Raw genomic sequence first — 137,496 nt, forward strand, 5'->3', positions numbered from 1 at the left:
AACATCACTGGAAACACCAAGTCTACAGGTAACCCAAGGGCACTGAGTTCATATCTTTCAATAATCACTCAATGTAAATGGACTAAATGTTCCAATAAAAAGACATAGGATGGCAGAATGGATAAAAAAAGATCCACCTATATGCTACCTACATGAGACTCATTTTAGACCTAAGGACACCTACAGATTGAAAGTGAGGGGATGGAGAACCATCTATCATGCTGCTGGATGTCAAGAGAAAATGGGAGTAGCCATACTTATATCAGACAAACCTGATTTTAAAATAAACAGTTGTTAAATACAATGTGCCGTTTTCGTAGAAATAATGATTCCGTGATTTTCCATTTATCTTTGATTTTTGAGTATTTGAGCATGATGGCCTAAGTATGATTTTCTCCAAATTTATTCTGTTTGAGGTTCATGAAACTATGGAATCTTTAAATTAACACTTTTAACCAATTGGAAGTTTCTGGCCATTATTTCTTGAGATACTTTTTCCCTGTCCTTTTCTCTTTCTCTCCTCTTTAACTATATTTACACATGTTAGACTCTTTGAAATTGTTCCATATATCTGTGAGGCTCTGTTTTTCTTCCTGTTCAGATCATATACTTTCTATTGATCCATCTTCAAGTTACTGCCTTCAGAGAAAAGCCACAAAAAATGGAAACTTACCATGTTCCCTTATGTTCCTTGTGCAGATTTCAACTTTCCTCCAAATATTGCCTGCTTTTGTTTGGTCTCCAGAGTGTAGGGTAGTTGCTTTATATTTTGTCCAGATTTTCTAATTTTCTAACTCTCTCTTTTTTTTATTTTAGAGAGAGAGGGGTGGAGGAGCAAAGGAAGGGGGGGAACTTAAGCAGGCTCCATGCCCAGCACGGAGCCAGATGTGGGGCTTGAACCCATGACCCTGGAATCATGACCTGAGCCTAAATCAAGAGTCGGTCACTCAACTGCCTGAGCCACTCAGGTGCCCCCAGATTTTCTAACTCTTATTTTCAGCAAGATCAGGTTCTTTGGCTTCATTTCCTCATGCAGTAAGCAGAAATGAAGGGTATCATTTTACTCTGCATCAGCACAGATTTAACTCAATCCCTTACAATTTATACAATTATATTCACAGTCCTCAATGAATTAATAATAATCATAACGACCTAAAGTCTGCAAAAATAGAGATTAAAAACTGCTCATTATACTACACTTATTAATGAAGAAAAGAACTCATACATTTACAATATTTTTATTGATTTACTCCTAGTTAACTAGAAAGATCTTTCTGAATTTCCAATGCCTTGGTTTCTTTATCAGTAAAAAAAAAAGGTTAAAAAAAGCTAAACTATATTAAATTTGTCCTGAAAAATACTCTACTGTTATATATGGTGTTGCTTACAAAAAGTTTGTATGGTTAAATATATTTGGGATTGTAGGATTAAACAAAGTTGAATAGGGTTCTTTTCTGCAATATTCGTCAAAGCTTTTGATGTGCTAATATGGTAGAAGTTTCTGAAAAGAGGACAAGATCATTATTACTTTTTTTTAAGAGAGAGAGAGTGAATGTGAGTGGGGAAGAGGAGATGTAGGAGAGAAAGAGAGAAAGAGAGAGAGAATCTTAAGCAGGCTCCATGCTCAGCATGGAGCCCGATGTAGGGCTCCATCCCACAACCCTGGGGTCAGGACCTGAGCCAACATCAAGAGGCAGATGCTCAACAAACTGAGTCACCCAGGCGCCCCAATATTATTTATTTTAGCTTTTGTCTAAGGCTTTAAGATGCCTCAGCAGGCAACTGTTATTCATCCTTGATATTTTGTTCTTCATGGAGTTTTTCCCCATTAATTTGTCTTTTAAATGTTGCAATAAAATATTATTTATCTTGATTACTGAGTTTTTTTTTTAATTTAATTAAAAAAATTTTTTTAAGTTTACATCCAAATTAGTTAGCATATAGTGCAACAATGATGTCAGGAGTAGATTCCTTAGTGCCCCTTACCCATTTAGCCCATCCCACCTCCCACAAACCCTCCAGTAACCCTCTGTTTCATTTCCATATTTATGAGTCTCTTATGTTTTGTCCCCCTTCCTATTTGCATATTATTTTTGTTTCCCTTCCTTTATGTTCATCTGTTTTGTCTCTTAAAGTCCTCATAGGAGTGAAGTCATATGATTTTTGTCTTTCTCTGACTAATTTCACTTAGCATAATACCTTCCAGTTCCATCCACATAGTTGCAAAGGGCAAAATTTCATTCTTTTTGATTGTCGAATAATACTCCATTGTACATATATAACGCATCTTCTTCATTCATCCATAGATGGACATCTGGGCTCTTTCCATACTTTAGCTATTGTTGATAGTGCTGCTATAAACATTGGAGTGCATGTGTCCCTTTGAAACAGCACACCTGTATCCCGTGGATAAATGCCTAGTAGTGCAATTGCTGGGTCGTGGGTAGTTCTATTTTTAGTTTTTTTTAGGAACTTCCATACTGTTTTCCAGAGTGGCTGCACCAGCTTGCATTGCCACCAACAATGCAAAAGAGATCCTCTTTCTCCACATCCTCGCCAACATCTGTTGTTGCCTGAGTTGTTAATGTTAGCCATCTGATAGGTGTCAGGTGACATCTCATTGTGGTTTTGATTTGTATTTCCCTTATGATGAGTGAAGTTGAGCATTTTTTCATGTGTTGGTTGGCCATCTGGATGTCTTATTTGGAGACGTGTCTATTCATGTCTTTTGCCCATTTCTTCACTGGATTATTTGTGTTTTGGGTGTTGAGTTTGGTAAGTTCTTTATAGATTTTTGGATACTAACCCTTTATCTGATATGTCATTTGCAAATATCTTCTCCCATTCTGTCAGTTGCCTTTTAGTTTTGCTGATTGTTTCCTTCACTGTGAAGAAGCTTTTTATTTTGAGGTCCCAGTAGTTCATTTTTGCTTTTGTTTCCCTTGCCTCTGGAGACATGTTGAGTAAGAAGTTGCTGCGGCCAAGATCAAAGAGGTTTTTGCCTGCTTTCTCCTCGAGGATTTTGATGGCTTCCTGTCTTACATTGAGGTCTTTCATCCATTTTGGGTTTATTTTTGTGTATGGTGTAAGAAAGTGATCCAGGTTCATTCTTCTGCATGTCACTGTCCAGTTTTCCCAGTACCACTTGCTAAAAGAGACTGTTTTTATTCCATTGGATATTCTTTCCTGCTTTGTCAAAGATTAGCTGGCCATACGTTTGTGGGTCTATTTCTGGGTTCTCTATTCTGCTCCATTGATCTGAATGTCTGTTCTTGTGCCAGTACCATACTGTCTTGATGATTATAGCTTTGTAGTGTAGCTTGAAGTCTGGGATTGTGATGCCACCTGCTTTGGTTTTCTTTTTCAAGACTGCTTTGGCTATTCGGGGTCTTTACTGGTTCCATACAAATTTTGGGATTATTTGTTCTAGCTCTGTGAAGAATGCTGGTGTTATTTTGATAGGGATTGCATTGAATGTGTAGACTGCTTTGGGTGGTATTGACATTTTAACAGCATTTGTTCTTCCTATTAAGGAACATGGAATCTTTTCCCATTTTTTTGTGTCTTCTTGAATTTCTTTCATAAGCTTTCTATAGTTTTCAGTCTATAGATTTTTCACCTCTTTCGTTAGATTTATTCTTGGGTATTTTATAGTTTTTGGTGCAATTGTAAATGGGATCGATTCCTTGATTTCTCTTTCTGTCACTTCATTGTTGGTGTATAGGAATGCAACCGATTTCTGTGGGTTGATTTTATATCCTGCAACTTTGCTGAATTCATGAATTAGTTCTAACAGATTTTTGGTGGAATCTTTTGGGTTTTCCATGTAGAGTATTATGTCATCTGGGAAGAGTGAAACTTTGACCTCCTCCTGGCCAATTTGGATGTCTTTTATCTTTGTGTTGTCTAATCACAGAGGCTAAGACTTCCAACACTATGTTGAATAACAGTGGTGAGAATGGACATCCCTGTCTTGTTCCTGACCTTAGGGGCAAAGCTCTCAGTTTTTCCCCATTGAGGATGATATTAGCATTGGGTCATTAATATATGGCTTTTATGATCTTGAAGTATGATCCTTCTATCCCTGTTTTCTTGAGGGTTTTTATCAAGAAAGGATGCTGTATTTTGTCAAATGCTTTCTCTGCATCTATTAAGAGGATCATATGGTTCTTGTCCTTTCTTTTATTGATGTGATGAATCACATTGATTGTTTTGCGGATATTGAACCAGCCCTGCATCCCAGGTATAAATACCACTTGGTCATTGTGAATAATTTTTTAAATGTATTGTTGGATCTGGTTGGCTAATATCTTGTTGATTTTTGCATCCATGTTCATCAGGGAAATAGATCTATGGTTCTTCTTTTTAGTGGGGTCTCTGGTTTTGGAATCAAAGTATTGCTGGCTTTATAGAAAGAGTTTGAAAGTTTTCCTTCCATTTCTATATTTTGGAAGAGTTTCAAGAGAATAGGTGTTAACTCTTCCTTCAATGTTTGGTAGAATTCCCCGGGAAAGCCATCTGGCCCTGGACTCTTGTTTTTTGGCAGATTTTTGATGACTAATTCGATTTCCTTACTGGATATGGGTCTGTTCAAAGTTTCTATTTCTTCCTGTTTCCATTTTGGTAGTGTTTCTGGGAATTTGTCTATTTTTTCCATATTGCCCATTTTATTGGCATATAATTGCTCATAATATTCTCTTATTATTGTTTGTATTTCTGTTGTGTTGGTTGTGATCTCCCCTCTTTCATTCTTGATTTTATTTATTTGGGTCCTTTCCTTTTTCTTCTTGATCAAACTGGCTAGTGGTTTACCAATTTTGTTAATTCTTTCAAAGAACCAGCTTCTGGTTTCATTGATCTGTTCTACTGTTATGTTTTGGTTTTTGGGGTTTTTTTTTTTGGTTCGATAGCATTAATTTCTGCTCTCATTTTTATTAGTCCCTGTCTTCGCTGGTTTTGGGTTTTATTTGTTGTTCTTTTTCCAGTTCTTTAAGGTGTAAGGTTAGATTGTGTGTCTGATATCTTTCTTCCTTCTTTAGGAAGGCCCAGATTGCTATATACTTCCCTCTTAGGTTTTGGGTTGTGGTGTTATCATTTTCATTGGCTTCCATATACTTTTTAATTTCGTCTTTCACTTCTTGGTTAGCCCATACATTCTTTAGTAGGATGTTCTTCAGTCTCCAAGTACTTGTTACCTCTCCAAATTTTTTCTTGTGGTTGATTTCGAGTTTCATAGCATTGTGGTCTGAAAATATGCACGGTATGATCTCGATCTTTTTGTGCATGCTGAGGGATAATTTGTGTCCCCATATGTGGTCTATTCTGGAGAACATTCCATGTGCACTGGAGAAGAATATATATTGTGCTGCTTTAGGATGCAATGTTCTGAATATATCTGTTAAGTCTATCTGGTCCAGTGTGTCATTCAAATTCATTGTTTCCTTGTTGATTTTTTGGTTAGATGATCTGTCCATTGCTGTGAGTGGGGTGTTGAAGTCTGCTACTATTATGGTATTACTGTTGATGAGTTTCTTGATGTTTGTGATTAATTGATTTATATATTTGGTTGCTTTTGCCTTTGGACCATAAATGTTTACAATTGCTAGGTCTTCTTGGTGGATAGACCCCTTGATTATGATATAACGCCCTTCTGCATCTCTTGATGCAGTCTTTGTTTTAGAGTCTAGATTGTCTGATATGAGTATGGCTACTCTGGCTTTCTTTTGTTGACCATTAGCATGATAGATGGTTTTCTATCCCCTTATCTTCAATCTGAAGGTGTCTTTAGGTCTAAAGTGGGTCTCTTGTAAACAGCTTATATATGGATCTTGTTTTCTTATCCATTCTGTTACCCTTTGTCTTTTGATTGGAGCATTGAGTCCGTTGACGTTTAGAGTGAGTACTGAAAGATATGAATTTATTGCCATCATGTTGCTTGTATAGTTGGAGTTTCTGGTGGTGTTCTCTGGTCATTTCTAATCTTTGTTGCTTTGGTCTTTATTTATTTATTTACTTATTTTTTATTTATATTTTCATCTTTTCTCTCCTCAGAGAGTCCCCCTTAAAATTTCTTGCAGGGAGGGCTGGTTTAGTGGTGACAAACTCCTTTAATTTTTGTCTGGGAAGCTTTTTGTCTCTCCTTCTATTTTGAATGACAGCCTTGCCGGATAAAGAATTCTTGGCTGCATATTTTTCTGATTCAGCACATTGAATATATCCCACCACTCCTTTCTGGCCTGCCAAGTTTCTGTGGATGGGTCTGCTGCAAACCTGATCTGTCTTCCCTTGTAGGTTAGGGACTTCTTTTCCCTTGCCGCTTTCATGATTCTCTCCTAGCCTGAGTATTTTGTGAATTTGACTATGATATGCCTTGTGGATGGTCGGTTTTTTTTTAATCTAATGGGGGTCCTCTGTGCTTCCTGGATTTTGATGTCTGTGTCTTTCCCCAGGTTAGGAAAGTTTTTCTGTTATGATTTGCTCACATAACCCTTCAACCCCTATTTCTCTCTGTTCCTCTTCTGGGACTCCTATGATTCTGATGTTGTTCCTTTTTAATGAGTCACTGATTTCTCTAATTCTTAAATCATGCTCTTTTGCCTTAATCTCCCTCTTTTTTTCTACTTCATTATTCTCCATAAGTTTGTCCTCTATATCACTGATTCTGTATTCTGCCTCATTCATCCTTGCTGCCTTGGCAGCCATCCGTGATTATAGCTCAGTTATAGCATTTTTTATTTCATCCTGACTAGTTTTTACTTATTTTATCTCCGCAGAAAGGGATTCTAATCTATTTTTGACTCCAGCTAGTATTCTTATTATTGTGATTCTAAATTCTGGCTCAGACATCTCGCTTGTGTCTGTGTTGGTTAAATCCCTGGCTGTCGTTTCTTCATGCTCTTTCTTTTGGCGTGAATTCCTTCTTTTCATCATTTTGAAGGGAGAAAAAGAATTAATGAGGTAGAAAAAATTAAAATAAAAAAATTAAAATAAAAAATATTAAAATTAAAAAATTAAACACACACACAAAAATCAAATAGATGATGCTAGATCATATGTGTGTTTTGGTCTGGGTGTTGAAAGTGACTTGACAGATTGGAGAACAAAGGGGGTGGGGTGGAAAAGGAAACCGTTTGAAAATTTGAAGAAATGAATACACTGAAGTAGACTAAAATGAAATGATGGAAGTAAAGTAGAATTTGAAAAAATTTAGACAAAAGTAAAGAATATAGTAGAAAATATTAAAGAAAAATAGTTTTGATAAAAATTAAAAATAAAAATGAATTCTCTTTCTGTATTCAAGAAAAAGAAAAGAAATGAAAAGGAGAAAAAAGGAAAAAAGGAAATTGTTTGAAAATTTGAAAAAGTGGATACACTGTAGTAGACTAAAATAAATGATGGAAGTAATATTGAATTTGAAAAATTTACATAAAAGTAAAAAATACAGTTAAAAATTTTTTTAAAGAATTGAAAGTAAAAATGAATTTTTTCTGAATTCAAGAAAAAGGAAAGAAATGGAAAAGAGAAAAAAGAAAAAGAAAAATGAAATTGTTTGAAAATTTGAAAAGGTGAATACATTGAAGTAGACTAAAATAAAGTTATGGAAGTAAAATAGAATTTGAAACAATTTACACAAAAGTAAAAGATGTAGTAAAAAATTAAGGAAAAATATTTTCAATAAAAATTGAAAATAAAAGTGAATTTTTTCTCTTTCTGTATTCAAGAAAAAGAAAACAAGTGAAAAAAGAGAAAAAAAAAAGATAGAAAATTGAATAGACGGACCTGCTAACAGATTGAAATATGGCTAAAATTAGTTCGTCTTCCCCTTGAAGTCAGACTCTGAAGTGCTTTATGGTCCATAAACTAAGCAGGCGGTGAGACTTGTGTTCTTGAAGAGTGAGGTTGGCCCAGTTGGTCAGGGCCTAGTGTAATGGTTCCCTTCTCCACTAGATGGCGCTGCTAGCCTACTGGAGTGGATTGTTGTGGTGCTCATAGTTATGTATGCACATGCGCGGGAGTGGTGAAAATGGCATCACCCAGCTCCCCAGTCTCTAGTATCAGAACTCTGTTCTCCCCAATCAGCAATCGTGCACCTGTCCTTTTTCTTCAGCTTTCATCCACTCCCCACTTTTTCACTCTGTGACTAGGCCCCAGATAGTACCTCTCTCCCAAGTTTTGTCTCAGATGTGGCTGTTTTTCCTGGCCCCCCACTTCTGAGGGACTGCGGCTTTGACCAGTTCTGCCCCTCTGAGGAGGGTCTCAGCAAGCAATGGCTGAATGCCAACTGCACCCAGGAAAGTTCGCGAGACCGTGCTGCTGTCGGTGCCCAGTGATTGTGGCTGGGTGCCAGCCTGCCCTGAAAAGTTTCACAAGATAGTGTAGCAGCAGTGTTTCAGGGATTATGGAAAATCACAACACACATCTGGCACCAGGCTTCACCCTTAATGACCTTCCAGCACCAGCGAATGTGGACATTCTCTGGGGTCTGCTGGGCCCAGGTGGCCTCAACAGTCTCTACCAAATGTCCTTCCAGCAGTGGAACTGCTTTTCCCCATGTGGCCCGAGAACCTCCCAGACCCCACTCTGCTCCTGGGGATTCGCCCTTCCCTTCAGAGCACTGCCAGGTATGGAGCTGCATAGTTGCAGACTCTGAGCTCCCCCTGTTTACAGTCTAAATGGAATTTAAACCCTCTCCTTTCTCCTTTCTCCCCTTTTAGTTCAGTCCCTGCGGCTGTTTTCAATTTTCTACTTTCTCTCCAGCTACTTTTGGGGAGGGGTGCTTTTCCCATATTCTCCCCCCCCCCCCCGCCTCCATCCTCTCTCTGCCTGCAAAAGCATACTCTGTGCCCTCCATGGCTTCTCTCTTCCCAAGTTCAGCTCTACGTGCCATGTACCTGCTGAAATCTGTAGTTCAGGTTGTGCAGATTGTTGTGTTAATCCTCAGATCAGTGTTCTGGGTGTGCAGGATGGTTTAGTGTTGGTCTGGCTGTATTTCATGGACGTGAGACACATAAAAAACTTCCATGCTGTTCTGCCTCTTGGCTCCCTCCGTTCTTATCACCTCTAACTCTCGAAATCCCACCCACATCTTAAGGCTCATTCCAACTACTCTCTTCTATAATGCATCCATATGTATTCAGATGGATACAGGGATATAAGTCCCTTACTGAGTTTTTTGATGACTCCTTACATTTTGCCCTAGAGACAATGCCTCCTATGCCTCACTTGCCTCCCTCTGGTGTGCCAGTGTAACCACATATCTAGTAGACAATGCTGGTCTAGAGAAACTCACACATCTCTCTGCTCAAGAGGACATGTACAAGAATGCTTGCGGTTGCATTGTTTGCCATCGCAAATTTAGAAATAACCTCTATGTTTATCAACAAGATAATCAATAGCTCATCTCCATGCAATGAAATTCTCGTTTATACAGAGTTAAGATAAATAAATTTGTGCTACATACATAAGTAAGGAGAAAGCTTCAATACATTCAGAGTATCTTAAGCAAAAATACAGGTTGTAGAATATTATATAATGTGTGGTACCAATCATTGAATGTTTTAAAAACTCCACAGAAAAATAACAAATGTTGTTTATGATATACATATGCAGTAAAAGTATAAAAACACAGGTGTGATACAAACCAATCTCAGAATAACTGTTGTCTCTGGGAATGGAAGGAGGGAAATGAGATTAGGAAAAGTTATATTAGAGACTTTAACTGTATGATTAATTTGTTTTAAATGAAAGATTGGGAGCAAAATGGCGACTTGCTAGAATTTGTTTTCTGCCAGTGGGCACATAGATCTATCTTGTGTTATTATTTACCATAGTTTTCTCTGTGTTAAAAATAGATCACCACAACAAGTAAATGAGAAAAATACATTGTGTGAGACAGGTTTTTTTTGAGACAGTTTTTAAAAAGACTAAGTTTCATAGACTTGCTACAGCTGTTGCAATTTAGCAAAAGTACAGGGAAGGTTCTATTCCCTACATGAGCTGGAAAGACAACCTGGTATAGTGGTAAATGCTAAAGCTTTGGAGAGGTATAAAATCCTAACTTGGTTGCTTGTTAGCTCGAGTGATGTCATTAAATTTTTGTTTTCATTTCTGTGAAATAAGGATCACTGTATTTGTCTTATGGCGTTCTTCTAAAGGTCAAAGTGACAACTTTCAAATGGTTGGCACAGCTGACATTCTATAAACTGCAGACTTATGTACATTAGTGCAGATTTTCCTTCTCTTCCTTTATACCTCAGACCTTCTGTGTACCTTCTGCTTTTGTCCTTACTTCAAAGCCAAGGAAAGAAGAGTATCTGCTTAAATGAGAATAAAACCACAAGCGCACCTGACTGTGTCCCTGAGAAAAGCAAATAGCTCCTGACACAATCAATATATATATTCCAGCAGAATGAAACTGAATTGAAACTTTACTGTATAACGGCACTAACACTTGCCCAACTGATCTCACTGAGAAGCTATGAACACTAATTCTGTGATGAGAAAGAAAGCCTTCTCTGAACTCTAGTGGGTTCTTGCTTCTTCTGTCGTAGTCAGGATGGGGGACTTTTCCTCACTTTGGCCGGTTTGACGTGCAAAACACATCGCCACAGGGGCCTCTGAAACCAAGAGCTGGAACTGCAGAGATACTGGATATTTGTTATCAGAATGATCTTAAACCACTTGCCAACGAATAACAGGTAGCTGTCAGAATTGAAAATGATCTTCAGTATGGTTGTCTCAAGTGTTCCCCACAGATATGGAAAATGAGGTAAGATATTCCTAAGGTGTACAGAATTCTGTTTATTGGGGTGCTCCAAGGTCAGATAAAAATACCAGAGTTCCTTTCTTCCTTTGTTGGTCAGTCCACCCATTTATCCACCTGGACATTGACCCTTCTGTTCAGTCAAATGGGAAAGCAAACCATAAAAGAGAACCTCCTATGTGTCAAGGAGTATGTCATAAATATTTTGTATACAGTATTCTATGTAACTAGATTATTATGTTCTAGGTGCTATACTTAAATGCATTAAGATGAATATGGCTTATTTCTGAACCAGAAGTGTGCTAGGGTAACTGGGGCAATATTATAAGTACACAAATAACTAATACCAGTCACAACACACAAAAATACAATGCTCAAAGAAAATGCTACAGGAATCAGAGGAAGACATGTCAGACAGGGGCCAGCATTAGGAAACAAAAAGGGAGCCTTTGAACTGGTTAGGAGTGATCACACAAACCTGTGCACAGGATGGGGTGAAGAACATACCATATGGAGGAAGATGGTGAATAAAAGCATGAAAGAGGGAAAGGATTATAAAATCTGAACTGATGGTATCGGACTCATGTGCTCATCCCTTTTATGGAATGACTTCATTGTGGTCCAGAAAGGATCCTTCTATCTTCAGTATCCAATCAACCCCAAACAGTGGGTCTCCTACACGTAGACACTTCTAGCTTTGATCATATGAAATAACATGGCTAGAACAGAGCTAAAACTGTTCATGTTGTGAATTTATTCCTTTCTTACAGTTTGATATTAGAGCCCCTACTTTTTCTCCTTGGATGGAGACTTGGGAGCACATAAAAGTTCTTGGAGCCTGGAGAGACTAGGCAACTTGGAGATGGCATATTTATAGCCATTTTTAGAGCAAGCAAGACGTAGAGTCAAACATGACAGAGCCATTAGGATGTCACTTCTCTCTCACAGCTTCCATGATCTGTTCCCTCACTGTCCTCCAGTCACTGGGAGAATGTGTCCCCTTTCCTCTGTCACCACAAAGACATTGATGAATCAGCATCCCCCGTGATCTTTATCATCAGACTCTTTTTCTCTATTGGTTTTTCCTTCCCCAAATAAAAACATGATCAGACCTCTCCCCTTAAAGTATAAAAACCATCAAACTGTTTCTTGATGCTAAATCCTTGCTATTTTTGTCACTCACCCATCCATTCTTTATAGTCAAGTTCTTGAAAGAGTGCATCTACATCGGTCTTTTCCATTTCCTCTTGTGCAAATCACTATTGAGCCTGCTGTGTCTTGGGTTCCATCCCATCCTTCCCCTGAAATGGCTCTCATAGTGTTCATTATCTGTTTCTGCATGACAAATAATTTCAATATGTAGCAGTTTATAACAACAAATATTTGCCATCTTACAGGAACCAGGAATTAGAAAGTGGCTTAGCTGGGTGGTTCTGGCTCAGGATTTCTCACAAGGTTGCGATAAAGCTTCCAGGAGAGCTACAATCAACCAGGGCTCAACTGAGACTAGAGGAGACTTCCACATTCCCTCACATGGTTGTTGGCAGCCCTTGATTCTTACTGGCTGCTGTTCAGAGGTTTCAGTTTTCATCATGTAAGTATTCTCCATGGGGGTTCTGACCACATGGAAGCTTGCTTCTCCTAGAGCAAGAGACCAGAGAGAGAGAGACAAAGAGAGAATGCACTTAAGAAGGTGCCACAGTCCTCTATAACCCAAACTTAGAAGTGATACACCATCTCCTCCACATGTTCTCTGTCAAACAAACCAACCCTGGCATGATGTGAGAGGGACCGCATAGGGCTGGGTCAGTGGGTTTGATCTTTTAGGCTATCCACCATGCTCACTAAGGTCACCACTGAGGACCTCCTAATGGCCAAATCCAGCAGACACTTTTCTGTCCTTGCCAGGTGTTATGGGCTGCATGTTTGTGTCCATCCCTCCCATTTCATGTGTTGAAGCCCTAATGCCCACAGTGATGGTATTAAGAGGTGGGTCCTTTGTGAGGTGATTAGGTCATGAAGGTGGAACCCTTATGATGGGATAAGAAGAGACCTGAGAGAACTTACTTCCTCTCTCCCTCTCCCTCCAGCACATGAAAACATAACCAGGAAGAGGGTCCTTACCAGGAACTGAATTGGCTGACCTTAATCTTAGGACTTCCTAGTCTTCAGAACTGTGAGAAATACATTTCTGTTGTTTAAATCACCTGACTATGGTAGTTTTGTTACAGCAGCCCAAATTGACTAAGATACCAAGTAAAAGTTTTGGCTTTGGTGTAACACTTCACTCCACCTGACCCCTCCCTCCTTAACTTCCTCTTTTCTCTAGATTTCTTCCCTCTTGGTTTTCCTCCTACTTCTTGGTCTGCTAATCCCTAGTCTTCACTCTTCCCTTCAGTTTGCCTCCTAAGTATGGGTATACTCCCGAGGAGAATGCCCTCAGGTCCCTGATTGCCCTTTGCCAAAATTGGTGGCTCCAAGCTGAACTCATTTTCCCCTTTCCACACCTTGTCATCCTGTGGTCACCTTGTCAGTGACTGTTCTTGAACCTCACGTGCTCCCCAACATCAAGGGTCTCAGCAATGTCAGAATGATTGGCTTAATTGGAGTTTGCAAACTATGGAGCCCCAGGAATATTTTGTTTGTTTAAACTAAATTGTGTCTACAAAAAATGAAAAAACTAAAAAAAAAAACCCCAGGTTTTCATCTACTCTTGAAACCTGAATTTTTACATAGCAACATGAAGTGGAAGCCGAGTGGCAGCTACCCCACTTATTCTAAGCATGTACCATCCAATCTGCTGCGAAGTTTGCCATGGTCCCCACTGCTGCCTACTGATCTCTAAGAAGGTCCCTGGATGGCTGTGCTTTTTACATTTTATTATTATTTATTTTATTACCTGCACAGACCTTGTAGTGAAGTGTGTTATAGATTTTTCTGGAAACATGCTGGTATTTCTTTTAAAAAAAAGTTGCAAAATTATTCATTGCCTTCTGCAAAAATATAGATACTATCGCAATAGTATAGGAAATGTGGGCTTTACATTCTCCACCTCAACCTCTAAATAAAGGAAATGAAGTCAAATTCCCTATAAGTGAAGACTGGTTCCTTTTAGTATCTGTGGTAGCTCCTTTTTGCCTTTGCTGTTGTTTATTATAAACATGGCAAATAAGCTGCCTGATTTGCTTGTATGTATACAGCATTTAGAAAGAGAATTTAGAGCGTTTTTGGTCCAAGGGTTATGGAAAGACCGACCTGACCTCAATGATCAAGTCACTTAAGTTAGCTTGGTGATTTTTGCTCTCTCAGCCAGACACATTTATTTCGGTCGGATGGGTTATTTCTGCTTAAATCTCTCCAGGTCATCAGTTTTGATAGGAGGTAGGTGTCACTTTTCTACACCACAGAATTATTCCAGTCGGGTGGAGTCGAGTCCCTGGGAAGCTGGGTGATCACCCACCTTTCTTGCAGATTCAGCTCCTTCCTGAGCTGCCTCGAGGTAAGGGATGGTACCAAGCTTTGCAAACACAGGGTTTAGTCACCTTAGTTCCATGTAATCAGGATCCCAAGGGCCTACACATGAGCCTGAAAAACTGCTTCTTTATAAATGAAACAGAAAATTATCTTTTTGAAAACACCACACAAAAATTTACTATATTTTAAAATCAGAGATGAGTAACATGTAAGGACAATTATAAACAAGGAAAACCGCTCTGAAATGATAGATGGTTTGTTCAGTCTTTTTCAGTTCCTTGATAACATTTTTCAGGTGTAATCAGGGTTCTGCTCTGCTAAAGTTAGGCCACAAATTACCTTGTCTGCCAGCAGTTTGCTAGATGGATTTACCACGATGTATTTCCACATATAAAGATCCCTAGGAACCTATTTTTTTCAGGGGTTTTCATTTCCTTACACAAGTTTACTGTTTCCCACTTTTCTTTCATAAAATGGGGGGCACATTTTAAAACTAGGTTACTTTTCAAAGGTCTGCGTATAATTTTTTTTCTTTTTCACTATACTAAGCTATATTATATAAATAAAAACATGGTGGGAGTCAAACACATTCATATTTCAACACAATGGAGTTTCTCTGGAAGCCATGAAATTTAAATATCCTATCGAATGAATTCAGTTCCACATTGAATTCCCTTCTTGGAGCCACCATGTTTCTGAGGTCTTATTACTTCTGGAAACAGAAGAAACTCGTCAGTCTTGCAGTATTTCACTCTGGGCAGGGAGAGGAGTAAAACCTGGTCTCTTCAAGTCAACTGAAGCCAAATAATTAAGTTAGCCCCAAATGGCACAACTCGCTGCCTTAACCTCAATGTTACTGCACATCATTAAAAGTAGGGTTCGAGAGTGTCAAAACAACTTGGCCATTTGCTTCAATTTCCATTTTAGTTTGGCAGGATCTCCTTTTGCTGAATAAGGACAAAGGTGAATCTTGATTCAGGAAGAAAGTGGGATAAAAGAAGCAGAAAAAGCAGAAAGGGAAAGTAACTAGATATTGGGGTAAGGGAGAGGGAAAGGAAACATTTATTCAGAACTGCCTATGACCAGGCATTTTGTGTATTTTACCCTATTTAATGTCATAAAACCCTGATAAGTGGGTATTGTGTCCACACCATGAATGAAAGATATGAGACTTTGAGAGATTGGTGGGCTAACTCCCAAACCCATGTTCTTTCCATCACTATCTGAGGAATAAGAAAAAGTGAGAATAAACATGTTGGAAGGATTTTGACCCACTCACTGTGGGGATTTGTTGGGAAATTGGTGCAAGGGATGTGTAGGGCTTGAGGAATTTGGGTTGAGGACGACAGGCTGAGATGTTATTTTAAAAGGCTGAGAATCAAATACAAGTTCCAAAGAGGTCTGGCAAAGTTCCTAAAGGCCCAGGCTTATGTCTTGATGGTTTGGGAGTGTTTGGAAGGCTTTCATGGTTCCTTGATTTAGCCTGGTGATGGATTTAGCCTGGTGATTTAGTGAGTGACGGAGAAGGCAGTACATTTTATCCATTGAGGAGAAGGAAGTGGACAGGTGCCAGACATGATCTGACTTATGTGTTAAGAGAATGACTCTGCTTGCTTTGTGGACAACAGACAATAAGGGCTCAAATATAGAACTAAGCCAACAGCAAGGGGTTAGGGCAGGGGTCCAGGTAAGGTAGGGTGGTGGCAAGAACCAGAGTGTTAGGGTGGAGAGAGTGAGGAGTGGTTGGATTTATATCATCTTTTATAGTAGAGCTCATATCTGGTTAATGGGTTGGATATAAGGTGTGAGACAAAGATACAAAGTCAAGGATAATGACAAGGTGTTTATGTGGTCCTGGAAATTGAGTGAAACTGTGATGGGAAGACATCAATACAAATATCAGAAGCATTTTTGAAAAGCTAAAAAGAGAATTAACTCCAGTGTGGTATATAATAACTTTGATACATCTGTTGGTCATTTAAGGGAAAATTTTGGGACAACAGTTGGATGTACAAGTCTGAAGATACTATATAGGAGTTAGATATTAGGGCTGGTGGCCTACATAGAAATATATAACATTTACTTTCTATTTTTAATTTATTTTATTTTATTTTATTTTATTTTATTTTATTTTTTTTATTTTATTTTATTTTTAATTTATTTTAAAGAGAGAGAGCACAAGCAGGGGAGGGGCAGAGAAAGATGGAGAGAGTCTTAAGCAGGCTCCACACTTGGCATGGAGCTCGATGTCAGGCTCGATCCCACAACCCTGGGGTCATGACCTGAGCTGAAATCAAGAGTCGGATTCTCAACCAACTGAGCCACCCAGGCACCCCAGAAATGTATAGCATTTAAGTCCATGAGATTGGGTGAGATCTCTATGGTAGTGAGCGTGAAGAGAGAAGAGAAGACATCCATGGATCAAGGGCCACTCTGGCCTTTGTTTTAAGAGTCACCACAAGGCCATCTTGGGGCCGTCTACAGCTCTCTTTTATACCCCACATCCAATGTAGCAAGCAAATCCCTCTTCTAACCATGCCCATAGTTATCATCCCCATCCCAGCTGCCGTGAACACTTCCCTTGATGGTGACAGTCCTCGTCTCCCTTCTTTGTGGCAGCCTAGGCTGACTAACACAGATGGTAGTGACTTCTTGCAGTACCTGATCTCTGGGTAACAGTCCTTCTCTTCCCTCTCCCCACTTCAGTAGTCTAGTCCTTTTAACACTTTTAAATAGCATCTCCTGTATTAAATCCCTTTGTGCTGAAAATACCTAAGGTGATTTCTGTTTTTCTGACTAAATCCTGACCGATACAATATTTGCTACCAAGGATGATAATGGCACATCACTCTCGGGATGATAACGGCACATCAAACTGCATTTATTGATACAGGTGCAAATGCCAGTGATTTTGAAATTTCTATGGTATCTTAAGCAGCTGGTGTGGTTACTTTCAGTTCACTTGTTTAGTTGACTGAAGCCTGGACTCACCAGTGGCCTAATTCAATGAATCTGAGGTGCCATGACTTCCTTGGTGTAGTGGAAAAGAAGGAACCCAAAGACTTAGGGAGACAAAGGTCAGGGTAAATTTTTCGGGTATGACTCTCCCCATTCCACTAAGAGGACCCAAAGCACTGAAAAAAATGCACTGAGGAGTGAAACACCCTAATTTTGTCATGCTCTGTACAGTCTGTCTCTTGCTAACTGGGGATGAAGGTGATAGAGGCCACCATTACCATGCACCCTCAGAGTGGCTGAGACCAAGCAGCAGCACTTAAGTGCCTGAGACAACATGGGCCCAGCTCCTGAAATGGTCAGTAGGGGTGGAAGAGCAATCTGAATGTGGTGACTCATTGTGGCTATTTGATCAGTGTCTTTGTGACTGGTAAATGGGCAGCCAACTAAAGTCATAAAGATGGTCAGAAACATTTGCTATCTGGACAATAGGCACTGAGCTTGTGTAGCCCCAGTGGCACTGTGTCCTCTCACCCTGAACCCACTCAGGCCAATTCATTGACTTGGAGCCTCTTGAATGAAGGAGAGACTGAGTCTCTTTGAAGAAGGAGCTGTGACAATACCACAATTACATAGTGTAAATATTCCTCCACAATTTCCCCCAAAGGACCTGCATCCATGTATCAAGATGATGGTGAATTGAGTAAAAAGAAATAACAATATATTTAGGAGGTGTAGTCAGCAAATCAGAATTCATATTAATTCCTGGGGACCTGAAATGCATCCATAGTCTATGAGATTTGGGGCTCATCGAAGTTGGGTGATAAACGGACTATGGGTCTAAACCCATCTTACAGCAGGCCTAGTAAGTCTGAATTTCCCTCGAGTTATTTCCCAAGTTCCTGAATGCATGATTGGAATAGACCCACTGGGAACTGGCAAAATCACCACATTGGCTTCCCGACTTATAGACTGAGGGCTGTTAAGATAGGAAGATCCAAACAGAAGCTGCTGGGACTTCCTCTCCCTACCAAGGCCTGAGTGAACTGCAGTAGTTAGTACTACTACCAGAGACTTGAAGGATGCAGGAACAGTGATTCCTTCTACATTCTCACTTACCTGGCCCGTTGGCCTGGCTGGAAGGCAGCAGGGTCATGGAGAATGACTGTGCGTTTTTGCACACTTAATGGATGTGGTTCCAATTGCAGCAGCAATACAGCCGGAGTAGGTGCCATGGGAGACTGAGCCACCTGCTCATAAAACTTATTTATGTTTCAGAACCATTTCTACTCAATTTGGCATGCTGCGGTGCATGTCCAGTGCTATAAACTGGGATTCAGGTAATACCTAGCTCGTAATGAGCAATGGTGATTAAATTGTGCCTTGGGCTCCACGGCCAGGCATTCAGTCTCAGTCAGGGCTCAGGGGTAAGCCAGAAGCTGTTTCTCAAAGGAGAGTAGACATTTGAAGAGGAGGACATGGCCTTGCTCCCAAACCTGAGGCGTCTGTATTGCTCCTGGGGTTTGCCAGAGAGACCACGCAGTATCTGTATCTACTACAGACACTGTGAGCGTCATGGGATCTTCTGGGTTCTAAGGCCCATGTGGCTGGGCAGCTTTCACTAATTGGACTAATTGCAGAGGCTTTTCTTGCTCTCGGCCTAATTCAAGTCTGGCAATCCCGTGGGTTTGTCGGTAAATGAGTCAGAGTAATTGACGCACCTCAGTGTGGTATGTGTGTAGCATGATCTTACATTTCAATTTGCCCAGGCCAGTCCCAGTTGGTTTTAAAGATAAAATCTCAACCAACACTGAGTCCTTAATGTTTTATTCTCCTGGACAGTCACTTTCACTCTTATATAAATCTCCACCATTTTATTCTCTTGGAAAAATACTTTGACTATTTTTTTTTCTTCTAGTTTTATTGAGAAATAACTGACATACATCATTGTAGAAGTTTAAGGTGTCCAGCATGATGGTTTGATTTACATGAATAGTGGTCCCCCTTATCCATGGAGGATATGTTCCAAGACCTCCAGTGGATACTTGAAATTGGGGAGAGTACAGAACCCTATGTGGGCTATGCTGTTTCCTATACATATATGCCTATGATAAAGCTTAATTTACAAATTAGGCAAGTAAGAGATTATAATAATATTATTGTAGGGTAATAACAATAAAATTATAAAAATAGAACAATTATAATAATACTCTAGTAAAAGTCAGGTGAATGTGGTCCCTTTCTCTCTCAAAACATCTTATTGTACTGTATTCACCTTCTTGTGATACCGTGAGATGACAAAATGCCTATGTGATGAGATGAAAGGAGATGAATAACATAGGCCTTGTGACATAAATTTAGGTTACTATTGACCTTCTCACGGTATGTCAGGAGGAGAATGATCTGCCTCTAGACCACGCAGTTGACCATGAGTCACTGAAACCACAGACAGCAGAACTGTGGATAAGGAGAGATTCTTTACTGAGTATTTACTCTGTCAGATGCTGAGGACATAAATAAGTCATAGCTTCTCTTGTCCAAGGGTATGGGTTAGTGGAAGAAACAGACACAGACAACTGCAGTCTCAGTCTAGAACAACACATATACTGATGTAGGTGTGTACTAAGCTCAGTGACACAGAGGCAGGTGCAAGGCACAGGAAAAGTTTCACAGACAGAGGCTGATAGAGCTGAGTGGTGAGGTGCTCTTTGGAAGACAAGAGTGAAAACTGCAGATAAGGGGGCGAGTACCCTGTCGTGAAATGATTACCACAGTGGGTTCAGCTAACATTCATCTTCTCATATAGATACACTAAAAATAAAAGAAAGGAAAAAAAGAAAAACAATTTTCTCCTTGTGATAAGAACTCTCAGGATTTATTCTCTTAACAACTTTTCCTATATGTCATACAGCAGTGTTAGCTGTAGTCATCACGTCGGCGTCCACATCCCCAGTGCTTATTCATCTTATGACCGGAAGTGTGTACCTTTTAACAACCTTCCCCCAATTCCTCCTACCCTCACCCTCCACCTCAGAAGTCCAATCTCTTTTCCTATAAGTTTGGTTTTTTGTTTTTTGTTTTTGTCTTTTTATTCCACACATAAGTGAGTTCATACTGTACTTGTCTTTCTCTGACTTGTTTCACTTAACTCATCCATATTGTCACAAATGGTAGGATTTCTTCATTTTTTAAGTGTCTGAATACTATTCTATCATATATATGTGTGTATATATATATATATATATATATATATATCACAAATTCTTTATCCATCCATCAATGGACACTTAGTTTGTTTCTATGTCTTTGCTATTGTAAATAATGTTGCTGTGAACATGGTGTGGGGGTTCAGATATCTTTTCAAGTTAATGAAGTTAATGTTTTCACTTCTTTGGATGTATCTCCAGAAGTAGATTTGCTGGGGTCATATGATAGTTCTACTTTTTAATTTTCTGAACATCCTCCATACTGTTTTCCATGGTGGCTGTACCAATTTATAATTCCAGCAAAAGTGCACAAGGATTCCCCTTTCTTCACATCCACATCAGCATTTGTTATCTCTTGTCTCTTTGATGATGGCCATTCTAACAGGCATGAAGTAACATCTCATGTGGTTTTAATTTGCATTTCCCTGATGACTAGTGATGTTGAGCATCCTTTCATGCACCTGTTGGCCATTCATATCTTTTCTTGGCCCATTTTTAAATTGGGTTATTATTTTTTTTCCTATTGAGTTGAAGAGTTCTTTATATATTTTGGATATAAACCCCTTATCAGATGTATGATTTACAAATATGTTTTCTCATTCCATAGGTTATCTTTTCACTTTGTCAATGGTTTCTTTTGCCGTACAGAAATTTTTAGTTCAATGAAGTCTCTCTTGTTTATTTTTTTGTTTTGTTGCTTGTGCTTTAAGTGTCATATCCAAAAAATCCTTACCAAGATCCATGTCAAGGAGCTTTATTCCTATGTTTTCTTCTAGGAGTTTCTCATGGCTTCAGGTCTTATATTTAAGTCTTTAATCCATTTTGACTTAACTTTTGTGAGTGATATAAGAGATGAGTCCAGTTTCATTCCTTTACATGTGAATATTAAATTATCCCAGCACTATTTCTTGAAGAAACTTTTTCTCCATTGAGTATTCTTGGCTCCCTTGTCAAATATTAATTGACTGCATAGGCTTGGGTTTCTTTCTGGGCTCTCAGTTCTCTCCATTGGTCTATTTGTCTATTTTTATGCCAGTACTATGCTGTTTTTGCTGACTCTAGCTTTATAATATAGCTTGAAATCAAGCAATGTGATTCCTCCTGAATTTTTCTTTTTCTTAGGATTTCTTGGCTACTCAGGTTCTTTCATGATTTCATATAAATTTTAGTAGTGTCTTTTTCTACTTCTGTAGAAATGCCATTGGAATCTTGATAGGGATTACATTGAATCCAGAAATGGTTTTGGTAGTATTGGCATTTTAGCAATATTGATTCTTTTATTTTTAAGTTTAAAAAGATTTTTATTTATTTTTGAGAGTGATAGGGATAGATTGAGAAAGCAGGGGAGGGGCAGAGAGAGGGAGCAGAGAATCCCAAGCAGGCTCTGCCCTGTGAGCCCAGAGCCAGAAGCAGGGCCCAAACTCATGAACCATGAAATCATGACCTGGGCCCAAACCAAGAGTCAGATGCTTAACCAACTGAGCCACCTAAGTGCCCCTAACAATATTGGTCCTTTTAATCCATGAACATGGAACACCTTTCCATTTATCAATGTCTTATAATTTTCAGAGTAGAAATCTTTCATCACTTTAAATTTAATCCTAAGTATTTTATTATTTTGATTCTATTGTAAGTGGAATTGATTTCTTTATTTCTTTTTCAGAAAGTATGTTGTTACTTATTTTTATATGTTAATTTTGTATCCTGAAAACTTACTGAATTCATTAATTAGATATAACAGTATTTTTTATTGTCTTTAGGATTTTCTATGTAAAAAATAAATCATGTCATCTAAAATAGAGACAGTTTTGCTTCTCTCTTTCCAATTATGATACTTGAAATTATTTTTAATGCATGATTACTCCAGCTATACTTTTAGTACTATGTTGAATAGGAGTGGTGAGAGTGGGCACCTTCCTGGTCTTAGAGAAAGTTTTCAACCTTTCACCATTGAGTATGATGTTAAATATGGGCTTATCACAAATGGCCTTTATTATGTTGATATATGTTCCATCTATGCCTAATTGGTTAAGAGTTTTTATCTTTAATGGATGTTGACTTTTGACTTTGACTCATTTATAGAGTTATAACATATTACTCCCTTGGACTAATGCTGTGATCACTTATAGATCTTTAATATTTACTGGGGAAATATGTCCTCTTTTGTATATATGCTATCAACACCCGTTTCAAATAGCCTATTTAGAAAGTATCTAATTTTATGAAGGCAAAGTCTAATCGCACCATTGTGCTGAGTATCATGAGGTCCGATCTCCCCTTCCAGGGCCTCTTCCCTTGATGACTTCAAGGAAATTCTCAGAGGATTTTGGATTATATTTATAAAGGAAAGAAACACTGATGTGTTGAGGGTGTGGTAGTCAATGCCTTAAGCTCTTAACCATCTGCCTGTCTGCAGAGAAGGTTTTGCAAATAAGTCTTTTTTTTTTTTTAATTCCAAGTCTAGGGTTTTATATTTCCACATCAGTCTCCACCTGCCATTTCTATGCAGATGCTGTTCCAAGCTTACAGCATGGAAAGTCTTGATTTAAAGAAGTAAATGTAAGGATCCAACTTACCAGCATTTTTATTAAGGTCACACAATGAATGGGAGCATACACTGGCCCCCACTCTATTGTCATTTTCCCCACAGATAGAATGAAGGATGTAGATATGGATGCCAGACAAGGGTTACAATTAAAGGAGAGAAGGAAGCTGGGAGTGGTGGGAATGTGTTAAGAAGGGAAAGTGACGGAGAAAGGGTAGGGAGAACAAGCTCCTGAGACTAACCCATCCTGATCCTTTTCCACCTGCAGAGTCAGGCATTCAAGAGGAAAATGATTCGTTTGAAAGATAACACACCACTTCCATCTGTCAGGAAACCAGACCCAGACTAGGTGATGTGGGCCTGTTCTACTTGCTGTCCTTCCATGGGAAAGTGATTGTTCCATCTGTGTGAAACCTAATCTTGCCAGCTCTTGTTCTCACTTTCCTACCATGGACCATTGGCCTCCTGGGAAGCACCTGCTTAACCTGTACCAGTGTCATACCTATCCATTCAGTTACTCTGTGTTTTTCACTCTGTCTTCCCCTCCTCCTCTGGTTCCACTCAGGGCTGTGTGAAGAAGCATACCCATGGCTTCTGACATCTTCTGAGCTGTTTCTCTCTATCTCTGCCAAACCCAGAATTCTGGGGGCCAAAGCTGAGTTGTATTCTTCCTATTAACTGAAGCCAGCACCACACTGAGCCATATCAGTGCCAGGGGCCAAAAGAAAAATGTATACCCCTATAAACATATTTTTACCTACCTTTTAATGTTTTCTTCCAGAACACTAAAGAAGTTGAAGGAATATTGAAAAATTGATAAGCAAGTTCATTAAAACTCACATTATTTTAAGTTTAAATATTTTATTTATATCCCCTGAAAGAATTTGTTATAGTTTTACTTTCCTTTCTTTGATGGAAGCAAAGTCATCAATAGTCTTTCCAAAATCTACTTCTGGAAAAAACTAACCATTAAAACTATGCCTCAACATGGCACTCTGGGATCCTGTCTTTATTTAAAATTTTCATATTTTGTTCATCATTTGACATTAATTTTGATTTTAAAAGATATTGCACTACAATAGTTTTAGTTGAGTGGGTTTTTTGCACCCTGTTAAACATGAGCAAGCGGAGAACCCCATTTGCCTTACCCTAATCCTGGCACTGACAATGCTACACCGTGTTCTGGGTTGGAGAGGGCAGAAGGTGTATCTGGCACTATTGGCCGATGCCTGGATGGATTACTGGAACAGGCTGATTAAACATGTGCTCAGGGAACACACAAAATAGACACACCAAAACCAAAACTGAAACCAAACAGACAAGATCCCAACTGCAATAAGCTTTTCCTTTTTAACATTTGTTCCATTTGCTTTCTTCCCTCGCCACATACATTATTATTTTTCTGAACCATTTGAGAGTATGTTGTTCATATCATGTGCTTCTACTGTTAAATACTTCAGTGTGAAATTCCTAAGAACAAGGACATTCTCTTCTCTTACATTATCACAGTACAATGATTCAAATCAGGAGATGTAACATTGATTTAATCCACAGTCTATATTCATTTGTGCCAGTTGTCTCCGATAATGTCAATTATGGTTATTTTTCCCCCAACCCAGGATACAATCTAGGATCAAAGGTTGCATGTAGTTCTCATGCCTCCTTAGATTCCTTTAGCCTTTCTTTGTCTTTCATGACCTTGACATTACTGAAAGATACAGATCAGCTGTTTCGAAGGACATCTCTCAGTTTGAGTTTGTCTGATGTGTCCTTATGGTTATAGTCAGATGATGCATTTCTGATGAGAACACCACCAAAATGATGCTGTGTCCTTCTTGGTACATCACATCAGGAAGCACAGGATGCTGGTTTGTCTGTTATCACTGATGTTTGATTTGATCATGGGGTTACGGCAGTGTCTGTCAGGTTTCTCTGTTGTAAAGTTGTTCCTTTTTTTTCTTTGTAATTAGTAAATAATTACTGAAATTGGGGATAGTACTGAACCTTATATGTGCTATGCTGTTTCCTATACATATATGCCTATGATAAAGCTTAATTTACAAATTAGGCAAGTAAGAGATTATAATAATATTGTAGAGTCATAACAATAAAATAATACAAAATAGAACAATTATAATAACATACTCTAATAAAAGTTAGATGAATGTGGTCCCTTTTTCTCTCAAAACATCTTATTGTACTGTACTCACCTTCTTCTTGTGATGACATGAGATGATAAAATCCCTATGTGATGAGATGGAAGGAGATGAATGATGTAGACCTCATGACATAGACTTAGGTTACTCTTGACCTTCTCACGGTATGTCAGGAGGAAGATGATCTGCCTCTAGACCATGCAGTTGACCATAAGTAACTGAAACCACAGACAGCAGAACGGCGGATAAGGGGAGTACTCCTGTACTGATTATTTACTCTGCCATGAGTACATACAAATTCTTTGTAAGTAATTACATGAGACCATGTAAATATCTTGCTCCTCTTCACACATTCACCAGCAGCTCTAGCATTCATAGAAACAAATGTTTTCAAGATTCAACAAGCATGCACAAACTTAGCACTTTGAAAAGGACAAGGAAGGGCAGGGACAGCTGTGGCAGTTTTTCAGGACTTGAGGACCTAAGTGTTTGTCTGGCCTGGCCATGCCTGCAAACCAAGAGGTCACTGCTACCAAGTAGAGCTGAAATCCTCCTGGTGCAGAAGCTATTTTCTTTCTGGCTGTATACATACTGCCTGCCCATCAGGTAGAAAGTTTACCATAAACAGGTGAAGAGCTACAGGGAGCAGGGAGGGGAGCTCGAATGACTCAATAAGAAAACTCTTGGAAACTAGCTTGTGGGATTTCAGTTCTACAGCCAAAAAGAATAGAATTTCTCTTTCTAATTCCCGGACTTGGTTGTTGGCACCATACCTCTTCTTTTTGAAGCCAATCCTGCGTGTTATCAAATTGTAAATATTAGCACTTCTTCTGGCATCGTAACCTTGCCTTAGGGACAGGAGTGAGGGCTCTCAAACAGTGGCTCTTAAAAGTCCATGTTTGATGGGAAAATGTAACTGGGCTTTCAAGAGCAGGTTGGGAAACGTTGGCACAGAGATAAGACATGGAGATGATAGCAGGCAAGGGGGAAATTGCAATGTGAACATGGATTGCAACTGCTTAGGCAATCTGCCAGCAGGAGACTCACCCAGGACTTTACCCTAATTTCTGTCTAACACTCACTATCTTTAGAAGAGTGTGCAACATCTAAGCAAAGGTCAGTTCTTATCAGGAAAAGTATGCTTAATATGAATAATTATTATATCAGGATTTTTACTGAAAGGACTATATTTAGCAAAACAACTCAATGTGCAATTTTTTGACTTGAAAGAATAGCCCTTAGAGAATTTCCTGGATTGGCTGGCATCAGTCAAAGAAGACTAAACCATTCTGCACAAATAATGAAAGCAGAATTTTGAGTGTCCAAGGACAACCTAACAAAGGACAAGGTGAGGACAGCCCCCATCTCCTCCATCCTCCTCCTTCTACCAAAGACACAAGGAATAATCTAGACAAAAGACTGAAGGTGTGTTGGGGAGAGGACCTAGCAAGATGGACACAAGTTGAGAAGGGGAAGCAGGTGAAAAGCTGTGTGTCCTATCTTGGGGAGTTGTGGGGGCTCTCAGCTCCATGCTAATGTCCCAAGATCTTCAATGAAATCTCCTTCTTCACAACTGTCTGTATGGTGGTGCTTGGGAGAAACAAGGGAAAGGGACTGAGCTCCAGGTTTGGGTGGCTGCAAGGTGGAGAAGAAAAAAGCTGCAGGAGGGAAGATGTCACAGAGAGCAAGACTTCAGTGAAGGAAGGAGCTAGATCAAGAGAAGACCAGGAGAAATAAAGCCTCTGAAGAGTCCCAGCAATAGTGGTGGAAGAAGAGTGCTGAGGGCTCTTCTATGCAGGATCAAGTTCAACCTACATTTACTTAAATCTCAAAGGACAGGAAGCTGGATGGGCCGGAGAGCATGGGGCACCCAGGATCAGGGCAATCTGGAGCTGTAAAGTTTGGCTTAAAGAAAAGGAGGGACAAGAAGGACAAGACGACTGATTAGAGTCTTGTATCCTGCACTTGGAACAGATACTTCAACTTCTTAATATGCCTTTTGTTCTCTTGGAAAGTGCTAATTTAACTTTCCAGAAACTAGAAGGACATCTTTGTTTCCCCCCAGTGTTTCTTAGTCTCTTTCCTTCCCACACTGTATTGTCTGACTGGCCAATGTTGTTTCCTGCCATGCCTTGAAAGCAGCCTCGTGCTTTCTTCCCCCATGACAGGAGGTCGTGCCAGTTCATGCTTCTCTGACTTTAAAAAGCACATGGTAGCTCCTCTTTGTTCTTTAAGGTCTTAAAAGATGGAGAGCAGTATAAAGGTCTTTGATGGAGAGCAATAAAATTCCATCCCACTAAAGAAGCTAATTGCAGGGTTTTAAATATTGATGAAAGGCTCTTTCCCCTAAAGGGGAGATTATCTTCTTCCAACTAGAAAAAAAGCCTGAATCCTCAAGGTGAAGTCACTCAGCTTGCCACCTGGCACCCACATGAGGTTTCTGAGGGCTCTCAGAAAGGGGTTGAAGCCATGCAGAACAAGCCACTTTTTATTGTGGAAGAGGACAAAGTGGAGCAGGGGAGTAGGAATAGTCAGACAGCTACATGTGCTCTCTGGAAGGTTCTATGTGGTTGGCAAGGGCTTCCCCTGAAAGGTGGACAGAGTGCCTGTGAGAAATGTTGTCAGCCGGCTATCTAAATGTTTTAAGAGCCTTGGTCAGAGCCACAAATCCTCATTCATCAGGAAGGATTTTGTGGTTGAAAGGAAAGGTTTCGACTAAGTTTTTTTTTTTAATTTTCTTTTTATTTTTTAAAATTTACATCCAAATTAGTTAGCATATCATGCAACAATGATTTCAGGAGGAGATTCCTTAATGCCCCTTACCCATTTAGCCGATCCCACCTCCCACAAACTCTCCAGTAACCCTCTGTTTCATCTCCATATTTATGAGTCTCTTATGTTTTGTCCCCCCTCCCTGTTTTTATATTATTTTTGTTTCCCTTCCCTTATCTTCATCTGTTTTGTCTCTTAAAGTCCTCATAGGAGTGAAGTCATATGATTTTTGTCTTTCTCTGACTGACTAATTTCACTTAGCATAATACCCTCCAGTTCCATCCACATAGTTGCAAAGGGCAAGATTTCATTCTTTTTGATTGCCGATTAATGCTCCATTGTATATATGTACCACATTCTCTTTATCCATACATCCATAGATGGGCATTTGGGCTCTTTCCATACTTTGGCCATTGTTGATAGTGCTGCTATAAACATGAGGGTGCATGTGTCCCTTAGAAAGAGCACACCTGTATCCCGTGGATAAATGCCTAGTAGTGCAATTGCTGGGTCGTAGGGTAGTTCTATTTTTAGTTTTTTGAGGAACCTCCATACTGTTTTCCAGAGTGGCTGCACCAGCTTGCATTGCCACCAACAATGCAAAAGAGATCCTCTTTCTCTACATCCTCGCCAATATCTGTTGTTGCCTGAGTTGTTAATGTTAGCCATTCTGACAGGTGTCAGGTGACATCTCATTGTGGTTTTGATTTGTATTTCCCTGATGATGAGTGATGTGGAGCATGTTTTCATGTGTCAGTTGACCATCTGGATGTCTTCCTTGCAGAAGTGTCTATTCATGTCTTTTGCCCATTTCTTCACTGGATTATTTGTGTTTTGGGTGTTGAGTTTGATAAGTTCTTTATAGATTTTGGATACTAACCCTTTATCCGATATGTCATTTGCAAAAATCTTCTCCCATTCTGTCAGTTGCCTTTTAGTTTTGCTGATTGTTTCCTTTGCTGTGCAGAAGCTTTTTATTTTGATGAAGTCCCAGTAGTTCATTTTTGCTTTTGTTTCCCTTGCCTCTGGAGACGTGTTGAGTAAGAAGTTGCTGCGGCCAAGATCAAAGAGGTTTTTGCCTGCTTTCTCCTCGAGGATTTTGATGGCTTCCTGTCTTACATTGAGGTCTTTCATCCATTTTGAGTTTACTCTTGTGTATGGTGTAAGAAAGTGGTCCAGGTTCATTCTGCATGTCGCTATCCAGTTTTCCCATCACTACTTGCTGAAGAGACTGTCTTGATTCCATTGGATATTCTTTCCTGCTTTGTCAAAGATTAGTTGGCCATATGTTTGTGGGACCATTTCTGGGCTCTCTATTCTGTTCCATTGATATGAATGTCTGTTTTTGTTCCAGTACCATACTGTCTTGATGATTATAGCTTTGTAGTATAGCTTGAAGTCCGGGATTGTGATGCCTCCAGCTTTGGTTTTCTTTTTCAAGACTGCTTTGGCTATTCGGTGGTCTTTTCTGGTTCCATGCAAATTTTGGGATTATTTGTTCTAGCTCTGTGAAGAATGCCGGTGTTACTTTGATAGGGATTGCATTGAATGTGTAGATTGCTTTGGGTGGTATTGACATTTTAACAATATTTGTTCTTCCTATTCAGGATCATGGAATCTTTTTCCATTTTTTTGTGTCTTCTTCAATTTCTTTCATAAGCTTTCTACAGTTTTCAGTGTATAGATTTTTCACCTGTTTTGTTAGATTTATTCCTGGGTTTTTTTATGGTTTTTGGTGCAACTGCAAATGGGATCGATTCCTTGATTTCTGTTTCTTTTGCTTCATTGTTGGTGTATAGGAATGCAACCGATTTCTGTGGGTTGATTTTATATCCTGCAACTTTGCTGAATTCATGAATCAATTCTAGCAGTTTTTGGTGGAATCTTTTGGGTTTTCCATGTAGAGTATCATGTCATCTGGGAAGAGTGAAAGTTTGACCTCCTCCTGGCCAATTTGGGTGCCTTTTATTTCTTTGTGTTGTCTGATTGCAGAGACTAAGACTTTCAATACTGTGTTGAATAACAGTGGTGAGAGTGGACATCCCTGTCTTGTTCCTAACCTTAGGGGGAAAGCTCTCAGTTTTTCCCCATTGAGGATGATATTAGCATTGGGTTGTTCATATATGGCTTTTATGATCTCGAGGTATGCTCCTTTTATCCCTACTTTCTTGAGGGTTTTTATCAAGAAAGGATGCTGTATTTTGTCAAATGCTTTCTGTGCATCTATTGAGAGGATCATATGGTTCTTGTCCTTCCTTTTATTGATGTGATGAATCACATTAATTGTTTTGCAGATAATGAACCAGCCCTGAATCCCAGGTATAAATCCCACTTGGTCGTGGTGAGTAATTTTTTTAATGTATTGTTGGATCTGGTTGGCTAATATCTTGTTGAGGATTTTTGCATCCATGTTCATCAGGGAAATAGATCTATAGTTCTCCTTTTTAGTGGGGTCTCTGTCTGGTTTTGGGATCAAGGTAATGCTGGCTTCATAGAAAGAGTTTGGAAGGTTTCCTTCTATTTCTATTTTTTGGAACAGTTTCAAGAGAATAGGTGTTAACTCTTCCTTCAATGTTTGGTAGAATTCCCCGGGAAAGCCATCTGGCCCTGGACTCTTGTTTTTTGACAGATTTTTGATGAGTAATTCAATTTCCTTACTGGATATGGGTCTGTTCAAAGTTTCTATTTCTTCCTGTTTCAGTTTTGGTCGTGTATATGTTTCTAGGAATTTGTCCATTTCTTCCATATTGCCCATTTTATTGACATATAATTGCTCATAATATTCTCTTATTATTGTTTTTATTTCTGTTGTGTTGGTTGTGATCTCTCATCTTTCATTCTTGATTTCATTTATTTGGGTCCTTCCCTTTTTCTTCTTGATCAAACTGGCTAGTGGTTTATCAATTTTGTTAATTCTTTCAAAGAACCATCTTTTGGTTTCATTGTTCTGTTCTACTGTTTTTTTTTTTTTTTTTTTGGTTTTGATAGCATTAATTTCTGCTCTCATTTTTATTAGTTCCTGTCTTCTGCTGGTTTTGGTTTTTATTTGCTGTTCTTTTTCCAGCTCCTTAAGGCATAAGGTTAGGTTGTGTATCTGAGATATTTCTTCCTTCTTTAGGAAGGCCCAGATTGCTATATACTTTCCTCTTATGACCACCTTTGCTGCCTCCCAGAGGTTTTGGGTTGTAGTGTTATCATTTTCATTGGCTTCCATATACTTTTTAATTTCGTCTTTCACTTCTTGGTTAGCCCATACATTCTTTAGTAGGATGTTCTTCAGTCTCCAAGTACTTGTTACCTCTCCAAATTTTTTTCTTGTGGTTGATTTTGAGTTTCATAGCATTGTGGTCTGAAAATATGCACGGTATGCTCTCGATCTTTTTGTGCATGCTGAGGGCTAATTTGAGTCCCTGTTTGTGGTCTATTCTGGAGAACATTCCATGTGCACTGGAGAAGAATATATATTGTGCTGCTTTAGGATGAAATGTTCTGAATATATCTGTTAAGTCCATCTGGTCCATGTGTCATTCAAAGCCATTGTTTCCTCGTTGATTTTTTGGTTAGATGATCTGTCCATTGCTGTGAGTGGGGTGTTGAAGTCTCCTACCATTATGGTATTACTATCGATGAGTTTCTTTATGTTTGTGATTAATTGATTTATATATTTGGTTGCTTCTGCCTTTGGAGCATAAATGTTTACAATTGCTAGGTCTTCTTGGTGGATAGACCCTTTGATTATTATATAACGCCCTTCTGCATCTCTTGATACAGTCTTTAAAGTCTAGATTTTCTGATGTAAGTATGGCTACTCTGGCTTTCTTTTGTTGGCCATTAGCATGATAGATGGTTCTCCATCCCCTTAATTTGAATCTGAAGGTGTCTTTAGGTCTAAAGTGGGTCTCTTGTAAACATCTTATAGATGGACCTTGTTTCCTTATCCATTCTGTTACCCTATGACTTTGTTTGGAGCATTGAGTCCATTGACGTTTAGAGTGAGTACTGAAAGATATGAATTTATTGCCATTATGTTGCTTGTAGAATTGGAGTTTTTGATGGTGTTCTCTGGTCCTTTCTAATTTTTTGTTGCTTTTGGTGTGTGTGTGTGTGTGTGTGTGTGTGTGTGTATATATATTTATATATATATATATATATATATATATATATTCATCTTTTCTCTCCTCAGAGAGTCCCCCTTAAAATTTCTTGCAGGGCTGGTCTAGTGGTCACAAACTCCTTTAATTTTTGTTTGTCTGGGAAACTTTTTATCTCTCCTTCTATTTTGAATGACAGCCTTGCCGGGTAAAGAATTCTTGGCTGCATATTTTTCTGATTCAGCACATTGAATATATCCCACCACTCCTTTCTGGCCTGCCAAGTTTCTGTGGATGGGTCTGCTGCAAACCTGATCTGTCTTCCCTTGTAAGTTAAGGACTTTTTTTTCCCTTGCTGCTTTCATGATTCTCTCCTTGCTTGAGTATTTTGTGAATTTGACTATGATATGCCTTGTGGATGGTCGGTTTTTGTTGAATCTAATGGGGGTCCTCTGTAATTCCTGGATTTTGTTGTCTGTCTTTCCCCAGGTTAGGAAAGTTTTCTGCTATGATTTTCTCACATAACCCTTCTGCCCTTATTTCTCTCTCTTCCTCTTCTGGGACCCCTATGATTCTGATGTTGTTCCTTTTTAAATGAGTCACTGATTTCTCTAATTCTTAAATTGTGCTCATTTGCCTTAATCTCCCTCTTTTTTCTGCTTTGTTATTCTCTATAAGTTTGTCTTCTATATTGCTGATTCTCTGTTCTGCCTCGTCCATCCTTGCTGCTGCTGCATCCATTCATGATTGCAGCTCAGTTATAACATTTTTTATTTCATTCTGGCTATTTTTTTTTACCTCATTTATCTCTGCAGAAAGGGATTCTAATCTATTTTTGACCCCAGCTAGTATTCTTATTATTGTGATTCTAAATTCTGGCTCAGACATCTCGCTTGTGTCTGTGTTGGTTAAATCCCTGGCTGTCGTTTCTTCATGCCCTTTCTTTTGGGGTGAATTCCTTCATTTTGTCATTTTGAAGGGAGGAAAGGAATTAATGAGGTAGAAAAATTGAAATTAAAAAAATTAAAATAAAAAATATTAAAAATTAAACACATACACACACACGCAAATCAAATAGATGATGCTAGATCCTAGGTGTGTTTTGGTCAGGGTGTTGAAAGTGGTTTGACAGATTAGAGAAAAGAAATGTGGGGGGAGAAGAAAGAAAAAGGAAGTCGTTTGAGAATTTGAAAAAATGAATACACTGGAGTAGACTAAAATGAGATGATGGAGGTAAAGTAGAATTTGAAAACATATACACAAAATTAAAGAATATAGCAGAAAAAAATTAAATAAAAATACTTTTAATACAAATTAAAAATAAATATGAATTTTTTCATTTTATGTATTTAAGAAAAAAGAAAAGAAATGAAAAAGAAAAAACATAAAAAAAGAAAACGTTTGAAAATTTGAAAAAAATGAATACACTGTAGTAGACTAATATAAAATGATGTAAGTAAAATAGAACTTGAAATAATTTACATAAAAGCAAAAAATGTAGTAATAAAATTAAATAAAATATTTTTAATAGAAATTTAAAGTAAAAATGAAGTTTTTCTGTTTCTGCATTCAAGAAAAAGAAAAGAAATGAAAAAGGGAAAAAAAGAAAAAGAAAGAAATGGAAATTGTTTGGAAATTTGAAAAGGTGTGTACACTGAAGTAGACTAAAATAAAATGATGGAAGTAAAGTAGAATTTGAAAAAATTTACACAAAAGTAAAAAATATAGTAATAAAAATTAAAGAAAAATATTTTTAATAAAAATTGAAAATAAAAATGAATTTTTTCTCTTTTTGTATTCAAGAAAAAGAAAAGAATTTTAAAAGAGAAAATGGAAAAAGAAAAAAAAATAAAGAAAATTGCATAGATGAATCTGCTAACAGATTGAAGTAGACTGCAATTGTTTCATTTTCCACTAGAAATCAGTCTATGTAGCTCTTTAAAGTCCATAAATTAAGCCGGCAGTGAGATTTGTGTTGTTGAAGAGCAAAGTTGGCCCAGTTGGGTGGGGCTCAGTGTAACAGCTCCGCTCTCCACTAGGCTGGGGTGGATTGTTGCAGCGCTCCTAGGTGCATATGCGCATGTGTGGGAGTGATGAAAATGGCGCCACCCAGCTACACAGTCTGTTCTCCCAGATCAGCAATCACGCACCTGTCCTCTATCTTCAGCTCTTGTCCACTCCCCGCTTTTTCACTCTCCGTAACCAGGTCCCAGGCAGTACCTCTCTCCCAAGTTTTGTCTCAGATGCGGCTGTTTTCCCCAGCCCCTTAGTTCCAAAGGACTGTGGCTTTGACCTGTTCCACCCCTCTGTGGGAGGGTCTCACCGAACAGTGGCTGAATGAGCAATGGTTGAATGTTGGCTGCACCCAGGAATGCCCGCTGGGCCCTGCTGTTGCCGGTGCCCCAGGACTGCGGCCGGGTGCCAGCCCACCCCAAAAAATGTTCGTGAGACAGTGTAGCAGCAGCGTTTCAGGGATTATGGAAAATCACAACACACATATGGCACCAGGCTTCACCCTTTACGACGTTGCCCCAGCTCCAGGAAACGTTGCCGCCTTCTGGGATCTGCTGGAACCAGGTGGCTTCAACAGTCTCTACCAAATGTCCTTCCAGCAGTGGAACTGCTTTTCCCCATGTGGCCCGAGAAGCTCCCAGACCCCACTCTGTTCCTGGGGATTCGCCCTTCCCACCAGAGCACCGCCAGGTATCGAGCTCCGGAGTTGCAGCCTTTGCACTCCCCTTGTTTACAGTCTTAATGGAATTTAAACCCTCTCCTTTCTCCTTTCTTCCTTTTTTAGTTTAGTCCCTGTGGCTGTTTCCAATTTTCCACTCTCTCTCCAGCTGCTTTCAGGGAGAGATGCTTTTCCCGCATTCTCCGCCCCCCCAGTCTCTGTCCTCTCTCTGCCCGCGAAAGGGGTTCCCTACATTTTGCGGCTTCTCGCTCCCCAAGTTCAGCTTTCCGCGCCATGTACCCGCTGAATTCTGTGGGTCAGGTTGTGTAGATTGTTGTGTTAATCCTCCAATCAGCTTTCCAGGTGTGTAGGGTGGTTTAGTGTGGTCTGACTGTATTTCATGGATGTGAGACACACAAAAAGCTTCCCTGCTATTTTGACATCTTGGCTCCTCCCCTGGACTAAGTTTTTTCAACTTTATTCATGGAATCAGAGTAAAATTTATAGTAAATAAGCGTCATGAGTCATGGCAGCATTATTCACAGACAAATGCCAAAAGGTGGAAGCATTTCAGGTGTCTGTTGACAGAGGACTGGATAAACAAAATGTGGTATATGTGTACAATAGAATACTATTTGGCCTTACAAAGGAAGGAAATTCTGACACAGGCTACAATATGGATGAAGCTTGAAGACATTATGCTCAGTGAAATAAGCCAGTCAGAAACTTACTGCATGATCCTACTTATATGAGGTACTTAGAGTGATCAAATTCACAGAGACAGAAAGTGGAATGGTGGTTGCCAGGGTGGGGAGAAGGGAATGGGGAGCCGTTTGATGGCTCCACAATTTCAGTTTTGCAAGTTGAAAAGAGTTCTGTGGATGGATGGTGGAAATGGTTGCACAACATGAATGTACTTAATGCCATTTAATTGTGCACTTAAAAATGGTTAAGATGGTAAGTTTTATGTTGTGTGTATTTTTCCACAATAAAAAAGAAAAGCTTGGTGACAAAGATAATGTGCTGTTTGCACAAAAGCTTGCAGTTCTTTAAAGCATGGTTTTCAACATGTGCTCCATGAAAGCTCTCATGAGAAAAAGATTCTGTTGTTCAAAGCTAGAAAACCCTTTGTACATTAGGTACAGAAGAGTCTCTGATAAGGTCTGCATTGAAAGTTATTAGGCTTTTCATGTGTATTTGATCCTAAAACACCTTTTCCCAGAGACCCCTTAAACACCTGTTAGCACTCCCATTCTGCAAAATATCAGCTTGGAAAGCATTATATAAATCTTCCTCCCATCTGTATAGAAGATGTGTCTAGAAAGCAATGGGTGGTTTTCTTCATAGACTTTGGAAACTCAATTCTTTATAGACATATCTAGTGACCTTTGTGATTAGCAATTAGAGATTAATATGTTATGCTTTGTTAGTTCAGTAAAGAGAACATAAATAAAAAGCTCTCAGGGTGTAGATAGGTCTTCTGACCTCCCTTCTTCAAAATTAGTCATTTGGATTTTGCTGATAATGGATGCCACCACGGTCACCCTGACAGCAGCTACCACTGAGATTGCAGGCTTGTTGATGTGGTTGAAGTGTTGGGGTTTGGAGCCAATGAAAAATAGAATTCTTGAGGTGTCTTTGGTGCAAAAAGGTGGTTTATTACAGCACTGGGACAGGACCCGTGGGCAGAAAGGGCTGCACTGGGGTTGTGAGAAGTGACTGATTATATAAGATTTTGTATCCTATGGAGGGGAGGGTTATGTTAGGGCTCTAGGAAATTGAGTCTATAGGTTTCTGGAGATTGCCTTTTGCTTGCAAATCATTAAGACAGTTGCAAACTGATGGAGACTCCCTCCTGCATGACTGTGATCTCTATCAGTTAACTATTTGCTTTTGGTCAGCTGGGAGTGCCTGAGGAATGTCACACATACCCCACCTGGTGGGGAGTTGTGGGGTGCTAGCTAGCTTGTGCTTTGTCCTCAGCTTGCCTTTTTCTCCCTCATCACCATAATTTGCAAATAAAAATCAGCCAGGTGGTAGTAACTGTCCCTAGACAGGCTTTTTTTTTTTTTAATCTGCCAGATGCTTCCCTTTACCATGACTGATGCAAATGGTCAATAGGTCCTACTTGGATAGAGAGACTAATGTAAGAAAAGGTCTTGCTTTCATACTTATTATTTAATGCTTGGATTTTCTCCTGCATCTCCATCCAGGAAAGTTACAGAAAGAAGAAATTATCTCACCGTGTATCTTAGGTCCACCAGTCAACATTTTGGGCAAATTATTTCCACCTTCTGGATTTTGTATTTCCTAGCTCTAAATTAAAGAGGTTGGATTAGATTGCAAAAGTTCCTTCTGGTTTAAAAAAAAAAACCATTTTGTTTTGATAAAAGGAGTAATTTTCCTTTTTCTTGGTAAGTCAACATTTCTGTCTTTATGAATCTTTTAAAGTCTGGATATTTCCTGTTTATAAGTATCTGCAATTTGCATACAGTGTGTTTCATACTTAGAAAACACTTGTCTTAGCAATTCTGTTGTTCTTCTGTTACCTTTATTGCTAGGCTTTTGACAGATTGTTCTTAGAAAAGGTGGAAGTTTTAAGCCCTCAGCTATTTTGAATGAGAATAGAACATTTAAAAGTGAAACAAAGCAAACTTTTAAAAACACCTGTAAGCGGCAACACTTAAGGACAACCATTAAAAGAAATGAAATGGTGTCTAAAAGTTCCAAACCAGAAAAGAGAAAGAAATGGAATAAGAAGGCAAACATGCCAGAAACTCAAAATTAAAAAAAAAGAAAAAGAAAAAAAATCACTCACACACACACACACACACACACACACACACACAGCACAAAGTAAAAAATGGTAGGAACAAGCCCAAAAATTGAAATAATGAATAAGATGTTAATGACTTAAATATACTACCTAAAACAGACTTTGGAAAGTCTCTTTGGAAAACAGTAACGCAAAATTCAGCTATGTGCTTTTACAAAAGACATGCCCAAAACTTAAAGACATGGGAAGGTTAAAAGTGAAAAGGATAGAAAAAGATAAAACACACAAATGTTAAACAAAAGGAAGCTGGAGACAAGATATTCATTTCAAATAAAACAGACCTTAAGACAAAAAGCATCTTCAGGAGTAGAGTGGTCTCTGCATAGCATTTACAAATTAGCAGAAAGATGCTTTCAACATAGTTTCAAACACATAAAGCTCAAATTGGTAAGATACCTGGAATTCCCAGGAGAAATGGGTGAATTCATCATCGGAGTAGACTATTTGGATGAAAAAAATTTCAACTGCAGATAAGCGAACAGACAAATATGAGAGTTGTGGTTTGGATTCACTGGTAAAGTATGTTGTTTCACTTACAAAATTTGGCTGAGTGCCTAGTTAGTTTTAACCACCAGTCTAGATTTTGGGTGACAGTGGTGACACCCAGGTGTGGTCCCTGATGTTATGACTCAGACCCCAGGTCCCAGGGCAGTCTGGAGAAGGGTGGCCAGGACGCCCTCACCACAGCATGGCATTTAGAGGTATAGTTCACGTATTTTGGAGCTAGTCTTGTTTGGGTCTTGCCTCTAGCACTCAGGAGCTATATGTTTGGGGGCAGAAATTTAATATTGATTGATAAAATGGGTGCATTGCCCGCCACCAGGTGTAGGTGGATGACACAACAAAAAGTATTTTAGCTCTTAGCACCATGCTTGGCCTGAGCTCTCAATACTTGCTAGTTACTTATTATTACATGGTATTTTGGAAAAAGCATCAACAGTTGCTGCTGAACCTGGTGATAAAGATTTAATAACAATCTGGTAACAGTACTTAGTGGATGAGTATAAGATAGATGAATCCATTCTCCCACAAATCCTAGTATTCCGGTTTTTATTCTCTTTAGCCAACTTTAGAGTTTGGCATACTTGGGGCTCACAGTTGGTGAACCTGAACATTATGGCTATTTTCAACAGTTCTTTGTGTGCTTAGAGTTTCAGAGTCAGGGTAATGTGGATGAGAGGGCAAAAGGCAAGCTGAGGGCAAAACACGTGTTGACACCTGGTAAATCTCCACTGCCTTAAGGCGGGATATATACATGTAAAACATTCCTCAGCACTCCTCACTGCCTGACTACAAAGGCAGAGCTAAAACAAATGATCAACTGATAAAGATCGCAGTCCTGTAGGCCATGAAACTGCACTATAGTTTATAACTGTCTTCATTATTTACAAGAAAATCAGAATCTTTTTTTTTTTTTGAGACAGTGAGAGAGCATGAACGAGCGCGTGTGCACTCATGCACATGGGGGAGGGGCAGAGGGAGAGGGAGAGAAAGAATCTTAAGCAGGCTCCTTGCTGAGCATGGACCTCTACCCCGTGACCGTGACATCATGACCTAAGCAGAAATCAAGAGTCAGATGCTTAACCGGCTGACTACCCAGGCGCCTTGAAAAACACAATCTTAATAACATTCAGCCCACCAGGAACCTATAGATTCAATTTTCTACAGCCCTAATGTCACCTTCACCTCCATAGGATAGAAAACCCTGTATAATCAGCCACTCCTCGCAATCACAATGCAGCTCTTTCTGCCCATGGGTCGTGCTATGATAAAAACACATTTTTGCACTGCAAAACATCTCAACAATTCTTTCTTGACCATTGGGCTTGATGATCCTGCATCAGTGAAATGTTTCTTACTTTGCCTCCTGGTTCAAAATGGTCACTTTACCCAGGACATGCCTAGATATTCTAATAAGATATTTGCATAAAACTCAGAATATGAAACTATTAACTCTTTTTTTTTTTTAAATATTTTATAAGTGGCTGCCTGTTTGTGAGCTGCCACTTCATTTTAAGAGATCAACACCAGGGGCACCGGGGTGGCTCCAGATGGTTGAGCGTCCAACTCTTAATTTCGGCTTAGGTCATGATCTCACAGTTGGTGGGTTTGAGCCCCACAGGCTCTGCACTGACAGTGTGAAGCATGCTTGGAATTTTCTCTCTCTCCGTCTCTGCTCCTCCCCTGCTCATGTGCTCTCTTCTCTCAAAACAAATAAATAAACATTAAGAGATCAACACCAAATGAGGCCAGTATTCAAAACAGAGGTCCCAAGGCACTTCCACCAACTGTCATTCATGTCAACATCAATAAGTGTTTACTAAACTCTTCTTAAATGTCAGAAACATTCCTATGTTGAGCATGGTGGAAAATACAACTCTGGATAAGTCATGATTCCTACTTTGGAGGATCTTACTGTTTAGTGGGAGAAATAAGACAGATACAAAACTCTTATCTTCCTGAGAACAGAAGCAAGGCAGGGATGTCTACTCTTGCCACTTCTACTCCACATTGTTCTGGAGATAAAAAATCAATATAATAAGGTAAAAATTAAAAAAGATAAATGAAAGACATAAATATTGGAGATGAATAATTAAAACACTTTATCCTCAGACAAATAAAAACTACTAGAAGGAGTGAATTTACCAATGTCATAGGATACAAGGTCATTATACAAAAATCAATTATATTTCTATATACTAGCAATGAAACTTGGAAAATGAAATTTTAAAAGCATTACCACTTACAATAACATAAAAAATATAAAATGCTTACGAATAAATTTAACTAGAGGTGTTCAAGTCCTGTACCTTGACAATTACACAGCATTGTGGGGAGAAATTAAAGATCTAAGTACATGGGGAGATAGCCCATGTTCATGATGAGAACCCTCAACGTTGTTAAAATGTTAATTCTCTCTAAATTCCTCTGTAGAAATACAACCCTAAACAAAATCCCTTAGAATTTTTTGTAGAAATCGATAAGCAGATTTTTAACACTTACAAAAAATAGAAAAGACCTTTAAAATAGTTGAAACAATCTTGAAAAAGAACAGTTTTTGCTTCCTAACTTTAAGAATTATAAAACTACAGGGGTGCCTGGGTGGCTCAGTCAGTTAAGCATCCAACTCTTGGTTTCGACTCAGGTCATGATCTCACACTTTTGTGAGTTCAACCCCCACAGAGGGTTCTGTGCTGACAGTGTGGAGGCTGCTTAGGATTGTCTCTCTCCTCCCTCTCTCCCCCTCCCCTGCTCATGCTGTCTCTGTCTTTCTCAAAAATAAAGAAATAAACTTAAAAAACAAGAATTATAAACTGTAGTGATTAAGACAATGTGACAGGGGCATAAGAACAGACAAATAGACAAATGGAATAGAATATAAAGTCCAGAAATAGGCCCACACATGTACTACAGTCAGTCAATTTTCAATAAATTACCAAAGGAATTTGATGGGATATGAAGGTTAATTTACCAAAGGTGATGAAACAACCAGATTATTGTATGGGAATTATGAACCCTAGCCCTATCTCATAGCATGTACAAAAATTAATTTGATATAGATCATATACAAAAACACAAAAACTATAACTATAAGGCTTCTATAAGAAAACATACAATAGTTTTGTTACCTTGAGGTGGGCAAAATTTTCTTAATTAGAACATAATCCATTAACCATAAATAATCAATAAATTACACTGAAACAAAATTTTAAAACTTCTTATCTGAAGATACCATTAAGAAAACGAATAGGCAAGGGGTGCCTGGGTGGCTCAGTCGGTTAAGTGTCTGACTTTGGCTCAGGTCATGATCTCACAGTTCATGGGTTCAGGCTCCGCATCAGGCTCTGTGCTGACAACTCAGAGCCTGGATCCTGCTTCGGATTCTGTGTCTCCCTCTCTCTCTGCCCCTCCCCCACTCATGCTCTCTCTTTCTCTCAAAAGTAAATAAACATTAAAAAAAGAAAATGAATAGGCAAACTACAGACTGGGAATATGTAATTGAGATGTATGTTTATATCAAGTAGACACTTAAATTCAGAATATATACAGAATTTCCACAGCTCAACAACACAAAGACAAAGCCCTCCATTATTACTATTATTTTTGTTTTTTGTTGTTTTTGTTTTTTTGATTTTTTTTTGAGAGAGAGAGGGAGGGAGAGAGAGAGAGAGAGAGAGAGAGAGAATGAGACTGAATCTTAAGCAGGCTGCATGCCCAGTGTGGAGCCCAACACAGGGCTAGATCCCACAACTCATGACCTGAGCTGAAATCACAAGTTGGATGCTTAACCAAGTGAGCCACCCAGGTGTCCCCCAAACCCCCATTTAAAAGACACTCCACAAAAGAAGAACTACAAATGCTCAGTAAGCATATGAAAAGATACTCAACATCATTAGTTATCAAGAGAGTGGAAATTAAAACCACAATAAGGCATCACTTTATATCTACTTAAATGGTTAAAATGAAAGGGACTGACACAGCAAATATTGGACATGACATGGAGTAGCTATTACTCTTGTATGTTGCCAGTGGGAGTGTAAAAAGGTACACCCACCTAGAAAAACTATCTAGCAGTTTCTTATGAAGTTAAACAGCCACCTATTTGGGAATTCTCTCTAGAATTTTTGCCACTGGTTATTTACCCAAGAAAAAAGAAAACAGGGTCCACAACTGAGACTTGCACATGAATGTTCAGAGTGGTTTTATTCATGATAGCCCAAAACTGGAAAAAAGACATATTATCAATAGAAGAATGGATAAATGCATTGCAGTGTATTCTTATAATGCAATACAATTCAACAGTAAAAATGAATGAACAAATAGAGCACACAACAGCATGGGTGAATCTCAAAAACATCATGCTGAGTGAAATAAATCATGTACCAATGTATACAAAAGTGTGCATATTGTATAAAATTCTAAAGCAGACAAAAGTAATCTATTGTGATAGAAATCAGGACATTGCCACTTTGGAGGATAGAGGGTGGGGATTAACTGGGAAGGAGCATTAAAAAACTTTCTAGAATGATCGATATGATGGGGGGAAATAAGTATATTCATTTGTGACAACTTACTGGTATAGAAGCTAAGATCTGTGCACCGCATGGTATGTGAATTAAAAAGGAAGAAAAAAATTCTCTCACATAGTAACCACCAGAAATTCCACTAATTCCTACCTAAATCACAAATTCAAACATCCTACTGGAACTTCATTCTTCTTGACCTCGTGGATCTCTCCACCTTGACGGCCCTGCCATTTTTCTGTATCCACCACTCTCATTTCTTCACTTCCCTCTACCAGGATGGAGTCCACGGCCCATTATTATTATTATTGCTCCCTTGTAGATAACCTCAACTCTTTTGCCTCTTTTCTTCCTATTCCATTTACCGGTTGCAGCTCAACCCTGCATAAAGCAAGCCACTGCTTGTTCTGTGCCTGCTTGCATGCACCTGAGTGTTTCTGGGCAAAAATCCCACAACTGGGTAGACTGACGTGACTCTAGTTCTGTGATGACCAACCTTCTTCTAAGCTTGTGATTTCCAACCTCACTGCTGACAGCCTATTTTGCTCTCCTCAAGGAATATTCTAGCTTTACTCATTCCATACTGTGTTCCTCTTAGCTCATCACTTTGACTTGTATTAATTTTTTTAAAGCCCCAAACAGCATATAATAAAGAGAGTCTATCCATTTCTCCCTGCTACCAAATCCAAACACCTCATGGCATTACCACCCAATTTTCCTTCTCTCCTCTGCAAGGTCAGGGACCCATTGGTGCACTGGATCCCACCCTCTATTTGCCTTATCCAACTGTTCCTTTGTTAGGGTTTCTGCTCTCACTGTCTTTAACCCTTAGCTCTCTATTGGATCCATCCAATAAATATTCAAACATCTGTATGCCACACTAATCTCCAGCTATTGCCCTGATCTCCTACTTAGCTGCTCTTCTAAGAGCTTCCAGGTCACATCCTTATCTCTTATTTTTTCTTCAGTGTATTCAGTTTTGCTCCTGCCTCCTCCCCACCACAGAAACTGATCTTGTTAGGTGGTTGGTTTCACGCTGCCATGCCAGTGATGATTTCTCTGTCCTTCTTTTACTGGAACTTTCTGTGGCATTCTAGTCTGTTAACTACTACCTTCGGAGTGCTATGCTTCTTCTCTTGGCTTCCATGGCACCAAACTCCCTTGATTTTCTCCTAACTCCTGGTCCCAGACTCCTTTGCTGACACCTCTGCTTCCTCCCCTGCCTGAATTCTAACACTTGAGTTCCTCAGGGAGCAGTCCATGGTCTTCTTCTTCTCCCCTTAAATCTTCATTCCACGCATTTATATTTTTATCTCTTATGACCCCTAAATGATTATCTGTAGCCCAGCTCTTTCTTCTGGTCCCCAGACTCTTATATTCAATGACTTTTACTTAGTATTCCTAAATTTGATGGCTCACAGAAGTCCCAACATTAACATGTCCCAGAGTAAATAATTGATTTCTCCATTTCCACCCCTCCATTATTCTTCCATGTTTGGGTCCATTGCACCAAAGCAGAACCAGCTCCATCTTTCCTGCTACCTTCTTCTTTTGTCCTCTTCCCCTCAACACACATATTCTAATTCATCACAAATTGCTCCGGATTTTATCTCTAAAACATGTCTTGAAATTATCATTGACATGTCCATATTCCTGTGCACAGATGTAACCCAAGCCATTCTCACCTCTTGTCTGACTCCTGCCTAACTTCCAATCGATCTTCCTATTTCACCTCATGCCCCCCCTTCAATCCACTCCCACGTAGCAGCCAGAATGATTAAATAAAGGAGTATAAGATAATATCTCCCACTCACCCTTAACCGTCCCCCCCCACCCCCCTGCATTGAAAACTATCAAGGAAGTTTTTCACTTAAAACACAACCTAAAAACCCTTAACATGGTCTCAAGGACGCACACGATGTAGTTTTCCTCACCAACCTCCCCTTGAAACACTTTTCCTCTCATTCACTGTATCAGTTTCCCTCTTCACCTTAGTACCTGAAGTAACCAACCTCTTCCCTTTCAAGAAGTTTGTACAACCTGTTCACTCTGCCTGGGACATTCTTTCTGCCACTCTTTGCCTGGCTCCCTCTGAGTCAATACACTCAGTTCCAACATCACTTTCTCAGTATGGTCTCTGTTTTTCTGTGTCTTGACAGTCCAGTATTTCCTATTGTAACAACCCAATTTGTAAATATATGTTTATTTGTGTGTGTATTTGTTTAATGTCAGTTTTCTCTAAAGATGTTTAATATCCATGAAGATAGAGACCAGGCCTGTTTTGTTTGCCCCTGTAGATCAGTAATTACAGTCCCTGACCTGTAGTGGATGCTCAATAAGTATTTGTTGAATGAATTTATTGTTTAATATGGTAAAAATAATAATTTTCCCAGGATGGAATCAATTGTCTGTTTTTCTGCAACTATTCCTAATCCCCTAATCCCTAATCCAGGATGTATCACTCCTACAAAGTGTAGTTTATAGCTTTCTGTATTTACATTTACTATGCTACTAATGGTAGATATTCCTAATATTCCATTCTCCCCCACTTTGAGTTACAGGTAAGATTATATTTTCCTACTGTGTTAGGTTAGGTTATTATTCCTGATATCTTCTGCTCCTCCATTGTGATAAGATTATTACACCTCCTGACCCTTTGGCTTACTCATCAGGCTTCCTCATCTGACCTGTGGTACTTCTCTATTTGAAGGACTATATTTCTCTGATATCAGATGTAGCCACGTGACTTATGGGAAAGGAGGTGTGCCACTTCTGAGAAGAAGCATTACAGCCACTGCACCAATCTACAAACTCTCTTTCCCATCTGTTGTCAGAATGGCAATGTCTCATGTAGGAGCTGCTCCTTCAGCTTGGATCCCAAGGCTTTAGGTGACCTCTAGGTAGCATGTCACATGAGCAAGAAATAAATTGCCTCTAAACCATTGACATTTTGGGGGTTAATTGTGGCCACAGTTTAACCCAAACTAAACTGCCTGATAGACGCACTTCCTTGAAGTCATGTGTGGCCATTGTGACTGCTTTGGCCAACAAAATGTGAGCAGAAGTAATCTGTATCACTTCTGGGAGAGTTTAGCTTGATCATGTCTCTCTAGACTTCAGAAGTCATGACTTCGGGTCCAAATGCAGTGGAGGGGTGAATGAATCAGCAACAGATGTAAAGAGGAGTAGATATTTATGACTTGATAAAGGGAGAGAAAATAAGATTGCCTGGAAGAAAATCTCCTGCACCTGATACAAAGGTGCCTTGACTCTCTGATCCAGATCCTTACTGCTGCCTTTGCATTTGCTGGGATAGGACCTGACCTACAAAGAAGTCCTGGGTGTCAGAGACCACAAAATGCCATCTCTGTGTGGCTCACCACTAGTGAAGTCAAGGAACTTTGTGTACTTACTGAGGCAGTATGGCCCAAGGCAAGCTAGGAGTCCATGCTTTCTCCCTATCTGCTGGTTGTCACTGGTGTGTGGGACTCAGGGTCTTTTTCCAAGAAGTACCTAATTGACGTCACTGGTTTATTGACAGATGCATGTGGCCAGGAGGTTCTTTTGAAAGTGACTAAAATACCTTATAAAATACTGCCAAGCCCCAAATTCAGCTTCAAGAAACATCTCCTGAATATCTGCTCTATTACTGGCAATTGAAGTTATTTCTTTATAACCACCAAGTAAGGAAAATAATATCTCCATTAGACAGATGGTGACATTAGTTCAGAGAGTGTAGGGAACTTGCCCAAGAATGCGAGTGTGAGTGGAGAGCCTGGGTTTGAACACAAAAATTTGAATTCTATTCTCTCTCTCAATCTTTCTCTTTCTGTCTCTCGCTCTGTCCCTGTCTCTGTCTCTCCCTTGCTATATGTTAGTGACGCTGCATACACCACCACTATCCTCTTAGTATTTCTTCCTCTAGATCTCATCCCTAGAATTTTTTTCCTTGAATGCTCTTCCTACTGGCGTGGTGTTAAAGGAAAATTTTCAGTCTCCTGGAAAGAGTTCTTGTGTGATAAAAATCAGTTCTTAGGAGTGTAATGGAAGAGGCCAGGGGGGCAAGCTTTGAGAATCAAAATAGCAAGACCTTTCCTGATTCCTGTTGGTTATTCTCGCACCAGCTGTGATGGGCTGAGGTGGGAAACCGGGGATTCATAGAGCTCCCAGTTGGAGCCACTGGCCCAAGACAGTCCTCTCAGAGATGCTTCAGATGCCTGAGGCATCACCTAGTGTCCATGTGAACACAGTGAGATGCTCCAGAGGAGGAGGCCAGCCATGGGATCTCTCTCCCAGAATGCCTCCCAGAACTCCCACCAATTGTGGACTTCTCAAGTTGGAGAACACACTGTAATTAGGGGGTATGCCAGGGCAGCTGCAGGCAACTATCACTCAGACAGAGCCACCCACTGCTCCCACTTGCTGCTGCCATGTCTGTCCTGAAGTTCATCTGCAACTCTTGGAGGTGACTAATCGTCAGGTAGTAGTTCTGCCAAGGGTTTCAGTACTTACAGTCACTTGGGGCTCCAGAAATGTCCTGGTGGGAATTGGGATGACCTACATGTATGTTAAGCTTTGTTCAGCAACAAAGCTTCTAGTTGTCCTCCCCATGCTTTACTTTCTTTCCATGGATGCTTGGTAGGAAAGGGCTGGATCTCCAGGTCTTTAATGAGGGAGAAGTCAGGCACTAGGTGTGTGAAGAGGGGTGCAAAGTTGGACTCTTTAATTCAGGTCATGCCAATTACTGCTTCTTGGAGTTGATATCTGCTTCTTTTTTTTTTTTTAATTTTTTTTAATGTTTTTATTTATTTTTGAGACAGAGATAGACAGAGCATGAGCAGGGGAGGGGCAGAGACAAGGAGACACAGAATCCGAAACAGGCTCCAGGCTCTGAGCTGTCAGCACAGAGCCTGACACGGGGCTCAAACTCACGGACTGTGAGATCATGACCTGAGTTGAAGTCGGACGCTTAACTGACTGAGCTACCCAGGTGCCCCGATATCTGCTTCTTATACCCTATTCCTATACCCTGGAAAACTGGCCTTTACCGGCAGGAGCCAGGCACTATATTATTCCTTATCTCATTCTACAAAGGCCAGTACAGCATCATGACACTTGCTACACAGTATAAAAGTGAGGAAGAGCTTCCCCACTCATGTCCAAGCAGAACAGACTTGAGATTGGGGCCATTTGCTTTCTGAGGGGGGCACAGTGGGAACCTGGGAAACCTTCTGGAGAGAAAGGGAGGTTCTACTTGAGCAGCCAGCACAGTATCTAGCTACTCCTTTCCGTAAGAGAGGTGAGAAAAGATTGTCTTAGCTTTCCAGGGCTTTCTCTGGAGTGGGGACAGATAAGTCCGTGGTCTGACACTTTCCTGCCAGAGCTGACCCACCTGACTTGGTGCAGTTAAGTTGGCATCATGCTTCTGAACACTCTGAGGCCACAGAGGTGGGCAGATGGGCCCAGCTCACCCTGCCTCTGCCTAGGGTTGGCTTTCTTTCAGCTACTTCCTGGAGTCCTTCCTCATCCTCTGCTAGACCAGTTCTCCTATATGTCCCTTTCTCACCCTTATAGTCTTTACTCACCCATTTCTTTTTTTTATTTTTTTTTAATGTTTATTTTTGAGAGAGACAGAATGTGAGCAGTACAGGGGCAGAGAAAGAGAGAGACACAGAATCCAAAGCAGGCTCCAGGCTCTGAGCTGTCAGCACAGTGCTCGATGCAGGGCTCGAATCCACGGACGGGGAGATCATGACCTGAGCCGAAGTCGGATGCTCAGCCGGCTGAGCCACCCAGGTGCCCCTTTACTCACCCATTTCTGAACCGCTTCCATCCCTTTAGCAAACATTCTTTCAAATTCCTTTTGAAATGTTCCTCATGGGCAAGCACCAATCATTGATTATGGCAGAGCTCCAACCCATGAGTGATTCTCATATGACCTTCAGTTTTCAGGAAATTTTACTTCACTTAAACCAGAATTTCGGTGATTGGAGTTTACTTAATTCATATCCCTAGATTTTCATTATTGCTATTTTGTGAGGGTTTGTACCCTAACTTTTCCTTATTTGTCCAAATCCAGTGTTAACTAGATATCTGTACTGGTCAGTTCTCAGGGTCTACATGATCTTCTGGGTCATGAGGGAAACATGGGTGCCCAAGTTGTAATCTTGGGGATCCAGAAGAGTAGAAGGAGCACTGACTTTGGAATTAAAAAAGTGGGGTTCAAGTTCAAACTGCTGCTCACTCTTAGGTGAAATGAAAGTGGGGCTTCATTTGAAAATGAAATTTCTTCAGTTGAAAATGAGGCTTATCATACAGAGAAAGACATACCATATAGTTTCACTCTTATGTGGATCCCGAGAAACTTAACAGAAACCCATGGGGGAGGGGAAGGAAAAAAAAAGAGGTTAGAGTGGAAGAGAGCCAAAACATAAGAGACTCTTAAAAACTGAGAACAAACTGAGGGTTGATGGGAGGTGGGAGGGAGGGGAAGGTGGATGATGGGTATTGAGGAGGGCACCTTTTGGGATGAGCACTGGGTGTTGTATGGAAACCAATTTGACAATAAACTTCATATATTGAAAAAAAAGAAAATGAGGCTCATGATATCATATATTATAATTTCTGAGGATACCACAAAGTGATCTATATAATAAAAGCATCAAAATACTGTACAAATTAGAGTACAAGATGACAATCATGGTGGAAAGGAAGAAAAAAGGAGAAGAGTAATGATACAAATAAGTGTCAGATCATGATGACTTTCTCTCCTGGATGGGAGGGAGGCAGACTCAAGGAAACCATGTGAGAAGAACGGATGCCTTTCCTTCTGCCTTCCTCAGCTGAGTAGAGGTCACTGAGCAAATATTTACAGAAGACTACCATGTGTCACTGGGATACAAAAATAAGCGAGACCAGATCTCTGTGTTACATGCCATAATAGAGGTAGGAATACAATATAATGGAAACAGATGAGGGACCAATGAATTGTCCTGGATATTGCTGTGAGTCTGAGGCTATGGGCCTGGAGACACTGGTTGTATCTAAGCTGAGCTTTAGAGGATTCAGTAGGGGAAGGAGTGAGGAAAGGAAGTTCTAGGCTGAAGGAATGACCTGGGCAAAGGCATTGGGGTATGGTGGTGAGTTCAGGAATCAGAGACTAGCCTACCATCCAAAAGATGGATTTTGTGGGAGAGGTGGCCAGAAATTAGGCTGGCAGATAAGCTGGTCCCAGATGGGTCTTGATGGCACATACAAGGAGCGTGGCTCTCCTTTGGAGGGACAGGCCAGGGTAAATGGCTAGACTGAGTCTTGGATGTGAGTTGGGGGCCAGTTTGTCATAAACCTGGGTATGTGGGGGCATGCTGTAAAAGGTGAGTGACATAGGCTATGAGTGGTTACTTCCCTTAGGCCCAAAAAACTTGTTACCTAGTGGGGAGGGACATGAGCACAGGGAAGACAGAGCAGGGCCACCTCTCACCTGTCCTCAAGGTAGGGCCATGGTGAGCCATTTTCTATCGTTGGTGAGTCCAGCTTTCAGAGTTACTGGGCTTAATTTGTAGGAGTCCCAGACCTTGCCAGCAAGAAACTTCTTGGCACCTCCATCCACCAATGGATCTTTTAAAGGAGTCCACTCTATGCTTTGGTGGACAAGAGTCTCAGGCTGACAACATATTTTGTAATTCTACAAAACTGTCAGGAACATTTCAGAAGCTTGCTACTCAAGGATACTCCACTTTCAGAGGACTACTCGAGGATACTCCACATTAGGAAATACTGGTCCACACGGTTACATGTGAAAAAAAGTAAGGAATAAACTAGAGCACTTCCATCACCTGATATCATTTTCTTTTCCTTAGCTACACCAATGCTAGACAAGAAATGGGAGTGTCCTTGTAGCAAGGTACAACTTGTTCAGAGCCGGCCAAGGCTCAGAGAAAATGAATAAAAAGAGCCATTGCACACTAGGGCAGTCTTTGTCTTTGGAAAGAAAGATACAAAAAAAAAAAAAAATCCAAGAATTCAAGCATTATCCCAAGCATTGTCAGAACTGGAAGTGCCTGTGGAATTTTAGAGATGGGAAGGGGTCTTGCCAAAAATGTCAGAGAGAAGAGCAGATCCTTGGCTGTCACCTGAGCCTCTTGTCTCCTACACTGGGACTTTTTCTATGGCTTCATCTAACCCAGTGCTTGGTTGCCAAAATTCTCTAGACCAGTTGAGTAGGGCCTCTGTCTACTCATAACAAAGTCATAGGGAAACTTGGGAAATGTGTGTGTGTATGTGTGTGTGTATTTACATATACACATTTATATTTACATATACACATTTATATTTACATTTTTTATATATTTATGTGTATATATTTGTGTGTGTGTGCGTGCATGTGTGTACTTTTGGTGGGGTGGGGGGATAAATTCACAAGCTCTGCTCACAGACCCACCATGGAAGCACTTCTATTTAGCTCCAGGCAAAGTGTTTCATGCCTTTCCTGGAGTTCCTACTTTATTGGCACCCTAGATGGGGCTGTTGGGGCTGTATGATTCATTCACAAGATTCTTGTCACTCCAGTTCCTACTTCCATGTGAGATTCTCGGAATAATGGTGATAATAAGATAGAAATAATGAATAGGGAACATTCAATATAGGGAAGACACTGATAGTGATCAAGACTGAAAAATGGCACATGCCAGGTCACTAAGGACTATTAAGTATTCTGGTCTGGCTACTCAACTGGAGAGAAAGGGCAGCCAAGAATCACAGGGATAGGAAATCTGCTAAGGGGCCATGAAGTGTCCCTGAAATAACTGTGGTTGCCATTCTATGTTCACCATCCCTGGAATCCTCTCCTATTCTCCCTTCCTTTAGGTCTTCTGTCTTCCTTCACATCTGCTTATGTCTTAAGTCTATGACTTCTAGACTAGGCAGCTTCTTGGAACATGGGGGGAAATGTTTTAGTCTCCATACAGGAAACCTCAGGCCCATAGGTTCTTAAGTCTATCAATACATCTGGTTCTCCTGACAGAAAAGGGGCCAAGTCCATCCTGCCTCCACCTTCTCTGCACACCCTGGGTCTGGGCTTCTGGGGGGACTGGTGGCTGTATTACATAAGTTGCGTTTTATCTACTTCTACTTCTGGAAGAGTGAGGCTGAGACTGGGCTCTTTTCTAGGTCTCCAAGGAGTCAAAGTGTCAGATGGGTGAAAGCTAAGATTGGATTCCCTTCCCACAGTCTGGTTCTTCTCTCTCCCTATAACTTTTTTATATTCTACATTTCTTTGGGATTGTAGAATTTCCCATATGATCGTAATCAGATACCTGTTTTCTGTTTACTGGGTGTTCTCGGTCCTCAGAGCACATTATAGGGATTATGAGAGTAAAAATAGCTATAAACCATCTCTGTGTGGTTTTTCAGAGGACAGGCCTCAGGGCCGGTACCTGCCTCAGCCCCACAAACCCTAGACTCCTGCTGCTTCCTCCTCTGCTGCCCCCACTCTGACTCTCTCTTGGCCGTTTCTCAGTGCTGGTTCTTTCTCAGTGCTAAGTGAGAACTTTGTCAAGGAAGCAGTTTCTCCCCTGCCTCTAACCCCTGTGATGGGTCAAAGGACCATTCTAGGAGAGGCATCGAACTGGGAAAGCCTAGTCTCTGCTCTCTGTTGCTGTCTGAGGGTTCTAGTCTCAGAGGGACTTGGTTTAAATCCTGGTTCCCCCTTACCAGACATGTGAGTTACTTCACCCCTCTGATCCCAGACAGCTTCCTTATATAGAAAACAAGAAATTATATCTAGGTCATAGGGATGTTGTACAAAGTAAATGAGATCCATATAGAATGAACAGCCCAGGACCTGGCACATATTCGTGACCTCGTAAATCTTTGTCCTCTTCAAAATGTCTCCCACTGTGGAAGTGACTTAGCTTTGGCCTGTAGACTGGCCTCAGAACTGGAGGCCTCCCACTGCAGCCTTTATAGCAAGAGCCATATACTTGCCTAAAAGAGCTTCAAGTTGTTAAATCAGTAAGGCGATGTGGACGTCCTAATTTCTCCAGTTGTCACGAAATGTATTAAAACAAAACTAACAGTATAAGCAGCCCCTGAAATCTGTCAGTGAGAATTTCTCAGTGTGCTGTGATATGGATGGGGCAGCCTAGCTCATGAGATTAAAACCCATGCTTCAGAAAACCAGCAGATATCATGTCCTGAGACTTGGGAATTACTCCCGGATGGCTAAAATCTCAAACATTAACCCTCAGATGCAATGATCAGCTGGCTTTTATGGCTCTGGAGAAAGGGGTAGACCTCTTCCAAAAGTGCGGCACTGGTGCCATCCGCAGCGGACGGCATCGTCCAGGCAGGGACAAGACCGCAGTGAAGGATGTGTGAGGATGGAAGCCTCCATGCAGGTGACTCCAGTTTCCACATCTTCTCCCTGAACACTGGGAAAATGAAACCTTCCAGAGAACAAGTCTGAGGTGGCTAGCTCGCCTTCTGCCCCTGATTACTTTGGGGACTATGTTCTACTTTGGGGTTGTATGCTTTAGCATATTAACAGTGGTTTAATGGGCTTTTTTTTTCCAGAAGAGAAGGAGTTCCTTCCTTTTTAAAAGAAAAATCAAATAACAGCATTAGCACCACTATATTCCTGTGGAGCATTCTGGTTCAATGACAAATTTAGAATGGGAACAGCAGGTGATCTCCCTGTAGAGGCCTGCACCCTGAATTGTCATCTGACAGACTACTGTAATAAAACTGGGTTGGGGAGGGCTGAAGGAAGCTCTCAAATTTTCATATGATAAATACTTTGAGGATATCAGTATATAAGACTGAATTCTGCATCTCTGCACTGACGAGTGTTGATATTTAGGAAGGAAGGTAAGTTCTGGGTCTACAGTGCTGGCTCAGGGATCCTGACTTATCTATAAGGTACAATGAGGTGCTCTTTAAGCCTCTCTGACCCTATAGTTGATCAATACGCAGTACAGTGTCTAGGATACAGCAGAGTAACATTAAAACTGATAAATGACAGACACATAGACCAATGGAATAGAATAGAAATCCCAGAACTAGACCCACAAACATATGGCCAACTAATCTTTGACAAAGCAGGAAAGAATATCCAATGGAAAAAAGACAGTCTCTTTAACAAATGGTGCTGGGAGAACTGGACAGCAACATGCAGAAGAATGAAACTAGACCACTTTCTTACAACATTCACAAAAATAAACTCAAAATGGATGAAAGACCTGAATGTGAGACAGGAAACCGTCAAAACCCTAGAGGGGAAAGCAGGAAAAAACCTCTCTGACCTCAGCCACAGCAATTTCTTTCTTTTTTAAAATTTTTTTAATGTTTATTTATTTCTGAGGCAGAGAGACACAGAGCATGAGTGGGGGAGGGTCAGAGAGAGGGGGAGACACAGAATCCGAAACAGGTTCCAGGCTCTGAGCTGGCAGCACAGAGCCCGACACAGGGCTCGAACTCACAAACCGTGAGATCACGACCTGAGCCGAAGTCGGTTGCTCAACCGACTGAGCCACCCAGGTGCCCCAACCGCAGCAATTTCTTACTTGACACATCCCGAAAGGCAAGGGAATTAAAAGCAAAAATGAACTATTGGGACCTCATGAAGATAAAAAGCTTCTGCACAGCAAAGGAAACAATCAACAAAACTAAAAGGCAACCAATGGAATGGGAAAAGATATTTGCAAATGATGTATCAGACAAAGGGCTAGTATCCAAAATCTATAAAGAGCTCACCAAACTCTACACCTGAAAAACAAATAATCCAGTGAAGAAATCGGCAGAAGACATGAATAGACACTTCTCTAAAGAAGACATCCAGATGGCCAACAGGCACATGAAAAGATGCTCAACGTCGCTCCTCATCAGGGAAATACAAATCAAAACCACACTCAGATACCACCTAACGCCAGTCAGAGTGGTTAAAATGAACAAATCAGGAGACTATAGATGGTGGAGAGCATGTGGAGAAACGGGAACCCTCTGGCACTGCTGGTGGGAATGCAAACTGGTGCAGCCGCTCTGGAAAACGGTGTGGAGGTTCCTCAAAAAATTAAAAATAGACCTACCCTATGACCCAGCAATAGCACTGCTAGGAATTTACCCAAGGGATACAGGAGTGCTGATGCGTAAGGGCACTTGTATACCAATGTTACAGCAGCACTTTCAACAATAGCCAAATTATTGGAAGAGCCTAAATGTCCATCAACTGATGAATGGGTACAGAACTTGTGGTTTATATACACAATGGAATACTATGTGTCAACGAGAAAGAATGAAATATGGCCTTTTGTAGCAATGTGGATGGAACTGGAGAGTGTTATGCAAGGTGAAATAAGTCATACAGAGAAAGATACCATATGGTTTCACTCTTATGTGGATCCTGAGAAACTTAACAGAAGACCATGGGGGAAAAAAAAAGAGGCTAGAGTGAAAGAGAGCCAAAGCATAAGAGACTCTTAAAAACTGAGAACAAACTGAGGGTTGATGGGGGGTGGGAGGGAGGGGAGGGTGTGTGATGGGTATTGAGGAGGGCACCTGTTGGGATGAGCACTGTGTGTTGTATGGAAACCAATGTGACAATAAATTTGATATAAAAAAATAAAATTTTAGGTTGTGACCCCCTCCCCCCCCAAAAACCTGATAAATGAAATGGTTATGTGACTATTGCCCGGTGTAAAGGGCTGCTCTGAAGCCCATCCTTAAAACAGAGGGTGGGGATGGGGACACTTAAGGCCAAGGACCTGGGGATGAGACCAAAGTCGTCTTCTGTTCAGGAGCCCATGATCCTTGGTGACATTACTTCCACATGCAGCTTTGCAAGTGGACCAAGTCAGACATTCAAGCCCTGCTTACTTGCCTTTAATTAAAACCATGTTCTGGCCTTGCTGTTATTCATTCATTTGTTCTTCATTCATTATTCAACAAGTATTTTTTTGAATAAATATTGTGTCTATCATGTCCATGTAGTGTTTTCCACTCAAGGGGGCTCTGCTTTCTGAGCTTATCTGAAGAAAACAGATAAACATCTCTGCCCTTGGCAAACATATCGTGTTAGTAGATGTAATACTAGGTGCTGTAACAGGCAATCCCAGAAATCTCAGTGGGTAAGCACAATACAGACTTATTTCTTGTTCCTATAAAGTCACCTAGATGATGTGGGAGCCAAGGGCAAGCTGCCCCCAAAATTTACCATTTTGGCATATTAATTTTATTGAACTAAAGTTATTTAAGAAATAACCAGAACAAGAAGAACTTCCTGACTGCACCCCCGCCCCAGCCTTTGTCTCCAGAAAGCAGGAAATAAATTATCCCTGTGAAAGTTATCCTCTCTGTACCAAGACGTCTTTGTCACCATAGATAGGAAATTTAGGACAAAGAAGACTGTATAAACCTTGCTACTTTTATTAATTTACTACCCAGTCCAAATTTGTTTAGAATGCCTTACCAACTGAAGCTCTTGAACATAAGTTTTCTTTGTCCTATCATTTCCTAACACATTTGTTTCTTTGTCTAAAAAATAGACATACTGCCAGGCTTGATCATTTACTTGGGTTTCAATTTTGTTATTGGTCCTCTGTGTGCAGGTAATTAAACTTTGTTTTTCTTTTTCTCCTGTTTAACTGTCTCTTGTCAATTTAATTCTTAGACTGTCTAGAATCACCTTGAATAGTAGGGGGAAAATCTTCCTTCCTAGTAGCTACAAGGGTGGTGGAAGGGAGTACTCAGATTTTTGTATTTATTTTTAAGTTTATTTGTTTATTTTGAGAGAGAGAGAGAGAGCGAGCATGTATGCACAAGCAGGAGGTGGGTGGTGGGAGAGGTAGAGAGAGGGAGGGAGAGAGAGAGAATCCCAAGTAGGTTTCATGCTATCAGCGCAGAGCCTGACTCGGGGCTCAAACCCACAAACCATGAGATTATGACCTGAGACGATAGCAAGAGTTGGATGCTTAACCAACTCAGCCACCCAGGCACCTCAGATTACTATACTTTTTAAAGCATTTAGGCTGACTGGAAGTTCTGCCATTTTCAGTGTGTGGCTTCCAAGGTCACCCTGGGCATTGACATTAGTGATCAGACAGTGGGAGAGAGACGTTGGGAGCCTAGATACTGTGAACACCACATTCGCCCATATTATATTCGTGAAACCCAGTCATAGGGCTCCCTTGCATATAAGGGGATGGGAAATGGTGAGTGACCTCCCAGCAGAAACTCTTCATTAGAGAAGGAGGGCATGGATATTTGGTGAAAAGGTAGACATGTCTGCCATACTTACATTCTCTTGGGTGCAGAGAGAATAGGGTGCAGACAATAAACACTAAGTGGGTACATTGTATAGTATTTCAGATGATAATAAGGAAAACAAGTCAGGTGAGAGGAATAGGAGGTGCAAACAAATTGTGAAAATAATTTTCCTACATGGCTACTCACTGGGCCATATTGTCTACATAGCAAATGTGAGTTGATCCTTTGCATGAGCTACAACTAAGGACTCTCCTTCCTGCGTTGTGCTGGAGCGCTCAGATTGGAAAGAGAGACCTTACATTCTGTCCAGACAAGCCCATATTGTCCTCACCACAAATGCCCCCAGGGTTACAGAGTTTATTGAGTACAAAAGACGTTATCAAAACACATAACAGATGCAGACAGATAAAGTGGGTTTAAATTGCTTCTGGGCTTTTTCTATTCCTTGAGCTTTTGTGTGCCTGCAGTAACTGACCTAGGGTGAAATTCAGATGCTTTTAGTTTTGACTCAGTTCCTTTTTCAATAATACCAACTTCTTGATTCTAGAAGGATCTACTTCCCAGATGTGTGTAGAATATCAAGGGTTGATTTCCTCCAAAGTAATAAAGGATGACTTGTTGCTGACGAATACTAGCTGGTTACCTAATATCAACAATAGAAGGTTAGTTGGAAAGGAGCTAGGAAGGAACTGAATGTTGCTAATAACATGGAAGAAAGTTCTGTTATTCAATAAGAGTCAGGGGACCTCGTGGGCATTATGCTAAGTGAGAAAAGTCAGACTGAGAAAGCCAAATACCATATGACTTCAGTTATATGGGGAATCTAAAGAAACAGAAGAAGTGAACAAACAAACACAAATCAGAATTGGATCTATCCATACAGAGACCTGCTGGTTGCCAGGGGGAGGGCGGTAGAGGGATGGGCAAACGGGTGAAGGGGTGTGGGAAGTGCGGGCTTCTAGTTATGGAACGAATAAGTGATGCGGATGACAAGTACAGCATAGGGAATGTAGTCAATGATATCGTAATAGTGTCGTATGGTGACAGAGGGGAGCTACGCCTGTGGTGAGCACAGCACAATATACAGAGGCATTTAATACCTACGTTATACGGTTGAAACCAATGTAATCTGTGCCAACTATACTAAAAAATCTAATGAATCAAGAAAAAAGTCAGGGGCTTAGACATTTCTGAAAAGACACCCTATGCCTTGCATTGTGGGCTCATCCAATAAGCATTTATTGATCCTTCTTGCACACCTGGCAGTACACTAGGCCCCGGCGACACAGCAGTGACGCAGTTCTGCTCCCCACCCAGGGCTCACCATCCAGGCGTGGAAGACACTTCAGCCACCAGCAGGCTGGATTCCAGCTGCACTGAGAATGCCACGCTGACAGTCCTGCGTGTATGCTCCACGTTAGGGGAGAACCGTCCAAGAGATGATTTCTCTGCTGGGGAGTGGGTAACAGACAAGCGTGCTGTGGCATTATTGGCAAGTCAACCTCTTTGCCCCTCATCTTCTTTGGAAAGAGCAGATAATAATAACTTCCCTGCCCATCTTGCAGGGCTGCTATAAAGATCAAATGAAATCATAATACGCTATTCAGGTGTCAAGAATGTGATTAGGGCTGGATAACAATCTAGATGTCTGGGAGCACACGGGAAGGCAGGTCCTGCACAGCGATGTTCCGGGAACATAGCAAAATCTTGAATCCAGCATGAGCATATCTAAGAGGGAGACCAGTCTTAGGAAAGAAATAAAAGACAAAAACAAACTTCATAAAAGAAACCCACCTCACCCCTGCAAAAAAAACAAAAACAAAAACAAAAGCAAAACCCGAGTAATGGAATATTTTGGAAGAAAAGTGATTCTTTTTTTCTTATCATTTATTTGCTATTGAGAGACAGAGAGAGACAAAGCATGAGCATGGGAAGAGCAGAGAGAGGAGGAGACACAGAATCTGAAGCAGGCTCCAGGTTCTGTGCTGTTAGCATAGAGCCTGACACGGGGCTCGAACCCACCAACCACAAGTCATGACCTGAGATGAAGTTGGACGCTTAACCCACTGAGCCACCCGGGTACCCCTGTTTTTTTCTTTTCAAGTGAAGTTTGTCGAAAGTGAAAAAAAAACCAAAACAAAAAGAGAAAATGCCCTAAGGTACAGATCAAAATGCAAATTCAGGTGTGAAGCAAGGAAGGGAGCCCCATGGAGTGAGGCAGCCCAGGCTGGTTCAGGACTGGCAGCGGGACTTCTGCAGGCATCAGGACCTGCCCGGATGTGTGCGTGGCCTGCCTGCCGGAGCACCCCTCCAAAGTAATAGAGGCTGGACAGCTGTTGTCTGGCTCTGATCAGACCTCCAGAGAATATTCCAAAAGTTCTCCTGAGTTGCTTTTCCTCCAGGGGGTGCTTGGACCCAAGGGAGCTCGCTGTTCCAGAAATAAGGACTTCTCTCGGCAGTGTTTTCATTCTTCACTCTAGTGATTTCCCACAAGTGTTGTTCCAGAAGGGAAGATGCTTCTGTTCAGGGGGCCTCGGGACTCATTTGGCTTTTCTGTGGACTTTGAGACTTCACGTGCCCACACAGTATCTATTATAAACCAAGGCATTCCTTAGGGAAAACAGGGTAAGTTCACATAGTGTAAGCCATAGTGGCCCTATCTCAAGCCCTGAGATCCCATTCATTCAGCCCAAATTTGAGAATTCATCCCAACATGGAAAGCATACGCAGGAGATCTTCAGCTTGGGGAGGTGGGGGGAGGAAATGCTTACTTTGGACTGTTTTCTTCTAATTTGTGACATGTTGAAAACTTACAGAGAAGGAAATGGTCCTTGTTTTCTGTTGGATAATGAGCAAGGGTACAAAGTCAAAGTTTTGCCAAATCTCAGTATTCCCGAGATAAAACAGTTACTATAGTTAGTACAGAAATAAAACCTGAATGACAACAAAGGCCCTTATTAAAAATTTATTTCACTTTTGTTTTTTTAATGCTCACAGTAACCAAGGAATTTCACGTCTAGATAGAGAAAGAGGCTGAAGGTCGGCTGCCTAACCTGGGTCTCATTTAATTCTTACTAGACAGGATTCTTACAAAGTAGGCAGTCACCCCCATTTCATAAATGAGATTGAGACCAAGAGAGTGATTTTTGCCAAAGGTCACACAGCAGTTCTAGAGCCATTATTCAAGCCTGACTACCCAACCCTCAACACTGAGCTCTTTCCTCTGCCCCCCACCTTCACCTTGAGAGTCTCCTGGGGCTTTGGCTGCAGTCTAGCCAGGAGGAAGTGGAACTCTCGCAAAACTGGTTGGATCAGTGGATGGAGGAAAAGCCTGTCAACCACAGAAGATGTGAGTGTGGTCAGGGAGTGTTGCCCTATTATGAAACACCACCCAGACTCAGTCCTTCTACCTCTCCCCACCTCCTTCCTTCTTCTTCCTTTTGGAGCACTTCTCAGTCTTGCCTCTATTGACATTTAAAGACCAGATAGTTCTTTGGTGTGTGTGTGTGTGTGTGTGTGTGTGTGTGTGGCGGGGGGGGGGGGGTGCTGTCCTCTGCATTGCAGGGTGTTTAGTAGCATCCCCAGTCCCCAGTTTCTTATCCACTAGATGCCAGTATCACCTCTCAGTTAAGAACCATTGTTTTATGGTGACCGGTCATCCCACTTTGTCCTGGACTGAGAGGTTGGTCCCAGTAGCAGTGTTTAAAGCAGGATAGTGGGGACCAAAAAGGGACGCTTGGTCACCCTACAAGTGAGATTTCATCTCCTGCTTAAATAAAGTCTGCGGAGCAAGAGGGCATTGTGTTGACAATGTCCTGGCAATCTGCGGTTTCAGTGAGCTGTTGCTACACGGACTACTTCTGCCTGATCCTCCTTTCTTCCTCCAGGTAGCCTGCGAGGGGCTCAGGGGAAGTGACCTCCTTCAGAGAGGCTGGCTGAGTGGCCACGTGCGTTGTTAGAGGACTGAAGAAGACGGGCGGGAACACTCGTGTGTGTGCACGTGTGTGAGCTGGGAGGCACAGGTGGGTGCTGACCACAGAGAGCCTATGGCGCTGTCCAGGTGGGCGACGTTCAGGTGTGTTCACACCAGAAATTGATACTGGATGGGAGAAGGCTTTCAGCTCTGTGTGAAGTTGGCCTGTGCCTCTATGGTGTGGCTGTTTTAACTTATTGATATCGATATTGGTTTATTGTTGATGTTTTGAAATATTCTTAGGAGTTACTCTGGGAGCCAATGAGAGGCCTTTCCCTGAGAGAAATAAACAAAAGAAAAACTTCAAAAATGGTTTGTTATCAGGATGATTTTTGTTGTGCTGTTGAGAATACAGGTGCAATAGTTGGAAATATTTGGGTTCTTGGCAAACTTACCAAGTACTACTAAAACGTATCATTTGCCTCTCAGGCACTCAGCTCTTGGGGTCATGCATATACCCATTTACAGGATGAAACCAGCTGAGTTCTGAGGACGACAATGCTGAGGTCCAATGCTAGGTTTTGCTTCTGGATCACTGGGCTCCGTGGCTTGTGACCCCTGTGGTCCTCCAGGCTGTGGGAGAATGAGTCCTTTGTCTAAGTGCTGAGTCTGGGTTGCTGTAAACCTGAATGGTAAAATGACAAGTGTGGACGTGGAGGGTGTGGGTCATTTCTACTGCCGTGGCTCTGCGCATGGCCCTTCTTCCTTCTGTGGCTGCGGCAGCGGGGAGAAGAAGCAGGTTCCATGAGGGCAGTGCTAATGACAGCAGGTCACCTGGCGGCAAGGCCCTCCCCTTCCCGGTTTCTGGGTTTCTGCACGGGCCTCCTGCTGTGCTCTTTGACACAGGTGTGGGGAGGGCGATTTACCAGGTAGGAGTGTTTGCATTTTTCTTGATTATGTAAACCGGTTGCTTTTGCCAAGAACACCCTGTGCCCTGAGGCTCTAGGCTGGTTTCTTCCCATTGGCTGGCCAGGTTTCATTTTATTGGGAGGTGTAGTTTCCAAGTTGTCAAGTGGCCATAACTGCTGGTGCCTCTTGGGAGCGAAGCACCTGGAGGCAGGGGGCCCACACCCCATCCCGTAACAATGACAGCGGATGAGTTGGTTTTCTTTGTGAATGGCAAAAAGGTAAGATGGAGCTGGCCTTTGGTCTGGCTTCTCCGCTCCCCCGAATGGAAGTTTGTCCTTTGGAAGAGGCCTGTTCTCTCTTTCCTATTCTCTTTCTCTCTCTCCCTCCAAAGCCTTGCTGCATTTGGGGTAACACCGGGGAGAGAAAACCTTCTCAGAGCTAGAACACAGTCAAAATACTCCAGGGGCAAAGGAGTGGGGGGGGGGGGGGGGGCGAGGCAGGCGAGAAGAGCGGTCTGAGTTGCCAGTGACTCTGCAGCAGCAGAGACCCTGGCACAAAGCCGGAAAAGGGCACAGGGTCCTGGGTGAGACTGGAGGTCACCCGCCATGCCTCTGTCTTTGTGTTTATTCCAACACATCCTGAGGCTTTCGTTGTTGTCTTTACTGAGAGAAGGAGCAGGAACTTGTTTTCTTGCTGATACCGGGATAGAAGATGTTTGTAGACTTTGATTCAGATATTTCACATAGGTAAATGTGACAGCTAACTTGTGAGGACATTTACTGACATCTTGTGGCAAGCCACAGTTTTTTGGTTTTTTTTTTTTCCTCCCCGTAAGGGGCATGTTTCTCTCCCTCTCTCTCCCCCCATTGCAATAAATGTTTCTAGTCTCTTACTTTGATAAAATTGCCCCCTGGATGACCTCCATTGGTGCATAGGGACGTGGGGAAGGTAGGGGTTGTGGAGCAGAGGGGGCCTTATGATGTGGGTACCAGTCTTCCAGGCACAGCAAGGCTATGAATCTTTGCCAATTTCACTGCAGGTGAGGGGTGGGGGGGTGTAAGCACGTGCCTAGTCCCACCCCCTTCCCCCCCACCACTGCTGGGGTACCCTGGTCTGCTCCGGAAACCGAGTAGGGAATGAGAGGGACAGTAAAAGGACAGCCATAGTTTTATCTTGTAAAAGGCCATGTGGACGGTGTGAGTGATGAATGTGTCCAAGGTGCCCAACCCCCTCCAAACAAGGGTAGTTTTATCTGTTTTGCTCTATTGGCACTTTTGAGTTGAGAGATTGGGTGACATTTGAGGTAATTTTCAAGAACGAAAATGTACTTCACAGGGCGGGTAGTGGTTAAATTGTCAGGATGTGTTTGCGTGACTAGCAAGGGAATTGCATGAGCCATGGCAACATCCGTGCTCTGAAGACCGTCGGATTCAGTTTGAGTGGTGCCACCGGGAGGCACTGAGGATGAGGTCAGCCGTGTTCTTCCGGGTTCGGTGTGTCTCTCCCTGTAGATTTCTTTTCAGGACTGGCATCTGGCAGCTAGCCATGAGGCAGGGCAAACTTCCCTGTTGACGCTTGTGAGACTTTGGCATCTGAGGTTTCCAACAACTTTGTTGCACTCAGCGGTTGCGTTGGAGAGTGTCAAGAAACAGTAGAGTTGGCTTTCTGGAAGGGCTACCCGCACAAAGCGTCTTCTGGGGAATTTTTCTAGTCAATGTTTGCGAGTGAGCACCTGGATTCAGTGACTTCCAAGGCCGTGTCTTACTCTAAGATTCTATTATTTGGTATGCCATCAGTTTGTGTGTGACAGGACAAGATTCTGCTCTTCTTTAGGGATGGTGTGCTGTGACCCACTGGATCTGAAAAGGACATTTCAGGGTCCAACTGGCTTGGCAAAGCTGTGTCCCGCGTATTTCCGCTTCACTTTAGAAGAGCAATTTCAAATTTTTAGATGGTGTCATCACATCAAACCCTACTATCCCTGGAAGCTTTTCCTATTGTCAGTGTCTGTGATGCATACTCAGGTTTGTAAGTTATAAACCTGTGGCCTCTTGAGAATCTGCTAGAAAGGGGGAGAGGCAGTATAAGAAGTGATGAGGTGAAAGCAGTCCTTCGGAAACAAGACCAAGCAAGGATTCCCAGGCAGATCAAGGCAGCTGTGAATAAGTTTGTTTCCATTTCTATTTCCAAGACCTTTCTATATCTAACTCTTTTGGTGTGGATATTATGCAGAGAACTTACGAGAGAAGCTGCTGGAATTGGTGACTCACTCTTTTTTTCTTTTAAATTTTTAATGTTTATTCCTGAAATAAAGAGAGAGAGAGAGAGACAGACAGACAGACAGACAGAGCATGAGCGGGGGAGGGCAGAGAGAGAGAGACACAGACACACACACACAGAATCTGAAGCAGACTCCAGGCTCTGAGCTGTGAGCACAGAGCGCGATGCGGGGCTCAAACCCACCAACCGCAAGGTCATGACCTGAGGCAAATTCAGACACTTAACCGACTGAGCCACTCAGGCACCCCAGAAATTAGTGACTCACTCTTAAATGTAAGCCTCTTATTCTCCCTGTGTGAGACTGTCCAGGACTCTGTCCCCACCAGCTCGGGTTCTGGACTGGGTATAAGATGCCACTGATCAAATACCTCAAGTGTTTTCTGTGGCAGTGATGGGCCTTGATGACCAGTGTCATATCCTCTGTTCTAGAGTCAGAGTTGGAGGGAAAGAAAGAACTGCCTAGGATTTTGGTGTTATCGTAGTGACAGTCATTTTGGTGGGTGGGATTCTAGAGGCAGTGACTCTCTTTCGTGGAGATTGTGGCACCCGGAGGAATCTGGCAGCTTTGGCACGTGGGGCACAGCCAAAGGTGTCCACGAGTGATCCCCACAAGAAGCAGGTGGCAGCTACAGAGAGCCTCTCAGTGGCTTCCATTCACTCACTCACTCACCCCCATTTACAAGCTCCTCCGTGGACTAAGCCTGTTGGGTATGTACACACTGGAGGAATATGATCTCTAAGACCAGGCATCAGCCATTCAGGAGCTTGTGAACCAGTTAAGGAGAAGGATTTTCATTCGGCAAAGTAATATATTGCAAAATGTGTTTCACAGAAAATTCTCCCCATGAGATCCTCTTTTCAGATATTCTTTTTCTGTTTTAGAAGAGGGTGTATTTGTTTATTTTTTTTATGCCTGCCCAGAATTTTATTTCATTATTATTTTTTAATATAATTTATGGTCAAGTGAGCTAACATACAGTGTATACAGTGTGCTCTTGGTTTTGGGGGTGGATTCCCACGATTCATCACTTACATACAACACCCAGTGCTCATCCCAACAAGTGCCCTCCTCAATGCCCATCACCCATTTCCCTCCTCCCGCCCCGCCTTCTTAAACCACTTAGCACAGTGTTGGCACATAGTAGGTGCCCAATTAATGAGGACAGAATGAGTGCATGAGTACTAAAAGCCCTTACAAGTCCTCTACTGAAGAAATTTAGTTTGTAAACTTTGCACTTTGAAATTATCTTAAATTTGCCTAAAACGTTGTAAGAATACAAAGAGATATTATAGACTACTCACATTCACCAGCTTAACATTTTGTCGTATTTTACTTTATCATTAAATTTGTCATTCTCTCTCTCTGTACGTACACACACATACACACACGCACACACACACGTCGAGATGTTTATATGGTACACACACGTATTAGATTTTTATGTATCTATTTATAGATATGCATGTAGATATATAGATGTATATAAGTACCTAATTAATTTTATATATTTATTTATGTATGTAATTAATAGAAATAAATACATAGAGTATACAATTTTCTTCTTGAAACATTTGAGGGTAAATTTCTGATATAATGCCATTTTACCTCTTAAACCAAGCGTAAGAATATTCTTATAGAGCCAGTGTCTCTAAAAATCAGGGAATGTGGTATTGACATAACACTATTATCTAATCTGCCACCCCTCTGCAGCATATTCCAATGTCCCCAATAATGTCATTTTTAACTTCTCCTAGGGTCCCAGGGTCATACCACGGCAGGATCCCAAGCCCGGGACCCAGGGTCATACTATGGCAGTCGGTTGCCATGTCTGTTAGTTTCCCTCGAGCCAGAATGGCTCCTTAGCTTTCCTTGTCTTTTGTGACACTGATGTTTATGAACAGACTAGACCACTATTTCTTAGAATGTCTCTCATTTTGAGTTTGTGTCATGCTTTCTTATGATTAGATTCAGAGTCTGCATTTTGGGCAGGAATTCCAGAGAAGCGATAAGTGGTTCTCAGTGCATTGCATCAGGAGGCACATGATGTCAGTCTCCTCTATTATTTGGGATGCAAACTTTGATCACTTGGTTATGGTGGCATCCACCAGTTTTCTCCTCTTTAAGATTACTTTTTTACCTTTTAGAGTTAATCAATAATCCATGAGAAGATCCTCTGAGTCTGTGAAACTATCTTGATCATCAACCTTTCACCCACTAGTTTTAGCTCCCATTGATGTTTCTTGACTTGGTCAGTTATTGTGCTGATTGCAAGATTAGGCTAACTGTATTCATTAGTTGGTACTCTTCTGTCAGAAAGAACTTTCTTTCTCTCCAGTCTGTTTATTTATCAGTTACCACTTTGGACTCGTAAATTTTAGTTTTATTTAATGGCTTATAATCCATTAGAGCTATTATTTGTTTTGATGCTTAAATTTTATCAGAGCAGTCTGCTGAACCCAGCATTTCCTAAGCTCATATCCCCATGAAGCGTTTGTCCTTCAGAATGCCCACTGGCCCTGTCAAGAGAGGATTCTGTGGTGTTTGCCGGAGCAACCCTGTAGCTGTGCTGTGAGGTGGCACAGCCATTCTCTGTAGGAATTCAAGGAAGGTTGGACCAAGTGTGCCTGGAGTGATATAAAAAGTCTTTGCCGGAGAGGTTTCACTATAGTATAAAGACTATATTGTCAGGAGAGTAGAAGAAGAAAAGGCTGAAAATGAAGATTAGTAACATAATGGAAAAAGGCCTTGGAAGACAGTCTAAGGAACTTGGATGTTATCTTGAACATATGGGAAGGCACAGAAGGCACGGAACAGGGGGCAGATGTGATGAAAGCCGAGTTGGACGATAAGCAGAAGCTACAATTTGGGGGGAAGTAGTAAGCTAAGAAGTAAGTAAGCTTCTTCCTGCAGGAAAGGAGGTAGGAATCTTTATTTGTGTGTTTGTGACTTCTCTGAGAGAAAAGAAATAACTCCTTGTGTGCGCTTTGTAACTAGGACTTTGGACAAACTGGATCTGTGGGGTGTGATAAAAGAAAGCTAATTTGTTTTTCTACTTTCCCTTAAACTTTCTTCAAGGGGCAAATTCTGTCAGTTTTATGACTTGTTGGGTTGCTCCTAATCAATAAAGCAGTGCTGTGGTCATTTCTAAGTTTCCATACACAGTCTCAATTCAGGATAGAGAGGTGAGGATAGCAAGAAAGTTCTCATCTAATCAGTGCTGGTTAAGATGGCTTCCCACCATGGGGAGCATTCAACTGCAAGTCTCACGACATCGGGGATGTGCTTTCCTCTGGCCTGCAGCTCTTCCTCTGTCTCCAGTTTAGGGAGGACTACTCCACACAGACTCTGTTGGAGGTCCCATCACCTTCTGCAGTCAGCATTCTGGGGATGATTTAAACAACTCCGCACCAACTTTCCCTCTTCTGCATGGACTACACTGGGTCCTCAGGCAACCCTCCACATCCTCTGCTTTCCCAAACTCTGAGAGTGCTCACCAATTCCAATGCTGCCATTTCTTCTTCAGTAAGCCTATCTCTAGCTTTTAGATATGCAGACCGCTATATCCCCTGTTCTACAAGGGCAGTATGTTAGCTTCACATGTAGGACTATGGAAGCCCCCTCACAAAGTTTGAGGCGTGAGATACCTCCTCTCCTCAAGCTTAAGAAGATGTAAGTCTCACAGCACCATTCTCTGGAAAGAAATTCTTGTCACAAATTCTCTCTCTTTAATCATCCCAATCACCCAAACCCTATTACCCTTGATAACATATGATGAATGTGAGTAGTGAAACAGGTTGTCATGGATTTCCTTAGACTATTTGCATTGAAAACTGGTACCTCACTTTGTAGACCACATTTTCATCTTGTTGAATATATCATTTGTGGACCTTTGGGTTGAGATCTCCTCCACATCTCACATGTGTTGATGTTATTGACTGTGCTAGCCCAACACACACAATACTCCCTGTGAACACAGGCCAACAGACCGGCTCTCTACCGTCTGAGAATGTACATGCTGGGAGGCATAGCCAGAGACCTGCATGCTGCCATTCTTAGCTGTCCCTGGCATTCACAGGTGTGACCTAACAGCTGGAAATGAGATGTTTGACTTTAAGGGGGCTCTGCCTGGCAAGCCCAACAGAGCAGGCGCAATACCTAAGCCCTCCGTGGTAGGTCCAGAGCAAAGCACTAAGGTAGAATTTTAGAATTGGAGAATATCCGCATGTACACAGAACGGCTTGTAGTTCGTATGTTCATTCTAGTGGAATTATCAAGAAAAAGACCTTGGTTTTCATGACATATTTAGCACATCCCTATTAACTCCACAGATTCTTGGACAAGACAGTGGCTAAGTATACCTAGGATATATTTTCTTTTTGTTTTTACTCTCATAGGTGGTGGAGAAGAATGCAGACCCAGAAACAACCCTTTTGGCCTACCTGAGAAGAAAATGTATCCTGACTTTGGAGGGGGAGGGGGCGATGGGGACTCATTCTCTAGGCCTTATGTCACTTTCTAGTGACGGGTGGGAGGCTGTGAAGTGTGGAGGACAGAGCCCTAGAGTCTGGCTCTGGGCCCCTGCTTTGTAGCTCTGTCACTCAGTAGCTGTGTGACTCTGGGAAGTCATCTGAACCTTCTAGGAGTAAAATTACCTGCTGTCCACTGAGAGGATTCTTCCTGATATTTCTTAAGATCTCTTCCAGGTAAGACTCAAGTGATGCCAGGGTTTAATCCAGGGCGTGTAAAATGAAGAGCTGTGAATGGCCCTCATTAGCCCTGGTTAAGCTTCGCCACCATTCCCCTTGAGGAGGGGGTCTTCCTCAGGAGATCCCTGCTGACCCATAGAGGGCTTCCTGGCAATCTTCCCAGCTCTGTGAAGGCGGAGGGAAGGTCGGAGGAAGGGGTGTTCTTTGGGAAAGGATGCCTGAACTGGGGAACTATATAGAGGTGCCATCCATTGTGGAGATGGTGGGCCCCAGGAGGCAAGGGACAGTGGAGTCCTGAGGGGCCCCTGGGATGCTCCTCTTCCCTCAGCGAAGGCAGGGTTCTGTAACATCTAATACCTTGTGGTCTTTCAAGGTAGGAAAGTACTCTGAGACCCTAGAACAGAAACAACAGAGAAAATATGATAGGAGCTGGCATTTAAAGAACATTTACTATAAGTAGGTGGAGTTCAAAGTGATTTTCATATGTGATCTCACTGATCCCCATAGCCATTCCTTTGACAGAGGAGGAAGTGAGGCTGGCACATGAGAAGGTCCTGCTTCTTGCTCATGTTCTGGGCAAATGCTAACAGAGCCCAGGCTAAAGCCCAGAGCCAGGCTTTTAACCTCCCACCCGTACTGGAAACTATTCAGGGTTGGTTGCCGGGATGATGCTCATCCTGACCTCCTTTCACCCCAGGGGCAGGGATGTCCAGTGGCTCATTCAGGTGATATGTCCTGGGACAACAAAGGATTTTTTCAGTTCCCACAGAAAAAAGTCTGAAGTCCATGGGCTTACCTCTAGTTCACTCATCTCTTATCAGATGGTGTCTGGCTCTCGTGTACTTTGTCCTGGATTTTCCATCTGGAGAGGGCAAGTCTGGCCTATTCCTTAGGCATGTTAGCAAACTCAAAGTTATCAATTCCTGCCAGTGTATGTAAGAGATGGCTCCAATAGTGGTCCCCAACCTCAAAGAATCTTCCTTTTAATTTATGTTCACATAGCCTATGGGTGGATATTCAAAAGCCCCTCATCCAACCCTAATTTTGGTTCCTGGACTTCATCAACCCAAAAGGTTCAAGGTGAAGAGTTGGGACTCAGTAGGTCCCAGAAGAGATCAAAGTCTCTTTCAGGCGGGAGTGATTTTATTGCATACCCAGCTGGGGTGATGTGAGGGCTGCCCCACATGCTCAGCCTTTGAGGTGCCAGATTCCCTGGCCCAGTGAGACCACAGGGTTGGGAGCCTAGAAGAGCCAGGAAGACCCCGCAGTCAAGAAAAATCTCCAGGATCGGAGACCACTGGGACCTCAGTCCCAGGGAATACTTGGGTGCTGTCTGATGGGACCCTGATACCTTTCTTCTGTGCAGTAGGGATAATCCCGTTCTCTGCCTTCTTGAGTGCAGTGCAGCCTTTTCTGGAAGCAGAGGTTGTGTGGGTCTGCTGCCTCCTTGGGTTGAGGGGCTTGATCCTATGTGGGGTGATGACTGGCTCTGCACATGCACTTCCCAGTGGCCCAGCAAAGACACTTCTGTGCGCTCATGTTCCTTAACCCTCGACCATCCAGTGGGGCTGAGCGGGACCAAGCTGGGCTGTGGAGAAGGGGGCTGCGGGGCTTGCACGGTGATGCTTTCCAAATATGATCGTTTCCAGAACAAGATCGTGTATCCTTTGCCAGCTGGCTGATTGTCCATGCAAGGACTGTGATGCAGGGGTCAGGTTGTGAGTGTGTGAGCGCATGTGTGTGTGTGCACGCACATGAGACTTTTCTTGATGTTTATTTAGTTTTGTGACAGAGAGAGACAGAGCATGATGGGCAAGGGGCAGAGAGAGAGGGAGACACAGAATCCGAAGCAGGCTCCAGGCTTGAGCTGTCAGCACAGAGCCCGACGTGGGACTCAAACTCACAAACTACAAGATCATAACCTGAGCCAAAGTCAGAGGCTTAACTGACTGAGCCACCCAGGCTCTCCTGAGACCTTTCTAAGATCCAGATTAATTTCCCATCCTATGAAATCCTTTACTTGGTCTCAATTGCATATGGGATAAAGTCCAATCACTGTGCTTAGCACTCATGGCCCACACAGGAAGGTGTGCCCCACCTTGCCTCTCCAGTTTTCTCCCTTCGTGGGACCAGCATCCCACCCTTGGGACAACTGTGGACTCCTAACACTCTCTTCCCGCTGATTTCCTGGTCTTTGCATAAGTTGTTATCCAAGTCTTAGAGTGACCTTTTTCTAGGCCTTCTCTACTTGGCTAACTCTTGCTAGCTCTTTCGGACTGGGTAAAATATTACCTCCTCTGGGAAGCCTTCCTTGACCTCCTAAGGTTGGGTTGGGTACCCCTTGTCTGTGCAGGTCCCACAGCGCCCTGTGCTCAGCCCTCCTGAAACGCTTACTATAAACTCTTTAGATTGCATCTTTATTCTGGCTTCTATTTTCCTGAGTTGACTGCAGACTTCTAAAGAGCATCGTACACACCTCCATTTCCCCAGCCCTCAGCAGAATGCCTGGCATGTGACTGGCCCTCAGTAACTGATGTTGAGTAAATGGATGAGGGGTTCATAGAAAAATGGATATCAGGAAGCTCTGTGTAAGGGGCTGGTGTCTCATGTTTCCCGAGGACTGCCCCTCCCTGTTCCCCACAGAGGATGGGAGAAAAGGAGGTAGCTGAGAGCCGGGGAGCAAAGGGATTGGAGCTTCTGAAACTGGAGAGGCTTTGGAAGGGCCCTACAGAGAGAGGAGCATGAGCTGGGCCTGGAACCTTTGGCAACTTCCTCTTGACTCAGCCTCCAGGGTCGGGCTAAGAGGTGACTGTGGGTGACCCTGGCACCCGTACTCCAGCTCGGAGGCCTAGGATGCACTGATGCATGCTCCATAGGACCCTGCAGGGGCTCTTGTCTCCCCGAGCCGTGGGGGGGGGGGGGGCCTTCTTTGTTGCTAACCCAGAGTCCTGGGTGGAGACTTGAGAACAGCGGTGGAAGAGGCCAGAATGTAACGTAGAGTGAGGAGTAATGACACAAAGCGTCTCAAAGTCTCTGATGGCCTGTGTGGACAATGAAATGACCTTAATCTGGGGCTCCAGCCACTTTTCTGCCAATGCCTGCCTGGCCCCCATCTGCTCTTTGCATCATGTTGCCGTGACGACTGTGGAAGGAATAGGAAGCACCAAGTCGAGGCTGCATCCTGTGCAGGTAACTGGAGGAAACAGAAGCTCAGGCCAGGGCTACAGACTTGCTTTAGAATGTGAGGCTGAGTGTCACTGCCTGGCCGGGAGGCGCTCTGGCCCAGTCACCTCTCCATCTCCTCTGGGGGTGATGAGGTGGAAAGACGAGACCCCAGGCCTAAAGCTCCCTCCTAGGACCATTGCATGACCCCGAGGGAACCACGAGGTCAACCAGATCTGGTGGCCAGGGCAGTCGGGTCATGCCAGACCTCGAGGGGGAAGGGGCGATGGATGTTCCCACCTAGCCCTCCGAGTGTGCTTAGGGAACCCCTGTCATCTCATATTCAAGATTCCAAAAGCTCTGTGCTCTTGATTAAGAAGCCTGCCTATTCCCTGCTCCCTCAAATGGTAATCCCATGGCTCCTCTCATGTCCTGCCTGCAGATAATACAGATGTGAGCTACAATGCCTCTATCCTCACTAACATGGAGGTTAGGACGGGCTTAAGAAGAGAATAGAGGCATCTGAATGTCTGACCGAGGCTTTTTTCCTGATGGTATCAGGCCACCTGGCAGTGGATGGAAATTAGGTAAAAAGAGTGGACAGTAATCTGAGAGGTTTTGTGGAGAGAATCCAATGCTTCGGGGCAACGTGGAAAGAAATGACAGCAGAGCACTGTGGGAAGGGAAGGCCATTGTTTCCAGAGCTCTTTGTGTGGGGAAAGTGATGCAGGGGTCTTCTGGACATTATAGTCATAGAAGGCACCAGAGGCAGGCCCACTGGCCGTTTGAGGAGACATGTTGCTCAGATCGTGCCTTCCTTGGGCACTTTATGTGAATGTGGGGCCAGGGCCTCTGGCTGAGCAAGCTGGCTGCATTCTAGGGGAGGCATGAAATTTTCTTTTGAGCTTAAATTTCTTTGAAAGCAGATGAAAGAACAGTTTAAACACAGGGATCATGTCTGAATAATCAGCCAAAACCCTCATTTCCAATGCTACAGATTCTTATTCCCAATGCACTTATTTTGGCCCCAAGTAAGTTGTAGAGCCAGATTCACTTCTGCTTTTCCATTGGCTTTTTTCTTGTGGTTCCTATGACACTACGCTTTGCTCGAATTCCTCCTACTTCCAAGTGGAGCCCACGTTCATCTCGTTCTTAATAAACGCTGATTGAGGGGTGCCGGGATGGCTCAGTCAATTAAGCCTCTGACCTCGGCTCGGGTCATGATCTCACAGTTCTTGGGTTTGAGCCCCGCGTCGGGCTCTGTGCAGACAGCTCAGAGCCTGGAGCCTGCTTCGGATTCTGTGTGTCCCTCTCTCTCTGACCCTCCCCTGCTCACACTCTGTCTCTGTCTCTGAAAAGTAAATAAACATAAAAAATGTTTTTAAAATGCTGATTGAGTTGGATTGCAGGCTAGTGTATTAAAAGAATATGACACAGCTCTTCCATTCACCATGTGCGATTTTGGCTAAACCTTTTAAAACTCTGGGCCTGCTTCGTCCTGTGTTCAGTGCAGAGAATGGAGGGTGAGAAGCCCTTCCGGTTCTACTGGTCAGTTTTCTTTGCAGAGGCTTTTCTGTGAATAACTAGCATTGGTCGACTACCTGTTATGTGCCAAGTATGATAATGTCAAGGGTGTCATGTGAATTATGTCATTAAATCCTCACCACAGCCCCAGAGATAAGTACTAGGGTGGTCGTCATGATACAGATGAGGGGCCTATGGCTCCCGAGAGGGTTGCTAACCTGGCCAAGGCCACAGTCGGCAGTAAGACTGACTTTGTGCAGTGACTGCTACCCCTCGTGACATGTCGACGTGGACTGGCTTCAGCTGGGTCATCTAGAGAGCCTGAGAGCGTTTGTGCCAATGCATAGGTCTACGTGGTCTGTCCCTTTTAGGAGAGAATTGCCAAAAGCCATGGCTCCCAGTGCGGGTTCTGCACCCCTGGCATTGTCATGAGCATGTACACGCTGCTCCGGAACCAGCCTGAGCCCACCATTGAGGAGATCGAGGATGCCTTCCAAGGTACGGGCCTGGAGGCACAACCTAAGGGGTCGAATAGCAGCTGGGGCTTTGCGGAGGTTAGGGAAGGGCCACAGTGTCAGCCAGGAATGGGTTGGGAGATGGGGCACTGCCTTTTGGAGGAAAGGCTCAGGTACCCCAGCGTGGTGGCTACGGTCTGCTGGGAGCTTAGCCGTCTCTGAGTTTGAAGAACACTCCCATGGTCTGGAGACCTCCTGGGTCTCCTGCCTTAGTGTTCATCTTCCCGAGGTGTCCTCCAGCGCTCGGATGGGGTGGCACTGCCTGGTTGGCACAGGAGGAGATCATGTGGAAAATTCCACAGAGGCTAGTCACGTGGCTTCCATTCTTCTCAGCTTTTATTAGACAGGATCCTGCAAAGGCCACTTAATGAGGAAGGTGGCTGTGATTCCGAGCCTTGGGCAGGAACTGGCTTCCCACTTGGCCTTTTGTGAATGGGCCCAGGACCCTGGGCATGGTGTCTGTGCCTCTGGATTGAACAGAGAAGACTTGCGTCCTTTGACCATTTCAATTCATCATCGACTCAATCAGTTGTATTGAGTCCTATCATATGTCAGGCACTATACAAGGTACAAGGGACGCAGGGATGTCCCAGGGGATGAAAGATGGTCTCTACGCTCACGGAGTCTGCAGTCTGAATGGGAAGAGAGATTATAATGTAGTTTGATAAACTCATTGAGAAGGCCATGACCAGACAGCAGGGGAGCGCTCAGAAGACACCTGATTCGGTCTGGGCAGTGTAGGAAGGCTTCCTGGAAGAAGTGATAGATGTTTTGAAGTCAGAAATACGAGGAGGAGGACAGGGTGTTCCAGGCAGAGACAACAGAATATGTAAAGTGAGTATTCAACTGAGCCAGGAGTAAAGTCACAAGCCCCTCACCTGCCCCCGGTGCGGTGCCTGTGCTGACAATGCAGCTTTGTCCCTTGGCCCACAGGAAACCTGTGTCGCTGCACGGGCTACAGACCCATCCTCCAGGGCTTCCGGACCTTCGCCAGGGTAAGTGGGGGCTCTGGGACAGCTCCTCAAGCAGCAACACTCCAAAATCCCAGTTGGCAGGGTCCAAGGGCCCCTGGAGGAAGAGGAAAAGGGGGGATGGCCAGCTGGTGGATCTACCTGCGTTGGACTCTGTTGTCTTTGTTCAGTCCACGTCAGTAGCACGAGGACTTCCCTTCCAGGGAAGGCTTGTTCCTGGAAGAGGCACGATGCCCAAGGCTAATTTCCTCCAGGGCATTTGGGTCTGACAGTGCTCTTGTGGCCCAGGTGCTGAGCCCTGGTGTTAAGTAACAACCAGCCCACCCCGCAGCTGCGCCTCTCCTCCTTCCTCTCCGAGCTGCTTTCCGTGGTTGGCACTCTGCGGGGCCTATAAACCTGCTAATGAGATCTCCAGACAGTGTGAATCCCTGCAGTGTTCGTACACCTCCGAGGGAGAAGTCTGGGGCTGGCTGTGCAGGCACTGATTACATAAACACGACACACACCTGCCATCTGCCAGGAGAGGGGGACAGAGGGCTGGCCTCTCCCTTCTTGGCTTCTCTCCCAGCTTCTACCTGCCCCCCAACAGGGTCGAGTTGACTCTGATCCCAATCAAACCGTCTCATCTCAATTTAGTTTTGGGTTGGGGGCAGAGTCAGATGCCTTTCACTGACCTTTCGGGGTGCTACATTAGGAAAAGGATATTGTATCCAGATGACCACAAAGAGTGGAGACACAGACAGAGCCTATGGGAGGGAGGGCAGCCCACTCTGCTGAAGGCGTTTGATGACAAAGAACAAGGAGGTGCGGATTTAAATGAAAAAGATCCAAAGACTCCTCCAGTCTTGGAGTCTGCAGACCTGGGTTCAAATCCTAGTCTTTCACTTACCCGATGTATGACCCTGGGCAATTTCCTTGTTTCTCAAATGGGGATTATAATGGCACATACAATATTATAACATTATAATAATACATATATAATTATAATAATATTACAAAATTATAATAATGCCTATAATAATTCTTATAGTGTTTGTGGAAAGTACTTCTTGTAAAGCCCTTAGAACAGTGCCTGGCACATCTTAAATATTAAGTATTTCTTCCATCACGCAATATTTGATCTACATCAATTGCTCAAGCTTCCCTGAGAGCCAAGGATTGTTAATCTCGCCCACGTATTTATTTCTTAAGAGGCTTCTCAAAGAGCTACAATCTTATCAGCCCTCCTACTTTCTGAAAAAGTGAAGGGCTTTTGAGTGTAGTGGATGGTTATGTCCCTTCTCAGGGTTGGAGTTTTATCAACGTTGAAATGGTCCTCGACCAGCTGCCAGGCGGTGTAGAACTGAGTGGCCTGAGCTCCCCAAATGACTTGCACACAGGGTGTGCTCAGAAGCTCATGCACACACTCGTTGGAGACCCCCGTCCCCAAGGTCTTATTCAGAGCCTTTGAACTCTGACTTTACCCACAGTTCTAACAAACCTGCCTACCTCATTTTCATGCCCATAGCACACGTTAGGTAAGTGAGAGGATTTGCCGGAAGGAGGCACACTGTTCACAGCAAGAAATGGCACTGTCCATCTAGTAGCAGGGAAGGAAATGGAGGAACAGTAAAACGAGCACAAGCCTAGTAGTCTAGTACGCTGAGAAAAGGAGAAATCTCTCCAGGGGAGAAAAGCCCAGCCTTATCCAACCTCATTGACATTAGACATTGAGGGAGTGACACATTATTGTACATCCCAGTAATTTATGTCATGGCCATGGCAATGGATTATCAGGAAGAACAATTTCAGGAAGAATGAGCTGACACTTCATCCAGAAAGGGTACTTTGGTGTAATATGTCCTTCCCCCGCCAAGCACCGGGTGAGTGAGGCCGATGGCTTGCTGTATGCAGGTTCCCTCGCTTTGGTTAGGGCCTGGTGATTCTCCTGCATCACCCCTCTCCAGGAAGACAGCTGAGAAGAGACACTACAGGGACATTTATTTCTTCCAGAGGAAAAGGCAAGGCCGTGGTGGGAGGGTCCAGAGGAGACAGCACTGTGACGTCCAAGGCAAGGCTGTGAGTGCAGAAGGCGGCTGTGCACGGGGCAGCACGTGCAGGGGCTGAGGCCAGGGCAGGGTTCTCTGTTGGTGACAGGTCTAACAACACTTTCTTAAAGGCCATACTTTCAGCCTCCGTGGCCCTTTGGGGACTTTCCTGGGCCCACTAATGGGGTGTGACTCATCCCTTGGGAACTGGCAGCATGGAATGGTGTTTCCCATGATTCAAGTGCAGAAGGGCCACCCCAGACCTGCTGCTGTAGGAACTGGCTGCCTTGGAGGCGTGCCTGGGGCAATGTCTGGGAGTTTCTCCCACCTTTGCCTCTGAGCATGATTCCATGATTCCAGAGTGTCTCCCAGGTCCTAAGCTGAGACTCCCGTCTTCTCAGGACGGATCACTCAGGTGGACCCACCCCTTCCCCACCCTCATTTCCTTCGTTCTGGGAGCTCTACCCTGTGCTCTGCCCCTGACACCATGAAAGATCTTGAGCTAGTCTATCCCCAGGGTGATGGGTCATCAGACCTGTACCCATCCTCAAGCATAGGATCACAGTGAGGAAGGAAGTATGTCTAGCTTTCGTGAGGTCATCTGGCACACTGGCTGGACACCTCTTTGAACCCAACACTGGGCCCAGACATGCTTTGAAGGAGCTCCACCGACCCCAGCCTGGAAAGAGGCCATCTGGGCCCCCTCAGAGCTTGACTGATGTAGAAGTAGAGGCTCTTGGGGGCCCAGAGAATAAAGGGGGAAAATGGACCTAAAGATATGTTTTGGTAGAGTAGGACTTAGCTTTAATAGAGACATTTTCTCAAAATTTCCTGGTGCTTCCAGGAGAGATCTTACTTGTCTAGTCATGAGTGACTTAGTCTCCATCAACCAAGAAAGGGAGAGTGGTTAGAGCAGAGGTCTTCCATCTGCGCAGAGGTCAGTGGAATGGGAGCGGCTGGCGGCTGTTTCTACTGATGCTGGCACAGCAGCAGGCCTCAATTTCGTTGAATATTCACGATCCAGGGTCTGTAGCTTCTGTGAAAACTCTTTGCAAATATTTCTGTGTGAATATCTGTCATCTTTCTAGGATGGTGGGTGCTGCGGAGGAAGTGGGAACGACCTGAACTGTTGCATGAACCAGAAGACAGACCACAAGGTGAGTGGGACCTCCTTTCCCTGGAAGCCTGGGGGCCAATCTCAGATCCAAGGAGCAGCGGACTCTCTTCACAACCTCAGCAGTGCGGCCAGAAGAGGAAACGTTGATGCCCACCCTGAGCGGGGGGTGAATGTGCACATTAGCCCCGGGGCCTCTGGCGAGACCTCCTTGTCCCTGCTTCCCAGGAGCAGCACGGCCCCCCGCCAAGCCTGCTGGGGTGGGGGTGGGGAGGTGCAAACAAGCTCGCTTGGACAAAGGATTGGGTAGATCATACAGGCGTTTTAGAGGAGGAGATGAGGTATCACTCATCTGTTCCCTTTCCCAGCAGATCACTCTCTCGCCATCTCTATTCAACCCGGAGGAGTTCACGCCCCTGGATCCCACCCAGGAGCCCATCTTCCCCCCAGAGTTGCTGGTAGGTGATGCCCCGCGGAGAGGCCCCGCTAAGTCTGTGTGCCATGAGCCCCTGGAGACCCACTTTATTCATACCAATGGGGACCTTTGTGTCCTTGTCCTTTGGGTTTTCCTTTCTCCTTCTGACACTGAAGGTCAAGTCCCTCTGTCACATACTCCCAAAGGGACCCACACTTGTCGCACACATGTCACTCTGAGCACAGAGAGTGGATCCCTCCAGGACCCTGTGTAGAGTAACAGGTGCTCCAGAAGCATCTGCTGACCTGGCTACGTCGAATGTAAAAGTAAGTCCCTTAGCACCCATTCTCCTCCTTGCAAGCAGTCCATTATTTTACAAACCAACAACAAAGAAGCAAAGCTGTACTCAGGGGGCACAATGCATGGCTTGCTGCTCTGGTTTAAGGACACTCTCACACCCACCCTCCCACCGTGACGATTCTGCTTCTTCGCTCCCACATTCATGGCAAGGAAAGAATCGTGCCTCTCTCTAAGTTCCCGAGTGCAGATTCCCTGGGGGGTGTTGAGCACATGAAGACAGCCTGTTGAGTCCAATGAAACAGAAGGAAGGGCTTTGGGGCAGGCCACCGGCACATCTTTCTCTGGATCGTGTAACCTTGAACAAACTGTCAGTTTGATTTGGGGTTTGTCTCTCCCAGCCCCACGTCACCCCTCACACACTAGAACCAGCCTCTGCTGCGTTCCCTCCTGACACCCCTTCCTTTGCTACCTCGTCCCCCCCCACACCTTGTCCAGTGCACCTTCTGGGGACAGCGGGGGTGGGGCAGGGGGCACTGCACTGAACCTGGGCTTTTGGTCAGAACAGTTCAGGTCACCTGGTGGCAGGTGAAGGTCCCATAACCTCCTGGGTCCTTAGGTTCATCCTGCACCTGCGAAAGGTGGGGCTAACGATGCTTCCTCCCCGGAGGTCTCCTAAAGCCTAAGTGAGATCATGTGTGTGCCACGTCCTCCCTGCCTCAGTACGTGCAAGTTCCCCTCCCTTCTCCCCGGACCTGGATCCTCGTTCTGAATTCAGTATTGAATGAATCAGTAGAAGACTAGACCCCTTTGGGGACCTAAATTTATCAGGGAACGGCCGTAGGAAGGAGACTGTGTGGCAAGAAACTACATTTTCCAGAGGCTGAAAGATACTCCTCAGAAGCAGCTGCGTTTTGAAGGCGAGCGAGTGACCTGGATCCAGGCCTCAACCCTGCAGGAGCTGCTGGATCTCAAAGCCCAGGACCCCGAGGCCAAGCTGGTGGTGGGGAACACGGAGATAGGTGAGAGTGGGGCCAGCCTGCGGCCTGCAGGGGGCCAGTCTGCCTGGGCAACCCCACGCTGGCTGTGTGTCCTCAGAAAACTTGCTTTTCCTCCCCTGGCCCTGGTTCCCATTATATATAGGGGGGAATAATACCTCCTCAAAGGGTTGTTCTGAGTATTGGATGAGATCCTGACTGACCACTCTCCGGAAACACGTCAGGTGCCAGCTATGTGCCGGGAACTGTGGGAGGAGCTGGGCTACCCAGAGCAGTGTCTTCGTTCGTTCTCTGGAGTACCTCCCAGTGGAAGTGAGGGGGGAGCAGTGGAAGTCAAGGTTCTAGGCCAGTAACAGATGATAGGGGTTCCAGAAATGACATTCTCTTGTCCCCCACTTTTTCTGGGGGGTGATGTGGTAAAGGCAAAGGAGAGATGTGCCAATGTGACTGTGTCTGTGTTGCCCATGACTGTGGCCACCGGCCCTGTTCCTGCCACCACCTGGGACGTGAAGCTCACAATACGTGAATGGGCCAGGGTGGCTGAGGGATGTGTAGCTCTCTTCCCCAGTGTCGAAGGGATGGAAGCAGAGGTGCCCAGGTCGCTGCTAATGTCCATCCGTTCCTGGAGCTGGCTTGGCCCTTTTCTCCTTTGCTGGATCCCAAGCCCAGGGAGGCTCCAAGGAGAGGATCGTGGCATAGCCAAGGTCTTAGAGGACCTCTGGTTTTGGGGCAATCGACATACTTTTAAGCCGCCACAACCATCCTGTGGGAGACTCCTGGCTATTGTTCTGGAAAGAGTCCCCTGGGTCCTGGGTTTTTGTTGGATCTGAGGACACAGAGAGGAGGGCCTGGCTTGGCTCTAAGCTAGCAGAGTACAGATGCGGCCCCGGCCCCGTGAGCACAGGTGTGGTACAGAGACCCCAGCTGCAGTAACGTGGACATGTGAGATATGCCTCAGGTGATGTGGTCCTGAGGGTCTGCGTAGCTGTGGCCCTGGGGTCCAGGGTAGCACGAGTTAAAGTGGAGGACGACTGTCTGGAAGAGTCTTTGATCTCCTTTGACATGTGACATGTTCCTTGTCATGGGTCACCTAACATCCTGGACCCAGTTAGATTCTAATAGAAGGGAATCGGTAAAAATTTCATGAGCTCCAAGTGAGAGGGAATTTCTTACGACCACTCCCTCTGCCTCACCCCTTCTCCCTTATACATACATGCAGCGGTGTAACCACTGACAGTCAGGGTAGGGTGCTGGGGAAGCTGGGCATAGAGAGAACCTTGTCAAGACAGGCCATGGATGGCCTCTGTCTGCAGTCTTTATCCTGGGAACCGGTATTCAAACAGGCCAGACTCCGCAAAGCCTGGGCCACCCATCACACACTCTGAATAGCCCCCGAGAGGGTGGGGAGGATGGGCAGACATTTCTTTTTGAACCTTCCCATCTGTAGGTCTGTGGGAGGGGCTGGGAGGTGCAGAGCTAACCAGGTCTCAGGAACAGAACAGAGGGGCGTCTGCTCACAGACCTTTCTAACTTGAACAAGGCCGGTAGAGATGTGTGGTCCTGCAAAGTCCTGCTCAGGCAGGTGTCGGGGACCAGGAGGCAGATTTGATGTTTTCTCTCTCAGACGGTTTTCCTTTTTGTCTGAATGCTAGACTTTCGTGTTATTAGGACTATTATACCCCAACTCTAAGAATTGTCTGTTCTTAGGTGTGTAATGTGGGCAAGAGCCTCACCTTCCTGTGCCTCAGTTTCTCTTCCTATAAACTGAAAATCACAGTATCTGCCAAGGCTATTGTGAGGATTTAATGAGTTAAAACATGTAAAGTGCTTACACGGGTTCCTGACATATTTTAGCATGCTGCGGCTTCATCTGCTATCCCCCACCCCTGACCCACACACAGACACACACTCACACACACAGGTTAATTCACATTTCATCTCATTTAACACTAAAAGACAGGTCAGCAGGGCCTATGGTGGTTCCATGTGTGCAAAGTGTGTATGACAGGATCAAGCAGGCTCTCCTTACTGAAGAGCAGAAAATCTGAAGGTGTTGAAGGTCCAAGCACAGAGTCAGAAAGCTAAATTTAAAAAAAAGGAAGCTTTTTTGGGTGATAAAAGAAATCAAAAGGCAAAAAAGAATTTCATCTCATCTGAATTCCACGAGGATTTTTGGGGGGAGGGAGAGAAAGACACAGTTTGCCGGCTGATAGCGTGGAAACCGCAGTCCTAAGACACCCACAGAGCATGATGGGATCGTGAATATGTCATAGGTCCTGTGTGCGTGGTGGGAACAATGCCGAGGCCCGCCTGGTAGTAGCCTGTTAACTTCGGGTTTCTTCTTTTTCTCGAGGCATTGAGATGAAATTTAAGAATAAGCTGTTTCCTAAGATGGTCTGCCCAGCCTGGATCCCTGAGCTGAATTCAGTGGAGCATGGACCTGAGGGTAAGGAGGGGTTTGCCCTGAGCCCACGGAAGGCTGGGATGCAGGGGATGGGTCCCTTGGGAGGGGTGGCCGGTGCCAGGAGAGCCTCTCCTTTGTCTGCGCTGCCACCTGCTTCTCCTGGAGCTGCCTTGTGTGGGGAGCAGGGATGCCCTTCATTGCCTTCCTCCACTGAGCATCTGTGGCAGACTGCCAGTGGGCAAGGGGGGCCGTGAGATTCTCCACAGTCATTCTCAATCCTGGCTCCACATTAGAATCGCTCACAGGGCGAGGGGGTCAGTGCTGGGAGGTCTTGGGTACTTTAATAAAGAAACAGGACTTCTCCCTCAGAGATCTGATTTCATTGAGGTGAGAACCACTGGTTTAGAGAAGAGAGCATGCTGGTTGTAGGATCAAGAGGGCTGTGGTTGAGTCCTGGCTGGTGTATTAGCTGGGTGGCATGGGGCAAGTCACTTCACCTCTCTGGGCGTTAATTTCCTCATCCCTATAAGGATGTGAGAGCTGGTTCATCATCACTCAGGTACCAGTAAAGCATGGTAGGGGCTGTGTGTCCAAGTGTTTTCTGAACTGTGAAGGGAATCGCTGTTTTTCTGTGCATGTGTTCCCAGGTATCTCCTTCGGAGCCTCGTGTCCCTTGAGCTTTGTGGAAAAGACGCTGCTCGATGCAGTCGCCAACCTTCCTGCCCAACAAACAGAGGTGTTCAAAGGTGTTTTGGAGCAGCTGCGCTGGTTTGCTGGGAAGCAGGTCAAGTCTGTGGCGGTGAGTCCCTGTTCAGGAGCCCTCAAGGCTGAGGTCATGGGGTCTTTTGTCACAAGGCAGATGCGCTAGTCTGTCCTCTGCTGAAGATCCGGTGCGCCCCAAACTCTAGTGCTTAGAACTTGTGGGGTGTTTGTTAAAAATGCAGTTTCCTGGGCACTGTTCTCAGAGATTCCGACTCAGTAGGGCTGGGATGGAGCCCCAAAGGTGCTTCTAGGGAAGGGGGCCTGTGGGTCACTCTTGGAAACACATGCTGTGTGCCTCAGTCTTTACCCCTGAGGTTGGCAAGATGGAGCCTCCTGCCCACCTTGTTCCTGAACTTGGCCGAAGCTATCAGCAAGTGGATGAGAGATTGAGCCAAATGTAGTCTTGGACTACCTTTCATCGTTGGGGGGAGTGCCAGAGGTAGACACCCCCAGAGAGGAGGGAGGGGTCCAGCTGTTGACTGTTCACAACTAACTCCAGACTGGCCCCCGGGTTCCCCATTTGCTAGCAGCATTCACACACCCAGGACCATTGGCAGCTCACAACAGCTGATGGTGTAGGGTTGGCGGGGGTGGGGGGGGGGGAAGGAAAGCCACCCCGTCCGTTGTATTTTGTTGTTTTCAATTAGAACAAAACCCAAAGGAAACAGCCCCCACCCCGTTCCCTCACCCTACCCCAAGCACCTGACATCTCTGATTGTGGCTGAGTAGACAGAAGCTCAGAAAGCTCCACTAAATTCTCCAGCTGGGTGGAATCTACTTCCAGGAAGTATTTGCTTGCATCATGTGATAAACCACCTCAACCCTTTCAGAAAAAGTTTGGATGAAATTGGGCAGATTTCAAGGAGCTGACCCACATTACCGATGAGTAAACTTTAGAGCTGAGATCCAATCCCAAGTGTTCGGATCTCAGGTTTTGCACGTTGTTCTGGATGCTTGAGTTACGCCGGTCTTGTGCCTTCAGCGAGCAGGTGTCCCCCACCTGCCCTGTGTTCTGCAGCCTGCTGTGAGAGCAAGGTTTTCCGGGGTGGGCTGGGCTCTCACGCACACTCTCTGCTTGTTCTAGTCCATCGGAGGGAACATCATCACCGCCAGCCCCATCTCTGACCTCAACCCTGTGTTCATGGCCAGTGGGGCCAAGCTGACCATCGTGTCCACAGGTGAGAGCTACGTCATGCGGAAGTCAGGAAAGAGGGCCCCACGGGGGAGAAGGCTCACAAGATAGGTGACTTTTTGGAGAGACAGGGCCCACAAGTCAATGACCCAGCCGTCCTAAGGTTTGGATCCCTGGGAACTGCAAGGGAGATATACCCAGATTGGGGGCCAGGAGAGCCAGACCATTTCCTTATTAAGAATTCCCAACAGGATCTGTCACCTAGAAGCCTTACCTAGTAGTGTGCTAGAGCCAGAATGCACTGGCTCGCCACAGCCCACAGCTGGATTTTCAGGGAGTCTGTGAGTGTTTGATAGACATGGCCATTATTAAAAATTGAATTGTAGAAACTTACAATAAAATAAATTACATTAAAAATAAAGGTAATAAGTGCTCAAAATCCATCACGTCCTAATATTTGAGTTTATTTTACTATTGCCCATGCCCTTAGAGTTATTCCCATCTGTTATATCTGTAGAGTGGAAATGCTAAGTAATGATATGCTGCTATGCACCGTCCTTGTTGGAGGGTCCGCGAGACCATCCCCAGTTTTGATGACTCCTAGGAAGTCAGGGAGGACTCCCAGGACTCAGCCTATCGTCATACTCATGGCCATGACTTATTAAGTGGGAGGACACAAAGTAAACTTGGCAAAGTGAAGAGGGACATGGGGCACAGTCTGGAGGAATCCAGGCACAAGCTTCCAGAGACTTCTCCCGGTGGCGTCACACAGGTCACAAGCTGCATTGTGATAACGCACGTGAAGTGTTGTCTGCCGGGGAAGCTCGTCAGAGACTGAACAGCTAGGGCTTTTTGGGGGGTTGGTTGCGTAGCCCTTCTTGGCAGGTACCAAAAGCCCAGGCACTCGGACAGAAAGCAGATGTTCAGCATAAACCATGCTGTTTGTATGAACAGTTTAGACACAGTCAGTCATCTTATCGGGGAATCTGCTGAAATCCAAGTTCCCAGAAGACAGCCATGGCCAACCTTTGTAGGCAGTCTTTTCAGAGGACAGCAGGCGTGTCGTGTCAACTCTTTGCCACCCTCTTTCCAACTTCATGTTCACTGATGTCACTCCGGGAGCCTGAAATTGGCTATGGTGGGAGTATTGATAGCGTAGAAATTAGCAAGTACTGCAAATCTGGACTCCCTCCGCCCACACATAGTCCATTGTTAAACATTCACCAGCACATCCCTGCGTAAGGATTTTAGATGGAGGACCTTGGCCCTAATTGTGTCAGCACTGCCCTCTGACTATGGGTACCAGAGACCAGGATGGGGAATTTACCAGTGCCTCGTTCTCTGCTTTCTCACATCTCTGCATCCGGCCTGTGTACAGGCACCAGGAGAACGGTTCGGATGGATCACACCTTCTTCCCCGCATACAGAAAGACCCTGCTAGCTCCGGAGGAGATACTGCTTTCCATCGAGATCCCCTACAGCAGGGAGGTGAGCTGCTCAGGAGTGTCCCATATCACTCTTACCGTAGCGAGGCTCCAGACAAGAGACCAGAGTCTGCCTCGGGGACCAAGCTCAGCATCTCTCAACTTTAACAAAGTCTCTGAACACTGCCTTTCACCAGCCATAGTGTTCTCTGGGCAATGAAGAGCTTCAGGGCAGGGAAGAGGGCATTCCATGGACTCATGGCACGTGATCCTGGGCAAATCGTTTCAGATTTCTGAGCCTCGGCTTCCTCGTCTGTAAAACGGACACAGTGTTACCTACCCGGGAGGTTATTGTGAGGATTGAAATCAGGAATGCCTAAGGTTCCAGGCCGATGTCCAGAAACCAGTGGGGATCTCCATCTGGTAGCTAGCAACATGATTTCAAGAGCACATCCAGCCACTGAGCACTTCTGCCCCAGGTCGGAGGAGACTGGGGCTTGCATGCTGAGTGGAGGGGCTGGCCGTGGGTCAGGCCCACACATGTTGATGAGGTGTTTATTTGCTGACCTTGCTCTGAGTTGGCGTGGTTGCATTTCTGCTCATGGGAGGTTTTTCTGTCCTGTTGAGGCAAGTCTGGGCACTTCTGGCTGCCTCGCTGTTGTTCCTGGGGGCCCGTGGTGTCGTCACCTGGTGCCTCTCTCTCCTCCCTCACCAGCTACACATTCCATAATGGGCCGTGTAGAAAAGTGATCTGTGTGAGGCTGGGAAAGCAGCTGTAATGGAGAGTATTAGGAGTTTTACCCAGGTAGCGCTTGAGCGCGCGTTACAAGGCACGTTCGCCCTTGCTAATTTTGGCCCCCTTAATGAGAATGCTAATTAAATTAGAGCCATGATGTCCCTGAGGTGGTTTCTTACTGATTTTCTAGCTTGTCCTTATAGACCATTTTGAGCAGTGATTCCCAGAGTTTTTGTATTTCACAAATCAGTAAATTTTCCTCTTTTTAATTATGAGTTGGAGAAGGGAGGAGGGAACAGGCATACAAGAGTCCGGTTTTTATTTTGCCAGATAGGGACATTAGCCAAAAACATTTCATAGGTGCGCCCGGGTGGCTCAGCTAAGCTTCCGACTTCAGCTCAGGTCACGATCTCACGGTTCGTGAGTGCAAGCCCCACATCGGGCTCTCTGCTGTCAGCACAGAGCCTGCTTCAGATCCTCTGTCCCTCTCTCTCTGTCTCTGTCCCTCCTCTGCTCATTCTGTCTCTCTCTCAAAAATAAATAAATACACTGAAGAAAATCTTTAAAAACAAAAAACATGTCATGACAGAAAGGAGATTTTAATACCCAGAAGTAGGGAGGCTTTCTCAAGAAAGGACAGCTGCCAATCTGACACTGACATGGTGTGGCACCCCAGTGGACACGTCACCGTGGACTGGTACAGTCCTGTTCCAGAACCAAGCCCAGACTCCAGGCTCACGGTCCCGGGGCCATGTTTGACATCGGGAATCCGGACTAGCGTCATGGTCAGGAGGAAGCCCGATGACTTCTTCGAACAGAAGCTTGTGGCCAGTGTGGGCGTAAACAGTGAGCTTCGTTGGGCTTTCTCAACAACGCTTCCCTTAAGCCTCTGCCTTTGACGTTAATCAGAATTTGCGGTGCCAGGTGGGTTCAGACCTCCAGCAGAACCTGGCCAGAAAGGGCTTGATATGAGATCGTTCTTACCTGGAAAGTGACTCACGCGGCCCTCCTATCCTGACAGACAGGGCCTGCCTGGAGCCCAGCGGGAAATGTGTGCTCAAAGCACAAAGGCAGCTAGTGTTTCATAGTGTGGTTCATTCTTTCAGGAAGCAAGGTTTCTAACCGTGAACAATAGACCAGTGGGAGAGACAAGCTAGAGAGAGCACGTGCACAGGCGTGGGTGAGGGTGCGTTCACACTCCCGGTGGCATCTCGTTGTATCTGCTCGAGAGGCAGTTAAGCCAACAGAGGTTTGGGCACAGCCGAGAGGCTGGGTGGGCTCTGAAGCTGGGCACCAGGATGGGAGGACTGGGGGCTGGGGGACCCTGAGCAGCCTTTGTGAACATGTCTTTCCTCTTCCCAGCTGTTGGTTGAGAGAACCCTGCTCTCCTTTTCCTTGACTTTGGGTGTTCCTGACCGACAGAGGAAATCTCGCCCCTTTCCGGCTTCTGGGAGTGTTATCCGGGCCTCATGCCGAGCACGGGACAGTCGGGGCTGCCCACATCTTTGAGTCCTACCGGCAGCCCCTTGCGGGGTTGGGATGGCCCTGTCCCTTCACCTGCCCTTTCACCCCGGTGCTTCAGCCTCACCCTCTGCAGTTGTAGCAAATGCAGGGGAGAAGCAGGAACCTTTCTCTTGTTTTGCAGGGTGAGTATTTCTCAGCCTTTAAGCAGGCCTCTCGGAGAGAAGATGACATCGCCAAGGTGACCAGCGGCATGAGGGTCCTGTTCAACCCGGGAACCGCACAGGTGAAGGAGCTGGCCCTTTGCTACGGCGGAATGCACGACAGAACCGTCTCAGCCCTCAAGACCACGCAGAAGCAGATATCAAAGTGAGAGCTGCCGGCAGAGTGAAACGGCCAGTGCCGCTCCGACTCCCGCAGTGCTGCTAGCTGCCGGGACTGCCGGCGGCGTTACTCTTGCCGCCGCTACAGCCATGACTTCCGCCCTTACCGGGGTTACCGCTGCTGCTACCCTGACTGCCGCTACCCGTACCTCGATTCCTGGTAGCATGGCTGTGGCTGCGCCGGTTCCACCCTGCCTGCTACGGCTCCGCTGCCCTTGGTACCGCTGGGCCCGCCGTTGCTGCGGCCACCGTTGCCATTGCTCTCACGGCTGGGCCTCTACCCCAGTTACTGCGGCTGGCACTACTCACACTGGTACTGCTACTTCTGTTGCTACTCTTGCCGCTGCTGCCGCTGCTGCTGTTTCTGCCACCGTCACTCCTCGGACCAGTGTTGCCGCTGTGGCTTCCACTGCTGTTCCCAGCGATGCCACCACTGCAGTCTCTCTACCGCCGATGCTCGTATTGCGGCTCTACTCTTCCTGCGGCTCCTCCCGAGAGTACTGCCCACAGCGTTCCTGCTGCCACTGTGTTAATGCTGTTGCTGCCACTGTTGTGTGTGTCCCCACCGTGACTCTCGCCACGACTCACGGTCGCGCCTCTGCTGCTCCTCCCGCTACTAGTCACAGTGTCGCCAGCGCTGCTGCTACTGCTCTCACCACTGTTCCTCTTTCCACGACTTCTACGCCTTCTGCTTTCGCTTCTACCACGGCTGTTACTTCTGCTGCTACTGTTCGGCCACCGCTAGTATCCCTCCTACGGTATTGCTGCTGCCACTCCCGCTGCACTCTGACTGTGGCTACTCCTACTACCATGGCTAGTGTGTGGCAGCAGTTATCCCGAGCCCTTCCCCAGCGCTGGCCTCTGTAACGCTGCCAATAACCAGATGGGTAAATAAGGCTTACGTTTGGCGTTTGGCTCTTTGGTTCCGATGCCTGGCTCCAACACTTTCCAGACGGCTCAGGGAAGTCAAGTTACCGAATCTTCCCATGCCTCAGTTTCCTCATCGGTAAAGGAGTATACAAATTTTCCATGCTACACTTTTACATGGAAATGGAAAGTGATCTTTCGTACAAAGCACGGAGGACGTTGCTTAGGGCGTTATAAGGACTGAATAGATTTAATTAGTGTAATTTTGTGGTCGTTTGAAAATTGTGTCTATTTTTATTTGTATTATTTCTGTATTTATTTATATTTATTTTTATATTTGAGAGAGAGAGAGAGAGAGAGAGCAAGAGCAGGGGAGAGGAACAGAGGGACAGACAGTGAGAGACAGAGAGAGAGAGAATTTTAAGAAGTGGGGCTGACCTGAGCGGAAATGAAGAGTTGGGTGCTCAACCGACTGAGCCATCGAGGCACCCAAATTGTGTCTAGTTTTAAAAGTTAGGAAACTGAGGGGTGCCCGGGTGCCTCACTCGGTTAAGTGTCTGACTTTGGCTTGATCTCAGGGTCATGATCTCAGGGTTCATGAGTTTGAGCCCCGCGTCAGGTCTGTGCCAACAGCGCGGAGCCTGGAGCCTGCTTCAGATTCCTAGTGTCCCTCCCTCCCTGCCCCTCCACTGCTTGACTTCCATCTCTCTTTCTCAAAAAGAAACATTAAAAAAAGGTTTTTTAAAAAAGATGAGGAAACTAAGGCTCAAGCAAGTAACTTACCTAAAGTTACACAAGTATAAATATCCAAGCCAAATTTTGAACCAAGTTTCATATGACTACGGCCCTGTGCCTACCACCCCACACAAGTGATTCTGATGGCTGAGTAGGAGCGCTCTCCCACCTTCTGCTCTCTGGCAGTTTCTGGAACGAGGAGCTGCTGCAGAACGTGTGCGCGGGCCTGGCGGAGGAGTTATCCCTGGCCCCCGACGCCCCTGGCGGCATGGTGGAGTTTCGGCGTACCCTCACCCTCAGCTTCTTCTTCAAGTTCTACCTGACAGTGCTTCAGAAACTGGGCATACAGAACTCAAAAGATGTGAGTGTGGGGTGTGGGCAAGATACAGACTCTCTGCTGGACTTTTGTTTGGGAATTTAAGAAGCCAGTCTGAGGGAGGGGTACGGTGGACCAGGTGGTAAATTGGCTTCTCCCTTCTGACATCTATGGACAGAGGAGCCTTTGCTCCAAGGACACACGGCCCAGGGAGCCACATGGAGATGGGAACCAACGGGATGGTTGAGAGGCAGAACACTGAACTGGGCGTCAACGACTAGGGTTCTGGTCCCGACTGAATCGTTACCTCACTTGAAACTTGAATAGGTCACAACTCTCTTTAAGTCTCAGTTGGGAAATCTGCTGATCTGGGTGGTAGACCAGATGATCCTTTTGACAGGCTAGCTGTTTCAACTGTGGTTTTGTAGTTAGAATGGAATGTGGAGGGAGATGAGAAGGTAGAGGGTGGAATGAGAATGTAACAGGTGCTGCTATAGTCAGGAGACGGTGGTCACTGACAGGGTGTGCGTTCTGGAAAGGGTGTGGCTGAGCGGAAGCCCAGCTCCCCATATTGGTTCAGTAAGCATTTACTTTGCACCGTCTATGCATAACATTGCACTTGGCACCGGGGGTGGCCTCGTGTGGGAGAGAACGTGATCACTAAAGGCCAGCCTAGAGTGACAGCTGAGCAGATGGCGTGGGGAGTGCAAAGGGGAGAAGCTTCCACAGATGTGGGGACCGCAGACAGAAATCCCTCTTTAAAAAGCATCCCTAATAGCTTTCTTCTTTTTCTTTTTAAAAAGCATTTATTTATTTATTTTGAGAGATAGAGAGAGAGAGTACATGCGTGCATGTGAGCGGGCAGGGGCAGAGAGAGAATCCCAAGTAGGCTCTGCACTGACAGCACAGAACCCAACGTGGGGCTCGACCTCAGAACTGTGAGATCATGACCTGAGCTGAAAGCAAGGGTCAGATGCTTAATTGACTGAGCCACCCAAGCACCTTGAGTGTGTTCTGATTATAAGAGTAATACATTTCCTGTGGCAAACTTAAAAACACAGAAATATATTAAAAATTAACATAGAAAATTAAAAAACATTTCAACTTTTTAAATAAAAAATTAAATACTTTTTTGTTACTTTTCTTTTTAATTAAATATGCTTTTCTCTCAGATTCTAGAGGAAACCACTGCTACTAGTCTTGCTTTTTCCTCTGATCTTTTTCCTACACTCATTTGTCCATCTTCTGTCATTCTCTCTTTTCTCTTTCTCTTTCTAGCTCTCCATCCATCCCTCTCTCTATATACCTGTCATCTTCCTATCTGTTGATCTGCACACATCATTTTCTAAACAGATTTAGGGTCATGCTGCATATAGAGTTTTCCATTTCCCCTGATTCTGTTGAGATTATATTGTGCGCATTTTCCATTTCATTAAATATTTCCCATAGAAATGAGAAGGAAGAAGGTTTCCAGCAAGGCAAGGAGAGAGAGCAGCGTGAATAAATGCAGGAGGGAGGGAAACCATTTGGTGTGTTGGAGGAAGCACAAACCATTCACATGCAGGCTGCAGGGGTGGGAAGGGGCCTGAGGCTGTTATAAAATGCTGGGCTCTCAGAGCCCACGTTCTGACGTTGGGATAGATCCAGCCGGCACGAGGAGTGTACAATGAGGAGGTGAGGGGAACAGTTGTTACTGTTGCCACTTGGGGACAACCAAGGGTGGGATCAATGATAGAACTAGTCATGATCACTACTGTTAACTTACCTCCACAGAAGTGTGGCAAGCTGGACCCCACCCATGCCAGTGCCACCTTACTCTTTCAGAAAGACCCTCCAGCCAACGTCCAGCTCTTCCAAGTGAGTATACCTGATGTATGGCTGATCTCACAGGCCCTTGCAGGGCACATCAGATGATGCTGACCTTTGGTGAATGACTGGCTTGAGTTATGTGTGGGTGCTCGAAGCTCCTACTGCTTTGCATAAATATCCGGTGAAGAAAATGGGAATCGTATTAATGTCAATGAAGCTCTTTTCCTCGTTCCTTACCTAAATTTTGTCTCTCTTGGGATTACTCTCATCTTCACCTGCTCCTTAAAGAATAAAAAAAAAAATGTCCCGATTTTGTCTTTTCTGGTGCCTCTGTGGGGCTGACGTGCAAAGCCAGGAGTTCTCCTGGTCATAACAACAAAACAACAACTTTCTGTCAATGGCAAGTTTTTGAGAAGCACTAGGTAAGGGGTCAACTTTTTCTGTAGACACTTTGGATTTTGTGGGCCCTATAGTTTCAGTTGATACTCCTCAACTTTGTCATGATAGCATAAAAGCAACCAGAGGTAATACATAAATGAATGTGTGTGGTATGTACCAATAAAACTTTATTTATAGAAGCAGGCAGTGGGCCAGATTTGGCCCACAGGCCACAATTTGTGGAACCATGCAGCAGAGGCTAGTGGTCCAGACTGTGAACTCTGGGCTCCACTGCCACGACTGGAATTCAAACTCTGCCAGTTTGTAACTGTGTAACCTTCGACAAGTCACTTCCTCTGTGTGGCTTTTGGGCAAGTTAATTATGCCCACCTGCAAGTGTCCCTAATGATGGCACCTGTTTCCTAGGATGGTTCTGAGGATTAAATGTGTTAGTAAAAGTAAATAGCTTAGATTAGCTCCTGGCATATATTAAATACTCAGTGACATGTTAGCCATTATTATTATGTCTTTGAAAAACCACATACAACAGAATTTTGTTACAAATCCATTTTGGAACACTTTGGCAAGTACAGAAGGATATAAAGAAGAAAACAAAAATGACCCAAGATCCCACCTCCAAGAGAAAATCATGATATTTTTGTTGACTTCTTTCCATTCTTTCCTATGCATATATGGACATTGACATGCTATGTTTATAACATACATATTTTTCCTACAGAATTCAAATCATCATACGCACACACAATGTTTTATGTCCTGTGTTTACATGTAATGTGAACATTCTTGCCTTCTAATTTAAAGTCTTCAAAAGTATGTCTTAATAGTTGCATACCGTTTGATTGGATGCACGTAGCACCAGGTTTTTACTCCACCCCCCATGAGTGCACATTGAGGTTCTTCTTCAGTTATTTATTCTCCCCCCCGTACAGGGACACTATGACCACCTCTGCTCTGCCTTTCTGTTCCTTTGCCCTGTGTCCCTCCTGCCTCCTCCGTCTTCACCCAGGTTTGCTTTGGCCTGATGCTCCCTGCAGTTTCCCCAGGCCTGTAGGGAAACAGTGTCTTATGCAGCTCAGCTTGACGGATGACCATGTTGTTCCAGGAGGTGCCCAAGGGTCAGTGTGAGGAGGACATGGTGGGTCGGCCCCTGCCCCACCTGGCCGCGGCCATGCAAGCGTCTGGGGAGGCCGTGTACTGTGACGACATCCCTCGCTACGAGAATGAGCTGTCCCTCCGGTTGGTCACCAGCACCCGGGCCCACGCCAAGATCAAGTGAGTGGAGTAAATATCCTGAGGGAGGAGGGTGCTGGGAGGCTCCTTCAGGGCCTTCCAGTCTAGAGAGGGACTGGGAACTCACCTGAAAACCAGCCCGGAGAGGAGCGGGAGAGGTTAGGGACTCAGTGGTGCCTGGCAGGGTGAGGGGATGCTGTTGGAGGCATAGTCAGGGGCCAGAACAGGAGAGCCTCGGAATGCTGAACCGGGACATTGCACTTGAGCCAAAAAGCAGTGAGGAGCTTTTAACAGGAGCAGGTCAGCTCTGCACTTTGATATTGGGCTAAACTTCAATGCAGTATTTCAGGAGAACTGGAGTCAGCACTAAGGGGAAGAGCGTGGCCTTAGAGTCAGACTGACCCGGGATTGAGTCTCTGTTCCAGTGTTTACCAGCTGTGACCTTGGCCTGGGATGCCTAAGCTCGCAGTTTCTCTATTCATAGCCGGGTGTTTTCATGATGATCAGTGACAGAGTCTGCAAAGGACCTAGCAGAGAAGAGCCACCCGTGCCCGTCTGTTGAATTTGGAAAGCCCAAATGACAAGCATCGCTACCTCTATAATAATACTAATACCCAACACTCATGTGGCACTTAATATTTGCTGCGGCCTTTAAAGCATTTTACATACATTGGCACCTTTACTCCTCACAACAACCCTACAGGCAGGTCCTGTTATGATCCCCATGTTCCTGATGAGGAAGCTGAGGCACAAGGGCGGTAAGTTACATGCCCGAGGGCACAGAGTTGGTAAGCAGCCAAGAGGGAGTTTGAAGCCAGGCAGCATTAGCAGCCAAGCTTTGCTGCCTCTTGATGTTCAGGCCAGAGACTGCATTGATCTCCTGGTGGGCATCAGACACATATCCTGTTGAACAGAGCAGCTAGGAGAAACCCTCCCTTGGGCGCTGCCACTGCTTGGATTAGGGATCCCGTCTCCCCATCACTGGTTTTTCCCTCTGCCGCTCCTAGCTGCCTGGAGACAGGCTGCAGGAATGGTAACCTAGACACCGAGAAAACTTAACAGGTAAGTAAAGTCTTCCAGTTCTCTGAAAAAAACTGTTTCAGATGATGTGGTTGCCATCTCTAGGGTAAATTCGTCTGCTTTATCCTTGTCTTGAGCCCACACTGACCACACTGGCCACGATCCTCATTGCCTACGTTCTTTGCTCCATCTGAGCCTTGTGTGAATGGATGGAGGAGGGTGGGGGGCTCTGTAGTAACGGCAATGACCTGGGCTTTCCTGGCTGCGTGCACTTGGAAAGAAGCAAGGACCTGGCTTTGGCTCTTCATAACCTAACCTCAGTCCTAATCCCACCTATGTTGCTCTCTGGCTGGGTGACCTCGGAAAAGCTGCTCAATTTCCCTGAGCTTGAGTTGCCCCAAATGTAGAAGGAGGATAATGATGATGACGTTCTGGGCTCTGGTGAGGTTTGCCTGTTGGAAGTTGCTTGGCTCTTCAGAGTGGTTTCCATACCTTTCTGTGAGGTGCCTCTGCTCTATCTCCTCTTGGGGGCCCGGGCCAGAGTGAGCAGAACATAGTTGAGACTGTTATTAGTGAAACAGTCTCCAGGTGTTCTCCCTCTCGGGCCTGATGATGGCTGGGCTGCCCTGCTCTTCTGGGATAGCTTCATGAAGGTGGGGAGACAAATTTGGCTATGTGACGATGTTCAGGGACATTCGATCAGTGGTGCAGCAAGGGCCCAAAAGTGCTGATTCTGTGTGGGTATTAGCTGTGATGTGGGTGTGAGCTGGAGCTCTCAAGAGTAAATGCTACTCACTGTGATGTGGTTCCATAGTAGAAGGTCCATGGGGGTGGGCCTGTCCTGTTCATTTTGTGTTCTCCGCAGCACTCAGCATGGTGGCCTTCACAGGGTACGTATTTCATGAGCATTTGCAGAATAGGATAGGGTAGCATAGCCTATCGAATGTAGGATAGGATAGAATATAGAATGCAGATAGGATAGCATAGACAAGGGATGGAGAAGGAAGGAATTTGAGTGGAGGAAAAATCAACATGAGGACAGTGGTATCCAGTTGGTGGTGGGTCTTCTGCTTCAGTTTCCCGCCTGGGCCCCTCACTGTGCTCATTCTTGCAGGTCCATAGATACTTCAGAAGCTCAGAAGGTGCCAGGGTTTGTCTGCTTTATCTCTGCTGATGATGTTCCCGGGAGTAATATAACTGGAATTGGTAATGATGAAATGGTGTTTGCAAAGGATAAGGTATGTGTTGGATTTTGTTTTTAGATATGAAGTTAGTGGAATGGGCACTTGAGTTTTAGTTTGTGCTCATTCCTCCAAATCCCTAATCTTAAAAAGATTACACATTGGTACATACTGTGGCCTTCATCGTGCAGGGCGATCAGTACAGGGATGGAATCGGTCTGGCGGCACTTTTAACTTTCACTTAGTGTTTACTTGTTTATTTCATTGTTGGCGGCTTGTCGCACATGTTAGGATGACTCCAGGCCAAACTGGTATTAAAACAAGACTGGTGATTATTTTTTAAACTGCCAGTTAGGTTCTTCAGGGGATAAATAACTCCTTTGTGAAAAGAAAATAAAAATATGGTAAACAAACTACCAGAATAAAAATCACAATACTGTCACTATGTGTATTGAAAATTCACTTATACGAAAATTCATCTATTGCTGTCAAGCATATATGGAGTTTTGACACACAGGCACACACACACATTTCGAAACTTTCAGGGTGGAAGTCACTTGACAATTTTAATACAGTTCAAATGCAAATTGGAGATGAGTTGGTGTTGCCTAAGGGCATATTCACTTTATTATTAATGTACAAGAGAAAGAGAGAATAAAAAACTACAACTATGAGACACAAGGACTCCATTTAACAAGAGAACAAATTGCTTTTGAAAATTTCGAGAACCTCTAAGACTACTGCTAACATGATGGTTAGTGAGAATTAGCTGGGATAAACCACCACAGCCCAATCAATTAAGTTAACAACTCAACTGGGTCCTCAAGAGATAACTATCAGAGACTATAGCTTTCCACTGTCAGAAACCTCATATTGCAAAGCGATGAGTTGGACAATTTTTTTTTGGTTCATGTTTGGGGATTTTTGGAAGAAAAATGCCTCTGAAGGAATGGAATCATTAAGTGGTGAGAAAATGACAATCATTGTTCTGAAAATCTAACAAAAAACTGGTTTATTTATCAAGTCTGAGAACCAGAATGTGGGAAGTACTGCTTCTGGGCATCTAGATGAAGTGTAAGACATGATTGCTGCCTTTGAGAAACTTTTGGTGTAAATCTGGAAACAGAAATTCAAAGGGAGAGGGGTGCTAGAAAGAATATGAACCGGAAGCCAGGGCCTGAGATTTAGTCATGGTCTATTAATGAGCCAAGGCAAGACCATGATCTTGCCTTCTGGGTCTGCGTCTCTTCACCTGAAGAACAAGGATGTTGGAGTGCATCTGAGTCAATAAATAGACTTCATGCTTCCATACAGTCCATTCTGCTCACGGCGACATGACTAATCAATCACCACTTTCTATCCTGGGCAACTTCTCAACAAGCTGCCAGCGGTAAATCATGAAATTGGTCCCTGAGATAAATCGAGTTTGCCATCTTGATACTCGTGATCTCCAAGTCCTAGTCCAGTTCCACTACTTCTAAATCCTCAATGAAGAAGCACATAATCCCAAACAGTAGGACAAAGACATGCCAAGATCCCAGAGGCATTCCTGGATGTCCCTTAAGGAAACTGTGGGGGCAAGGACTTCCTTTTGGGCAATCCAAAATCGTTTGCTTCATGAGGAGTGCATTATATGCTTTAACAGTTTGGCTCGGTTCCCAGGTGACTTGCATTGGGCACATCATTGGTGCTGTGGTCACTGACACCCGAGAACATGCCCAGAGAGCTGCTCAAGCAGTGAGAATCACCTATGAAGATCTTCCAGCCATTATCACAATAGAGGTAACTGAGAAAGGACTGCATGGGGAGGGGTGAGCCCCCTGTCCCTGGAGGCACCTTACTGGGATACTTTAGGGGGGTTCCAGCAGCAGGTGGGATTCGATTAGACAGGAAGAGGTAAACCCTTCAGCCCCAGGATTGTGTGGTCTTCAGAAAACTTCCCCATCATGATCCCAGACTCAGTCTGCCAGAGGCCAGACTAGGTCCCTCCTTCCAATGCCAGCTCCTGTTGGTTCCTTGAGGGACTCTACTTTTCCTCAAGATCCAAGCGTGTCCAACTATCTCTGAGGAAATGGAGGCACATGGCCCCTGGCTACATGCAAGCTTACTTGAAGCCTGTGTAAGACCCTTGTACAGATGCCTGTGTGAGAAGAGGGAGCCTCTCTTCCTCCTGGTGGGAAATAACCTTTCTTCTCCTGAAAGTCTGGTCACTGAATCGTCTTTGTGGTCCTCAGGATGCTATAGCAAAAGACTCCTTTTATGAGCCTGAGCTGAAGATAGAGAAAGGAAACCTCACGAAGGGGTTTTCGGAAGCAGACAACATTGTTTCAGGTACGGCCGTGCCATACAGTCCTGGGGTATGGGCTGGCCCTGGTTTATGAATTAAATTCAAGAGCTGGACCTTGAGTCCTGGAGCAGGGGAGTGAATTTTTAACAGAAGAGTCCTCCTGATGTTTGTAGCAAAATAGTGGACAGTTGGCAGGGAAAGACCCTCTCTCTTTTTTTAAATTTTTAAATGTTTATTTATTTTTGTGTGTGTGTGAGAGAGAGAGAGAGAGAGACAGAGCATAGGCTGGGGAGGGATAGAGAGAGAGGGAGACACAGATTTGGAAGCAGGCTCCAGGCTCTGAGCTGTCTGCACAAAGCCCTACAAAGGGCTCAGACTCACCAACCAGGATCATGACCTGAGCCGAAGTCGAACGCTTCATTGACTGAGCCACCCAGGTGCCCCTAGACCCTCTGCCATCTTAATGTCCACCTCCTGTCTCCAGGTTACATATGTGTATGTGGTTCTGGGTAGCTGGGAGTGTGTCAAATTTAGAAGGCTGTCCGGGGAATTAGTGGCTACAGGTCCTGGCCCTCCCTGTGGGCCTGCGGGGCACCCGTCTGCTGGTGACATCCCTTTGGGTATTGTTTCCTACATTGCCCATAGTGTATTCCTAAGCCACTGGTGAGTCAACTCTGCAACTGGCCTAATAGCTTCCGTTCCAGAAGATGCTCTCATTTTTAGCTTTTCAGTCACATCTGTTAATTCCTTCTTTACCATTCTCCAAATTTTACCAAAGAGTTTGAAGGTCTGCAGTGAAAGAAAGCTTCATGCCTGATGCATTTTGGTATCATTCTGGTTTCTTTGTTGGGGTGGGGGATTTGGCTCCCCCAGGTGGCTAAGGCTTTGAGACCCTTTTCACCCCTGCTGGGAACCTAGAGGTACCAGTGTGTGAGCAGCTGGTTGCTGCCCAGGGCCCTGGCGAAGTGCACTCTCCTTCAGCAAACTCTGGATCACCATGGGGGTCACATTGCCTCCCCAGGCGAGTTGTACATTGGTGGCCAAGAGCACTTCTACCTGGAGACTCACTGCACCATCGCTGTCCCCAAAGGCGAGGCAGGGGAGATGGAGCTCTTTGTGTCTACACAGAACACCACGAAGACCCAGGTACTGTCCTGTGGGTCAGCTCCAGGGCCTGGGCATGGCACTGGGGAGCTTCTGGCCGACTAGGAGTTGGTGATGTAGGACATGGGAAAAGGGAGATCTGGGCTGGTCCAGAAGGGGATCTGAGGGTAGTGGTCTTGGAGCCAGACCCTATCAACCAACAAGCTTGTGTCACTGAGTTGTGACATAACCTTTCTTGGTTTCCTCTTCCATATAATGGGCCTGGTAGGGTGTTGTAATGACTAGTTGTTTACTACTTGGATGGCATCTAATAAGAGTTGGTTTTTATTTTTCCAGTGAGATATGGTCTTGGTCAAATCATATCCGATCTCAGGCTGCTCATCTGTAAAACGTGGGTGATGGGTTTAGTGATCGCCACAGAGACCACTAAATTATCTGTGGCAGCTCAAATATGGTGGCTCCCCATTTCTCTATTGCTGGTAAGGCGACAGTACTGGCCAGCATTGTGGGCAGCTGGTCCTACCCCCACAACTCACCAGTTCTTGGCTGGATGAAATGAACTTTGGCTCTGAAAGTCTGCTGTGGCCAGCCGCTGACCCCCCTTGCTAGAAACAAGTGTCTGAATTCAGTCTGCAGTGACTAATGAGTGTTAGACTCCAGCACCTCGAGATCAAGGGCTGCCTGGGGAGGTGAGGGGGGATTCAGGAATCAAGGAATTTCAGAATTGACGGCACTAATTAGGCTTGCGGAGGGCGGGCGGCTCTAGGTCAGGGTGAGGTAAGTCCAGATGATGTGTTCAGTGCAAATAATTTTTCTTTTGTCCACAGAGCTTTGTTGCAAACATGTTGGGGGTTCCGGCAAACCGGATTTTGGTCCGGGTGAAGAGAATGGGAGGAGGCTTTGGAGGGAAAGAGACCCGGAGCACTGTGGTATCCACGGCAGTGGCTCTGGCTGCATACAAGTGAGTCCCCCTAGCCAGCTCAGAGAAGGAAATAAGGCTGCCTCTGCCAAGAAGGCTTTCTAGATTTTTCCCTTTTAGAAGCAGATTTCCCTTGCTTTGAATTTTCACAGCCTTCTGCTTTTAGAACTCTTGGGCATTGGGGTGAGGGTAACACCATCTGTTTCTTTGTGTTCGATGCATGGATCCATGTTTAGCTTCCCCTGCCTGCATGTGAGGGCCCTCAAGGCAAGGGCACACATCATATCCTTACATTCCCCATGTGTCCAGCAGCTTTATTTCTAGACAGTGAAGCAACCGAGCCCCAGTCTGCTTGTGCACCAGGTGGAAGAAGAAGTCTCCCATGCTTCCTCCCTGAGACCCAAAGACTGGGCTGTTGCAGAAGCTCCCAGGGTTCTAACCTTCTGATGCCTCCCTTAGGACGGGCCGCCCCGTGCGCTGCATGCTGGATCGTGACGAGGACATGCTGATAACTGGTGGCAGACATCCCTTCTTGGCCAGATACAAGGTTCTAGTTGTCGGGAGCTATGTCGGGGCGGAAGGGGAATGCCATCTCACTGGGAAACCTGGAGGTGAAGATCCAGGGATCCTGGGATGTACTCTTACATTTTTCACGAATACCTGTAGAAGTTCAAAGAAGAAATAGCAATGAGAAAAATTTTAATCTGCCAACAGCCACATAGAAGGGCGAAGCTGGCCGGCCACTTCCCTAGTGAGGTCACAGCATGGTGTTTACACCTTTTGTGAATTTTCTCTGCCCCATACCTAGAGTTTCTCCTCTCAGGGTCGGAAGCATGAGTTTTCAGCAGCCCTGGGATAAATCCCTCCTGCAGAATGACCTAATGTGTTCATAGCCAGATGTAAAGATCAGAATGATTACTTTGTAATTTACAGTAAGAAATAAAGCTTCCAGGTTGTTAGGGTAGGCACCTGCTCCACCAGACCAGGGGTGGGGTCCCTTTGCTGAGTCTCTGTGGATGACCAGCATCCTGTCCCTCTAAACACTAGTACAACCTGACAGATCCCAGTCTGGGAGCCCTTTCTCTCCATTAGGTGGCTTTGAACATCCCCCTCTGACCTCTTCTCGTTTTGTTTCATGATTGAACTCCCCCGAAGGGATTATATTTCCCTTCTTCCCAAATTCTTGCAGACCTGAAGAAAGTCCCAGGTCCTTACTTATGAAACGGCCTATAAAATTTGTTCTGATGGCTACCTGAGGTCAGGGATGTGAAAGCATATTCCTGCTTGTTGTGCACATTCCTGTTTGTTGTGCACATTCCTGGTTGCTGTGGCTTGCTGGCCAAAATGTGTGAGGTGTATCTCCAGTATCTCTCTGTTTCTCTTCCCGGCTCTCCCTTCTCTGCCTCCTCACTCCCTCTCGTAAAATCAGAGCCAGTGTAGGTAGAAGGAAGGGGGAGCGTAGGGAGAGGGTGTGTCCAGGGTTGAGGACCCATGGAGCATCACTGGAGAGATGTCAGGTCCTCTCTGCTTCACCTGTTAGCTCCGGTGACCTTATTTTCATGGTATGATGTCTTGTTCTTTCTGCTTCCTCCGGGTAGCATGAGTGGGAGGGGATGACTCAGGTTAGGCAGAGGAAAGGGACTATCGAGAACTCTCTCCTTTTCATCAGGTTGGCTTCATGAAGACTGGGAGGGTTGTGGCTCTGAAGGTGGAGCATTACAGCAATGCGGGGAACACCCTGGATCTCTCCCAGAGTGTAAGTAGGGTGCACCCATGCCTCTGGGTGGGGGGTGATGGGAGGTCACGGGCAGGCCCCACAGCCCCACAGGCATAGGCCTCCTCACTTCCTGCCTGGGATTATTGCAGTAGCCTCCCCGTTGGTCCCCATCTTGAGGCTCTCCACCCCTGGTTAAGCTCTAAAGCACAGAGATAATCCTATTACTTTTCTGATTGGAAATTCTTCCTTTGGGGTGCTGGGGTAGCTCAGTCAGTTAAGCATCATCGGATTTCAGCTCAGGTCATGATCTCACGGTCTGAGATTGAGTCCTGCATCAAAAAAAAAAAAAAAAAAAAATCATAGTAATAATAAAAAGAAAAGGAAATCCTTCCTTATTTTTCAGATATTTTGCCAAGCCAGCCAAGTCAGTTACAAAACTTTATGCAGAGTATGGTGACATTGTATGTATGTGTCTGTAAGATGAATATACCTCTATTATAGATATAATGATGTGCCTGGAAAATTCCAAAAGAACATATACTAAACAGTGATTGGATGGGTTGAAGGGAGGGGCACTCACTGTCATTTTCTTCGTAACATATTTTTGTGATGTTTGAATTTTAAGTAATGAATTTCTTCTTTTTTTTGGTAACAGTTTCACTGAAATATGCAATTTAAGGGTTTTTAGTAAATTTTAAGAATTATGTAACCATTATCATACTGTAGTTTTCGAACACTTCCATCACCTGAACGTGATCTCTTTCTATCACTCCCGTTCTCACCCCCTACCCAGCCCAGACATCCACCAATCTACTTTCTGTCTTTATAGATTCTCCCCTTGTAGTCCATTCATATAAACAGACTCATACACTGTGTAATCTTTTGTGTTCGGCTTTTTTTCTCAGGATTGATTATTTATTTATAGTTTTATTTATTTAAGTGATCTCTGCACCCAACATGGGGCTCAAACTCACAAGCCCGGGATCAAGAGTTGCACGCTTCTCTGACTGAGCCAGCCAGGTGCCCCTCAGGATAATGTTTTAAGATTCCTTAGTCCTTCATTCTTTTCTCTTGATAATATTTCATTATATGGATAGGCCATTTTTTGTTTTCTACTCACCACTTAAAATACTTTTGAGTTGTTCCCTGTTTTCAGCTTTTACGGGTAAGGCTACTTTGAACATTCTCATACTAGTCTTGTGTAGACATGAAATTTTGTTAATCTGTGTTAATTTTGTGTTAATTTTATTAATTTTGAAATTACCAGTTACCTTTGTGGTACTACTTTTTATAACTATTTTAAATCCGAATTTTATAACCATACTAGGTACAAACGCGTAGATTTTTCTTATAAAAGTCAGTCAGACATTTCAGGGCAAACAGAAGTTCCTGTTAGCCCCCACTCCCCATGCCACTCCTCTTTGCTAGGGGCTAACTGGTTCCATTATAAAACTTCACACTTCAGATGCAGTGTAAAAACTGCTCAAAAAAAGCAACACATTTAGTCTTCTCACCATTTGCAACCTGGGCCTCTTGGTGTTTTGGAAAAATCAGGTTGAAAAAGATACAGTGCTTGTCCCCAAAGATCTTAGAAGCTTTTAAATCCAATCCAGCGAACATTTATTGAGCGCCTAGGGTGGCAACATAAAGAATAGATGGCATTGTTTCTGCCCCAGGAAGTTCACAGTACGGTGGGGGAGACAGATAACAAAAGACAAAATGAGGTGTGCCTGGGTGGCACAGTCGGTTAAGCGTCCGACTTCGGCTCAGGTCATGATCTCGCAGTTTGTGGGTTCGAGCCCCGCATCAGGTTCTGTGCTGACAGCTCAGAGCCTGGAGCCTGTTTCATATTCTGTGTCTCCCTCCCTCTCTCTGACCCACCCCTGTTCATGTTCTGTCTCTCTCTGTCTCAAAAATCAATAAACGTTAAAAAAAAATTTAAAAAAAAGACAAAATGAAATAGAAGTACGAGTTAGAGTGCTAAGGGAAAGCAAAAACGGAATTAATTGAGACATACTCAAAACATCTAGGATGACTAAGACTAAAATAATCAAGGGCACAAAAAACAGCCTGTGAGAGAGAGAGAATATACATGGGGAAGTAAACCAAACCCAAAATGAAACGAACAAATAAAAGCTGCCATTGATCTCATCAGGAAGATGAGTTATTACACCTTCAAGAAAGAATAGGAGGCCATAAACAAGAAGCATTTGGAGAATAAAAACTAACTCTGGTGAGATAAAACTCTGAAAGCAAAAGGGTTGAAAGACACTTCAGCAAATCTCTCCAAACCAAAGAAAAAAAATACAGAAAAATTGGAAAGAAAATACAACGAAATTCGAGGACTAGTCCAGGAGACCCAAACGATAGAAATTTCAGAGAGAAAGAATGGAAACAAGAGAGAGGAGGCAACTATCAAGAAGTAACTCAAGAAATCTCCCCAAACTATGGAACTAGAGAGTGTTATGCTAAGTGAAATGAGCCATACAGACAAAGACAGATACCATATGGTTTCACTCTTATGTGGATCCTGAGAAACTTAACAGAAACCCATGGGGGAGGGGAAGGAAAAAAAAAAAAAGAGGTTAGAGTGGAAGAGAGCCAAAGCATAAGAGACTCTTAAAAACTGAGAACAAACTGAGGATTGATGGAGGGTGGGAGGGAATGGAGGGTGGGAGGGAAGGGAGGGTGGGTGATGGGTATTGAGGAGGGCACCTTTTGGGATGAGCACTGGGTGTTGTATGGAAACCAATTTGACAATAAACTTCATATATTGAAAAAAAAGAAATCTCCCCAAACTAATGGGCATACAGTTTAAGATTAAAAGAGCCCATCCAGTAACAAGCACAATGAAGGAAAATAGAACTATGCTAAGTTATATCACTGTGACTTGGAGAAACCCGGAGATAAAGATTTTACAACTTGCAGGGAGGAGAAAAACACAACTATTTCCAAGAACTGGAAAGACATCGATTGGATTTGTCAATACTGGAGAGCTCGAATGCACTACCAAAATGCCTTCAGAATGTTGAGGGAAACTGGAAAACCTAATTCCAACCAAGAATCCTATATATATCCAAATCATTAGTTAAGGGTAAGAGGAGAAGAAAGACATTTCAGACATGCAAGTTTCAAAAATGTACCCCATGAAGTATTTGACTCTTTAAACTACTTGCCATACAAATTCAATGGGAAAAGAAACTGCTTTAAAAAGAATTCAAGGGTGCCTGGGTGGCTCAGTCGGTTAAGCGCCCGACTTTGGCTCAGGACATGATCTCGTGGTCCGTGAGTTTGAGCCCTGCATCAGGCTCTGTGCTGACAGCTCTGAGCCTGGAGCCTGCTTCAGATTCTGTCTCCCTCTCTCTTCCCCTCCCCCACTTGTGCTCTCTCTATCATTCAAGAAAATAAATAAACATTAAAAAAATTAAAAATAATTCATAAAATCACCTCCTTTTCTTTTCTTTTCTTTTCTTTTCTTTTCTTTTCTTTTCTTTTCTTTTCTTCTTATCTTCCTTTTTTTATAGAGGCAACTGACCAGTCCTAACTGGGGAGTCTGGGAAGGGCTTCCTCAGGGAGGAACTGAATGAGGATGTTAGTAGATGGGAAAGGTGCAGGGGAGGGCGGGCATGTCAGGTGAGAGTAACATGTAGTCAGAAGAGAGGAAAAAATATATTGGGGAAAAGTCATAAAGAGTCTTGAGTTCCATGCTGAAAGATGTATGAACTTTACTCCGAAGAGATTAAGTGCCATTTTTAAGCAAGAGGTTGACACGAAATGACCTTATGTTGTAGTTTGAGGCAGAGATTAGAGGAGGGAGAGACACAGAGGCCAGGAGCCCAGTAAGGAGTCTGTTGCAGTACCAGAGAAGAAATAATTTGGGCCTGAGGAGGAGCAGTGACCAGTGGGGCTGGAAAGGCAAGGATGGGTGTAGCCCTCAACATCCCTTTCTTGAGGAGCCAATGAAATCGGTGCACTGCTGTCTCCCATTTTGGTTTCCTCTGCTGCAGATAATGGAACGAGCTCTCTTCCACATGGACAACTGTTATAACATCCCCAACATCCGGGGCACTGGGCGGATGTGCAAGACCAACCTGCCCTCCAACACGGCTTTCAGGGGCTTTGGGGGGCCCCAGGGAATGTTCATTGCTGAGCATTGGATGAGTGAAGTCGCAGTGACCTGTGGGTTGCCGGCAGAGGAGGTAAGCTGGGAATTTGGTGGCACAGGTTAACCTACTTTGAGGGGACATTGGCTTTGTGTCTTGGGCATCTCCCACGGGGGCAGAGGAGAGGGGTTGGATCCTTAACTTTAGGTTGTATCCGTTCATCTCTTGCCACCAACAAGGCCTCAGTGTCTCTCTCCTTGCAAAGGTGCGAAGGAAAAACATGTATAAGGAAGGGGACCTGACCCACTTCAACCAGAAGCTTGAGGGGTTCACCTTGCCCAGGTGCTGGGAGGAATGCCTAGCAAGCTCTCAGTATCATGCCCGGAAGAGGGAGGTTGACAAGTTCAACGAGTAAGCACCGGGAGGGGAGGAGTCTGATATTCTGGCATTCTCTCGGGTTTCATATTCTACAGCACATTTGCGATACTCAGAATACCAAGCTAGTAAGGTGCTTGAGGTGCTGAGTTTGCTGACCCACTCCCAGCCATCTCTTTAAGATACTCAAATGATTTGTTCAGCCTGGGGGCAGATGGGCATATACAGCCTGCACTCAGTATCATAGCCTATCGATACGGTTCACCTTTACACTCATCTGCTGTTGGAGCACACCACCCGAGGACTAAGAACACCACAGTGATGCAGCGGCCTCTAGCATGAATCTATCACTGTGACCTTAGAGTCACTCCATTTTCTTAGGCCCCAGTTTCAACATCTGTAAAATGGGGGTAATTACACCGGCCCTCTTTCCTCACTAAGTTATCCAGAAAACCAAACAGAAAGCACAGAGAAGGTGTTACCACTATCATCAGTGAGTGTCATAAGTGACTGTCTTCCCTGGTACAGTCACAGCACCCTGACTCTGTTTGAGCTCCACTCTGGGAGGGTTTTGATACTTTCAAGTGCAGACCCTCAGGGATGGGTCCTCCTTCAGCGCAGCTGAAGAACACAATCCCACCCCTTTTTCATTTGGTTTGCCCAACTGGGGCACAACTCAGTTATGATTAGTACCATGTGGGCAGCTCCAAGGATGCCTTGTTCCAACTTTACAAAGATGTTGACTGAAACTACATCTAAGCTGACACAACCATGATAGAAAATGTTCTATGCGAATCTTCCTTTTTTTCTCCAGGGAGAATTGTTGGAAGAAGAGAGGGTTGTCCATAATTCCTACCAAGTTTGGAATAAGCTTCACTGTTCCTTTTCTGAATCAGGTAATTGCTTTGTATAATTTTGGGCCTCTCCCTGGGCTGGGGCCCCATTTCCCTCTCTGTCTGCACTATCACATGGGAAAGGCCATTGTGGCTGGTGCCAGATCAGAGTGGAGGGGCTCTCTGCTGTTTAAATGGACTTGAACTTGCATATCCCTATTTGTCCAGGATGTCACAGGTCAGTGAGGGCAGCATGGGACTCAGAGATCTGGGGTCAACTCTCAGGTCTCCTTCTTCCTGACTGAAGGGCTACAGACAGCTACTCTGCCTTTCTGATCCTATGGCTTCATCTGAGAATGAGCACAAAGACATGTGACCTCCTTCCCTCTGTGGAAGACACACAGAAAGAGAGAGAGTGGAAATTTTATGGGAACTGTTGAAGGGCTACATGATTAAATCACAAGATTCACGGTGCTTTAATTTGAGTCTGAGGCTTTAATCCAAACGCTGCTTCCAGTTTTCTTTCTCCTGGGCTCCAGAAATATTGGCCCCAAGCATCTGGCTGAGTTAGGATTGACCCAATTTTGTGTTTGGAATCCTTCTCTTCCTGTAGGCAGGAGCCCTGGTTCACGTGTATACAGATGGCTCTGTGTTGCTGACCCATGGAGGCACTGAGATGGGCCAAGGCCTTCACACCAAGATGGTCCAGGTGAGCAGCCTGCACATGGGGGGGGGGGGTGTCCTCTCCGGCATCATGGCGTCCACGTGAGGGAGGACGCTATGAGCAAGTGAGTGGCGGCACACCTTAGAAGCAGAAGCCGGCCTCAGCTGTGGTCGGTCCTGGCTCTGCTGCCCATTTACGTGTGACCTCGGGCAAGTCTTCTCCCATCTCGGCCTCTGTGTCTTCCTCTGTGCAAAGCGGTTGGCCGGGTGACCACTCAGGTCACTTCCGTTACCCACATTCTAGGGCCGTGGGGTTGTGTTGGTTTACAAGTTGCTCGGGAGCTTCTTGGGAGTAATCTGAAACTGGCCCCTGTACTCAGAGGGCAGAGGCAGACAGAAAAAAGAGGCCCAGGTTGGCAGGTCACAGTTTTAAGATGCAAAGGGAACTTACCTGAGAGGCTTGCCTTGGGTGGCAGCAAGACAAATGGATCCCTACCCCCGCCCACCAAATCTTAAAAGTTTGTAGGGAGAGAGACCTCAACTGGGTTTATCCAAGTTACTGTGCAGGTGTTCTCAATCCCACGTCATCATCTCGAGGCTGTATCCTAGAAGCAGCCCCTGGGAGCCAGAAAGGCAAGCAGAACCCACATTCCAAGGACAGGGGAAGTGGTGAGGAGCCTCTGATCCTTTGAGTCCGGCTCATGGGTCAACTGGTGGTCACATTTAAAACAAATAAAAGGTTATTTATTTATTTTGAGAGAGATAGAGCATGAGCAGGGGAGGGACAAAGAGAAAGGGAGAGAGAGTTCTGCACTGTCAGTGTGCAGAGCCTAACTCGGAGCTTGAACTCATGAACTGTGAGATCATGACCTGCGCTGAAACCAGGAGTCAGAAGCTTAACCAACTGAGCCCCGGGGAGCCCCCTGGTTGGTCACATATTTTTGGTGACCTTCCCTAACACTGTGTAAGAGGCTGTGTTGTGTGTATAAAGGCTTCTCCCACACAGAGGAGCTAGGACATTGGAACTGGAGTAGAGTTGGAACACCTGCTTAGCTCATGGACTGGCCAGAGTGGATTTTTTAAAAAGCCAAGCTTAGCTTTAAAAAGCACTGCTAGTCACCATTAGGTTTATGAATTTTTTTATGCAACAAAATCACTCCATAATGTTCTGCTTCCAACTGAGACAGATATAAGAACATCCCAGTCTCAATAGGCTTATAGCTTATAAAATTATTTTATTGCCTGTAATGGTGAACCTGAAACGGTCTTGGGGAGAAGGCAACCAAGCCCCATGCCAAGCCTTCCCTGAGAAAGTGATGTTGTCTCCTTTTCTCAGGTGGCCAGCAGAACACTGAAAATCCCCACCTCTAAGATTTACATCAGCGAGACAAGCACAAACACCGTGCCTAACACTTCTCCCACAGCTGCCTCTGTCAGCACTGACCTCAACGGACAGGCCGTCTATGTAAGGAGCCTGGGGAGCCAGCAGAGCTGAGGGCCAGTCAAGGGCTTTGGGCCCAGAGAGCTCACTGGGGTGGAAGCTGGAATGGTCCTTATAGGCTCTTTGGCTGTGGCCATGCCTTTGGCTGTCTTATCCAAGAGAATGCTGTTCCTCCCAACACCATGTTGAAAGAGAGACCTAAAAGCCACAATCACTTCTGTCAAAGTCAAGAAGGATGAGTGTAGTATGGGGAGGAGACTTGGAGAGTCCCAGGGGACGTTCTGGAAAGACATACTCCCTAGTGTTAGAACTGGCCACAAGACCATGGACTGAAATTGGAATTTGATTTTGCAGCTGGCCGGGTCCCACCAACTTACTTCTCTTTCCACATAGGGGTTGTAATTAACAGAGGAATTTGATGGGAGAAGTCAGTTCCTTTGCGTTCCCTCAAATATTTCATCTTCTGTAGCCTAAGAACCGGGTGTTCTCCCAGCAAGGGCCAATGCCAGTGCCTGTGGCAGGGTCCTGGAGTGGAAGCCACCCAGTCATTCTTAAGACGGTGGCAAGACTCTTTGAGTGGCACCTTGGGCACAGCATTACTTGGAGGTAGCCTTGCTGAGGCCCTTGGGGTTTGGCCGGGGCCAGGAAATACGGAAGACTGATATGTCTGGTGTGTGGGCATGTGTTCTTAGGAAGCTTGTCAGACCATTCTGAAAAGGCTGGAACCCTTCAAGAAAAAGAATCCCAGTGGCTCCTGGGAAGACTGGGTAAGTCTGAGCTGATCCAACGTGCTTTTGAAGAGGAGAGAAATTAAAGGCAGGTTCTCTGTCCCTGCCGCAGCAGGAATAGGTCACGATCTAGGCCCAGAGGCAGAGAAGCTGAGTGGTCCGTAGGGTTTCACAGCACAGGTAAATGTTCCACCTTGCTGGGCCCCTTTCTCCATGGTTTTCATAGTGGAGGGAAGGCACTGGAGGAAAACTTCTGAGCCAGGATCTTGACAACCCCATGGCGACTGGGGCTTTGGCTGCCCTGAGCCTGAGAAGGTAGGGCGACCGCTGAAGGTGCCTGACTCGGGCCTGGTTCCGTACCCCGCTTGTCCTGAGGCTTGAGGAGTCTGGTTTTCCTCAAACCTGCTCTCTGAGGGCTGCTTCGCAGCACTTCCCCTTCCTCAGCTCTGGAGTCTGGGTCCACTGAGGCTCCATCTGTGAAGGAGTGGGGAAAAAGACATTTCCCAAGAGTTTATATCCTTCCTGTGGTTTTACAAGTGGCAGGCAAGCCACTCTTCTGATCACAAGAATGAGCCCAGTTCTCTGGTTTCTGGTTTGGTGCCTGTGTGTCGGGAACCCTCAGAGGGAAGCGTTAAGGAAGTCTCTCTCTGGGGGCAGGCGGGGGGCTTCATCTCTTCCAACAAGCAGACATCTCAGTGGCAGCCCTGCTTTACCATCTCCCAGAGTAGAGTTGGGGTGGGAAAGTGAGCACGGTGGGAACATAGAAAATGAGCCCACACCTGACCCACCTCAGATTGTACTAGTCTCCCTCCATAGACTCAAAGAAAATAAGCTATTTTTCTCAGACCCACTCACCTTACTGTGCCGCACGTGACCTCTACTTCCCTTCCTACACTCACAGATACCGCACACATAAATACCCCATGAATGTAGGTTGACTTTGGTAGTTTGGATTTTTAGCATGGAGACCCGGAGAGGCAAACTTGAGCTGGTCGTTGAGGGGAGAAAAGGATCAGGACAAGTACAATGCAGGAACCACACGAATGGAGGTGCAGAGGTGTGGGGACAAGGAAGGACTAAAATACATGAGTTTGGCTGGCATGGCGATGACGCGTGGGCAACATAAAGCCAGAGAGAGGATTGGGGTCCTTAATGTGAAGCATTTGCTCTATGGACAAAGGGGAGTCAGGCAAAGTTGTAGAGTAGGGGAGTGATGTAGGCAGTATGGTATGTTAAGATGCTCACTGTGATTGGGTTGGGCTACCTGGCAGCGTGGGGAGGCTACGTGATGGGGGAAGACCAGTTAAGAGGCTACTGTAGCTCCCCAGGCTTCCAATGGTGGGGACCTAGTGCAGGTGAGAGCACAGTGCGGTCACCCAGTGCAGTGAGAATGTGAGGCAGGGTGTGGAAGCAAGGACCACCGGTACAAATAGTTGGTCAGCTTCCGGAGGAGGAGGGGAAGCTCATGAAATCTTAGTGCTGGGTCAGGGATTCTGGCACCCATGCTAAGCCCTTCCTGTTGTCTCTTTCCTCTCCTCAGGTCACAGCTGCCTACCTGGACGCAGTGAGCTTGTCTGCTACCGGGTTTTATAAGTAAGGACAGTGCTGCTGTCACCCACCTCACAAACTGTGGACATCCTAGCCTCTGAAGTCCCCTCCCGCACCAAATGCTCTCAGCCTTTGGTCAGGAGAGAGCAGTCCCACCGAGACGCTTCAGTGGACTTGTGTCAATTTCAATTGAAAGATGCTCTGAAATACCTGGCATTGCCAACCTATGTGCCAACGAGGCAAAAGCATGAGCTGCCATTAAGAGAAGACCTGTGTTCTAGTTCTGGTCTTAAAGTGTACCATTCCATTTGGAGAAATGAGGGATTCTCTCTGAGCCCTTTTCCTCATTTACGACGTGGTGGGACCATCCTCCCTTGGCATTCCCCTAGACCCAGGGCTGTCTGCTGTGTGGAGTTACCCTTGTGTGTTAGTTACTCTGCTGTGTGCGTTGGCTTTCTTTACGGAGGCTTTCCTGGGACAGAAAGAGAGGAAGATTTAGAACACGTGGTCTCGTTCCAAAGCGCAGAGTTCAGGGAAACTTGACGTGGGACTTGGAAAAGAGCACATGCCGTCTGCTACTTTGAACTCCAGTAGCAGTAAGAAGAGCTAGAGACCCCGCCCAGCTGATGGAAAGCCTGGAAGAAGATGCGATCCAATTTGCTATCTCCCATAATGTTCTAGTTTTCTCTGGAGAATTTAATTAGGATCTTTTCTTTCACAGATCAGTGGGTTTGGAAAAATAGTTCAGTATGCATTTTAGGCAAAGTCACGTTTTGCCAGTGCTCCTTGGGTTATGTGACATTTGACCTGCACAGGCAGAGATTAGAGCAGATGTTCTCGGACGTGTTCGTTCCGTTGTCAGAGTTGGTAAGACTGGGTAGGATACAGGAACACCCAGGTGAAGATGATGACCTCAGAGGTCAAAGGAGGTGGTGGGTTCTCCTGGGAGAAGCCTTTTCCCTCAGCTCCGAGTTGGTTTTGTTTTCATGCAGATTCCGACCCCTTCAGCTCACGTTATTTGTGTCATGCGTAGAAAAACAGAGAGGCACAGTACTGTGAACTCCAGGTGGGAGAATATGCACTCACACACGTGTGGCTCGTGTGAACTTGGAATTGTATAAGATACTCAGGATCAAAGAAGAATAATGTAGAAGAGAGCATCTGCTTTTATGAATAGCACTTTCCCCGAATCATTTGTTGACACCGAGAAGGGGCCAGTAGCCAAGGAGAAATGCAGGCAAGGGGTTAAAGGTACACCCAGGCTGACATGAGATGCTGACCTTAACTCTCCCCTGGAGAAAGGTGAGCAGCCCAGGAGGTGGCACAGGCAGGGGCTTTGGTTCTGAGAGCTTGAACTCTAATCCAACAGTTCCTTTGGGTGTGGTTTTCGTGTCCTTCGTGAGCTTGGGCAAATGTGTCACCTGCTTCTACCACATAGAGGCAGGCACACGGATACTATACACCCCTGGGCTGTACAGAAGGCGTCACATAAGGGCCATTGGCAGATCCTAGCAGACATGAGGCAAGAAACTCTGGAATACCTGGGTTTCATTAACAGGTCCAAAATATTAAAAACACGTGAACTCTTTTGAAGGGCAGCTGAATGAAAAAATAAAACCTGTGGAGTCTTAGGATTTGTGGGACAAGCTGTGTGTGTGTGTGTGTGTGTGTGTGTGTGTGTGTGTGTGTAGGTGGGGGGGGGCATGCTAATCTTAATACATATGCAGTGTTTCCTGTTTTCTCCTCCAGAACACCCAACCTTGGCTACAGCTTTGAGACGAACTCTGGGAATCCCTTCCACTACTTCAGCTATGGGGTGGCTTGCTCTGAAGTGGAAATTGACTGCTTAACAGGAGATCATAAAGTAAGAGGTTTGCAAAATCTTAGTACTAAGTTAGGGGAAAGAGAAGAGAAACAAGTGAGTTGCAAACATCAAGAACCAATAGAGACACACTTTCTGGCTGGGAGAATAATGTGTGATGTCACAGCCTGGCAAACTTCCGATGAAGGACCAGAGAGTAAATATTTGAGGCTTTCTGGGCCACAAAGACTCTGCCTCAACTACTCAATTCCATCACTGTAGCACAAGATCAGCCATAGATGTATGCAAACAAATGGGCATGGCTGTGTTTCAGTATGATGTGATTTGTGCACACTGAATGTGTATTTCTCATAGTTTTCACATGTCACGACATATTCTTATTTTTGTCAGTCATCTAAAACCGTAAACACCATTGGGGCACCTGGGTGGCTCAGTCGGTTAATGTCCGGCTTGGGCTCAGGTCATGATGTCACGGTTGATGGATTTGGACCCCACATTCGGCTCTGTGCTAATAGCTCAGAGCCTGGAGCCTGCTTCAGATTCTGTGTCTCCCTCTCTCTCTATCCCTGCCCTGCTCGTACTCTGTCTCTCTCTCTCTCACAAATAAACAAAACATTCCAAAAATTTTAAGAAAACGTAAACACCATAATTAGCTCACAGGGCCTACAAAAACAGGGCACAGACTGGAATCAGCCTGTGGAATGTAGTTTGTTGTCCCCTTCCTTACACTATCTGTCCAGACTCAGGTTCCAAGTCCCAGGAGCCTGGGAACCAGCCTTCCTGCTCATGGGTGTGTGTGTGTGTGTGTGTGTCCACAGTTCCTTCTGATTGCCTGAAGAGTGTGGCCACTCCCTTCCCCTGCCTAGTGGTCACAGACTCAAACCTCGGCATTCACGATACCAGTGCAGACTGACAGGGATAGGAGCACCCTGCCTGAGCATGCCCGGGGCACGCTGCTTCTGAAAGTCCTATCTGGGTTGACACAATAATTTAAGGGTCACTGAGCCCCATCTATCATTCCGCACATTCCTTTCTTCTCACACTATTTGTATTTTGCCATCCACTTTAGAACCTCCGCACAGATATTGTCATGGATGTCGGCTCCAGTCTGAACCCTGCCATTGATATTGGACAGGTAAGGCACATGGGTGACCAGGGTGGTCATGGACTTGGCCAACCATCAGTGCTAATGCCTTCGCTCTGCCTACACCACTGCCTGGCGAAGGCCCAGATAGCTGATCCCAGGCCGTGCAGGAGCCAGCTGAGCTGTCTGCAGAGGGCTGTTTTCAGCTTCTTTCCACACCCACTCCCCGTGGGGCTTGGCGCCTATTGTGGGAAGCGGTATCTGTCCTTGGGGAGGGGTAGGCAGAGTGGCCACGGTCTCTGTCTGGCCTGCAGGTAGAAGGGGCGTTTGTCCAGGGCCTTGGCCTGTTCACCCTGGAGGAGCTACACTACTCCCCGGAGGGCAGCCTGCACACCCGTGGCCCCAGCACCTACAAGATCCCTGCGTTTGGCAGCATCCCCAGTGAGTTCAGGGTGTCGCTGCTCCGTGACTGTCCCAACAAGAAGGCCATCTATGCGTCCAAGGTACTGTTGCCCTGGGTCTGCACTGTAGGAGGACATGGGGGTAAGACCCACCTACCGCGTGGGTCTGCAGGGGCCTTGTCTGGAAGAGACCAGGGTGCTTGACACGAGTTTTGGTGAGGATGGTGGAGCGATGGGCAGTCCCTGCCTGGGAAAAAGAAAACTGGGATGACACCAGCTCTGTGTGGTCAAAGCCAGCTCGTTTGGGCGCACTCGGAGAGATTGCTTTAATCCAGTCCTGTAGGTCAAGTCCTGACTGACATCTATGTCTCAGGTGTGCATCTTGAGCTTGGTCCTAAAGAGGACCCCACAGGTACACACCCCTCCCTGTTATCCCTTAAAAATAGCACATTCACTTCAGATGGGGCAATACTTCTGTGCAATCCCTTGTGCCTCCTTCAGTGGCCGGCACCTGACTTGAAACTTGATATGCACGTCTCAAGGATTAGAGTCATCCCTTATTTCCTCCCGGTCCCCAGTAATTATGAAAAATGGTTGAAAATCCCATAAGCTGATTGATACAGTCCTAATCAAAGAAGGAAAACACGTAATCACTTGTAACCAGTGAAACATACCCATTTGTTCCTTTCATGATTTACTTCACCGTGGTTGGGTCTGGGACACTTTGTGATCTCGCCATCGACTCTCACGCTTTAGCATGCCTTGGGATCACTGCAGGCTCACGAAAACAATACATTTTGGTGAGACCTGTCTCTAGAAATTTGATTCAGGACGGCTGGAGTAGGACCCTGCAACATGCATTTTTAATAAGCATCTCTAGTGCTTTTGATACATGGAATTTCTGGTCAGTGCTTTGGGGGAACAAAACCAACTCTGCTAGAAAATGTTCAATTCCTATTGGTCGTGATGCCTAGATTCCAGACGACGCTGTAAGTATAATTAGGGTGCCTGTAAATGTGGGTGTCAGAGTTGCAGGTAGAGGATTCCCCCAGCCTTATAACTGCGAGGAAAGGGTCCAAATTCAGGTCAGACACTTTGTCCATAAAATATAATTATTTAAAACAGCTTTGAATGGTACATTTTCTTTGCACGGTGTCATCAGAGAAAAGTGACACAGTAAGAGTTGAGAACGCCATCGAGGTTGAGTCATTTACCAGATTGATTGTTCTCAGCCCTGAAGAATTATGAGCAGCCTTCCTGTCTTGCTGGCCGTGGCCCGCTGGGGCTGGCTGGGGTTCCTGGCATCTCCAGCCCTCCTGGCGCAGAGGCTGGGGTCCTGTTGCCTGACTCCCTGTCCTGCGCTCTGTCCGCCCAGGCTGTCGGCGAACCGCCCCTCTTCCTGGCAGCCTCCATCTTCTTCGCCATCAAGGATGCCATCCATGCAGCTCGAGCTGGGAACCCGGATTGTAAGACGAAGAAGCTTTTCCAGCTAAACAGCCCCGCCACCCCGGAGAAGATCCGCAACGCCTGCGTGGACCAGTTCACCAGGCTGGTATGAGGCCCCTCGAGCACCCACTCCGTTGGGGGGAGGCCGGGCAGAGGCGGCCCATGCAGAGAGGAGAGCGGGATGCCAGGCTCTCTGTCCACTGGGCAGCCTTGGGTCCTCGCTGCCTTCCTTGTGCCGTTGAGGCACCCCCTCGATCTTGCTGGAAAAGAGCAAGAAATGAAGTTTGTAGCTGGGCTTCCTCAGAGGAAAGAGGGCTCTTTGGTGCACAGCTGTCAACCACAGATTTAATTTTTTCCCTTGAAGATGAGGGTGATGGGTAAACATCCAGAAGAGCCTAGTCTTTAGCATCCATCACTAGCACTTTGGGGACCCTTCTTTGCAAAAGCCACCGTGTGAGTGCTGTGGAGACAGAGACGAGAAGTGGAGTTAAGGAATTGATTAGATGCACCACGTTCGTTCTGCGATGACTACATGCCATACCGATGCTGGCACACACGGATGCCCACAGAGACTTTGTGGTCTTTTAGGAAACCAGCTAATTGTATTTTGCGGTGGCTGGTTACGACCTTAGTGTACATAGCAGCATGTAGGAGGAATTCTATGGTCTTTGGACCATGGGAAGCGCTTCCATGATACTTGTAGTGCACAACGCCGGCCACAGAGGACCATGCAGGGACAGGTTCTTCCCCTGTTGCCTCTGAGTTGTGCTGAAGTGGGCTCTGCCCACACAGGACCCTCCAACTGCCTTTGCAACAGCAGCCTCTGTTGAGTTAGCAGAGCCAGATTCTTCCTGATAACCCAAGTTGGATTTCCTCCTGGGTATTTGTGGAAGATTTGTTGGGCCTTTTTGGTTTAGAGGTGAAATGGGTACTCGTGGACCAAAAGGGTTCCAGGCATGGGAGGTTGCGGGAGAGTCTTGAAAGCAGGCCAGTCTGCCTTTTCAGGCCTCAGCACCAAGGGTGAGGGAGACCGAGGGGTCCCCAGGTAGGCCACTGTCATCTGCCAATAGCTTTAGCTATGGGGTAAGACCACCAGACCACGTGTCGAGTTTCCAGGCAGCGAGGATGCCCACAACTCTGCAGCAACCTTCCCACAGCCCAGAACCTTCTCACCATGGCCACATGCTGACAGTTTCCCAAACCCTTCCCTGGGAGACGAGGTGCTGCCTGGCTCCCGATAAGCTTACCCAGGTGGCCAAGTTAGCTCCTTGAAAAGAGTCTGATGCAGAACTCATTGATTTAATGAAGCCCTCCAGGTCCTCGGACCTAAAGCACAGATTCTGACCCAAGCCCCTTTGCTCTGTTATAACACACCAGTGAGTTAAATCCCTGCAGCAGGTTTGCATGAGTAACTGATTCTATGACCCAACCATGATTTCAGGGACTGTGTGTAGCACGTGTGAAGGGACCACTTCCGTATTTGGTCATTCCTGTGGCTTCGGAGCCCACATGGGAAGTGCTTGGCGAAACTAAAGGAACGACTAGGCAGTTAGGGGGCCCTGCCCTGGGGGCACTCCCAACAGCTGAGACTGCAGAGGGATGGCTGGCCTTGGAATGGTGGCTGGCAGTGGTGGGAGGTGGCATGGGCCTCCGAGTGGGCAACGTGTCCTGTGCTATGGGAAGACCCTGGTGATGAGTTTTCTATCATTCCTTCCTAGTGTGTCACTGGCACTGCAGAAAGCTGTAAGCCCTGGTCTGTGAGGGTCTGACGACAAAGCCCCCAGCAGAGGCTGCTTATTATGCGTGGGAGTTTCCATGGAGCATGAGACATGCCTGCAGAACATGATCTATACATGTCATGGGGTGACGGTGCTGTGAGTCATCAGGATGATGTGTGGAAGCACACGGAATGCATTGGAAGATTTTGTTTTGTTTTCGCTGAAGATTTTGCTCAAAAATATGGTTTGCAAACATAATGATAAGCAAATTCAGAACTCTTAGGCCCACGTGGCTAATATGCAATGAGAATCTTTGTATGTCTGCTTTAATCATGTATGTCTAATAGGTGTACATGCTCTGTCCCAGCTCACAGGCAAGGCTGTATAGCCTCAGATGCTGACAGTGTCTGTCCTTCAAAGAAGATGCCCCCCAAGCCTCCGGAAGCTTCCATCCTAAACCAGAAAGTCTTCCCTTCAAACCAATGAACATTACATTATAACCGCTGAGCCATAGTCAACTTTGCAATGGGACAGTTGGGTGAGATTCAAATCCCTAACCACCTTTGATCATTGAAGAGAATAGACACTGAAACGAATTCAAGGTTAATCTAACCTTGTTAAGTGGCAGCAAGGAAATTATTCTATACCATCCAAAGCCGACCAACACATTAACTGAGCACCTACAATGTGCTAGGTTTCTTTCTCTTCCCCTTTGTACAGTAAAAGAAATCAGGTTTAAAATGTTTCACTCGAGGGGCTCCTGGGTGGCTCAGTTGGTTAAACGTCTGATTCTTGATTTCGGCTCAGGTCATGATGTCACGGTTCGTCAGATCGAGCCCCGCGCCGGGCTCTGTGCTGACAGTGCACAGAGCCTGATTGGGATCTTCTCTCTCTCTCTCTCCCTCTGTCTCTGCCTCTCCCATGTGCGTGTTCTCTCTGTCTCTCGAAACCAATAAACTTTATAAAAAATTAAAAATCTTCATTCGTTGCCAGAGTAATTTCCATTTAGAAATCATGCTACCAAAATCAAGATCAACCCGAAGAATCAGTCAAGAAGCCTGGGTTCTCATCCCAGCGGCGTCTCTGTCTGTGTGACCTCAGTCTGTCACTTCTCTTTTCTGTGCTTTTCCTTACTCTAGAAGGAAAGAACTGGACTGGACTAACCTCTAAAGCCTTCCCTGGCTCTGAAAGTCTATAAATATACGACCCGAAAACTCCAGTCACATAAGGGATCTGCAGCTATCAGAGACATGGCTCCCTTACTGTGATGTGACCTCTGGGCTTATTGAACTCTGCTTCCATTCTCCCAAGTTCTTGAAGTTGGTAAAGAGCACAGGAGAGGAGCAAGCATGCCTCTAGCTGTTCCCACAGGTGATTTCGTCGCTGTATGGTGCTGGGTGAACGATGTGACATCATCCTGCGCCTTCACTGCTCCAAACACCCAACCTTGTCCCAGATGGGGCCATGGCTCTGGCCACGGAGGGAGAAGAGGGGAAACCATACAGTTGAGCCCAGCGCTTGATGCCACTAAGAAATGAAACGGTCAACTGGTTGGCATGTGAGAAATGCTTATTAACCATCATGATCTCACCAAATGCGAATATCTGCCATATCTTAGCCAGTCTTCATTTCTAGAGAACACAGGCACACAAAACACTCACACACGTGCCCACACACTACACACACACACTTTCTTACAAAATTCCTTTCCTCAGAATAGTCTAGATATGCCAGCCGTGTTACAGCACAGTTAAAAGTGAGGAACATTTTATTTTATTTTATTTTATTTTATACGTAATTTATTGTCAAATTGGTTTCCATACAACAATCAGTGCTCATCCCAATAGGTACCCTCCTCAATGCCCATCACCCATTTTTCCCTCACCCCACCCCCCCCATCAACCCTCAGTTTGTTCTCAGTATTTAAGAGTCTCTTATAGTTTGCCTCCTTCCCTCTCTGTAACTCTCCCCCCCCCCACCATTCTCCTCCCCCCTGGTCTTCTGTGGAGTTTCTCAGGATCCACATATGAGTGAAAACATATGGTATCTGTCTTTCTTTCCTGACTTATTTCACTCAGCATAACACTCTCCGGTTCCATCCACATTGCTACAAATGGCCAGATTTCATTCTTTAAAAGTGAGGGACAGTTTAAGTTGAACTAATAGTTCCATGGAGATCCATGCAGGTCCGTTTCATTGACTATCTGGAATGTTCTAGAACATTTGGACAGTAGCCCAAGATGGAGATGTGTCAACTGTTATTAGCCAGGCTGTAAGCACTGGATAATGACTGTGAATTCTCTCCTGAGCTTAGCAACAGAGGCAAGACAGGGTGGTTAAGAAAATCAAACAAGCGAGCGCTCTGTGCGCTGTACATCACTGTTATGCCGAGGTGGTGTTCTCAGACACCTGGCCTTGCCCTGCTGTCCTAACCTGTAAACCTGGAGTCTGTGAGGCAGGGTGCCTGGTGTTCCTGCCAACAGCGCCTGCAGTATCGCACCGCGACCTGCAGAGGGCGGAAGACGACCGGACACGAGACCGAAGCCTCCAGGGGCACCACCTCTGGGATCAGTTACCAGGGAACTGACTGAGCATCTCAGAGTGGACCGAGTGTCTTCAAAGGCCCCTCCAGGAGTTGGACCTAAAGCCGACTCAGGGCTTCAGAATGGCAAAATCTCCGCCAAAGAGCCCGTGGCAGTGAGCTTTTGATGAGGGACTAGTATGGGGAAGGGAAAGGCAAGTCTTCTTTCTTGAGCATCTGCAACTTGCCAGATGCCACATTTCGTGCTTTACCTGCAGGGTTTCCTTGAACCCTCCCAGGGGCCTTAAGAAAGTGTTCACTGAATCTCTGAAGGAGAAGCTCTACCCGCAACTCCACAGAGGACTTTCCAGTCGGGGGTGTTTACTGCTGGGGAAACACCACAGGCGATGCCCTCGGCGAGCCTGCTGTAGACCGGGAGTCGTTGAGCCTGACAGCGTGGATTCGGGCTCAGCAGGCTGGCAGAGGCTGCCGGAGGCCCCTGGATGCTATCTCTTCCCCCGGAGGCGGTGTTGGGTTGTAACGCTGGCGTGGCCAAGCTGCTGAACTGTTGTCCAAAGGCAGCTGAGGAACGTGGCCCTGCTCCAGAGCTGGGGTGGCTGGAGGGCCAGGATGGAGACGACAGGATGCATGGAGATCACAGGAGGAACCCCAGGCAAAGGCTGGGAACAGAAAGGGGCCTAGCCTATCGGTTTAGGACTGGGAACATCCCTGAGCCTTGGTTATTTTTATCTCTAGCTGAGGGGGAGCCTGGAAACCATTTGCTGCCCATTTTAGGTCCTGGGATAAGGCTATTTGGAACATGTAGCTTCCTGGACCTGCTGAAGCTTGACATCACCCTGCGGCCCCGGGCCCAGAGGCCTGCCCTTTCGTTTTGTCTCTATCCTGAATTAGAAGAGTACGCGTTCCCAAGGCAGGAGACAGACCTTGTGACAATCTTGTCACCTGCAACACAGCAGCCCATGGATGGAAGGGGAAATATGAGGCTGTGCCCTTGAACTGGCCCAGCCCTGGTCTTGCACCATCCCCCAGATCAACTCAGCGCTCTGGAGTGTGGGTACCATCAAGGTCAAGCTCTTTGTTTCAGACCTGAGAAACCTAAGCCCAGAGAGGGTAATTGACTTGTTTGGGGTCCCACAGCCCTTCAGCGTGGAGAGACACGGGCTTACGACAAGGGTGCCAGATTCCTGGTCCAGACTCTCTAAATCACACCTCTGCTCATCAAGTGGGCCTTCTCTTATGCAAATGGGTCAGACTTCTGGGGGGTCAGATAGAAGTCCAGTTATGCGGGTTGGGAAGAAGATATGGAAGGCTTGGTGCCCAAGACAAACACTGTGGCAAGGGGGGCAGGATGCTAAAATGGGATTCTTTCTTAAGTCCCACGGATTGGAATAAAACAGTAAGTGGAAAACATCCCCCTCATTCCAGAGTGAGATGCTCACTCACCTACCCAAGACTTGTAGAGGGGGTGGCTGGAAATGGAGTCATTTAGCTCATCCCCTACCTCCAGGAAATAAACGGTTGAAATGGAATTTGAGAGATTGGAGAGAGAGGATTTCTCTGAAGATAGCAAGCTGTACATCCTCCCTGCCAAAGAGGAGAGAGAGGGGTGGGGTGGGAGGGGGAGAGAGAGTATGTGTGTATTATAGGGGGAAGGTCTCCCCAACCAGGCCATTGGAGGGGGAGTTTCCAGTGGACCACTCAAGGACCCAAACCGTGACCGTCGCTTGAGAAGCTGTGGTTGGATGAGCCAGAAGCAGCAGGAAGGGAGTGTGAGCGAGCCACGCATTCTCCAGTGTCCAGGCAAGGGTACCGGTGTGACCACAGGGGAAGTCGAAGGTTACTCTGCATCTTGTTTACACTTGGCTTTTCCATCTTTAAAATTTTTTTTGTACATTTAATTTTTGAGAGAGAGAGAGAACAAGAAAGAGTGAGAGAGAGGGAGAGAGAGAGCCCGAGTAGGGGTGGGGCAGAGAAAGAGAGAGACACACAGAATCGGAAGCAGGTTCCAGGCTCTGAGCTGTCAGCACAGAGCCTGATGCGGGGCTCAAACTCACGGACTGTGAGATCATGACCCGAGCTGAAGTGGGACGCTTAACCGACTGAGCCACCCAATAGTTTCTCAACTTTTATTTTTTATTTTTTTTATTTTTTAATAATTTGAAATCCTTTTTTATTATTTATTTTTTTCATAGGAAATTGATTGTCAAATTGGTTTCCATACAACAACCAGTGCTCATCCCAACAGGTGCCCTCCTCAATGCCCATCACCCACTTTCCCCTCCCTCCCACCCCCCATCAACCCTCAGTTTAGTCTCATTTTTTAAGAGTCTTATGGTTTGCCTCCCTCCCTCTCTGTAACTTTTTTTTTCCTTTCCCTCCCCCATGGTCTTCTGTTAAGTTTCTCAGGATCCACATAAGAGTGGAAACCTATGGTATCTTTCTCTGTATGACTTATTTCACTTAGCATGACACTGTCCGGTTCCATCCGTGTTGCTACAAAAGGCCATATTTCATTCTTTCTCATTGCCAGGTAGTACTCCATTGTGTATATAAACCACAATTTCTGTATCCAGTCATCAGTTGATGGACATTTAGGCTCTTTCCACAATTTGGCTATTGTTGAGAGTGCTGCTATAAACATTAGGGTACAAGTGCTCCTATGCATCAGCACTCCTGTATCCCTGGGGTAAATTCCTAGCAGTGCTATTGCTGGGTCATAGGGTAGATCTTTTTTTAATGTTTTGAGGAAGCTCCACACTGTGTTCCAGAGAGGCTGCAGCAGTTTGCGTTCCCAACAGTGCAAGAGGGGTCTCGTTTCTCCGCATCCTCGCCAGCATCTATGGTCTCCTGATTTGTTCATTTTAGCCACTCTGACTGGCATGAGGTTATCTCAGTGTGGTTTTGATTTGTATTTCCCTGGTGAGGAGTGATGTTGAGCATCTGTAATGTGCCTGTTGGCCATCTGGATGTCTTCTTTAGAGAAGTGTCTATTCATGCCTTCTGCCCATTTCTTCATTGGATTATTTGTTTTCTTGGGTGTGGAGTTTGGTGAGTTCTTTATAGATTTTGGATACTAGCCCTTTGTCTGATATGTTGTTTGCAAATATCTTTTCCCATTCTGTCAGTTGCCTTTTTGTTTTGTTGATTGTTTCCTTTGCAGTGCAGAAGATTTTTATCTTCATGAGGTCCCAATAGTTCATTTTTGCTTTTAATTCCCTTGCCTTTGGGGATGTGTCAAGTAAGAAATGGCTGCGGCTGAGGTCAGAGAGGTTTTTTCCTGCTTTCACTTCTAGGGTTTTGATGGTTTCCTGTCTCACATTCAGGTCCTTTATGCATTTTGAGTTTATTTTTGTGAATGGTGTAAGAAAGTCGTCTAGTTTCATTCTTCTGCATGTTGCTGTCTAGTTCTCCCAGCACCATTTGTTAAAGAGAGTGTCTTTTTTTCCATTAGATATTCTTTCCTGCTTTGTCAAAGATTAGTTGGCCATACTTTTATGGGTCCAATTCTGGAGTCTCTATTCTATTCCATTGGTCTATGTGTCTGTTTTTGTGCCAATATCATACTGTCTTGAGGATTAGAGCTTTGTGGTAGAGGCTAAAGTCTGGGATTGTGATGCCTTCTGCTTTGGTCTTCTTCAATATTACTTTGGCTATTTGGGGTCTTTTGTGGTTCCATAGAAATTTTAGGATTGCTTGTTCTAGCTTCGAGAAGAATGCTGGTGCAATTTTGATTGGGATTGCATTGAATGTGTAGATTGTGTTGGGTAGTATTGACAGTTTAACAATATTCTTCCAATCCATGAGCACGGAATGTTTTTCCATTTCTTTATATCTTCTTTAATTTCTTCACAAGCTTTCTATAGTTTTCAGCATACAGATCTTTTATATCTTTGGTTAGGTTTATTCCTCGGTATGTTATGCTTCTTGGTGCAACTGTGAATGGGATCAGTTTCTTTATGTGTCTTTCTGTTGCTTCATCATTAGTGTAGAAGAATGCAACTGATTTCTGTACATTAATTTTGTATCCTGCGACTTTGCTGAATTCATGTATCAGTTCTAGCATTCTTTTGGTGGAGTCTTTTGCGTTTTCCAGTTTTTCATCTGTTAAATGTTAGCTATTCTAGTGGTGGATGGATATGATTTTACAACACACTCATGCACAAGTACTGTGCATTGCATCTGGATATACACATAGAAAATATACAAACATGAATGGGAAGGATGGACACCGACCTCAGGACACTGACTACCTCCAGGCTGAGAGGAAAGCCTGAGGGTAGAAGATACAACAGAAGGCTTCACGATACTCACAACATTAATTTTTAAACACGGCAAAGAAACATTTTTAGAACTGGGTGGGAAGTGTATGTGTGTCTTTCATTTTTCTCCATGTTACTTAGGTTTGATTTATACTATAACTAATTTTTTTCATTTAAGGAAAAAAGCTCTTAAAAGAACAATGACACCCTTCATACGGAAGCAAACAGTCACAGTGTATCTGGTTATAAAATACACCACTTGAAACTTGGCTAATAGATCAGACATTCCCCTCCTGGGTATAACTGTGTGAATATATAGAAATGTTTTAAGAAACTGTAGTACAGAACAAATAATAGGACTGGAAGCAAATATTAAAGGTGGACATCTTCATAATACATATATATATTGCAAGGAGGGTAATTCCTCATGCTTGGTGATACCTCTCGAGTGTCCATTTAGAAAAAGTCTGGGAGATCATGACCTGAGCCGAAGTCGGGTGCTTAACCGACTGAGCCACCCAGCCGCTCAGGTAATTGTGACATTTTTAACCTGCCCACTGTCTTTAGCAAAGGAAACATTTATTTACTATTCATACGCTGTCAGCACACAGAGAAGAACCTTGAATGCATCCACTGGGATCTTCGTCTCCCACCACGCCGTCATTACTGAGTGCTGTTTCCCTGCTTGGAACAGTCATGGCGGTGTTATTCCTGAAGAGTCCGATATTTACTTGTACTCATGTTTAGCTTTGGTTTTCTCATCACAGCTTTCAGAACCCACTCCTTCCTTCTGCGTTCACTTTCCTTCTTTCAGAAACACATCCTTTAGCAGTTTTTTCAGACATTATAAATGGTCAACTCAGTCTTTTGTAAAAATGTCTTTATTTTTTCCTTCCTTCTCAAATAATGCTTTCGCTGGGCACTGCATTGCAGGTGGCAGTGGTGTCTCCCAATCTTGGACCATGTTTTTTTGATGTCAACCTAAGGGTCATTCCTTGGCAGGTAAAATACCTGTGTCACTAACTGCTTTTCTTCTTCTTTTTTTTATTAGCTTTTTTGAATAATTCCTTTTTAAATTTTTTTTTTTAAATTTACATCTAAATTAGGTATCATATCGTGCAACAGTGATTTCAGGAGTAGATTCCTTAGTGCCCCTTACCCATTTAGCCCACCCCCCCTCCCACAACCCCTCCAGCAACCCTCAGTTTGTTCTCCATATTTATGAGTCTATTCTGTTTTGTCCCCCTCCCTGTTTTATATTATTTTTGTTTCCCTTCCCTTATGTTCATCTGTTTTGTGTCTTAAAGTCCTCATATGAGTGAAGTCATATGATTTTTGTCTTTCTCTAATTTCACTTAGCGTAATACCCTCCAGTTCCTTTCATGTAGTTGCAAATGGCAAGATTTCCTTCTTTTTGATTGCCAAGTAATACTCCATTGTACATATATACCACATTTTCTTTATCCATTCATCCATCTAGGGACATTTGGGCTCTTTCCATACTTTGGCTATTGTTAATAGTACTGCTATAAACATGGGGGTGCATGTGTCCCTCTGAAACAGCACACCTGTATCCCTTAGATAAATCCCTAGTAGTGCAAGTGCTGGGTTCTAGGGTAGTTCTATTTTTAGTTCTTTGCGGAGCCTCCATACTGTTTTCCAGAGTGGCTGCACCAGTTTGCATTCCCACCAACAGTGCAAAAGAGATCCTCTTTCTCTGAATCCTTGCCAACATCTGTTGTTGCCTGAGTTGTTAATGTTAGCCATTCTGACAGGTGTGAGATGGTATCTCATTGTGGTTTTGATTTGTGTTTCCCTGATGATTAGTGATGTGGCGTATGTTTTCATGTGTCAGTTGGCCATCTGGATGTCTTCTTTGGAGTAGTGTCTATTCATGTCTTTTGCCCATTTCTTCACTGGATTATTTGTTTTTTGGGTGTTGAGTTTGATAAACTCTTTATAGATTATGGATACTAACCCTTTATCTGATATGTCATTTGCAAGTATCTTCTCCCATTCTGTCAGTTGCCTTTTAGTTTTGCTGATTGTTTCCTTTGTTGTGCAGAAGGTTTTTATTTTGATGAGGTCCCTAGCTCATTTTTGCTTTTGTTTCCCTTGCCTCCGGAGATGTGTTGAGTAAGAAGTTGCTGCGGCCCGGATCAAAGAGGTTTTTGCCTGCTTTCTCCTCGAGGATTGTGATGGCTTCCTGTCTTACTGAGGTCTTTCATCCATTTTGAGTTTGTCTTTGTGTAGGGTGTATGGTCCAGGTTCATTCTTCTGCATGTCGCTGTCCAGTTTTCCCAGCACCACTTGCTGAAGAGACTGTCTTGATTCCTTTGGATATTCTTTCCTGCTTTCTCAAAGATTAGTTGGCCATACATTTGTGCGTCTGTGTCTGGGTCTCTATTCTGTTCCATTGATCTGAGTGTCTGTTCTTGTGCCAGTACCATATTGTCTTCATGATTACAGCTTTGTAGTATAGCTTGAAGTCCGGGATTGTGATGCCTCCTGCTTTGGTTTTCTTTTTCAAGATTGCTTTGGCTATTCGGGGTCTTTTCTGGTTCCATACAAATTTTAGGATTGCTTGTTCTAGCTCTGTGAAAAATTCTGGTGTTATTTTAATAGTGATTGCATTGAATATGTAGATTGCTTTGAGTAGTATTGACATTTTAACTCTATTTGTTCTTCCTATCCAAGAGCATGGAATCTTTTTCCATTTTTTGTGTCTTCTTCAATTTCTTTCATAAGCTTTCTATAGTTTTCAGTGTATAGATTTTTCACCTCTTTGGTTAGATTTATTCCTAGGTATTTTATGCTTTTTGGTGCAATTGTAAATGGGATCGATTCCTTGATTTCTATTTCTGTTGCTTCATTGTTGGTGTATAGGAATGCAACTGATTTCTGTGCATTGATTTTATATCCTGCAACTTTGCTGAATTCATGAATCAGTTCTAACAGTTTTTTTGGTGGAATATTTTGGGTTTTCCATGTAGAGTATCATGTCATCTGTGAAGAGTGGAAGTTTGACCTCCTCCTGGCCGATATGGATGCATTTTATTTCTTTGTGTTGTCTGATCGCAGAGGCTAAGACTTCCAATACTGTGTTGAATAAAAATGGCGAGAGTGGACATCCCTGTCTTGTTCCTGACCTCAGGGGGAAAGCTCTCACTTTTTCCCCATCAAGGATGATATTAATGTTGGGTTGTTCATATATGGCTTTTTGATCTCGAGGTATGCTCCTTCTATCCCTAGTTTCTTGAGGCTTTTTATTAAGAAAGGATGCTGTATTTTGTCAAATGCTTTCTCTGCATCTATTGAGAGGATCATATAGTTCTTGTCCTTTCTTTTATTGATGTGATGAATCACATTGATTGTTTTGTGGATATTGAACTAGCCCTGCATCCCAGGTATGAATCCTGCTTGGTCATGGTGAATAATTTTTTTAAAGTATTGTTGGATCCGGTTGGCTAATACCTTGCTGAGGATTGTTGCATCCATGTTCACCAGGGAAATTGGTCTATAGTTCTCCTTTTTAGTGGGGTCTCTGTCTGGTTTGGGAATCAAGGTAATGCTGGCTTCATAGAAAGAGTTTGGAAGTTTTCCTTCCATTTCTATTTTTTGGAACAGTTTCAAGAGAATAGGTATTAACTCTTCTTAAATGTTTCGTAGAATTTCCCTGGAAAGCCATCAGGCCCTGCACTCTTATTTTTTGGTAGATTTTTGATTACTAATTCTATTTCCTTACTGGTTATGGATCTGTTCAAATATTCTATTTCTTCCTGTTTCAGTTTTGGTCGTGTATATGTTTCTAGGAATTTGTCCATTTCTTCCAGATTGCCCATTTTATTGGCATAAAATTTCTCATAATATTCTCTTATTGTTGTTTTTATTTCTGTTGTGTTGGTTGTGATCTCTCCTCTTTCATTCTTGATTTTATTTATTTAGGTCCTTTCCTTTTTCTTCTTGATCAGACTGGCTATGGTTTATCAATTTTGTTAATCCTCTCAAGGAACCAGTTTCTTGTTTCATTGATCTGTTCTACTGTTTTTTTTTGGGGGGGGGGCTTTGATAGCATTAATTTATTCTCTAATCTTTATTATTTCCTGTCTTCTGCTGGTTTTGGGTTTTATTTGCTGTTCTTTTTCCAGCTCCTTAAGGCATAAGGTTAGCTTGTGCATCTGAGATCTTTCTTCCTTCTTTAGGAAGGCCTGGATTGCTATATACTTTCCTCTTATGACCACCTTTGCTGCCTCCCAGAGGTTTTGGGTTGTGGTGTTATCATTTTCTTTGACTTCCATATACTTTTTAATTTCCTCTTTAACTGCTTGGTTAGCCCATTCATTCCTTAGTAGGATGTTCTTCAGTCTCATCTGATATACTCATCTCAATACTTTATACCGCTGGATAAAGTATTTGTTACCTTTCCAAATTTTTTCTTGTGGTTGATTTCGAGTGTCATAGCATTGTGGTCTGAAAATATGCACGGTATGATCTCGATCTTTTTGTACTTACTTAGGGCTGATTTGTGTCCCAGTATATGGTATATTCTGGAGAACGTTCCATGTGCACTGGAGAAGAATGTATATTCTGCTGCTTTAGGATGAAATGTTCTGAACATATCTGTTAAGTGCATCTGGTCCAGTGTGTCATTCAAAGCCATTGTTTCTTTGTTGATTTTTTGATTAGATGAGCTATCCATTGTTGTGAGTGGGGTGCTGAAGTCTCCTACCATTATGGTATTACTATTGATGAGTTTCTTTATGTTTGTGATTAATTGGTTTATGTATTTGGTTGCTTCTGCCTTTGGACCATAAATGTTTACAACTGTTAGGTCTTCTTGGTGGATAGACCCCTTGATTATGATATAATGCCCGTCTGCATCTCTTGATACAGTCTTTATTTTAAAGTCTAGATTGTCTGATATGAGTATGGCTACTCCGGCTTTCTTTTGTTGGCCATTAGCATGATAGATCGTTATCCATCCCCTTATTTTCAATCTGAAGGTGTCTTTAGGTCTAAGTGGGTCTCTTGTAAATAGCATATAGATGGCTCTTGTTTTCTTATCCATTTTGTTACCCTGTGTCTTTTAATTGGAGCATTGAGTCCATTGACATTTAGAGTACTGAAAGATATGAATTTATTGCCATTATGATGCTTGTAGAGTTGGAATTTCTGGTGGTATTCTCTGGTCCTTTTTGATCTTTTGTTGTTTTGGTATATATATACATATATACCATATATATGTGTATATGTATGCTTTGGTATATATATATATATATACACACCATAAATATATATGTATATATATATTTTTTTGTTGTTGTTTATCTGGGAAACTTTTTATCTCTCCTTCTATTTTGAATGACAGGTTTGCTGGATAAAGAATTCTTGTCTGCATATTTTTCTGATTCTAGCTGCTTTTCTTCTGTTAAGATATTTTATTTTAGGGTGTTCCATTATCTAGGTAGGGAGAAACTTTTTATTTATTTTTTATAAATATATATTTATTTTGGGGGTGGGGAACAGAGAGAGGGAGAGAGAGAATCCCAAGCAGGCTCCGACGTCAGCACAGAGTCTGATGCAGGACTCGAACTCACAAACCGTGAGATAATGACCTGAGCGTCATTAAGTGGGACGCTTAACCCACTGAGCCACCCAGGTGTCCTGGTATGGAGAAACTTTTAATTTATTATGCTAGGGATTTAGTTTCTTCATTCCCATGTCGACATCAAAGGATGTTGGTGGGGGTCTACTCTACATAGTCACTCAGAGTCCAAGGATAACATAGGCCCCCCCATCTGGTAGTTGCACCAACTGGGTTAGGAATCTCTTTTTGGAGCTCTTGCTCTCAACATTCTGACTTTGAGTTCCCTTTTCTTTTCCAGAACTTGGGGATTTCCCCTTCTCTCTTTTGAGCTCAGCTGGGTGCTAAATGATTTTACATTTTCTACATTTATATCCATTTGAAGCAGCAGAAGAACATTCCTTTAATTAAAACTTCACATTGCCAGAAGTTGAATGTTTTAAGAGGTTATATTCTAAAATATTTTAGATCCCAACTTTCCTATTTATTTTGTGTACGAATTTATATCTCAGAGCCAACTGCCAGAGTGCTCAGATTCCAAGCATCCAAAAATTAGCATATCCTATTTCTGCACATTCTGGGTTTTCTTAGGCTGTCAGTTTCCATCATCAGTTGGCTACTTCTCTGGATATCTGCAAATATTTCTGGGGTCCATTACCACAGCAATTCATTTTATTAAACAATAGCCACCCATAGAGGTCATGGGACATCCTTCCAGCAAAAATTTAACAGTGTTTACCTGTGAGGTATGTGCTATGCCCTGGAAGGAAAATAAAGATGAGGAAGCCTCAGATACGGCCCCAAGTAGCACACAGTCTGGTAGGAGAGACAGGACATGTATGTAAATAACCTTTATATAGGTGGACCATGATAATGGCTGAAGAAACTCAGGAGCAGCAGAATGCTTTGAGGATTCAGAGGGGACACACTCATTTATACATGGAGAAACCAGAGAAGGCTTCATGGAAGTGGTGTTTGTACTGGTGCTCAAGGATGGTGTGTTAGCTTTCCATTGTTAGCCTAACAAATTACCACAAGTTTAGTGCACGGACACAACACCTTGTAAGGTACAGCATGGGGCTATAGTGAACAATACTGCATAGCCTGTTTGAAAGCTGCTAAGAGAGTTACTGTCCTGAAGTTCTGTAGGTCAGAAGTGTGAGTACAGTGAGGCTCCTCTGGGTCCCTTGCTTAGTTTCACAAGGTCAAAATCAAGGTGTTGGGAGGGCTGCGTTCCGTTCTGGAGACCCTGGGGATGAATCTCACTCAGGTTGCTTAGTTCCTTGTGGCAACAGGACCGAGGTCCCATATCCCTGCCAGCTGTCATCTGGGGGCCTGTCTTTGCTCCTAGAGGCCACCACATTCCCCCCTGTGTTTTATATGTCACCCTCTTCAGCAGTGGGAGGTGAGTCCCTGTCAGGCTTTTAATCTCTCCTTCTGCCACATCTCTTCTGACCCCAGCTGGAGAAAGTTCTCTGCTCTTAAGGGCTCCCGTGATCATATCTCCACCTGGAGAGTCTAGGCAACTCTCCCTGTTTTCAGGTCTGTAACCTACATTGCACCTGCAGAGTCCCCTTTGCCATGCAAGGTAACTAACACGTTTACAGGATCCTGGAATTAGGCCGTGGGCATCTTTGGAGCACCATCACCTGGTGCCTACCCCTGATGGTTAGAATTTACACATGCTGGGCCACGTCAGAGGGTTCCTCGTGCAGAGGGAATGGAGAGGACAAACCGTGGAGGCAGGAGACCACGTGCAAGGAGAGTGAGAACAGCTGGCTTTTCTAGAGTATAAAATGGCCAGCTTCCTCCAAATGATGAGATACGTGGGCAAGCTCTTGGGTAGAGTCAGACCTTCTGAACGAGAGTAAGGCAGCCACAGACCCCGAGGGCCTGGAGAGTGACGTGCCATTGCATCAGCACTGCGGGTGAAATTGCTGTGGTAGCGCGTCTACACTTCCTGCGCAGACTTCCTTCCTCGCGATTTAACCGTGTAAAAGCTGGGCGCCTTCAGTAAGTAACTTTTACATATTATTACATATCCGTTTTACAAAGTAGTGGCGAATCAGAAGAACGTAATAATCACCCATCACCCGAAACTCTCAGAACTGTTGCTATGTGAGATGCTAATGCTAATGCTTTGTGAGATGCCTTTAAAAGTTAGTAATGCATGCACTCAGCTTTCCATGTCTATTAATATTCTCCCTCGATGTTATTTTTAATGGCTATGTGGTTTTCTATTGTATGGGTGGCACCACAGTTTGTTTACTGCGTTCCCCTATGTTGACATTTGGCTCCCTCCCAAGTTGCTTTACTATCATAAACAACTCTGAGATGAACACGACAAGAGTTGTTTTTACGGGGCATGTTGACCAGGATGTCAGCAGACCCTCGGCGGGACTGCAGAGGGGGGCCTGGGTGTGGTGCCAGCTGTAGGGTGCGTGGCCCCTCGCCCAGTTTCTTCACCCAGGCCTCTCGGCTGTGCCCAGGTGTGTGGTTTGTTGTTAACTTGATCCAGCTGCACCCGAGGGTTCTGCCTGGGACCCTGGAGCTGTGGCAGAAGGAGGGGCGCGGAGCAGGGGCTGAGGGCTACGGAGGGCAGTGGGAGCTCAGCTGAGGGGGGAACCTGACGCAGGTGTGGGGGCTGGGCAGGCCCTGAGTCCTGGTGAGAGGGGGCCTCTAGGGAGACCCAGCCGAGCTTCCCAGGAGGTCTCTTGGAAGTTGTTTCCCTTGGAAGGAAAGGGAAGAAAACAGCAAAGGCATGTTGCTTTAACAGGCTGTAGGGAGGATGAACAAACCGTGGCTGCAGGCTGTAACTAGGACAGTGACAATATTTGTGCTTCCTTGGCTGCTTCCAACTCCTGCTACCCTGTTTTCTCCTCCCCTGCCTCCAGCTGCCTGAGCAAAATGGAAGGTCTGAGTGGGAGACCGCACAGGGATCTTTCTGGGGCCATGGAAACATTCTGTCTGTTAAATGGGGTGTGCGTTTTGCATCTATTAAAACTCACGGAATGGTGCACTTAAGGGCTATGTATTTCACTGCATATAAATGATCCTCAATATTTAACAAAAAAATTAAGGGTTCTACGTTTGCAAACCAGCAGGATCTTGCGATTTTTGTGCAAGGGAACAAATGGTTTAAGGCGGAGTACAAACAGGAAGGAAGGCCCAGGAGGGGCTGACCTCCTCGGTGTCCAAGTGAGGGGATCCCTGGTGAGAGGCTCAGTGTAGTGGGCTCTGACCCTCAGCCCTCATCTGCACGAAGGAGACAAAGCCCACCTTGCAGGGGGGTGCTGTGGTGCAGGTTTAAGATCCTGTATAAGACAGCCGAGCACCGGGTCTGACGAAGGACAGGGAGTGAACATGTGGGAACCATTCCTAAAACTTTGCCAGGGATATCAGGCTGCCGCTGTGCTCTGTGATTCCCTATGCAGGATGGGGAAGAGTCAAGGGGCCCCCTGGGAAGAGGGGAAAGAAGCTAGGCCTGGGGATGCTTCTAAGTATTTATGAGTGCCAGGAAAACCCCCATCCAGGACTGCTACCCTGTGCCTTGGCAGGGTGGGCACTAGGGGAAGCGGGGAGTGGGGAAAGACTCTAAGGGGGCGAGGCAGGGCCCCAAGGACTTGGCAGTTCTGACCGAAGGAGGTAACACAGGGTGCAAAGCCAGCAAAAAGGAAGGGCCCCATAGCCCCGCAGGGCGCAGTGCTGGTCACATGACTCTTCTTGAGGTCGGCCAACCCCACCCTTTATTCTGCCGCCTGTAAAATAAACCTGGTTACAACAATAAAGTATTAATCTAAAGTAAATTTTGGAGAGATTATAGAAATACACATCTGCTTTAGCTTTAATATTATTCATACTTGAACAGCAAGCTGCACGTGTTAAAGTCTAGTTCCTGAGAACGCATGTATAGGCTACGCTCGTGTTGATATCTGTACCCACTACGTACTATAGGGCTCACCATGCACCCTGTAGTAAGTTAAATCATCAACGATGAACCAACCGTAAGTTATTACCAAAGGCTTAGAAGAGCAGCAATTTAAAATCATGACAACAGGGGCGATCCTCTGATTATAGTGAGTCCTTCTAAACCTACTGGGGACCTGCAGTGAGTTTTTTGGACATAGGCCTCATAGAGTCCACAGGATGGCCTTGTACTGCATGGCTGCCCTCTTCCTGGGGAGAACAGTGAGTTGGGGTCCACTGTAAAACTGAGTAAATTTTATTAAAATTTTTTTAAAAATTTATTTTTGACAGAGATACATAGAGCGTGAGTCAGGGAGGGGCAGAGAGAGAGGGAGACAGAATCCAATGCAGGCTCCAGGCTGTGAGCGGTGAGCACAGAGCCCAATGTGGGCTGGAACTCACGAACCCGGTGAGATCACGACCTGAGCCGAAGTTGGATGCTGAACTGACTGAGCCACCCAGGTGTCCCTAAAACTTAGTAAGTTAATTTTTTTTTTATTAGAGAGAGAGAGAGAAAGCATGAGTGGGGGAGAGGGGCAGAAGGAGACAGAGAATCTCCACACTCAGCATGGAGCCCAACTCAGGGCTCAATCCCACAACCCTTGGGATCATGACCTGAGACAAAATCAAGAGACACTGAACCAACTGAGCCACCCACGTGCCCCAAACCTTAGTAAATTTTTAACGTGAGTTTACAAATCCCAAATAATAGTAATTCACTTAATAACTCATTAGATAGGTATTTGCTAAGTAATCTTTTGATGTAAAATGAAATTATATACAAATGAAAGGGAGGGTCGGTGAGTGATTTACCAGAACCCTCCCAGCACTCCATGGGACTAAATATTATACACTGCAAAGCCTTGGCCTTGAGCCATGGACTTGCCTCAGCTGGTTATTGAAAATGCAGCTTCTAGCCCCCCGCCCCCCCTTGCAGAGATTATAGGAGTTAAAAGCGGGATCTAGGAATCTGCACTTTAAACAAGCTCTTGAAGGGATGCTAATGTTAAATGGTCCACAAGTAGGAAATGATTGAGAATGCCCCGGAAAAGAGGGGGGTCACTCTAGGCCAGGTGCCGTGCACACCTGCTATTCTGAGAATGTCTCCAGCATGCCTGTGTGTTTCTTTATGAGTTTTGGGTGGATCAGGGGTTAGGCTGGTTCCTACAGCCAGAGGCAGGGAAGGCAGTGAGGAAGGGCCCAAACACGGTGGGCTCTCTATTTGGGAAGAATGTTGTGGTTGGTCATTGAGTGGTGGCAGCCTAGAGAGAACTCAGGGCCTCTCACTGAGGGTGGGGCTGAGGGATGAGAGACTTAGAAGTTGAGGAGAGAGGGGGAGAGGGAGAGCACCATGGAGAAGACTGGAAAGTCATAGGGGAAGTAGCAAAGGAAAAGTAATGCACACAGCACCAATTACCTACCTCATTCACAGCTCTGAGCTGGGCACTAGCATACCCTCCTACATGTGGGGAGATGGTGCTGGGCAAGGTTAACCAATTGGCTAAAATGAATATGGATGTCAGGTTTCCATTCCAGGCTCATACAGTTCCTGAGCTCTTCTCTTTACCTAATGCTTCGTAAAGCAAGTAAATGATTTGTAGCCACTCCAGCCAATGTTTTATCAGTATTTTATTCATGCACCCGGCATGATTGAGCTTCTACTAAGTGTGAAGTGCTGAGATAGGGGCAGGGGTTTGATTGGTAAATTAAAAAGACACTTTCTGAGACTGAGTTACGTGTAACTCTAACTTTGCAAATAGTTGCAAGAACTAAAAAGGAAAATCACAGGCTTCATAAGCAAGACAGCAGGGGCTCTTAATTTAGACTGGGGGAATCAGAAAAGTCTCTGCAAGAATGTGATATTTGAGTTGAGACTTGAAAGATGGGTAGGAATTAGCCAAGCTCAAGTGTGAAGAAGAATGTTCCAGAACTATACTTCCCAAAGGAACTTTCTGTGATGATAGAAATATTCCATATCTGTGCAATCCAACATGGTAGCCACAAGACACATGTGATGATTGAGCACTTGAAATCTGTCTAGTGTGACCGAGGAACTGAAGTCTTTTTTTTTTTTTAATGCTTTATTTTGATTTCTGAGAGAGAGAGAAAGAGAGTGAACTAGTGGGAGAGGGGCAGAGAGAGAGGGAGACAGAGGATCCAAAGTGGGCTCTGTGCTGACAGCAGCAAGCCTGATGCGTGGCTTGAACTCATGAGCCATGAGATCATGACCTGAGCTGAAGTCAGATGCTCAACTAACTGAGCCACCCAGGCACCCCAAGGAACTGAATTTCTAATTTTATTTAATTTCAGTTGATTTGAATATATATATATATATATATATAGAGAGAGAGAGAGAGAGAGAGAATGAGAATGTGTCACATGTGTCTAGTGGCCATTATATTGGGCAGCACATCTCTAGAACCAAGTGAAAGTTTGTGCAAAGCACTTGAGTTCAAAAAGGCTTCTAGAATGTTGGGTAAAAGGGGGAGGCGGGAGGCGGGAGCAGGCAAGGCCTGGAGGGAATGGTGTTCAGAGTGCAGGCACCTGTGGGCTTCATGGGGTTTTCAGTTTTATAGCTATGGGGACGTTGAAGGGTTTTGAGAAGAGGAATACTGTGGTCAGTTTTATATTTTAAGAAAATTGCTCAGGCACCTGGGTGGCTCAGTTGGATTGAGCATCTGACTTTGGCTCAGGTCGTGATCTCACAGCTCGTGGGTTTAGGCCCTGCGTCGGGCTCTGTCCTGACAGCATGGAGCCTGGAGCCTGCTTTGAGTTCTGTGTCTCCCTCTCCTTCTGCCCCTCCCCTTCCCATGCTCTGTCTCTCACTCTGCACTGTGGCAAAAGCATTATAGCAGGTGAAAGTGGGAGAAGAGAAACCAAGGATGAAGAGATGCTGGTGGTTCACTGGAAATGATGACAAGTGGGTGGATTTGTGGTCTAGTTTTCAGGTAGAACTGATGGAACCCATGGTTTGAAAGGCACAGAATCTGGCTTCCTAGATCTGTGTTGTCTAATATGGTAGCCACCAGCCCCTGTGGCGACTCACATTTAAATTCATTAAAATAAATGAAATAAATGGTGTTTCTTGCCTGCACTGGGCGCATTTCATGGGCTCAGTGACCACATGGGCCCACTGGCTGCCATTATGGGACAGCGAAGCTTTAGTGACCTTTCCCACCATCGCAGAAACCTCTACTGGATAGTGCTGAGGTCACTTGGAAAAGTATTTACAATAGGATCTAGAAGAGATCAAAGAGGTCATCAAGTCAAACACCTTCATGTTAGAGGTGATGGGCCAGAGGACGCTCAGCTGATGTCCCTAGAGTGGTACATACACCAGGTTCTCAGCCAGCAGCCTCCTCCACTCGCAAGCTTTGTAAGCATCACTGGCAGAAACACCAGCTTCCCAAAGGGTTTTGCTTCCCAAGGGAAAAGCCTTGCTTCAAGAACAAGAACAGAGCACTTCTTGCTTTTCCCCAAGTTTTGTCCGGAGGAGGGGGATGGGAGCAGGGGA

General features: G+C 44.6%; 1 protein-coding gene across 3 annotated transcripts; it reads left to right on the forward strand.

Moving 5' to 3' along the window:
* The first annotated feature begins 61,692 nt into the window (after nucleotides 1-61,692).
* Nucleotides 61,693-118,613, forward strand: XDH (xanthine dehydrogenase). Of its 3 annotated transcripts, none has more exons than XM_015064206.3 (36): nucleotides 61,693-61,851; nucleotides 68,249-68,306; nucleotides 70,124-70,220; nucleotides 71,641-71,749; nucleotides 73,618-73,744; nucleotides 74,695-74,756; nucleotides 77,848-77,916; nucleotides 78,242-78,331; nucleotides 79,466-79,607; nucleotides 81,937-82,029; nucleotides 82,635-82,786; nucleotides 83,834-83,927; nucleotides 85,260-85,369; nucleotides 87,687-87,871; nucleotides 89,674-89,848; nucleotides 91,577-91,660; nucleotides 93,114-93,283; nucleotides 95,376-95,499; nucleotides 97,105-97,224; nucleotides 97,677-97,773; nucleotides 98,751-98,875; nucleotides 99,661-99,794; nucleotides 100,212-100,299; nucleotides 101,422-101,508; nucleotides 105,477-105,668; nucleotides 105,838-105,983; nucleotides 106,762-106,843; nucleotides 107,394-107,489; nucleotides 108,780-108,908; nucleotides 109,577-109,651; nucleotides 111,153-111,205; nucleotides 112,910-113,024; nucleotides 114,052-114,117; nucleotides 114,381-114,569; nucleotides 115,843-116,019; nucleotides 117,632-118,613. In XM_015064206.3, exons 1-36 carry the CDS (start codon nucleotides 61,810-61,812, stop codon nucleotides 117,680-117,682), a joined length of 4,005 nt encoding a protein of 1,334 aa, XP_014919692.2. In that variant the 5' UTR covers nucleotides 61,693-61,809; the 3' UTR covers nucleotides 117,683-118,613. The 3 variants fall into 3 exon arrangements, with proteins under 3 accessions (XP_014919692.2, XP_014919693.2, XP_026889295.1); XM_015064207.3 differs by having other exon boundaries at nucleotides 78,245-78,331; XM_027033494.2 differs by lacking the exons at nucleotides 61,693-61,851; nucleotides 68,249-68,306; nucleotides 70,124-70,220; nucleotides 71,641-71,749 and adding an exon at nucleotides 70,259-70,278.
* The last annotated feature ends 18,883 nt before the right edge of the window (nucleotides 118,614-137,496 follow it).

This window comes from Acinonyx jubatus, chromosome A3 (assembly GCF_027475565.1).
Source record: "Acinonyx jubatus isolate Ajub_Pintada_27869175 chromosome A3, VMU_Ajub_asm_v1.0, whole genome shotgun sequence".
NCBI lineage: Eukaryota > Metazoa > Chordata > Mammalia > Carnivora > Felidae > Acinonyx > Acinonyx jubatus.

Bases quoted from the DNA above. Each gene is read 5' to 3' on its own strand.
- XDH (XM_015064206.3), top strand. From the start codon at position 61,810: ATGACAGCGGATGAGTTGGTTTTCTTTGTGAATGGCAAAAAG. The intron at 89,849-91,576 runs GTGAGTGTGGGG...TTACCTCCACAG, and splicing joins GCATACAGAACTCAAAAGAT to AAGTGTGGCAAGCTGGACCC. The intron at 97,225-97,676 runs GTAACTGAGAAA...TGTGGTCCTCAG, and splicing joins CAGCCATTATCACAATAGAG to GATGCTATAGCAAAAGACTC.